Here is a 114,729-nt window from a genome sequence, read left to right as displayed (position 1 = left end):
CCAATGACCCAACTACCAGCGGGGTGCACATGGGCTGGTGTGCACACTTTTAGAAATTTCGTCTATGTCGCGCTGGGAACACAGCGACGCGTTTTAAGCTGACTGATTACTTGATGATATGGTTCCAATGACCCAACTACCAGCTGGGTGCACATTAAAGGGCTGGTGTGCACATTTTTAGCAATTTCGTCTAGGTCTCGCTGGGAATACAGCTAAGCGTCCTGAGCTGACTGATTACTTGATGATATGGTTCCAATGACCCAACTACCAGCTGGGTGCACATTAAAGGGCTTGTGTGCACATTTTTAGAAATTTCGTCTATGTCGCGCTGGGAACACAGCGAAGCGTTCTAAGCTGACTGATTACTTGATGATATGGTTCCAATGACCCAACTACCAGCGGGGTTCACATGGGCTGGTGTGCACATTTTTCGAAATTTCGTCTATGTCGCGCTGGGAACAGAGCGAAGCGTTCTAAGCTGACCGATTGCTTGATGATATGGTTCCAATGACCCAACTACCAGGGGGGTGCACATTAAAGGCTGGTGTGCACATTTTTAGCAATTTCGTCTATGTCGCGCTGGGAATACAGCTAAGCGTCCTGAGCTGACTGGTTACTTGATGGTATGGTTCCAATGACCCAACTACCAGCGGGGTGCACATTAAAGGGCTGGTGTGCACATTTTTAGCAATTTCGTCTATGTCTCGCTGGGAATACAGCTAAGCGTCCTGAGCTGACTGGTTACTTGATGGTATGGTTCCAATGACCCAACTACCAGCGGGGTGCACATTAAAGGGCTGGTGTGCACATTTTTAGCAATTTCGTCTATGTCTCGCTGGGAATACAGCTAAGCGTCCTGAGCTGACTGGTTACTTAATGGTATGGTTCCAATGACCCAACTACCAGCGGGGTGCACATTAAAGGGCTGGTGTGCACATTTTTAGCAATTTCGTCTATGTCCCGCTGGGAATACAGCTAAGCGTCCTGAGCTGACTGGTTACTTGATGGTATGGTTCCAATGACCCAACTACCAGCGGGGTGCACATTAAAGGGCTGGTGTGCACATTTTTAGCAATTTCGTCTATGTCTCGCTGGGAATACAGCTAAGCGTCCTGAGCTGACTGGTTACTTGATGGTATGGTTCCAATGACCCAACTACCAGCGGGGTGCACATTAAAGGGCTGGTGTGCACATTTTTAGCAATTTCGTCTATGTCTCGCTGGGAATACAGCTAAGCGTCCTGAGCTGACTGGTTACTTGATGGTATGGTTCCAATGACCCAACTACCAGCGGGGTGCACATTAAAGGGCTGGTGTGCACATTTTTAGCAATTTCGTCTGTGTCTCGCTGGGAATACAGCTAAGCGTCCTGAGCTGACTGGTTACTTGATGGTATGGTTCCAATGACCCAACTACCAGCGGGGTGCACATTAAAGGGCTGGTGTGCACATTTTTAGCAATTTCGTCTAGGTCTCGCTGGGAATACAGCTAAGCGTCCTGAGCTGACTGATTACTTGATGATATGGTTCCAATGACCCAACTACCAGCGGGGTGCACATGGGCTGGTGTGCACACTTTTAGAAATTTCGTCTATGTCGCGCTGGGAACACAGCGACGCGTTTTAAGCTGACTGATTACTTGATGATATGGTTCCAATGACCCAACTACCAGCTGGGTGCACATTAAAGGGCTTGTGTGCACATTTTTAGAAATTTCGTCTATGTCGCGCTGGGAACACAGCGAAGCGTTCTAAGCTGACTGATTACTTGATGATATGGTTCCAATGACCCAACTACCAGCGGGGTTCACATGGGCTGGTGTGCACATTTTTAGAAATTTCGTCTATGTCGCGCTGGGAACACAGCGAAGCGTTCTAAGCTGACTGATTACTTGATGATATGGTTCCAATGACCCAACTACCAGCGGGGTTCACATGGGCTGGTGTGCACATTTTTCGAAATTTCGTCTATGTCGCGCTGGGAATACAGCGAAGCGTTCTAAGCTGACTGATTACTTGATGATATGGTTCCAATGACCCAACTACCAGCGGGGTGCACATGGGCTGGTGTGCACACTTTTAGAAATTTCGTCTATGTCGCGCTGGGAATACAGCGAAGCGTTCTAAGCTGACTGATTACTTGATGATATGGTTCCAATGACCCAACTACCAGCTGGGTGCACATTAAAGGGCTTGTGTGCACATTTTTAGAAATTTCGTCTATGTCGCGCTGGGAACACAGCGAAGCGTTCTAAGCTGACTGATTACTTGATGATATGGTTCCAATGACCCAACTACCAGCTGGGTGCACATTAAAGGGCTTGTGTGCACATTTTTAGAAATTTCGTCTATGTCGCGCTGGGAACACAGCGAAGCGTTCTAAGCTGACTGATTACTTGATGATATGGTTCCAATGACCCAACTACCAGCGGGGTTCACATGGGCTGGTGTGCACATTTTTCGAAATTTCGTCTATGTCGCGCTGGGAATACAGCGAAGCGTTCTAAGCTGACTGATTACTTGATGATATGGTTCCAATGACCCAACTACCAGCGGGGTTCACATGGGCTGGTGTGCACATTTTTAGAAATTTCGTCTATGTCGCGCTGGGAACACAGCGAAGCGTTCTAAGCTGACTGATTACTTGATGATATGGTTCCAATGACCCAACTACCAGCGGGGTGCACATGGGCTGGTGTGCACACTTTTAGAAATTTCGTCTATGTCGCGCTGGGAATACAGCGAAGCGTTCTAAGCTGACTGATTACTTGATGATATGGTTCCAATGACCCAACTACCAGCTGGGTGCACATTAAAGGGCTTGTGTGCACATTTTTAGAAATTTCGTCTATGTCGCGCTGGGAACACAGCGAAGCGTTCTAAGCTGACTGATTACTTGATGATATGGTTCCAATGACCCAACTACCAGCTGGGTGCACATTAAAGGGCTTGTGTGCACATTTTTAGAAATTTCGTCTATGTCGCGCTGGGAACACAGCGAAGCGTTCTAAGCTGACTGATTACTTGATGATATGGTTCCAATGACCCAACTACCAGCGGGGTTCACATGGGCTGGTGTGCACATTTTTCGAAATTTCGTCTATGTCGCGCTGGGAATACAGCGAAGCGTTCTAAGCTGACTGATTACTTGATGATATGGTTCCAATGACCCAACTACCAGCGGGGTTCACATGGGCTGGTGTGCACATTTTTAGAAATTTCGTCTATGTCGCGCTGGGAACACAGCGAAGCGTTCTAAGCTGACTGATTACTTGATGATATGGTTCCAATGACCCAACTACCAGCGGGGTTCACATGGGCTGGTGTGCACATTTTTAGAAATTTCGTCTATGTCGCGCTGGGAACACAGCGAAGCGTTCTAAGCTGACTGATTACTTGATGATATGGTTCCAATGACCCAACTACCAGCTGGGTGCACATTAAAGGGCTTGTGTGCACATTTTTAGAAATTTCGTCTATGTCGCGCTGGGAACACAGCGAAGCGTTCTAAGCTGACTGATTACTTGATGATATGGTTCCAATGACCCAACTACCAGCGGGGTTCACATGGGCTGGTGTGCACATTTTTAGAAATTTCGTCTATGTCGCGCTGGGAACACAGCGAAGCGTTCTAAGCTGACTGATTACTTGATGATATGGTTCCAATGACCCAACTACCAGCTGGGTGCACATTAAAGGGCTTGTGTGCACATTTTTAGAAATTTCGTCTATGTCGCGCTGGGAACACAGCGAAGCGTTCTAAGCTGACTGATTACTTGATGATATGGTTCCAATGACCCAACTACCAGCTGGGTGCACATTAAAGGGCTTGTGTGCACATTTTTAGAAATTTCGTCTATGTCGCGCTGGGAACACAGCGAAGCGTTCTAAGCTGACTGATTACTTGATGATATGGTTCCAATGACCCAACTACCAGCGGGGTTCACATGGGCTGGTGTGCACATTTTTCGAAATTTCGTCTATGTCGCGCTGGGAATACAGCGAAGCGTTCTAAGCTGACTGATTACTTGATGATATGGTTCCAATGACCCAACTACCAGCGGGGTTCACATGGGCTGGTGTGCACATTTTTAGAAATTTCGTCTATGTCGCGCTGGGAACACAGCGAAGCGTTCTAAGCTGACTGATTACTTGATGATATGGTTCCAATGACCCAACTACCAGCGGGGTTCACATGGGCTGGTGTGCACATTTTTAGAAATTTCGTCTATGTCGCGCTGGGAACACAGCGAAGCGTTCTAAGCTGACTGATTACTTGATGATATGGTTCCAATGACCCAACTACCAGCGGGGTTCACATGGGCTGGTGTGCACATTTTTAGAAATTTCGTCTATGTCGCGCTGGGAACACAGCGAAGCGTTCTAAGCTGACTGATTACTTGATGATATGGTTCCAATGACCCAACTACCAGCGGGGTTCACATGGGCTGGTGTGCACATTTTTAGAAATTTCGTCTATGTCGCGCTGGGAACACAGCGAAGCGTTCTAAGCTGACTGATTACTTGATGATATGGTTCCAATGACCCAACTACCAGCGGGGTTCACATGGGCTGGTGTGCAAAATTTTAGAAATTTCGTCTATGTCGCGCTGGGAACACAGCGAAGCGTTCTAAGCTGACTGATTACTTGATGATATGGTTCCAATGACCCAACTACCAGCGGGGTTCACATGGGCTGGTGTGCACATTTTTAGAAATTTCGTCTATGTCGCGCTGGGAACACGCGAAGCGTTCTAAGCTGACTGATTACTTGATGATATGGTTCCAATGACCCAACTACCAGCGGGGTTCACATGGGCTGGTGTGCACATTTTTAGAAATTTCGTCTATGTCGCGCTGGGAACACAGCGAAGCGTTCTAAGCTGACTGATTACTTGATGATATGGTTCCAATGACCCAACTACCAGCGGGGTTCACATGGGCTGGTGTGCACATTTTTAGAAATTTCGTCTATGTCGCGCTGGGAACACAGCGAAGCGTTCTAAGCTGACTGATTACTTGATGATATGGTTCCAATGACCCAACTACCAGCGGGGTTCACATGGGCTGGTGTGCACATTTTTCGAAATTTCGTCTATGTCGCGCTGGGAACAGAGCGAAGCGTTCTAAGCTGACCGATTGCTTGATGATATGGTTCCAATGACCCAACTACCAGGGGGGTGCACATTAAAGGCTGGTGTGCACATTTTTAGCAATTTCGTCTATGTCGCGCTGGGAATACAGCTAAGCGTCCTGAGCTGACTGGTTACTTGATAACATGGTTTCATGGATATGGATTTATGGTTTGATGATATGGTTTTGATGGATAAGTGTTTCTTTAAACTCCCAGGTACAGCATGCGTAGGGTCCTTAACAAGTTCGCCCTCTGCGCAGCTCTTCTTCTGACGGCTCATCGTTCACGACGACGTTTGAAATAGCACTGAAGGTGCACGACACTGGCGCAATACGTTACTGGCCACAAGAAACACCCGAAATCACAAGGACGCCGTGTTACCACCCGTATACGCGGCAAAATTATATTGCACCCACCGCAATAATCATTTTTACTTTGTCATGCCCCGAGGTGCCTCAAACAAGCGATAATATCAGAAGGTTTCTCACAGCCTCGCTATGCGCAGACACACCTGCGTCGTCCTTGTGTCGCAGTTCAACGAACTACAACCTTTCATAGTTTCGCTACAACCTTCTTAGCATAGCTACAACCTTCAAGGCTTACACTAGGACATATGCAGCGCTCGTCCCTAGGTCCGAAAAACGTGGCCCAGGAACCCTTTAAAACGACCGGAAAGGCTCCTATCGCGGTGCAAGAGCGATATCTGTAGCCATATGAGACACTTTCCCACAAGGACTTCGGTAGTGTTGACCGCGAACACTCGAAGAACGCGGCACACCGGCCCTTTAAAACGACCGGAAAGGCTCCTATCGCGGTGCAAGAGCGATATCTGTAACCATATGGGACATTTTCCCAGAGGGACTTCGGTAGTGTTGGCCGCGAACACCCGAAGAACGCGGCACACGGGCCCTTTAAAACGACCGGAAAGGCTCCTATCGCGGTGCAAGAGCGATATCTGTAGCCATATGAGACACTTTCCCACAAGGACTTCGGTAGCGTTGACCGCGAACACTCGAAGAACGCGGCACACCGGCCCTTTAAAACGACCGGAAAGGCTCCTATCGCGGTGCAAGAGCGATATCTGTAACCATATGGGACACTTTCCCACAGGGACTTCAGTAGTGTTGACCGCGAACACCCGAAGAACGTGGCACACCAGCCCTTTAAAACGACCGGAACGGCTCCTATCGCGGTGCAAGAGCGATATCAGTAACCATATGGGACACTTTCCCACAGGGACTTCAGTAGTGTTGACCGCGAACACCCGAAGAACGTGGCACACCAGCCCTTTAAAACGACCGGAACGGCTCCTATCGCGGTGCAAGAACGGTATCTGTAACCATATGGGACACTTTCCCACAGGGACTTCGGTAGTGTTGACCGCGAACACCCGAAGAACGTGGCACGCCAGACCTTTAAAACGACCGGAAAGGCTCCTATCGCGGTGCAAGAGCGATATCTGTAACCATATGGGACACTTTCCCACAGGGACTTCGGTAGTGTTGACCGCGAACACCCGAAGAACGTGGCACACCAGCCCTTTAGAACGACCGGAAAGGCTCCTATCGCGGTGCAAGAGCGATATCTGTAACCGTATGGGACACTTTCCCACAGGGACTTTGATAGCGTTAGCCCCGAATACCCGAAGGACGCGACACAACAGCCCTTTAAAACAACCGGAAAGGCTCCTATCGCGGTGCCAGAACCATATCTGTAACCATGTGGGACACTTTTCCTTGTGGGACACATTGGCAGTGTTAGCCTCGAATAAGCCGCGGGTCAGTAAAGGCACACATTTGAGGGCCGTGAGGGTGTGGGCGAGTGAGGGATTGCGCTTTAGGGCCGTGAGGGTGAGGGCGAGTGAGGGCACGCGCCCGTGAGGGCCGTGAGGGTGAAGGCGAGTGAGGTCATGTGCCCGTGAGGGCCCTGAGGGTGAGGGTGAGTGGGGGCTTGCGCTTGTGAGGGCCGTGAGGGTGCGGGCGAGTGAGGGATTGCGCTTGTGAGGGCCGTGAGGGTGAAGGCGAGTGAGGTCATGTGCCCGTGAGGGCCCTGAGGGTGAGGATGAGTGGGGGCTTGCGCTTGTGAGGGCCGTGAGGGTGAGGGCGAGTGAGGTTTCACCAAAATGCCCCCCTATGCTCCAGAGCAGCCTGCTTGAGGACTGGAGCAGGGGTTTGGCTCTTCGGCCCCTTGATCCCCGGGATGTGAGACAAGATGGATGGTTTCGGCAGTGTCCATGGCGCTACTGAAGAAGCGGATGGGGCAACAGTGAAGGCAGGTATATGGTCCGTTAGTTCTTGCGCACACTGCGCGATTTTGCTGCGGTTTCGCTTACAAAGCTTCTGTACCAGTGGGTGACGGCGATGGTGAGCGCGCAATCGCAAGTAGTGGCGGAAAGTTTCTCTCTTGCGGAGGACGCCAATTGGGAGTTCCCTGGCCTCGGCTACCACCATCCTCGTCTCAGCGCAACGCGGAACGCCAAGACAGGTCCGCAAGCTGCGCGCCAAGACGCAACGGAGCTTGTGTTCGGACGTCCGTGATAGTCCGTGCAACACAGGAAGGCTGTAGACTACTGAGCCACGAACAAGCGCTTTGTGGAGTGCAAGAAGGTCCCGCTCAGTACATCCCCAGCGCAAGCCGGCAAAGTGACGTATCACATTTCCCCAACGTTGCGCCTTTGAAGAGAGATAGTCAATGTGTCTTGCCCACGACAGGTTGCGGTCCAACACAACACCGAGGAACCTGTGGTGCCTGACCTGCCTTAACGGGGACCCCAAGATGTGTACTTGGAACCGGCGCATCTCTTTCCGGGTAAACGGAAGGGTAGCACTTTTCTCAGTGGAGATGTCCATCCCTGCGTTCAGGAAGTAGGCATGTATGGCATCAAGTGAGCTCTGGAGCCGACGCTGAATTGCAGGGCGGGACTTGCCAACAGTCCAGACGCAAATATCATCAGCATAGATGGACAGATGCACCCTCCGAGGAAGGCACTCCTTGAGGCCCATCAAGACAATGTTGAATAACAGGGGGCTAAGGACACTTCCCTAAGGAACTCCCTGTGGCACAGTGATCTTTTCCGTGTCCCCCTCGCCTGTAGTGACGAAAATCTTCCGTTGACGGAGGAAGTCGGAGAGCCACATCAACGCCCTATGAGGCACCTGGGCCTGCAACAACCCATGAATAACACAGGGATGGCTTACGGAATCGTACGCCCGTTTGATGTCCAGGAAGACAGCCATCGCTATTTTCCTTCGCGCCTTCGCTTCTTCGACCGAAGAGACTAAATCGAGCACCGAATCCATAGAGTTACGGTGTCTGCGGAAACCCGCCATTTCCTGAGGAAAGACAGGTCTTCGCTCCAGCCACCACTCGAGCCTGTGCAGTATCATACGTTCAAGGACCTTGCCTAAGCAGCTGGTGAGGCTCACGGGTCGGAAAGACGCCAGATCGGAGGGTTGTTTCCCCGGTTTCAGGATGGGGACTACCCGTGCCTCCTTCCACGCGGCAGGGACCTGCCCATCCCTCCATGACGTGTTGTAAACCTCTAAGAGCGCCAAAAGAGATGCGTCGTCCAAATTGCGGAGCGCCACGTAGGTGACTTTGTCTGGACTGGGCGACGACTTCTTGTGGGAGAGTGCCAGCGCAGCCTTGACCTCGGCAAACGTGAGGTCTGCGTCCATGTCAGGGTCAGACACTGACGGGGCTTGACTAATAGCATGCTGCAGCCCCAATGCGTGGCTCCGAAAGGCTGCACATTTCGCTGCCTCGGACTGTGCTGCCAGAATTTTGCAGAAGTCGTGGGCAACTTCCTTCTCAGGCCTAGATACTGAGAGTGCCAGAGATCTGAGGGGATTCCTCGCGGGAGGAGCTTCGCGGAGACTCCGCGCAATCCGCCAGACCTTCGCAGGGCTTGAAAACGGAGTCAGAGACGCGCAAAACTGACGCCATCTTTTTTTGTCAACAGCCTGCAATGCTTTCTGTACCGACGCATTCGCACGACGCGCGGCTTGTGCATCTGCAAGTTGGCCGGATCACCGGGTCTTCCGCTCTGCCCGTCTTCGAATGGCACGCAAACGCTCCACCTCCGGATCCGTACCTGCGTGGCCAGCGCTGATCTTTGCAGTCGTGGTGGCAGATGTCAGAGAGTTCACAATATGGCCGGTAAATTCGCCTGCGGTCATTCCATCGCGCACGTCCTTTTTGCACAGTTCACGAAAGGACTGCCAATTTGTTAGCCGTACGGTTCTGCGGCCTGCCCCGGATGCGTACTTGGAGCAGGACAGCAATATAGGAATGTGGTCGCTACCTCTTCCGCCCAGGTCTGTGGACCACGTCAGGTACGGAAAAACGTCCCTCGAGCACAGCGAAATGTCTAATACGTCTGTTGAGTAGTCCCGACGGAGGAATGTTGGAGACCCGTCATTTAGGACACAAAGATCCAGGTCTTCAATGATGTCGCACCACAGGAACCCCTTGCTGTCTCGCCTGCGACTCCCCCACAAGGGGTGATGAGCGTTGATATCCCCAACAACAAGGAAGGGATCATCCGCCCCTGCCAGAGCTAGCCTTAGGTCATGGGCTGTCGTCTGGACTGACGGCGGCACGTACACGCTGAGAACAGTCACCGAAAATTTCCCAAGAAGAATCTTGCAGTGGACGCAGTCGAAAGGAAACTGTCTCGCCGTGTGTACTTGTGTCACAGCCAAGTCGCACACATAGCACCGTCCTCCAAGATGACATCCCCTGCTGACCAAAGACGGTATATCCACTAAGTCGGAAGTCTGGCTTCTCGTATGCTTCACAGATGGCCAAAATGGGAGTCCGGTACTTCAATAAAAACAACTTGAGGTCTGGCAACTTCGTACGCAGACCACGCGCATTCCACTGGAGAATAGTAGCTCGCTTATACAGATGGTCCATGACCCGCGGTCAGAAACTTTTCCGCAGCGAGCAAGGCCTGGACCTCCTGGAGTCCAGCGGCGTCCGGGTACGCCGCTAAGATGGCCTTGAGGACGGCCAGAATCAGAGGGACCAGCACAGCTGCCATGGCATCACCGCTCACTTGTCGCTCAGACTGCCTGGGGCGCGGAGGGAGTGGTGTGCTTGCATGTGCACCAAGTTGTGGAACCGCAGCGGCCCTCTTGACGACATCCGTATAGGTCTGGCGCAAGGGAGGCGAAGACGTCAGGGGGTGCTGGGCATCCAGGCTAATCGGTGGCTCTCTCATCGACACTCTTGTGTGCTTTGGAGCCCGCTGAGTCCGATGTGGAGGCGGTGCACGCTGGGGGGGGCGACACCACGTTGGTGGAGTGCCGATTACGAAGATCGCCGGTACTGCTGACCACCGGGCCCACAATGGTGGGGAGTACCTCCATATGGAACCGTTGTATCGCTGACCGCTTGCGCGGACACAGAGAGTGGGAAGCCGCATGCGGACCTCCACAGTTGGAGCATCTTGGTTGCCGCCGCGCAGTGCACTCCTTGATGGAGTGCGGTCCCGAGCAAATCTTGCACCGTGTGGGCCAAAGACAGTTGCGCGAGAGATGCCCGAAACGCTGGCGGTTATAACATTGGGTTGAACCCTCCACATACTCGTGAACATCGTGTGTGCAGAAACCCAAGTGCACCTTCTCAGGGAGCCTCAGGGTGGGCTGGAACGTGAGGATGACGCTACGAAGAGGGATGAAGCTGTCCGTACCGTCTTCATGATAGACGTGACGAACTTGGCGGCGTGCCGCTATGACGCCTTCTTGCGCCAGGTACGAAACAAGATCACCGTTGTCATAGTCAAGTGGTACGTCATTGATCTTTCCCATGTTATTCACGTATGATGACGGGATTGAAGCGGAAACAGCCATACCCGCCACGACTTCAAGCGCCAAAAGGTTGGAAACCGCTCCTTGAGATTTGACGAAGACGCACAAGCTGCCATCCTTGCTAATGCGATGGTGAGAAATTGACTCCTGCGCCGCAGCGCATATGTCCCGAGCCACAACATTGGGGTTGACCTTCCAGAAGGAACGGGTGACATCGATGGGTTTGAAGAGCACGGGAATTCCTTTCGGCCGATTCTTTCCATATGTCACCAGTGTGAAGCGGTCCGCTGCGCCATCATCTTCAACATCTTCAGGGCCCCTATTGGGGTCGTACGTCACCGTAGCTTGCGACCAGTCACAGTGCGGCGACGGAGGGGGAGCAGGTCCACTTGCTTCCGACATGTGAAAGTCCACAGGAGCTTCATCAATAGCTCGGCGGCCCACAGGTGACCTACTCCTGCCTCGCCAGGACGAGGGAGGCTCGGGTTGTGGGGCGAGAAGGCTCGCCGGCCTCGCTGTAGCACCCGGGGTCTCATCCCCGCCTTTCATAGGCAGACAGGAAGGCCCCCGGACGTACAACTTGGTCCAAATGGAGCAGTAGTCCAAAGGGAGCAGTAGCAGAGCTGGGTTATGAAAGAAATAGCTTCACGAACTAAGCCTAGTCTGGGCGGGAGCTGTAGGAATAAGCGTCCGTGCCGAGCGAGACTCGCGCGAATTTCGCGAAGTGGAACAAAGAATATGGGGAAAGAGGTGAATCAACTATAACTAAGGCTGTGGTTCTTGTGATTCATACAGCACAGGTGGTTTCTTTCATTTCACGGTGATGCTTCACTTCTTTCCACAGTAATGCCTCCGTGTTCGTGTCGTGTCCTGCTCTTTCACTCAGGTGGACGTCAAGTCGTGGACAAGCTGGCACTACCAAGTGAAAGAGGACGGCGTCATACCCAAGGCTCGTTTTCCGAACGTCTGGGAGGAGGCGCCCGGGTTTACGTCGTAGACGTGCTCAAATTCCTGGATCCTGAAGTGCTCCACTGCGGCTGCCTGAAATGAGACGAGGATCATGCCCCATCACCGCCTCGGGCTCGCCGTTCTCTGCTGGCACTTTGTCGTTAACCTCTCAAGCGTCAACATATAGGGTCGTGGACAAGCTGGCACTACTGGTGCGTACCAGTACTTTTTCTTGCGTCTGAAATTACATAAATAGGACATTCTGAGGGCATACCAGTCCAGGCGCATCTCTGGTTCGCGATCTCTGAAAAACTAGATGGCACCACATTAGCAATGCCTTGTCACACTGTTCACGTTCCAACTCCACAAATAACCCCTATTGTGCACGATGCACAAGCACAATGTACTGAATGTCGAGTGCAATGAGGGTGGAAGGTATGTGTCTTATCAATGTTCTTTAGTTTGACGGGTCTGTTCTAGGCTTTCTACCTACCCGGCCACCCCCTTGCACTTGACCGTCAGTACGTTGTGCTGTTTGGGCTTGCACTACGCTCCAGTATTTGCCGAGAGATAAAGTGTAGTCCAGACGGAACAAGCTGAGCTTGATTCGTGACTCGTTTCTTTTCACGTATGAGAATTTTTGTTATTTTTGCTTTGGTGTCATATAATTAGGTTACGCTTATTTTTCTCAAGTCAGCGATGCCTTTACTCGGTTGTGCAGTTTAATTATATCTTCATATTGCTCGAATACCTCAAAGCTGTACTAGTGCATACTATGTATTACGCTGGTGCACAAATGTTATCGCTTACTGCGGATGATAATAACGGGCAATACACCCAGAGATGGAGTTAAAAAATTGGGGTCACCAGCTATGAGTTCGAGCGCTAGTCGAATGCCAACTGAAAAAGCCATAAAATGGTCATGGAGAAGTTATTACATACGATCAGAGCTCGCTTGACAGGATGGTTTCTCGGAGGATGTCAACTTGCTGTACTTGCGGTTCTATAACATGCGACGGCATGTTTTCAGATGCGCGTTTCAAGTGCACACACTAATACATAAAAGGGAAGTTGATCTCGCTCATTTTTTAACCTATTCTTCAATTCGATCTTGATACAATTTGATATAAACTTTCGCATTTGCTGCCAAGGTCGAATTAAGTGAAGTTTATTGGGTTATCAAAGCCACTCGTCCTCGTCTGGTTCCTCTACCTTTATAAAGAATGGTATAGTTTTCCGAAGTCAGCTCAAAATTTAGCACATCTTACCACTTTTCCATTAAAGGTTCCATGCTGGGACCGCAACATCACAACAACAAACTGCAATTCACGGGAGAGCCATTTATGTCTGCATTAATAATCGAACTCTCCCGCCAGCAATTGCCTGCTGCTGTGTGGCAAATGGATTTATATGGCCAACAACATAGGGCACTGCTGCGCTCGCGTGTAACAGAGAGGGATCACTTAGTTGGGGTCATCCCGCGGTCGCATCGCGGGTACACCCGCATTTTACCCGCAGCGGTCGCGAATTCCTACCCGCAATTCGTGACGCCATGCGGGTAACTGCGGGTACCCTCTAGTATACTCGCACCCGCCGCCCTACTCTACATATTCTTTCCTGAACATAGTTTACACTGGTGGTGACACTAAAGCAAATTTGAGCCTTGTCCCAAACGATTTCCGGTATGTTTTAAGTACATGTAAATGCATATTTCACACGTTGCTGCATATTTCCCCTGCACGTCACATATGACGTATCAATCTGAACCACATTTCGCATTGCAATCCGCCGATTAGACACTTGGCATCGTGTCGTCTTCTTGAGATTCCGTCCCTGCTGCGTCCACACCACTCTGATTGCGCTGAATGCAGACTGTGCCCTCTCTGTCTGCAACAGAGAGTATGACGCGTTCTCTTGGCGCCTATCGTTAGGCTATCGCTTTTACGTCGTTTCCTTACGATGCCAAGACCTAAGCCTTAAATTTCAGGCCTCTACAAGAGATGGACGAAAGAGAATCCAGATTTGTGCACCGACGGAAGGGCATTATTCCGCAGGATTTGCGAGAAGAAGGTAAGAAAGCATGGAACATTCAACTATATAGACGAGCAACACTTAAGTTTCATGGCTTAACGTTTACAAGGCATGGGCTTTCATGCATTAGGGAGGATTACGAACGAGAATCTTTCGAGCAAATAAGCGTAAATGGGGCTCGCCTTGCTACACAATGTACGCGCAAAGACGTTTATTAACGACACATCATCAATGCCGTTCTTTAGTTTTTATTTGCTTCACAGAAATTCATTGTCACGGCTGGTAATGTTTCCTGACACGATTCTTCCGTTATTTTTCTTTTTTTTCTGTCTCTTATAGGTCAGTGCACACAGGAAGTTCCAGTTGGACCAGCATGTGAGGTCTCACATTTCTGAAAAAGCGAAGGGGAGCAGAACTTCAACAACCTCTACATTCCCACCCTGCGAGCTCGCGCCTTGAGAGTTTGACGAATTTTGTGCGGAAGACCTTTCTGAAGACTTTGTCGCAACTAACATATTCCGTGGTGCAAACTCGAAAATCCGACGTTAAGAAAATGCCTCGAGAAGTATACTCGCACGAAGATACCCGCAGAATCAACTCTCCGAAAGAAATACCTGCCTCGTTTGTACGAGAAAGCCGTGAATGAAACAAGGTCTTCCGTTGGGAACGGCCCAATGTGGCCTGCTGCGGATGAGACGACGGACGCCTGCGGGAGCTATGTAGCGCATCTGGTTGTTGGAAAACTTGACGATAATCAAAGGTCCAGAGGCCTTGTCTGCTTGCGAGTTGAACACTCGAGAAAACAAACCACGGCACCGTAGCCAGATTCGTAAACGATGCTCTCAAGGTACTCTCGCCAGATGGGGGGCGGAGAGAGAACTTCAGGATATTTTATGCAGGTGCAGCTGCGTACATGATAAAGGCTGCTGACACCACGAAAGTTTTCTATGCAAACCTTGTGCAGCAAAGTTAGGAGGCCAAAGAAGGTGTCAGTGGGGAAGAAAGTTTTTGTGAAGTCAAAGGGAAACATACCGAGCAATGATGCCAGACGTTCCCCTGCTCCCTGAACCTATTGCGTCACAAGAAGGGGAACCTGGCTGGAGGCAGTAGATCTCTACGCCGCTCACTTCGACACCCCGAAAGACGTGGTGAACACGTTTTGTTCCGAGGACAGCGGCGCTGTCGGAGAAGCACAAGCGCTCTTTGAAAAGCCGGTGCTAGCTGTGGAGATACAGTTAGTGAAAACGCACTTAGTCTTCCTTGCACGAGCCACCCGGAGGCTTGAAACGGGAGGCCTCCTGCCTGTCGAATCCTTGGATATGGTGAAAGGTGTACACGAGGGGCTCGCAAAGGTCGGTCGGCGATCTGTTTGCTTCGGTTCCTGACGCCACCCTACCGAGGGTTGTGCAGGCGCACCTTACTTTCAGTCTTCGTGTATGCTCCTCTCACAACGGGCGACGTAGGGAGGTCATTTTTGACAGTACTCAACGGTACCTGGCGGCAAACATTTCCTTCAACAGTTCATATCATCCAAACACGGCCTCCTATTATTATTATTTTTTGAAATATCCCGCTATAGTGGCCTTTCACTGCAACCCCAAGGTATCCAGTTAAAAAGCTTCATATACAGCTCGAGTTTTTACCGCATATATGACACATTTTTACTGCATGTTTTGACCAGGTTAAGTGCACAGATGCGTGCATGTTTCATTACTTTCACCGCATATGACGGAACGAGGCCATCGTTTTTCTTCTCACGTTATTACTAAGGTTGATGGGAGCTGTACTTCTAGTCGTTGCAATCTCCGGTCCCCCTTTCGGCACAAACAAAAAAAAAAGTTCTCGAGACTGACGTCACAGCCCTTACTCTCTCATACTATACACAATAATCTCTTGGTGATTTCTCCTGAGATTTCATTCAGAAAGTGTTAACAAATTGCAACGCGTTCCACAACAGATGCTCGTAACACATATGCTTCACAAAGGAATTAATCTTACAAGTCGTGACGTCCTGTAGAAATATTCTTTTATTTCTTTGGGTTGACTTATTCGTTTATGTCATCAGGTGAGGAGATGCAGGGCGTAAACGAAGCATTCATCATAAACAGAGGAAAGGAATAAAGAAAGGAACACAGAGGCAAAACGGAAGCAATGCAATGCATGTTTTTCATGGAAGTAAACACTGGTTAGCAGTTCAGAGCCATTGTATGGCTGTCACTTTGTTGTTTGTTTGTTTGTTTGTTTACGTTTCACATGTGTCACCACCTCTTTTTACCCTCTGCCTGTTCGTGAGTGAGAGTTTCATAAATGTGAAACACAAGTAAACTACGGCGGAATACAGATCGCATCGGAATAGCGTTCGCCTATCTGTGCATTAGCATGTGCTCCTCCAGATGTCTGCATCAAGGACATGCGACAGCCCAGGACTGGTGCACTTTAAAGTGTACGCGGCCTCTAAGCACTTGTATGGTCACCATCCCAAGTGTGTCGTGGCTGCATGTTAGGTCACAGGTTCATGCTCTGGCTGAACTAGCTCTAGCAGCGGCTTCTCTAACTTTGTGCGTTCGTGCTCTACAGCACAGAGGTTGCACTTGTATGGCTTCACATCCATGTAGGTCTTCTTGTTTCACTGCAGGTTTGTGCTGTGCCTCAGCTTTGCAGAACAGAGAACGCTCCTTTGTGGTTTCTCACTGCAGGCTGTCTGCTTGTGATATTCTACACGACAGGGACTGCACATGTTTCACACCGCAAGTTTGGGTTGTGGATGAACACTGCAGGACAGAGGTTGCAATTTTATGGCTGCTCAGCCGTGTGTGTCCGCTTGTGCTGCTGTAGATTCCCGTTGTAACTAAACTTTGCGTGGCAAACGTCACACTTGTATGGCTTCTCCCCCGTGTGTGCCCGCTTGTGCTGCTGTAGGGGCCCGCTGCGGCTGAACTCTGCGTGGCAGAGGTGGCACTTCTATGGCTTCTCTCCCGTGTGTGCTCTCTTATGCCGCCGTAGGTTTCCGCCCCAACTGAACTCCGCAGGGCAGACATCACACTTGTATGGCTTCTCTTCAGTGTGTGTTCGCTTCTGCTGCCGTAGGTGCACGCCCTGACTGAACTCCGCAGGGCAGACATCGCACTTGTATGGCTTATCTGCCGTGTGTGCTCGCTTGTGCCGCCGTAGGTTCCCGCTATGACTGAACTCCGCAGGGCAGACATCGCACTTGTATGGCTTCTCTCCCGTGTGTGCTCGCTTGTGCTGCCGTAGGTTTCCGCCCCAACTGAACTCCGCAGAGCAGACATCGCACTTGTATGGCTTCTCTCCCGTGTGTGCTCGCTTGTGCTGCCGTAGGTTCGCGCCCTGACTGAATTCCGCAGGGCAGACATCGCACTTGTGTGGCTTCTCTCCCGTGTGTGCTCGCTTGTGCTGCCGTAGGTGCCCGCCCTGACTGAACTCTGCAGGGCAGACATCGCACTTGTATGGCTTCTCTCCCGTGTGTGCTCGCTTGTGCCGCCGTAGGTGCCAGCCCTGACTGAACTCCGCAGGGCAGACATCGCACTTGTATGGCTTCTCTCCCGTGTGTGCTCGCTTGTGCCGCCGTAGGTGCCCGCCCTGACTGAACTCCGCAGGGCAGACATCGCACTTGTATGGCTTCTCGCCCGTGTGTGCTCGCTTGTGCTGCCGTTGGTGCCCGCCCTGACTGAACTCCGCAGGGCAGACATCGCACTTGTATGGCCTCTTCTCAGTATGCTTCGCCACATGGTTGTCGTCACTTCGTGACCACGAGAATGCAGAGGGATAGATGTTGCACCCAGAACCCTTCTCTCCCATCTGTATATCCGTCGGAGGAGGAATGGAACACTTTTCAGACTCATTGTGACACTCTGCAAACATGTGGCATTCGAGGCTGGCATTCGACATGCATGCGAGTGGACGTGGCTTGCTCTGGTCTCGATGTCGCTCTGCGGGTTGGTCATTCATAGTGAATAGTGCAGTGCCGTCGGGCTGCAGTTCAACTGTTGTTGTGCTGAACTGTGCACCTGAAGAAGCGCAACTAGAGTATTCTTGATCACAAGTGCCTTTAGGCTTGTCCTTAATATGGAGCGTATCAGTGTTCCCTCTTGCGTCTGAAATTTCACAAATCGGACATTACGACGGCATACCAGACAAGGAGCATCTCTGATTCTCGGTCTATGAAAAACTAGATGGCACCACATTCACAAAGCTTTGTCAGACCGTTCACGTTCCGACTCCACAAATAACCCCATTGTGTATGACTGAGACCACGAGCTCAAAGCAACTCACACCACTCCGGTATTTGCCAAGGAGTGAAGTGTAGGACTATCGCACCGAACAATCTAAGCTCAATTCGAAACAGTCACAGCATTTTGTTTCTTTTCCTGTATGAATATTTTTGTTAATTTTTGTTTCAGTGTCGTATAATTAGGTTATGCTTAAATATGCACAGTTATATCTCCGCCATCATGTGACCCCGAATGTGCAGGAAGGGCTTCCGGGCCATTATGCGCATTTGACACAGCTAAGCCATTCCAGTGAAAACTAGCCAACGATGTACTAGCCCAACCGTTTCGAGTAGACTGGAAAAAATCGTTCATATTTCGTTACTGGTGTGCACATGGAACATAAGTTTTCTTTTTCGCCACTCTCGCAGTAGTTTCGGCTGAATTGCATATTAAAATTAGAGGATGGATATTTTCACCCACGTGGGTGTTTCAGGATCTGTTAGACGTTAAGTACGGCTTGCAACTAGGATGGTCCACTCAACCTGCCCTGTGCCCGCTTGTGCCCGAAATCACGATTTAAAAGTTAACCCCTTGAACGTTTTGAAAAATACCTAATTTTGTTCACTAAATTGGTATTTTTTTCTTCGCAAGTTCTTCGCAAATTGGCATTCCATACAGGCTGGCACAAAAATTTCTGCTCTATGTAAAGAGATGGCGGAGATGTTACATTCTGCAGAAAGGTGACAGAGAGAATACACAAATGTAGGAAGTCCAAAGTATTCGGTAAATTCATCAACACCCGAAATATAGAAATGCTTCGCGAATGCCCCTGAGAATGAATGGGGACCAACGAAGAGCAGACGGCGGGACATTCTTTGTTGACTGAACACCAGTGATTGCTAATTGCTAAACCAGCCACACAGACATCGTCCTCTTTGCCCGAAGAACTCAGACGCGTAGAACTCAGACTCATTTCGTTCTTCGACAGTTCGAGGAAAGAACGAGTGTTGAAAGCAGTCAGTCCTGCACCGGAATGCTTTGAGTGTGCTCTGATGGCTTAGCCGCGTTGATCTGGGTACATGCAGAGTGATGTAGTACTTATGATGAATTTGAAATTGACCACTGAGTAATTGAAAAAAAAAAGGAACTGCAGCCGATGGATCTTTCTAGCTCTCCCAGCGGCATTAAGTCACACCGTGCGTAAAGAGGAGTAACTGAGGTGTGACAACAGTACGACTTGAAAATAAAACGTAACGCTCTCCTTTGAACGGATTCAAGAAGTCGGATATATTCGCATTGGTGTAAGGGTCCCAGAATTTTTCACTATATTCCAAAATAAGACGGACTATCTGATAGCTGTTAACGCAGTATGAGCTGTGCACCGAGAGAGACTGAGAAGTACTGGCGTGTACTCCTTGTATTATACCGTTGTCAATGACACATTTTGTATAATTCCAGGACTATCCGTTGATTTGTATCGAGCCCGAATTCGCGAGTATTTTAGTGCACGACACTATCCAGATGGCAGCACACGTTCGATTCGCACCAAACTTTAATTTATCAAAACTCAACCAAACCAAACTTATGATGGTAGTTTAGAGCGTTCACTTGGTCTTGTGCGAACAAAAAACACCCATAGATTTCTGAAGAAGTAATTTCCCCTTAATACAAATGCTATTTCATCTGTTTCAGCGTTCGTCGAGGTTGTTTTCTTAGTGTCATCGCCGCCATCTTGCAAACCCAGAAGCGGCAGTGAGAATAGCGAGAAGGAGAGGGTGAAAGGAAGCCTCTGCACCAACCCTCCTTCAAGTGTGTGTGTAATCATGTTCGCGAACGGTAGACAAGTGCGTGCGTTGTTGATCTCTGTCACCGAGACTCACTTTGTCCACACCTGAGGGCGATCACAATCTCTGCGTAATCTCGATTGCGCGCGCGATGTGGATCCTGCATCGGTGCGTTTTAGGTATCACACTTGATTCCTTCAGTCACATGCATGGTTACCTTTCGCAGTTAGAAACGCAACATATGCGGTGAAATTCTGCAAAAATTGCCGTAATGCGAAGTTGGATAAAGCATTGCGGTGTTTGCACAGCCAACTCTGCCAATTTTCCTCAGGAGAGAGCATCTTTGAGAGCTTAGAAGTTTACCCCATTTGATTACGATACGGACTGGTACACGAAATCTGATAGCTGTCGTCCATTAGAGCTGTCGTCCAAAACAAGCTTTGTGCAAAATCGCCAGTTCGGATGACATCAACGAAGAACGGCACTGTCAACGAAAAAGTAGAACATGCGCGCCTTTGTTAAGAGTGCAAAAGCATTTTGCCCAGCTCTAAAGCTGCATTTGAGCGGAAAGCTTTTTCCCAAGGACAACATACCCAGTGATTCAATGTGAGGCCCTCCATCCCACGCATCCTTTGAGATTGACGACTTCCTCCAGTACTCGTCATCCAATGCCATAGATATCATCATTCTCACAGTCCGAACTGCATCGTCCAGAACGACGCACCTCAACCGCGGACATTCCATTGACGCGCGTTTCGGCGGCGACACGTAACCGTCTGCCAACTCAAGTTTTGGAAGTCCTCAGAGTACGTGCAACTTCAGGTCGATCCGCGTTCTTTTCCTCGGTAAAACACACCCGGGAACCACAGACGCCATTGTAGCACAAGGCGAGCAAGAAAAAAAAAAAAACGTAAGGAGTGGAGAGGGACCATCCGCCTGTACTTCTATCGAGCTCTATCTAACACCAGGCGGTCATGTGCCGATGTGTTTTACTGACGACCTACTAGATTATAACGACCACGTCATATGCACCCCTTGCCAGCGCCGCGTCTTTGGAAGGTAGCGGTAGCGCTGCTCATCGTCAATGTAATTGCTTCCTCAACTTCTACAATACTTTGTACATCAGCTTAACTTAGTATTTCTGTACAAGCGGTGGATATTCCACAGATGTTTCATTCTGAAGTTGATTATCATCATCAATCTACGCGTTTTCATAGGAGCTATAGCTGTCGTCTGCTACGGTAGTCGTTCGTACGCTTCTGCACGTTAAGAATTCAAATTTTCATCTTCCAATCGTGATGCAGATCTCGCGTGATTAGTGCCCTAAGCGGGCGGGCTCCTCAACTATAAATTTAATAGGTCTTGGTTTTACTATCCATCGGGAGAACTCTGATCGATATATGCAGACAGACACTTTCACGACTATCATTATATTGAGGTCACGTTAACATGTGCTCCAACGGGTGAGATGACAAGAAACAGCAACTTGATCTTAATATTGGAGGTACCGTTATCTCAAAGATCGTAACTGTAATAATTAATGAACGTAATAAGTGATCAACGTAACAATAAATGGGCTCAGCTCGTGTGCAACGAGCAGAAAACTGAAGGTGTTTCTGTTGCATCCCTGTTTTTTGTCTGTATGACGCAATGCAGTTTAGTGTTGACTCATATTCCTGTCATATAGGCAGTCTTCAATCACCATTGTAGCCAATGGCCATTGGGATCATGTGCAGCGCCACCAACACATGGACTTTTCAAAGAGCATCGCATCTAACTGAATCTCAATGGCTGACTGGTTACACTTGGCGGCACTACACACAAGTTGAATGGCTGTTGGTTTCAATGGTTATTGAAGACTGCCCATCAGACTGTCACGGCCTGGGTTTATAAATGCCCTTGAGCACTTTGTATTTACCTTCAGGTATTGAATCACAGTTGCATCCCATCTGGTCCAGCTCTGTTATGATTGCAACATTGTAAGGCTCTGTCTTCACTTCTATGATTGGATGTTCATTGGAAGATTCCTCTCGACGTTCTTCTTTAATGTGACGCGTACCAGATGTCACTGCTGCAGTAAAACAAAAAACGGAAGAAGTAAGCCATATTGCAAATCTCATGCGACGGTTTATCTCCATAATGAACCGTTGTAACCTCCGTTGTAACCTGTCCGTGCACATTGCATTCAAAAACGTCGGTCGACAAAACCAGAAATACTCTGACTATATGGGGTGAGATAACCAGATGTATGACATCTTTTTAAGCCACGCTCACATATGCCAGCTTTCGCTCCTAGTCGAACTAGCCCCTGCATTTTAGTATCCCTTTAAGGTAATGCATACAGATATGTTTCTTTGGGTTTAGCAGAAAAAAAAATGAAATGATCTCTCAGCTATATGTGCAGGAGTTGAACCCATGCCCGATAGTTTGGCACAAACGAAATCACATCGCACCAATGGGAGTCACGTGGCAATGCTCCTCTTGCGGATTGGTCGATTGGCACAACCAACTTTTGAAGTTTTTGCTCACTGACCGATCTCCACTAACTCAAGTTGATGGTCCCCACTCACTGTCGCCAGCTCTGAGCTGGCCTGTGTGAGCGCTGCCTTACAAACATCTGTCATACTACTATTATAACAATAATATTAATAATAAAGTTGTACCTTTATATCGTAAGACTACAATAACAACAATCGACAACTACGATAATGAGTAGAGCCCGGATTTTTAGAAAAAAAATTGTGTTAGGTTCAAAATCCTCATTTAGGCACGAAAAATGCCATTACAGGCACGGCACTATAAATTGATTTTTTTCTCACCGTAGCACTGAAAGCTCAAAAGGAAGCGAATAAACCTGTTTTATCCGCAGGAACAATATCGTAAATGGTGGCAGTGACTGTTTTCCTTATTTTTTGCTGCACGAAATGCAAAACTTTTTGGTCCTACTATGGTCACAAGACTTCTGTTCATTGCCACCTGTTCCACAACACTTCACAGAAGGACTTGCAGAATGTACCGTAATCTCAGCGCATTAGCCACAGCTTACACACATTTTTTTTTTTTTTTGCTTGCAGGCGCTCTGCGGCTTATCCACTGCGACGACATCGAAATAGATCATGTAAGAATAAAACACTTAAAAATAACCCTACTTGCAAAATAAACTCTTCAATATAAATAATAAGAAAATCCACCCTGCTTAAATAAACTACGACAACTTTGAAGAATAAACACCTTCGAAATAAACCTTTTAAAATCCACCGTCCCTGATTGGTGGACAACTGACGGCTCTACATCCCCCGCGGAAGGTAGCGTGCTCATCGTGCTTGGGACTACCCCGGGTAAGAAGTGTGAACGAGGATCTCGCTCCACTGGAAGTAGCTTGTCTGTCTGTATGTGACCCGTGGCCAGTGTTGCCAACTTAGAGGGGCGATGCCGTCTGCTTTGGCAGCTGGCAAATTTTTTTCGTCGTGCATCTTGGCCAGCTTTATCTCTCTCTCTCTATCTTTTTTTTTTGTGTGTGTGTGCATGCTTTCTTAACATTTCTTTCCTTGACATGGTCCGCTGGATGGGGAAACGAGCATTTTGGAGCGATGTCCTGAGTGTGCTTCTCGGTGACAAATCGTCGCTCGTTACCGAGTAGGTGCTGGGGTTTTTGGATGAAATGATGTTTTTTTTACTTTGCAGCTGAAATTCTCTATAAAGGCCCTGAATCCTACTTATGCCAACCGTATCAAACGAGCATGTGTGCTGCAATCCCTACAAAACTGCTCAGGAAGCCGTAGAGATTCAGATTCGAAGCGTTGTCTCCTGGCTTCAATTCACATTGCCACCACTTTAAATTCTGCTGCGTGTAACAGATGGCATAATAGCATCCAGCGTGAATGACCGTCGCCGCGCAATCTGTCCACAACACCGCCATGGCTATGCTCTTTCCGCCATCCTCCCGAAGCTCGTTAGCCTAGTCCACAGGTCGGCTTGCTCAAGGGTCAAGAGTGAATGCCCGGTATTCATACGCGCATCGTCCTCATCATTTTAAGACTGAATATTTTGTGTAGCTGTTATGCAAAGAAATGTAATTGATAACAATACAAACACGAGTAAGAAACATCACAATAGCAAGTTCTGCAAAAGGGAACATTGTATGGCCCATAAACTATCATACGGAATATTACCTTCCTACACCTAACCATGATTTATTTTAACTGCCTTTATTTTTAGAGCGTGTATTTTTAAGCGGTTTATTCTCAAAAAAATTATTCTAAAGGGTGAAGTTTTAAGCGTCGATTCTTTGGTATTTTATTTCGAAATATTTATTTCGGTGTACAGCCAACCAACGGTATAGCGTACCTTATCTCCATTTTTGCTCCGGAATTTTCCGCATAGAATGCCGGTTTTAACGAAAGGGCCGACACTGTCTCTGGAACAGCACCGCCCTGCCAATGCACGAACAACGCCCGTAACGGGGTCAAGACCACATTCGAGTAGACTGACCGTCCCCACGAGGCCACTGACCCCTCAATCCATGAGGAACCCCTTGCCCTTATTACACGTTCCTCGTGGATCGATGGTTGTATGCGTGTCTGAGCAACTTGTACTCCGCCATCAATTTGCTGGTGTCCTCACCCGGGTTTGCACCCGCAACCTTGGGACCAGTAAGTGAACACGCTAGCAACTGAGGCATCGTGGCCAGAGGTCTGAGCGGCATGTCTACAAGATCTTACTACCTTCAACGTATAGTTTATACGAGGATTTTACCATCAGCATCACCTCCTGGTGAAAGCTCGTTGCACTGCTGTTGCTGTACCTGGCCCTCTTCTGGCAGGCAGGCAAAATCGGGTGGTTCCGATTTCACTTTCACGATCTGACCACTGAACTCTGATGAGAGCTGCATCTCTTCAGGTTGTGAATCCGAGGGGCTGGAGCTTGATCACTCGAGGACACAAGGATCTCTCGCCTCTTCCTTCGTGGGGAGTAAACTGTTGGCTGTCATCGTCCCACGTAAATTATGAGTAAAAGAACATTGGCTCCGGAAGTGAGCAGTCGCTGCAGGCTCAAACAAATGTGCGTATCAATTAAAGGTAATCGACTCACTGTTTGTCCCCAGAGGGCCTGTATTCAGGGGTCTTCAGAGAGGCCGTCTTCGAGGGTTCCGAGTCAGGACAGAGGACATGCCAGAGAGGGATACCCTGTAGAGATTGTTTCTTAATAAAGAAGCATGATGCTAGTCGAAGAGTAACCCCGAGACGGAGGGACCACCACAAATCCTTTCAGGTTACTCCCAGCATCAGCGGATCAAACTTTTTCTCTCAACTTTTTACTCCCCGCTCGGGTCAGGTTACTCCCAGGTCGCTGCGGTTTTGACTCGCTTGAATATCGAAACTCAGGGATGGATGCCGTAGGGCGTGTTTCAGGATTCTCAATTTTAGGTAATTAGTATCGTAATTGCACGCTCTCTTCGACAGCATGTCCACCTGGCCATAGAACTCGGCCGCAAAAACGACGTTTGTACTGACCTCGTAGTTTTGTTACGAAAATTCAGTAAAGTAAGTTTTGTGACGATCTCACAGCTCAGTACAAGAATAAGAAGGAAAAAGGACAACGGTTGTGATTAGGAATCCAGGGAATCGAACCCACAAAGCTTATGAATCTCGAATCCTCTCTTTAAAAACCGTATGAAAAGCCTCGGGGACAAAAGTACTTCTAACGAAGAAAATTTCAAGCACAATTTCATATCTTTGTCTAATGAAAAACAAATTCAATAATAGTTGACTTTCAGGGGAAAAATATATCGTATACTCGTTCTTAAATGTAATTTATGTAACATGTTGTTCTTCCACTATGGGAAATAACTACATAAACTCTGAGATTTCCACAAATCTGGGAAACAATCGAAAAGTAAAACCGCATAAATTTTCAACTTCGAACCAAAGAGTTCTTGCCTAAACTGTTTCAGTGTGAAGCAATATAAACAGACAAACAAGAAAACATCCACTGGCCAGTCAGGATTTCGGCACACTCCTGATGTGCAAATAAAAACAAAGAAAGAAAAAAAAACGCAAACGCGGTTGGCGGATTCAAAAGATTCAATACTCCGTCTCTTGCCATTGGGATTGGGATTCCCGAATCCCTGTCTAGGATTTGAGGATTTGGTTTGCCCATTCCTAGTTGGAAAGGAAAAGATTCCGCTATATTCCCCCGGATGCTATCCACCTCGTCCGCTGGTTCCATAATCACATGTCATGTCTGTTGTCTAGTGTTTAGCTCGTAATGCATTTTTTTACAAATATTTTCATGAGCTGGCGACCGTGTGTGCTTAGAGAGGTACCGTGGATTGTGTAGTACTAATTAGGAATACAAGAATACTGAGACTGGTGGCTATTGGGGAAGACAGCTTGGCAAACATCTACACGAGAGTCGTTAAAATCTTCCATGAAGGTGATGTTGCCGAGACAATACCACCTGCCTTGCCCTATGTGGACAGTTCTTCAAATTCTTTTCAGATAATCGAGGTTCTTTTATGTCGGTTATGCGGACGTTTTTACGCAGAGTTATGAAAAACTAGAACACCAGAGAACACGTTAGCATGCACACCTTAATGTTGATGCAGTCCTTTTCCCTTATATATTCTCACAAAGAAACCCAATCCTGATAGCTTTCCTTTCAAGGGTACATGTATTAAGGCTTCATTGTAGTTTTGAAAACTAGCTTTCAAAAATTAGAACACATGTTGCAACATTTAATTATATCCGCAGGAGACGTCACACGGCTACATAGAACTCACTGTTTTCTGAAAAAGAAGCCTCGTTTTTCACTCTTGCTTGTGCATGGGTGTCTGTGTCCTGTTCCTTGAGGTTGTTCTGTTCCAGGTGCTTCCCCAATTGTTGCTCGTCACAGAATATCCTGGATCAGTATGTTAGCACTGAACAAAATATTTCATCAATAATGACAACGAGGAGTATGTAGATTTATACGTTGAAAGCGATCAAAAAAAAAAACGTGCCGGGAAACAAACAAAGGACGACACAACACACAGCGCAGCACACATGTAGATTTAAGCGCGTCATGTCAGTCAGTGAACAGTGAAGATTCCCATGTTATCTCCATTCACAGATTCCCACGTTGCTTTTGCCTCCAAGTGAACAGTAAAGGCTCCTTCTAAGTGACACTCGAAGCTACTTTGTCATTAATAGAAGCGTACTAGAAGCTATGGTGGGCTAGAAGGACTGGTGTGCCGTTCGGTGGTTGTCATGTGTACCCGCCGATGTTCCTGCCGAGAGATGGCGCCAAGCCTATCTCGGCGCTATGCGATCTAATCGCCTCTCGCAGCTCATTTCAGTGCTACTCGTCACGTGATTACACAGCTGCCGTTAACCCATGAGCGTGCCTTTTCTTTGCTCTGGATGCAAAATGCCCCTTGAGTGTCACCCGCAGGAGCAAATGAATGGCACACCTAGATATCACTGCTGACATTCGTCGGCGCGTCCCTATCAGCCCCCGGGTCTGGGACACGTGTACTTTGATAACGATAAAGACGTGTTCGAGCAGCCGTTTCTGCCTTTGGGTAGTGATATTCGTGATATGTGCTCATCGTTCCCTTCTTTTGAGCGACCTTTACCTTCCAGGTTGCGAGGTCCCGTGACGGGGGATTGTGATAGAAATGTTTAAGTCGGTGGTGGGCTATAAGTGTGAGATACACGTTAACTGCAGCTAACCAACGGAAGCGATAGAACTGCTCACCGTCCCAGGTGTATATCGCTCGCTGAGTGACCCCTGGTTTGCCAATCCCGAACGATGCGCAGCTACCCAGGGCCGACGAGCCGCAAACACGGCGAAACACGTGTCCTCTGGTGCTGTCGCATCGTTCAATGAGTATCTGTTTCTCTACGTGCAGCCATAGAAGCCATTTTAATCTGTAAGTTTGAATTTCAAACACGTCTAGCATCATTTACTTATTATTTTTTTAATGGCTTCCCCCCCTTTTTATAATTCACTGGCTTCGACTGTGGCATTGAGGAGTGCTCAGTCACCCTCCCAGGTGTATATCGCTCGCTGAGTGACCCCTGGTTTGCCAATCCCGAACGATGCGCAGCTACCCAGGGCCGACGAGCCGCAAACACGGCGAAACACGTGTCCTCTGGTGCTGTCGCATCGTTCAATGAGTATCTGTTTCTCTACGTGCAGCCATAGAAGCCATTTTAATCTGTAAGTTTGAATTTCAAACACGTCTAGCATCATTTACCTATTATTTTTTTAATGGCTTTTCCCCCCTTTTTATAATTCACTGGCTTGCACTGTGGCATTGAGGAGTGCTCAGTCACCCTCCCAGGTGTATATCGCTCGCTGAGTGACCCCTGGTTTGCCAATCCCGAACGATGCGCAGCTACCCAGGGCCGACGAGCCGCAAACACGGCGAAACACGTGTCCTCTGGTGCTGTCGCATCGTTCAATGAGTATCTGTTTCTCTACGTGCAGCCATAGAAGCCATTTTAATCTGTAAGTTTGAATTTCAAACACGTCTAGCATCATTTACCTATTATTTTTTTAATGGCTTTTCCCCCCTTTTTATAATTCACTGGCTTGCACTGTGGCATTGAGGAGTGCTCAGTCACCCTCCCAGGTGTATATCGCTCGCTGAGTGACCCCTGGTTTGCCAATCCCGAACGATGCGCAGCTACCCAGGGCCGACGAGCCGCAAACACGGCGAAACACGTGTCCTCTGGTGCTGTCGCATCGTTCAATGAGTATCTGTTTCTCTACGTGCAGCCATAGAAGCCATTTTAATCTGTAAGTTTGAATTTCAAACACGTCTAGCATCATTTACTTATTATTTTTTAATGGCTTTTCCCCCCTTTTTATAATTCACTGGCTTGCACTGCGGCATTGAGGAGTGCTCAGTCACCCTCCCAGGTGTATATCGCTCGCTGAGTGACCCCTGGTTTGCCAATCCCGAACGATGCGCAGCTACCCAGGGCCGACGAGCCGCAAACACGGCGAAACACGTGTCCTCTGGTGCTGTCGCATCGTTCAATGAGTATCTGTTTCTCTACGTGCAGCCATAGAAGCCATTTTAATCTGTAAGTTTGAATTTCAAACACGTCTAGCATCATTTACTTATTATTTTTTTAATGGCTTTCCCCCCTTTATATATATATATATATATATATACTCGGTCGTTCTACTGGTCAACAGTAATACCGTGCGTGCAGAGAGAATACTACTGCGGTGCTACAATTTCGTGTTTTATGGCCGATACCATGTTCCTTTATATAGTTACACAAGGAGCAAAATAATTACGTAACAACTAGGATGTGCGGCGAGGTACACTGTATATAAAGCGCCATAGTTTAGCTAAATGACAACTTAGTTTAACAATCCACCATCAGCCTATGTTCCGTGACAAAATGTTCCCAGCTTCCTGTACACAGCAACTCGATAATCTAGGCTGAAAAGAAAGAGCGAAGAGAAAGAAACCATCAAGGAGGCGAGCTCCCGGACGCAGTAGCCGCTCTTCGTTTTGTTTTTCGACCCCGTCTGTCATCATCCAACGAGGATAAGGCATGCGGTCACGTGCTTCGCAACATTCCGATATCTTTCGCTTGCAGGGATCGTCGGCTAGGCAGACGTGACGATAGCAAATGTGACGTGGTTTAGCTACAAAGAACTGCGGATGCTAGTAAACAGTCAGTGCGGCAAACCAACGTAGTGCTAGTCCAAATATATTCGCTATAAAAATAGTCAAGCACACATACACCGTCACACACGAGATATGCTGGACTAGTTCAACGAGAACCCGCTTGGTTTGCAGCGAGCGCATAGCGCCAGAGCTCAGGAGCTTGGCTTCAAAACAGGGGCGTCGCGCATTCCATGTATTGTATATGGCGGTAAGCACACCAGTCTTTCTAGCCCACCATAGTACTCGTTCTCAACCTACAAGCTCGTGAGATATAGCCTTTCTTCTTACAATAGAAACAGACAGCCGATAAGAACGGGCACGCTTGCGATGCGTGTTTGATGGATTCGCATCTTGAACACCGTTAGATTAGATTCTTTCATCTGAAGCAGTCCTTCCGTACTATCTTCTTTGGCATGCGTAGCTGTGGCATTACGGGACGCGCTTTCTAATGCTTGCGCCTTATCAATTGCCTTCCGAAATGTTAGGTTCTTGTCTTTCGTAAATAAGACCCTTTGAATTTCCACACGCTGTAGCCCAACAAACAAACCTGTCCCTCAGGGACTCGTCCAAAAATGCGCCGAAATTACAAGTTTCAGCCAGCTTCACCAGCTCCGGTGGCGCAGCGGTAACGCGTGCGCTTGGAGACTGGGAGGTCCGCGGTTCGAATCCGCGGGCCGGCTGTGCCGTCTGGGGTTTTTCCTGGGTTTCCCTCAGATGTGTAATAGGCGTATGCCGGCACAGTTCCCCTGAAGTCGGCCCATGGACGCAGCTATCCTCCCCGCGAGCGGATTCCGCTCGGTCTTCCACTTCACCCTTTCCTCTCCTCCTCTCCACCACCTTTCCCTTCCCGAGAAACATGCCGCCTAATCAGGCAGGCAGACCTCTCGGGTTCCTCCCAACGACACTCCTCCTCCCCTCAACAAGCTTCCGTAACGCTGCAGCAAAATCCTGAATGCTTTCGCCGTCTAGCTGAGTACGTCTGTGGAATTTCGCTCGTTCACCAATGACAGAAGGCTTCGGGGTGTAGTGCTCCCGCAGTAACTGCAGTATCTCTTTAAACTTCTTTTTCCAAGGAGCGTCCGGGCTTGTGAGAGACTTCAAAAGTGCGTATGTATTTGGCCCGATAATTCTAACGACGGCGTCGACCTTGTTGTCATCCTCAATGCGGTTGACATTCAAATAGGACTGAAGTCTTTCTTCATACGCCTTCCAGTCAATAGTACACTCATCAAAAGACTTCTGGGAACCTACTTGAGCAATGCGTGTTGCCATATCCCTCGAAGTTGTTACTGTACTGCCGTTAGATTTCTTTCCGGAGATGGTTGATCGTACGTCCAGCTCGTCGCCAATATGTTGTGTCTAATCCACGAGACGGTGAGTAGCAGCAGAACATACTTTTATTCTGCTCATACCGAGCGCTCGACCCGGCAGCAGCATGAGTGAAGCACCGTCAACAAAAGACGCGCACACAGCAAAACAGGCAGCTTATCTATCTTCTGCGCGTGGGGGGGGGGGGCAACATAACATGCCGGTGCTAACTTTGACTGTTATCACACAACAATAGTAAACTATGTCATATACTTCTACACTATACTACCCTACCAGTTAAGCGACGATTTATGATTTACGTGCTTCTTGCACTTAGTGGTGTAACTCTATTCCTTCAGTCTTACTCTAAACCCACATTCCCACACCAGGAGGTGACACTTACTCACACGACAAACAAAGGCGCGGTGAAAGATAACGCCTTATCAGCCTTCCACATAAGCAGCTTTCCCATATGCGTCGCTTCAGACTCCGCCAGGTGATCGATGGATATCCATCTCTTCAACTGAACATCACTGGAAGTCCAGTGTAAGGTGAGATCCCCAATGCGAATATTTTTCACTATTATTTATGCTGCGTTGTAGCGTTTGAATGTGTGGTTGCCATTATTTTTACTGTTCTCACTGTGCTTGTAAATTGTTTTTTTTATGAACTGCATAGCGTATTTTTAGAAGCGGGATTTTCTTGTGTCTATCTTTGCTGACCCACTAACTCCTATGGGGATCATTATGTATTAAGCTGAGTCGTCATAGTACATAACCTACGCTGCGTCCGGAAAGTGTTACTTAAGTTCCCTAGAGATCACCGAAGCGTGCCCTTGCTTCTCCTTGGATTAATATAAAGCGTCACTCTCACCGATGATCGCTAAGAATTCCCACCTATTTGTGCCGTCTGCCTTTTCTTTTTCTTTTTTCTGGGTGTGCGTTACGGTTAATTCGAATGTTCGTCATTGATGCTAGTATCCCTAAATATCTGCGTAGTTCGCCCATCATTGCCCTCTTATCGTCTCACGCGATGTGTAGCATCCGCAGTGGGGAACAATCTCACTTGCCATCCCTTCTCGTGTCTGGTGGTGTCTTTCTGAACAATTGCTGTCGGCTTTTTCTCATAGTTCGTTAAATAAAGTGTAAGTTTAATGATGTCCTCGCTAGGAAAGGTCACCTTGGGTGGTCCGCAGGCAGAAAAACAACTGATAAGAACCCATGAAGGCATCACGTGAAGTACCCTCTCGAACGTTATCTCTTTCTTAGTCACCGTGGGGCGACTGTGTGTTTCTCACATAGGGGATAAGATATTGTAATATATAATCATTTTCTCCTCTAGCATATTATAATACACATTTTTATATTTGTGCAGTTTGTCAAGTGTATGATATTACAATTCTAACGGTCATTCGTGAAAAATATAAACGTAATGTCAACGTGAAGGATGCGTCTACCAACAAGATGGCTATTAGCGGTTGTTTTAGGAGGAATTAAAGCTCTAGAATATTACAGACATGGGAGGGGGGCATTTAAAAGATTATGGACAGTTTATGAGATCTTTTACAGTTGATGAGCATGACCTTATGAAAGTCTTTTGTTGCCAGAATACTTAGCGCAGTTGTTATCTTTTATATATTTTTTATTTGAATTCCGTGTGAGCGCCGCGAAGACACTGTGACTATGAGCGGCGTACAGACGTGAACAAATGGAGAGAGGACAGCAGGAAGGAGTTGGGGACAGGAGGGTTAATGTGCGTCCTGGGCCGACTTCAGGGGGAACTGTGGGGGACATTGATCTGAGTCTTCGGAAAACCCAGGGAAGACCTCAGACAGCACAGCCGGTGACAGGATTCGAACCCGTGTCACCTCCCAGTCTCGGCGTGGCGAAGCGATCATGCTAACCACTATGTTAGTTTCGGTATTATCCCTTATCTTAAAGTGAACCTCGACCGTCCACCAATCATCGTTTCGTAGCATGCTTTCTACCACATACACCTTGGCACGTCAAGTGAAGTATGTAATTACAAAGCATGGAGTGGGCCTTATATGGAATTTGAGACAAGACGCTTTCCGCCACGCTTGTGACGTCACGTGTCTTCTCTAACGATGGCAGATCATCAGGGCAGTTTGTAAGTCACGTGGCACGTTACAGGAGGGACATTGGTCTGACCTTGGAAAGCCCATGACAACGAACCAGGAAACCATCAGTGCAGGGTCCAAAGACTGACACGTGATCCGCGGGGTACTTGGACAAACATCACGTGATGTCCAACAAAGGTATGTGAGACTCTAATACTACTATAGGCTCCATGGTGCGATGTTGCGGTGAGCCACATAGCATAGTTGGTCCCTGTGACCTTGGTCACGCTCGCATTCCCATTCATTGATTTCTTTATTTTTTACTTTGGCATAGCAGGTATTCGTTGAGCCATTTGACGACACTCTCTCATCCAACCAAGGGCACCCAGGGGAACTGCGACGCATGTACACTTCTATAACATCGAATAAGGTAAGTTCTGTCCTTCTGTCATTCAGAATCCTATTTCGTCTTCTGATCTGTTCAAAATGGGAGTCTTGCGCCTCCCTGCCAAGATAGAGAACAAAAGAAATGTCTGCTGACGTCACAGGTTCCTTCGTAAAGCGATACGGAAGTCGACCTTGATACAGAACCCATAATAGGAACAATGGGACGACGCTGAAGTAACCAATGTAAAGATAGACTGAATTGAAAAATTGATCTCACAAATCTAACTTTAAAAGTAAATTTTCCAAAGTCGATGGTCTGTATCTACGACGTGCCAATAAACTCGCAGAAAATAAAGTTTAAAAGACAAATTTATTTTACTGATAAACGAGTCCCGAATAATGCGTGCTGGACTAGCAAATCTTGACTGCTTTGGGACTAGCATCTACATTTTTGCCTTCACCATTCGATCAATCAATCAATCAATCGTTCCTTATTCCTTCTTTATACGTCCGCATCTGCAAAGTATCGATTTCATTCCTCCTGAATTCCCCTTCGGACACTCCTGGGTTGCCAGACCAAACAACGGAATAAGTCACGTGTCTTCAGGACCTATACATAATATGACGCAGATGCAGACTAGCTGTTGGAGTAACCTCAGCTTGATCAAGCCTCCGCGATGGGCGACACAACCATGGCGTGTTTGTTTTTCTTTGTCGCCCATCGCTCAGGTTTCCTCAGCCTGTAGTATTGGGAACTCTAATGTACTTATGTCATTGAAATCCATGTATGTACACTGTGTTCTCTCAAAGTGTTGCTTCTACTTGTGAAGTATCATAAAGTTGATTTCTAAGTTTTGAGAAGTGCGCCGTCATGGTTTGCGCGATCTGCCACACGTCTGGCCACATTGCTCCACTAAGTTCGCGCAAGGTTGGCACATTTTTTTTTAAAACCACAAGCAAGAGTTCGCTCGTGTCCTGGCTCCACATCACACGAAAAGTCATCTTCAAGTCATGGGACCTTGTTTATGTTCCGTTTTTGACTCGGTGATAAAATATGATATACGATACCTCGATCACAAAATAAGGAACATAACGTGGAACTTTCATAAAAATACTGTGGCACTCTAATGCACAACCGTAGAACTCGTGCACACCAATACGTTACGCGCGTGACGGCAAAACGCGCTCCGGCAAATATCAGGCCGAGGAACTTGTACATATATTATTACTGTAGAAGTTTTTTTTTTTGTTTTTTTTTTTCGCGTGGAAAATATTTTCGCGTTTTCGAACGAAACTGCTTTGAGGAGTGATTCGCGAAAACTTAAATTCGCGACAAAGGTTCCCGGGGGTGTTTTGCCCTTGCATATCGTGCCGCGGTAAATACTCGGGCATATTTCGGCACGTACAGGTCACGAGAAAAGTTTACGGAACACGCGAGCTGTGTACTTTCATCTCTGCACGACACCCTAGCGGCCAGCGGGAACTGGCGAAATGAGGCCAGTTCACTGCCTCAGAGGGGTGGACGACTGCTCTCTTAGCGACACACTGAGGTAGTTTCGGTATTAATACTCTTGTATGTGCCAGTGGAGTGAGTTGAATTTGGATTGCAATCAATCAATCAATCATCATCAATGTCAGCGTGAATTGTTTATCAGCTGGTCACCACTGACCCGAAATGTACTGAAAATCAAGTGCAATAGGGGTGGACGGGTTGGTGGAAGGCCTTGAACAGATTCGTGAAACTAAAGAACACTGATGAAACACATACCTTCCACCCCTATTGCACTCGACTTTCAGTGCATTGTGCTATTTGGGAAGTTCCATAATAAATCGACTGTTTACAAGGTATCTTTCTTTCTCTTGTCTGTCAGGGCTTTCCAATAAAAGTTTTCTTTTCCAATAATTAATTTTCTTCTCATGTCCACTTCGTGTGGATTTGGCGGGAAACTCTAGAACCTTGTACCCCGTGGGGCGTTCTCGGGTCCCGAAAAAAATGATCCCTGGTTGCGTGGCGGAAACAATGGTCCAACGGGGTTCCTTGTACACAAAAATAGCTTATTTTGTGACACGTGTACGTTTGACGGCAGACATTAATTTTCTTCTCATGTCCACTTCGTGTGGATTTGGCGGGAAACTCTAGAACCTTGTACCCCGTGGGGCGTTCTCGGGTCCCGAAAAAAATGGTCCCTGGTTGCGTGGCGGAAACAATGGTCCAACGGGGTTCCTTGTACACAAAAATAGCTTATTTTGTGACACGTGTACGTTTGACGGCAGACATTAATTTTCTTCTCATGTCCACTTCGTGTGGATTTAGCGGGAAACTCTAGAACCTTGTACCCCGTGGGGCGTTCTCGGGTCCCGAAAAAAAATGGTCCCTGGTTGAGTGGCGGAAACAATGTTCGAACGGGGTTCCGTGTACACAAAAATAGCTTATTTTCTGACACGTGTACGTTTGACGGCTGACATTAATTTTCTTCTCATGTCCACTTCGTGTGGATTTGGCGGGAAACTCTAGAACCTTGTACCCCGTGGGGCGTTCTCGGGTCCCGAAAAAAATGGTCCCTGGTTGCGTGGCGGAAACAATGGTCCAACGGGGTTCCTTGTACACAAAAATAGCTTATTATGTGACACGTGTACGTTTGACGGCAGACATTAATTTTCTTCTCATGTCCACTTCGTGTGGATTTGGCGGGAAACTCTAGAACCGTGGGGCGTTCTCGGGTCCCGAAAAAAATAGTCCTTGGTTTCGTGGGCGGAAACAATGGTCCAACGGGGTTCCGTGTACACAAAAATAGCTTATTTTGTGACACGTGTACGTTTGACGGCTGACATTAATTTTGTTCTCATGTCCACTTCGTGTGGATTTGGCGGGAAACTCTAGAACCTTGTACCCCGTGGGGCGTTCTCGGGTCCCGAAAAAAATGGTCCCTGGTTGCGTGGCGGAAAAAATGGTCCAACGGGGTTCCTTGTACACAAAAATAGCTTATTATGTGACACGTGTACGTTTGACGGCAGACATTAATTTTCTTCTCATGTCCACTTCGTGTGGATTGGGCGGGAAACTCTAGAGCCTTGTACCCCGTGGGGCGTTCTCGTGTCCCGAAAAAAATTGTCCCTGGTTGCGTGGCGGAAACAATGGTCCAACGGGGTTCTGTGTACACAAAAATAGCTTATTTTGTGACACGTGTACGTTTGACGGCTGACATTAATTTTCTTCTCATGTCCACTTCGTGTGGATTTGGCGGGAAACTCTAGAACCGTGGGGCGTTCTCGGGTCCCGAAAAAAATAGTCCTTGGTTTCGTGGGCGGAAACAATGGTCCAACGGGGTTCCGTGTACACAAAAATAGCTGCTTATGTGACACGTGTACGTTTGACGGCAGACATTAATTTTCTTCTCATGTCCACTTCGTGTGGATTTGGCGGGAAACTCTAGAGCCTTGTACCCCGTTGGGCGTTCTCGTGTCCCGAAAAAAATTGTCCCTGGTTGCGTGGCGGAAACAATGGTCCAACGGGGTTCTGTGTACACAAAAATAGCTTATTATGTGACACGTGTACGTTTGACGGCAGACATTAATTTTCTTCTCATGTCCACTTCGTGTGGATTGGGCGGGAAACTCTAGAGCCTTGTACCCCGTGGGGCGTTCTCGTGTCCCGAAAAAAATTGTCCCTGGTTGCGTGGCGGAAACAATGGTCCAACGGGGTTCTGTGTACACAAAAATAGCTTATTTTGTGACACGTGTACGTTTGACGGCTGACATTAATTTTCTTCTGATGTCCACTTCGTGTGGATTTGGCGGGAAACTCTAGAACCGTGGGGCGTTCTCGGGTCCCGAAAAAAATAGTCCTTGGTTTCGTGGGCGGAAACAATGGTCCAACGGGGTTCTGTGTACACAAAAATAGCTTATTTTGTGACACGTGTACGTTTGACGGCCAACATTAATTTTCTTCTCATGTCCACTTCGTGTGGATTTGGCGGGAAACTCTAGAGCCTTGTACCCCGTGGGGCGTTCTCGGGTCCCGAAAAAAATGGTCCCTGGTTGCGTGGCGGAAACAATGTTCGAACGGGGTTCCGCGTACACAAAAATAGCTTATTTTGTGACACGTGTACGTTTGACGGCTGACATTAATTTTCTTCTCATGTCCACTTCGTGTGGATTTGGCGGGAAACTCTAGAACCTTGTACCCCGTGGGGCGTTCTCGGGTCCCGAAAAAAATAGTCCCTGGTTTCGTGGGCGGAAACAATGGTCCAACGGGGTTCCGTGTACACAAAAATAGCTTATTTTGTGACACGTGTACGTTTGACGGCTGACATTAATTTTCTTCTCATGTCCACTTCGTGTGGATTTGGCGGGAAACTCTAGAACCTTGTACCCCGTGTGGCGTTCTCGGGTCCCGAAAAAAATGGTCCCTGGTTGCGTGGCGGAAACAATGGTCCAACGGGGTTCTGTGTACACAAAAATAGCTTATTTTGTGACACGTGTACATTTGACGGCTGACATTAATTTTCTTCTCATGTCCACTTCGTGTGGATTTGGCGGGAAACTCTAGAACCGTGGGGCGTTCTCGGGTCCCGAAAAAAATAGTCCTTCGTTTCGGGGGCGGAAACAATGGTCCAACGGGGTTCCGTGTACACAAAAATAGCTTATTTTGTGACACATGTACGTTTGACGGCTGACATTAATTTTCTTCTCATGTCCACTTCGTGTGGATTTGGCGGGAAACTCTAGAACCTTGTACCCCGTGGGGCGTTCTCGGGTCCCGAAAAAAATGGTCCCTGGTTGCGTGGCGGAAACAATGGTCCAACGGGGTTCCTTGTACACAAAAATAGCTTATTTTGTGACACGTGTACGTTTGACGGCTGACATTAATTTTCTTCTCATGTCCACTTCGTGTTGATTTGGCGGGAAACTCTAGAGCCTTGTACCCCGTGGGGCGTTCTCGGGTCCCGAAAAAAATAGTCATTGGTTTCGTGGGCGGAAACAATGGTCCAACGGGGTTCCTTGTACACAAAAATAGCTTATTTTGTGACACGTGTACGTTTGACGGCTGACATCAATTTTCTTCTCATGTCCACTTCGTGTGGATTTGGCGGGAAACTCTAGAGCCTTGTACCCCGTGGGGCGTTCTCGGGTCCCCAAAAAAATGGTCCCTGGTTGCGTGGCGGAAACAATGTTCGAACGGGGTTCCGTGTACACAAAAATAGCTTATTTTGTGACACGTGTACGTTTGACGGCTGACATTAATTTTCTTCTCATGTCTACTTTGTGTGGATTTGGCGGGAAACTCTAGAACCTTGTACCCCGTGGGGCGTTCTCGGGTCCCGAAAAAAATAGTCCCTGGTTTCGTGGGCGGAAACAATGGTCCAACGGGGTTCCGTGTACACAAAAATAGCTTATTTTGTGACACGTGTACGTTTGACGGCTGACATTAATTTTCTTCTCATGTCCACTTCGTGTGGATTTGGCGGGAAACTCTAGAGCCTTGTACCCCGTGGGGCGTTCTCGGGTCCCGAAAAAAAATGGTCCCTGGTTGCGTGGCGGAAACAATGTTGGAACGGGGTTCAGTGTACACAAAAATAGCTTATTTTGTGACACGTGTACGTTTGACGGTGACATTAATTTTCTTCTCATGTCCACTTCGTGTGGATTTGGCGGGAAACTCTAGAGCCTTGTACCCCGTGGGGCGTTCTCGGGTCCCGAAAAAAATGGTCCCTGGTTGCGTGGCGGAAACAATGTTCGAACGGGGTTCCGTGTACACAAAAATAGCTTATTTTGTGACACGTGTACGTTTGACGGCTGACATTAATTTTCTTCTCATGTCCACTTCGTGTGGATTTGGCGGGAAACTCTAGAGCCTTGTACCCCGTGGGGCGTTCTCGGGTCCCGAAAAAAATGGTCCCTGGTTGCGTGGCGGAAACAATGTTCGAACGGGGTTCCGTGTACACAAAAATAGCTTATTTTGTGACACGTGTACGTTTGACGGCTGACATTAATTTTCTTCTCATGTCCACTTCGTGTGGATTTGGCGGGAAACTCTAGAACCTTGTACTCCGTGGGGCGTTCTCGGGTCCCGAAAAAATAGTCCCTGGTTTCGTGGGCGGAAACAATGGTCCAACGGGGTTCCGTGTACACAAAAATAGCTTATTTTGTGACACGTGTACGTTTGACGGCTGACATTAATTTTCTTTTCATGTCCACTTCGTGTGGATTTGGCAGGAAACTCTAGAACCTTGTACCCCGTGGGGCGTTCTCGGGTCCCGAAAAAAATGGTCCCTGGTTGCGTGGCGGAAACAATGGTCCAACGGGGTTCCTTGTACACAAAAATAGCTTATTTTGTGACACGTGTACGTTTGACGGCAGACATTAATTTTCTTCTCATGTCCACTTCGTGTGGATTTGGCGGGAAACTCTAGAGCCTTGTACCCCGTGGGGCGTTCTCGGGTCCCGAAAAAAATGGTCCCTGGTTGCGTGGCGGAAACAATGTTCGAACGAGGTTCTCTGTACACAAAAATAGCTTATTTTGTGACACGTGTACGTTTGACGGCTGACATTAATTTTCTTCTCATGTCCACTTCGTGTGGATTTGGCGGGAAACTCTAGAACCTTGTACCCCGTGGGGCGTTCTCGGGTCCCGAAAAAAATGGTCCCTGGTTGCGTGGCGGAAACAATGTTCGAACGAGGTTCTCTGTACACAAAAATAGCTTATTTTGTGACACGTGTACGTTTGACGGCTGACATTAATTTTCTTCTCATGTCCACTTCGTGTGGATTTGGCGGGAAACTCTAGAACCTTGTACCCCGTGGGGCGTTCTCGGGTCCCGAAAAAAATAGTCCCTGGTTTCGTGGGCGGAAACAATGGTCCAACGGGGTTCCGTGTACACAAAAATAGCTTATTTTGTGACACGTGTACGTTTGACAGCTGACATTAATTTTCTTCTCATGTCCACTTCGTGTGGATTTGGCGGGAAACTGTAGAACCTTGTACCCCATGTGGCGTTCTCGGGTCCCGAAAAAAATGGTCCCTGGTTGCGTGGCGGAAACAATGGTCCAACGGGGTTCTGTGTACACAAAAATAGCTTATTTTGTGACACGTGTACGTTTGACAGCTGACATTAATTTTCTTCTCATGTCCACTTCGTGTGGATTTGGCGGGAAACTGTAGAACCTTGTACCCCATGTGGCGTTCTCGGGTCCCGAAAAAAATAGTCCTTCGTTTCGTGGGCGGAAACAATGGTCCAACGGGGTTCCGTGTACACAAAAATAGCTTATTTTGTGACACATGTACGTTTGACGGCTGACATTAATTTTCTTCTCATGTCCACTTCGTGTGGATTTGGCGGGAAACTCTAGAACCTTGTACCCCGTGGGGCGTTCTCGGGTCCCGAAAAAAATGGTCCGTGGTTGCGTGGCGGAAACAATGGTCCAACGGGGTTCCTTGTACACAAAAATAGCTTATTTTGTGACACGTGTACGTTTGACGGCTGACATTAATTTTCTTCTCATGTCCACTTCGTGTGGATTTGGCGGGAAACTCTAGAGCCTTGTACCCCTTGGGGCGTTCTCGTGTCCCGAAAAAAATTGTCCCTGGTTGCGTGGCGGAAACAATGGTCCAACAGGGTTCTGTGTACACAAAAATAGCTTATTTTGTGACACGTGTACGTTTGACGGCTGACATTAATTTTCTTCTCATGTCCACTTCGTGTGGATTTGGCGGGAAACTCTAGAACCGTGGGGCGTTCTCGGGTCCCGAAAAAAATGGTCCCTGGTTGCGTGGCGGAAACAATGTTCGAACGGGGTTCCGTGTACACAAAAATAGCTTATTTTGTGACACGTGTACGTTTGACAGCTGACATTAATTTTTTTCTCATGTCCACTTCGTGTGGATTTGGCGGGAAACTCTAGAACCTTGTACCCCGTGGGGCGTTCTCGGGTCCCGAAAAAAATGGTCCCTGGTTGCGTGGCGGAAAAAATGGTCCAACGGGGTTCCTTGTACACAAAAATAGCTTATTATGTGACACGTGTACGTTTGACGGCAGACATTAATTTTCTTCTCATGTTCACTTCGTGTGGATTTGGCGGGAAACTCTAGAGCCTTGTACCCCGTGGGGCGTTCTCGTGTCCCGAAAAAAATTGTCCCTGGTTGCGTGGCGGAAACAATGGTCCAACGGGGTTCTGTGTACACAAAAATAGCTTATTTTGTGACACGTGTACGTTTGACGGCTGACATTAATTTTCTTCTCATGTCCACTTCGTGTGGATTTGGCGGGAAACTCTAGAACCGTGAGGCGTTCTCGGGTCCCGAAAAAAATAGTCCTTGGTTTCGTGGGCGGAAACAATGGTCCAACGGGGTTCCGTGTACACAAAAATAGCTTATTTTGTGACACGTGTACGTTTGACGGCTGACATTAATTTTCTTCTCATGTCCACTTCGTGTGGATTTGGCGGGAAACTCTAGAGCCTTGTACCCCGTGGGGCGTTCTCGGGTCCCGAAAAAAATGGTCCCTGGTTGCGTGGCAGAAACAATGGTCCAACGGGGTTCTGTGTACACAAAAATAGCTTATTTTGTGACACATGTACGTTTGACGGCTGACATTAATTTTCTTCTCATGTCCACTTCGTGTGGATTTGGCGGGAAACTCTAGAACCTTGTACCCCGTGGGGCGTTCTCGGGTCCCAAAAAAATGGTCCCTGGTTGCGTGGCGGAAACAATGCTCGAACGGGGTTCCGTGTACACAAAAATAGCTTATTTTGTGACACGTGTACGTTTGACGGCTGACATTAATTTTCTTCTCATGTCCACTTCGTGTGGATTTGGCGGGAAACTCTAGAACCTTGTACCCCGTGTGGCGTTCTCGGGTCCCGAAAAAAATGGTCCCTGGTTTCGTGGGCGGAAACAATGGTCCAACGGGGTTCCGTGTACACAAAAATAGCTTATTTTGTGACACGTGTACGTTTGACGGCTGACATTAATTTTCTTCTCATGTCCACTTCGTGTGGATTTGGCGGGAAACTCTAGAACCTTGTACCCCGTGGGGCGTTCTCGGGTCCCGAAAAAAATAGTCCCTGGTTTCGTGGGCGGAAACAATGGTCCAACGGGGTTCCGTGTACACAAAAATAGCTTATTTTGTGACACGTGTACGTTTGACGGCTGACATTAATTTTCTTCTCATGTCCACTTCGTGTGGATTTGGCGGGAAACTCTAGAACCTTGTACCCCGTGGGGCGTTCTCGGGTCCCGAAAAAAATGGTCCCTGGTTGCGTGGCGGAAACAATTGTCCAACGGGGTTCCGTGTACACAAAAATAGCTTATTTTGTGACACGTGTACGTTTGACGGCTGACATTAATTTTCTTCTCATGTCCACTTCGTGTGGATTTGGCGGGAAACTCTAGAACCTTGTACCCCGTGGGGCGTTCTCGGGTCCCGAAAAAAATAGTCCCTGGTTTCGTGGGCGGAAACAATGGTCCAACGGGGTTCTGTGTACACAAAAATAGCTTATTTTGTGACACGTGTACGTTTGACGGCTGACATTAATTTTCTTCTCATGTCCACTTCGTGTGGATTTGGCGGGAAACTCTAGAACCTTGTACCCCGTGGGGCGTTGTCGGGTCCCGAAAAAAAAAGGTCCCTGGTTGCGTGGGCGGAAATAATGGTCCAACGGGGTTCCGTGTACACAAAAATAGCTTATTTTGTGACACGTGTACGTTTGACGGCTGACATTAATTTTCTTCTCATGTCCACTTCGTGTGGATTTGGCGGGAAACTCTAGAACCTTGTACCCCGTGGGGCGTTGTCGGGTCCCGAAAAAAAATGGTCCCTGGTTGCGTGGGCGGAAATAATGGTCCAACGTGGTTCCGTGTGCACAAAAATAGAGCAGTCACTCTGGAAACTCGATGAAACTAATCACAGCCGACAAATGCTATCATTCGCCCTCCTGGGGGCTTAATCGCTTCATCGTCGTTACGGTCGTTACAAGCTAACGAGTGGCGGGAAATTTAAAAAGGTGGGCATGTGATACAACACGTGCACGGCACTCTTCGCGCGATACGTGAAGGCCGTGGTACACGTCACGCGCAATGTGTCACGTGCCCACCTTTTTGAATTTCCCGCCACTCGTTAGCTTGTAACGACCGTAACAACAATGAAGCGATTAAGCCCCCTGATTTGTTAAAATTGGGGGACACAGGTTTCTTAATTGACATCGATGTTTATGAAAAATAAAAGCAGCACGTCATTCAATGGCGAAAATAAAAGCAATTACATTCGCGTGCACATTTTATTATCAAAACATACGAGAAAAGGTCTATACCTCCTTTTTCAACAAATGGGGAGAGCGAATGGTAAAACTCGATCGGCTGTGACGTGTTTCATCAGTTATCGGCAACCACACCCTTGTATTTTTGGGCGCGCAGGAGCCTGGGGGACCATTTTTCTGCCCACACAACCAGGGACCTTTGTTTTCCCCATACCCGGCACTATCATACGTTTTTGTACACCCAAGGACGCACCAGATTGGGCGGTACGGCATTACTTTTCGCAGTTATCAGTTCAGGTGCGGCGTCAGCGATGCAAGGTGACGATTGAAAGCGTACGAATAGCAATCGAAAACCGAGCGGACTCGCACAACTAGTTCCTATGGCTGGCGCCACGATTTTCCGTGGCGCGGCGGACGCTTAGCTTAGAGCGTATGGTGGAATATACGTGTACAGTGCAATGTGTTTGTAGGGGTAACGAAAGCGTGATCAATTTACATTTCTTTACATCTTGCATGATGGGAGAAATCATTCTTCTGCGGCTTGCTTAAACTTTCTATGCTGCATGGAGTAGAAAGGGTCAAGGTAGTCACGGTACAGCGTGGAACGCCACACTATTTTTGCCCTGATATGGCCAGAGTTATCCGCGGGAACTTAAAATCGCGATTGCGGAGAAATGCGCGAAAAATAAAAGGAACACTTCTACAGTCTTCTCGTAGGCATTCTTTGCACATTTTCTTTGCCATATCTAAATGTGCGGGTCGAATTCGCTTCCCCTCATTTTCATGTGGGTCAGGAAGAATACGATGATGTCACAAACTCGTGGTGGCTAAATGTGTGTCATTTTGGAACGCAGCTCCTCAGCGCCCGTACCTGCGTTGAGAAGCACCGACGTTTTAGAAGCTGGTTTAGAGTCGGACGTAGTCTTCGGCCGTCGCAGCCATCACTCCGCGCTTACAGGAACCTATCGCTACGCCACTCTTCCTCATCTTAATCCTACCGGGGTCCTAGTCTAACGAAAAAGCTATCAAAGGTTTTCTCACTTCGTGTAGGGAAAGCTGTCATACCTGGCAACTGTACACGCATGCTGGAATCCGACGGAAAACAATCCGTTTTCTCATTGTGTTTGCTTGTACTGGTGTAATAGGGTTGGGACCCCCAATGTGCACATTCAGTTGAAGAAGAAAGTCGCGCGTCTATAGACCATCGGTCGTGTATTCTCTAGACCAGTTTCCGCGGGTGACGTCACAAGGCCGGTGTGGGCAAAACAAATTAACAGAGTCCAGGACAGTGAGAATGAGAATGGGCGACGGCATAATCGAAAATGACATGGAAGAAGGAAACACAAGGAGCGGCCCTTCCGACGGGACGAGTGCATCCCTCTTCGCTTTGTATTATGGGATACTCCTGTCTACCACGTGACCGCTCACGTGACCCTCCAGACAGCATGGCGCCAGCAGAGCAGACGACGCGAGCTGTAGTTGTGTCACAGCTTATATGGCAGTATTAAGTTGAACGAGTGCCTGCGCTTTATTTCTGTGTATTCGAATGTTTACTGTTCTATTAGAAGACCAGTCACAATGTGCAGAACGCAAAAGGAGTACGCGGGACTGGAAACATCACGTGTTGCAACGGTTATTTCCAACGTATGTACGTTCCTTGATTAAGTGGAAAAGAATGCCGTCCCATTAATCAGATTTGTACAACAACAGAAGATATGAAATGAATCTGCGGCAGAGTTTGAGGTCCCAAATGGACAATTCAAGATGACCCCAACACACAAGGCCGACTAAAAGTAAAACAACTGACCGTGCACTTACGAATAACATTTAGCCGTAAAAGATTACCATAGGTCGTTTCTACGATGGTGCTCACGTTTTCACAATAAATTACTTGAAAAAATTTACTTGAAAAAAGCAAAATCATACGGAGAGCAGCGCGAGAAACAAAGCATCGCAAAACCGAAACTTTAGAAACTTTAGAGGGGATCACGTGGTGGACAGGAAGCAATGGGCGATGTTGACTCGAGCGACCGCTAGAGGGTGGCTACGCTAGCCTGGCGCGGAGAGCCGCTCCTTGTGTTTCCTTCCTGCATAAGAAACGCGAGCCCACCAGAGCCCACGTCGTGCACAGCTCGGTGACCGGCGCCAGATGTAGAGCATTGCTGTGCTTCCTCGACGGCTGCTGACGCATCGGTGTTTCACCCGATGCCGTCGAACTATGAACTCACCGGCGGTGGCTGACGATTCGTGTCGTTATGCTCCGCTCCGTCGCATCCCTAAAGGCGATGTCACACTGGACCGACAATGACATGGCGCCGACGCTGATGGAAGACAGACTTTGTCACCGTACTTTGTATTGCAAAGCACAGCTGTGACACTGTGCCGACCGACAGCGACAGACGCAATTCGACAAAATGTCGCTTCTGTATGATACATTTGGATGACAAAATCAGAAGACAGACAGTGTCTGACGATGTGTCGTCAGCGGTTTGATCGTTGCTCAAAGTATATCGCATTGCAAGGCCGTCCAGGGCCAACTCAAGCAGAGGAGACATAGCGTCAGGAAATGAGATACACTTGTGTCTGTGCTGACTTCGATGTTCGTGATAATGATTATCAACTATAAACAACGCGAATTCGCCGTACTTTTCCCAACAGGCGTATTCAGGACGCCATGTTGAAAGAAGGGACAATGCAGCTTGTCGGTTGTCGCTGTCATTCAGTGTGCCAGGCTTGTTTGTCAGGAGGGTCCGTCGATAGCGGCATTCGGCGACGGCCGACATACGGACGTCTGTGTAGGCCATCTTTTGTATGTGCGGTGTGACTGGTTCGCGTACACGATGTCTCTGGATCTCGGGCGACAGGTTCTGTCGGTTGCGGCCCAGTGTGATAGCGCCTTAAGAGGGGATACGAGTGAGGCGGCATCTCCGATTCACGATTTTTTCGCTCGTAGATGGCGCCACACGAACATACGGGTCTCAGCCTGGAGGAAGCTGTAACCATTACCCTTAGTACAAATAACTCACTCCTCCGAAGGATTGTGTAGTCCCAAAAACACGTGTGACCTCCTTGACTATTGAGATGCAGGGATCTCACGTCATGTTTGGGTTGCCAAGGTCAACTCAGCTACAAAGAAAGAAGGAGGTCCCGACGAAAGCCAATTCTTCCCTTTTGTCCCTTTGTGGACTGCATCTGGTGACTTCTTGATGTTATGCTATCTTAGCTTGTCTGACTTTCTGGACGCAGCGCGGAGTCCAAATGTTATATTTCTTTGGCCCTCGCTTATTTATATTCACCTGCTGATTTTTCTTTGGCGCCTAGTTCTCACACTAGAACATTTTGCGGACGCATTTTGTATTTAACTGACTATTCTGATTTAGTGTATTTACCTTGCGTCTGTGTGCAAGTGAATCTAAATTTATTTGTCGCCACAAACATTAACCGAATAAGTCCTCCGAAACCTAGACAAGATAAGCCGTGCAGCAGACCTTTGCATTTTGTCTTCTTTATTTTTTTTTTCTCGGACAGCGTGGATGTGCAGAGATCCAAGACTGCAGATGCATACTCTAAATGAGGGGAACTAATGTTTTGATTGTAGATGGGTAGAAATCCAGCGAACCGGTAGAGATGTAGGAAGGGAGTTGCCTCAGGACAGAAGCCGCCGATATTTCGAACAGAGACTGTTGAAGAAGAACAGTCTCTGAAGAACAGTCTCAGAAGAATAGAAGAAGAACAGTCTCTGAAGAACAGTCTCAGAAGAATAGAAGAAGAACAGTCTCTGTTCGAAATATCGGCGGCTTCTGTCCTGAGGCAACTCCCTTCCTAATGTTTTGATTGATTGATTTGTAAAAGAAAGAAATGGAGATGTTAGTCCCGAGCCACTCGGAACTAATGCTTTATATGCTGTTAATTTAATATGTTTTGTTGTACCATGGCGAAATTTCCTTCTTACAGTTTCCACAGACGAGCGGCTGCGATAAAAAATGAGCTCTACAAAGTAGATATGATAGAATTGTTGAGAATTAATACAGGGAATAAATCGTTTCATCAAACTTCCCTTTAGATAACGTACTTTCGATCACTTAGGCAGAAAACAAAAAGTAAAAGTAGAGATGACTGTGTTATTGCAAGTGTTTATTGTACACGACGACAATCACGTTCGGGTTGCCAAATATATAGAGCGACACCATATCCTCTAAAATTCATTGAGTGGGTAGTACAAGTCATTCCCTGGCGGGATCCGGAAAAAATGTCCCCGGAAAAAACGTCCCCGGAAAGAATGTCCCCGGAAAAAATGTCCCCTGTGGAAAGGCTACCGGGAGCTCCCGAAAGAAACAAAATAAGGGTGTTGATGTTAGGATCGCATGGTATTAGAATGCAGTTTGTTGCAGCACGTTTACTGAACATCCTGTCATTGTTAATGCTTATTCTGTGCTGTGAAATGAGGGTCAACGTATTTCCAAGCAATAAGCTGAAGGTCCCCGGAAGAAGTGTCCCCTGTGAAGAGGTTACCCAGAGTTTCCCCAAAAAACAAAATCGGGGTGTTGAACAAGTGCAAAAAGTTGGGCTCGTTGATGGGTTAGCATACTGCAATATTTGTGGACATAAGGTACAGACAGAACAGGCGTCAGAACAGAACGTGCGACTGAACAGAACGGGTTGTTGAGGATACAATCGCATGGTATTTAGGCCGCATTTTGTTGCCGTACATTTATTGATCGTCCTGTCATTGCTGATGCTTATTCTGTTCTGACAAGTAAGGACCAACGTGTTTCAAGGAGTAAGTTGAAGGTAAGCATGTTCACAATTACCGTCTAAGGATTGATTTGCTGTCGCATTTATATGGTGATGCTCACACAAGTCTGCTATAATTTATCTATAGAAGCAATAGGAATAGCGCCAAAAAAGCGTGTAAAGGTATCGAAAATGGTTAATCAAAATCTGGCTCAATAAAAAAAATGTCTTCGGAATCTTTGTATGCAGTAGACACCGGGAGAGAAGAGCCCTTTAGCAATTACTGCGCGGCATTGGACGGACGATACGGTTTTAACGTCAGCCGAACACATGTGGATCAGGAAGTACATGAATAAATATAGAATTGCAGAAAAAAATAAAGAAATATAATATGCGGCATTTCCTTCTACTCGCCTCACCGTTGTTTCGTGCCTATTGAGAATAATGTCCTTCATTCACTCTCGTAACTTACTCTATTGCACCCGCAGTTGTAGGTATGTAGTTGAATTTTAAATACCTTATGATCAAAAAGTCGGTGCATTGTTTTGCGCTATATTCTTACCTGAGGGGCTGGGAACGTTGACATTTTTTTCGCGAACATTTTTTCCGGGGACGTTTTTTCCGGGGACATTTCTTCCGGGGACATTCTTTCCTACACCCTTCACTGGCAATCATCCACCAGGCACTTTCTTTTTGTAAACATGTCCCCAAGAGTCTAGGCAGCTAAGACGCTCAGACTTGCAAATGCAGGTTGCAGTACATCAGTGCAAATAGTGTTCCGTGAATTTTGGGAGCAAGCCTTTTTTTTTCAGAACTTGCCATTTTTTTAGTCAATATACCCAATAAGCACCCTTCTTTTGGGTGTAATATGTGACACCCCTGCTACAAATCAAAAAAAAAAAAAAGAAAGAGGAAAAAAACACCGTGTTCACAAAATATAATACATATATCACTGTCACACCATAGATGTGTGTTTAAGCGATTGCAAAGCTATATCGCATGCCTGCGGGACCATTTTTTCCACCTTGTGCCAGCGGGACCCTTCTTTCCGGGACCCTTTTTTCCGGGACCGTTTTTTCCGGGACCGCTGTTACACCCATCATTGGACCCCGAGCCCGAGAACTCGGAAGACTGAACTATCGAAAGCCAGAGGCCACCAAGAAAGGAAAAATATATATTCGAAAAGTTACATCTGCTACATCAGGTAGATCCACAACGCTGTGCTCAGGACAGGTATTCGGAATTAATGTGCTAAATGCTTTTTATGCATTTAAAATAACTTTGTATGACCTTGTCCAGCGCATGCCACTTTTTGGCAGCATCCCTCGTGTACTGGGGTTGATCTTACAGCTGTGGATAGAGAAAGAGGTTCTTTTGAAAAAGTTCAGTTGAAAAGTGAATTTCTACGTGGAGTCTTTTTCAACATTTTATTCATAAATTATTTATTTCGCAGACATCCTCTTGGAATTCCTTATTTTTCGGCCTTTCCATAATCCAGTCTTTGTCTGTTTGATATTACCTCATTAAAAAAAGAAAAAAAAACTGTCTTCCAATTTCAACACATCGGGAGAGCGAATGATAACACCACTCGGTCTCACTGTGCCTCACCTCCCCTAACCCTACCGTTCTTTTTACGTGCATGCGATGCGAGACGAATGTTGTGTGGCTGTGTAGTGTAGCAAAGCTTTCCTGGTCTATGCCGCCTATTCTCCCTATTCTCACTCAAGGCCTCCCCATTATTTTGCGACGACTTACTCAACGTGGATCTCTTCAGACAGGTTTCACGACCTCAATTTCGCGCTTCCGCTGCCGGGGAAACCCCTTCTGGGATAGGGTGCCAGAACAGTGACTGCATTCCGCGGAACGATATGAAGTTCTCTTCTGACCAGCAATGTGGCGCTACTGTACGATGGCAAGACGGGGCAGTTCACGGAGCCGTACATACCTTAAGCTTTTTCAATATTGTGAACAACTGGAGGCATGGACAGACATGACATGGACACGTAAATATTCAAGAAAGAATTCCGCGTAAATGCTACTGATTACATTTCACATATGTGCTACAGTAAACGAGCTACGAACTTCCAAAAGCGAGAGACCGAACTTATAATTTTTTTGCTGCTTTCGTAAGGTTTTTAAAAACTTCTGCAAAAAAAATTGCAAATGTCTCCAATGCGAATTTTTTGAAATTCTAAAATCTATCGAACAAGGCCATTTTGGTCCAAATCGGTTCAGTATTAGCTGCAAAAGATCGCATTGTTTCGCCCATAGAGAATACATGGGGCCGCAGGAGGTCGTATCCCCTCTTAAGCCACCCTTAACCGACAGAGTGAACGATGCGCCAAGCAAAGGATGAACGTATGGGAGGAGTGAGGAGGAAAGCAGGGGGGAGCGAACCTCGATAGTGCGGAGAGCGCGAGGAGGAAAGTGAAGGAGGAGGGTGCTACGAGAGGAGTCGAAGGAGTTGCGCTCGCTCTGCGGCTGCTGCGTATATAACTGTTTACCTTTGCGCCCTTTAAACGTTTTCTTCCCACAACATTCTAAGGAAGGTGTACAAAAGAGACACTACACTATTCTACAAAGTTCATATACGTCAACGCGAAAGTCCGGTAAAAAAGGATTACGACAGAATGTCAGGCTACCTGCTTGAAAGGTTTGCGTGACAATGGGGTGAGCCCCTGCAGACTCAGTGCAGAGTGGCCACCCGGGCGACCGCACCCCTTGTGATCTTCTTCCAACACTCGTACCACATGCCGAAACTGTAGTATTATGTCATTCTTCGTGGACCACAGACTGCAGTATCGAAAATACCCCACGCGAGAGCGTAGCGCAGCTTGACGAGCAGCGGAGGTTCCGGCGGCATGACGTCCTTAAAGGGCTTTAAAATCCCTTCATTGAATATAGAAGCTCTTTTCGTAGGAAAAAAGAAGAAAAAAAAATGTCGACCGATACCGAGCACAGTGGTTCCGCTTTCACAGATGAGTTTCTAGATACGAGCATCCGTTCAAATGAGAAGTGAATCCCCTTTTTTAATTCATGAGGTCATTTCCCTGCTTTGGAACGAAAATCACTTACGTCGCCGGACTTAAGTGCAGTCTATACGGTGTTTTGTAAGACATTCTTCTGTTTCTCTCGTTCCAGACACCTTGCTCGTACTCCGCTACCTGAGCTGCCCAGGACGTTAAGCCTGAGTAGGTAAAAGCACACAGAGGAACGACATCAACACAGCAGCACACAGTCTGTGTGCCAAGGCTCAGGCTTTTACATAATGGACTTCTACCACCAGCTTGCCTGCATATGCGCCATCTTGTAGGGTTTCCTTGCTCTGCTGTACGGTACGTAATCTTTTTATTTATCCCGGACTCCAGAATGCATTACCCGACACCTCACGCTCCCACGTGGTCTATACATGACCTCCTTACCCCAACCTAGCGTACCTGTGACGAAGACAATTCCTTTGCTGTTTGAGTCCTGTTCTGTCCGTCTGTCTTGTATGTCTCAGACCCTACCCAAGTCTGAGGCAACACAAGCAGACGAACAAACATTACTAGCTGGAACGGACATACTCGAAAACTTCTGTTGGTTCACTTGTGTTCCGTCCTAGCATTGTTCTGAATTTATTAATCATTTGTACTGATCTTTTATCACAATATTATTGTTGCTTCACAATGCGTTTCAATCTTTAATCGTCCGTGTTGGCTTCCTCGTGATGTTCCTATGCTCCTATTTTTTCATTAAGAAATTCACGTTACATACATGGCATTCCCTATCCACGAGACGTCAATGTGTATTTTTTCTCTTTATTCTGGTTCTGTGTTTTCCTTACAATAAGTAATGCTTCGTTGCTTGTTTGAATCTAGTCTTGTGCACTCGCATTTGTCTACTTCTTCTGTGTCTACTTTTTGTATACCTCAGTTTACTTGCAAGGATTAGATACGGTCGACGGCTGAAAGCTTCACGCTTCCATCCCTCTGTCTCCTGTTATGTGTCCGATGAAACAAAGCTGTTCCCGTGAAATGACCGTCGTGGTCTCCAGAGTCAAATAAGGAAACAAGCCAAGGTATAGATAAACACTGAAAACTCAAAGACACGAGACAAAAACCTAAAACGCAGCGGCGACGACACATCATTGCTGCTTTTATTATACAACATGATCCCAGAGCAAAAAACAAGAGTCCCTGTAGCCTCAGTTGCTTCGCGGCGCAAACGCGGGAAAACGAGGGCCGCGATCCAAACAAATTACCGCACTTGACCTGTTTCTTGCCGTTCAATTAGTGTTGCTTACGTTCCTAAATACCTTGTTAAAATTACAGGAATTTATCTCTTCATCTCCAAAGGCATGGCTTCGACATCTGAATTTGATCTCGAGATGGAAAGGTCGCAAGAGTGGGAAGACGTCAGGAAGGAAATGCACGAAGCCATTGCGGCGGAAGACGAGGCTCGTGTTCTAAAGTGCCTGGATGCTGCACCTGATTTGAAACTGTGGTTGGACCCTGTGAAAGAAAAATCAGCTCGTTACAGAGCTGTTAAAAAGAAAGCCATCCGTATACATGGCCTCTTAGTCTCGCGTGGATGTGGACTCAAGAACAAGAAAGAATCATCGTACTATCAACATCTGTTACACGTTCATCGAGCTGAAATTCGACGGCAACAAGACTACACCAAAGAATGCAAAGAATCCTACATCCATTACTTGAAAAGCAAATCAAGGAGCCACGTCGGATGTGATGACTTCGACGAGCGATTGGAGAAGATGTTCAGGGAACTTTCAACCGACCAATTAAACGAGAAAATATTGAAAGTTGTTGCCACAGCACCGCATCTGGATATACTATTCGACTACAACAGTGAAGACGTTCAGGGGATCACGGGGTGCAGCGGCAGCCGCGTCCTCGGACTTGCTGATTACGAAAAGCAAAGAATTTCTATCGGAGGCGGAGCAACGGAAGCCAAAGTCCGGGGCACGTTTATTCACGAATCTTGTCATTTGGCACTTCATCTGGTGTATAAAAATGATGGCAAGCCATATTTCCGCGATGATACAGAAATGGAACGGCGATACAGAGCCATTCTGGATGACATAAAAAAACGAAGAGAAAACGATGTGGATGTCTTGATCCGACAAGCTTTGATGAAAAATAAAGAACAAGAAGCGATTGTTCGCATCCCACACATACTAACTGAATATGGCAGCGATCGTGGAACTAGGGTTCTCGAAAAGGAGGTACCAGAACTACGAAAGTTTTTCGAGGATACTATCATCCCGGACATGGAGAAATACATTCAAAATGGAATCCCGTCGATAGATGCGACAATGATAGAAAAGGTAAACGAGAGACTCAACAAAGCTTTCAACATTGGCAAACTCAACGTCAATTTCGAGAACCAACCGAAGAACAGTGTCTGGGAAAACGGGTTACTTCACGTAGTTACGGGCCCAGAACTGAGGCTTCTCGAAATAATGGTTCACAACGCTGTGCAATCTACGGGACTTCCGTACATGTTTTTCGATGCAAAACAGCTAGACTCCACACTGAAGGATGTGTTACTAGACTACAAATATGCGTTTGTTCTTGTAACGGTCCAACAAAACAAGAACGTCCAAAAGATGATTCAGCTTTTCAGTGAAGTATCCTGTGTCACTGGATCAAAAGTCATCTTGCTCGTGGAAGACAGCGACAAAGACTACTTGATGGAACGAGTACAAGCAGATGCATTCTTTACGGAGAGGCACGAAGTTCACAGAATCGACGAAGCAACCTTTGCGCATGTCACGAATAGCTGCAAAGAAGGGATTTTCGAAAATTCCCGCGTAAAACTTCAGGGCCAAGACGTTTCTAAGTTCTCGGACGCCACAAATATTGATACCTTCTTACGTTGCGTTGACACTGCAGTTTTCCTAAAGCTATGTGAGTCGGGGAACATTGACCTGGGACCTCCTCTTCATGAACTAGAAGAACGTGTTGAGAACTATTACGTGAAAAGAGAGTGTAGAAGAGCCGTGGAAATTAACTTGAAAGAATGCAATCTAGGCGACGACAGTGAGGCTTTCGCACTTCTGGGCTGTCCACACAATCAGGTCACAACACTTCTACCTCCCGGTTGTGAGGCAAAGGCCAAGAAGGATTTAAAGAATTTCGAGAAATTCGTACTCGTCCACGAGCCATGTGACTACGAAGCTCTCCTGGAAGATGGTCATTTCCGAAACAAAGTAGTGCACCTGCTAAAGTTCGACGAACCTCATAAGAGACTCTTGTGGACCAAATCAAATGGTCGTCTCAGTCACCTTCCAATGACGGGAAGTGAGAGTTACAACGAGGACGCCTTGTTAAACGTAAACGAGAAGGTTGTCATGGTCTCTGGTGCACCAGGTATGGGAAAGAGTACTCTAGCAAAGCGCTTGTGCACAGAAGTAAAAAATCGAGATACGAAGCGGTGGGTGATGTACGTCGACCTTCCTCAGAGAATGGCATCTGTTAAGACAGCGTCGCCGAGTCAAGCGGATATGTGCAGGTATCTAGCGGATCTATGCCAAGTACAAAAAGATGGTCTGGAGTTCGCTTTGTTCGAGGAAAGTTTGAACGTCGGAAGCCCTTTCAAGGTTGCCGTCATCTTCGATGCCTTCGATGAAGTGAACGAGGAATGCCGCAAGTGCGTCTCGGAGCTTACATCGTTTCTATCTGAAAAGAAAGCTTGCAAGATATATATGTTTACTCGCACTGTATTCAAGTCCCATGCACAAGATGCTTTCCACACGGTGTCATATGAACTCCTTCCTTTTTCAGACGAAAATCAGGAGGAGTTCATTAGAAAATATGAGGGAACAGCTCATTCAACCAATGAAAATACTGGAGTCTCCAAGCTGTTCCAGCGACTGCACACGAACTTGAAGGAGACAAACAAGACAATCCTAGAAACCCCTCTCCTGCTTCGTATGATCTTTGAAATGAAGAATGGGGAAATTGCAGAGTCTGACGATTACTCTTCGTTACTTAAACGTGCAAACATATCAGCCGATAAGAATAAGAACTTATATATTGTACACGTGTACAAGTTGTTTGTGTGGTACAAGCACCTTGTATTCAGAATTGAAAAAAGAAAAGAAAATCTCCGCCTACACGCCGTACAAGAGGAGAATGACTCCGCAGCGCTTCAGTTTTACGAAAACCATAAAGTCCTCGCTATGAAGTGTATATTCCCTCAGGAAACCTTGAAATACTTATTGAACAAAGACGAATTAGAGAATATAGAGCCCGAAGGACGTTTAATGAAGGACGCAGCTAATAATTGTCTCAAAGAAGGATTTCTGAATGGTCTGAACAACGGAATTCCAGAGTTCGTTCATAAGACATTCGCTGAATTCTTTGCAGCCGATTACTTACTGAAGAAAGCGAAAGTAACAGAAAATTTAGACCTGAGGGATGTCATTGTCAATCTGTACCGTGAAGAAGAATACAGCGGTGTAATGATGTTGTTCGACGCACTGGCATCGGAGTCCTTTCCCCTTCACTCTGCTGTGATGAACAATGACGCTTCATATTTTAAGCAACGTGTTATCCAAGGAGAGGATATGTTGAAAGTCGATGAGCTCGAAAGGACGCCATTGCACGTAGCAGCCCTGCATTCTGATCAAGCAACATTGAAGAAGCTTCCGATGGATGATGAGCTAATCACGAAGGATTTGTTTCAACTGTCACCGTTTGGGTACGCAGAGCTGCGGTCTCCATGGGACGCAAAATACGCTGGAGAGTGGATGGAATGCTTGCGGACTGAGACTTCGGCTGCGGGAGACAGACTTAACGTGTTATGCGCTCGATGCAGTGAGGAAGCAGTGAAACGTTCTACCAAAAATCTACGCACGTGTGAAACCTTCGAGGAAAAGAGACATTTTCTTGAACGAGCAATATTCACGGCTGTGAGACACGACCTACGAGGCGTTTTAGACGTGTATCTGAGCTATGTGTCCCAGAAAGAGAGTACCGTAATCCTAGACAGAGGCATCATGGACCAATTAGGATCACGCAACGAACGAAGCTTGAGATGTTCTGCAGAGTCTTCGGTAATTGAAAACCTTGATAGTTTTACAGACAGTAGCAATAGAACTGTCCTTTTTTACGCAAAGTCTGAGACTGTTTGTAAAATGCTCCTTCCTTACTGCGATACGGGAATTCTTGATAAGGATGGAAACACAATGTTGCACATTAGTGCGAAAGAAGGAAATCTGGATACAACACAGTTTTACATTTACTTCGCACATTTATCCGCTAACAAGGGAAATAGAAACTTTCAAACTCCTTTGCACTTGAGTGAAGATGCAGAGATTGTGAGGCTACTTCTTCCTCTTTATCCCTCAGTGAATGTTCTCGATTATGACCAACACGCTCCGATGGATATATGTGCAAAGAGAGATGATTTGGAGGCCATGAAGTTGTTACTCCTTCGCACTCGGACATGTGACGAACATCACATCAGGCTGAACACAACGCTTCATGGGGCTTCTGCCTTTCTTTCCCTTAAAGCTGTGACGTTTCTTCTACCCCACACAAATGCGCACATGCTTAACTACAAAGGAGAAACGTGCTTAGACGTTGCTAGGACAGATTGGGAATATCGTTCGAGTTGGGAGTCCAACGTTGTGAGGTGTCTCATGCCACACTCGATCGTGAACTCACCTGAAACGTTCGACTCATCACCGTTGTACATTTGGGCGAGACGTGGTGGAAGGAAAAAGATGCAAACTCTATGGCCTTATTTGAGACACAGTGACCCTAGGCATGCACAGAGGATCAGCAGAAGATGGGTGGATGTGCATATGAACAAGGATTTCAAAGAAGAAATTTGGTGTCTGAAACTTCTCTTCCTCCATTTAGATGACATCGCTGGTGATCCTTGTAGCCGTAAACTGCTACATGATGTGGCCAAGGACAAGCTACGTGAGATAAAAGGAGAAAATTTCATTAATTACATGAAACTGTTACTGCCGCATTTAACTCTCAGTGAGCAGGATTATGTAGAGTGGAGCGTAGAAAGTGACGACATTGTTACCTTATATCGGGGATGGTCGCACATGAATAACACCGATGATCCCCACATTCACGATGTCAACACGGAAATGGTCGGCGACGATGGCAATACGAAGTTGCTAATAGAAGCAGAGGAAGGAAATGTGGAAGCTGTTAAGATCCACCTCTCCCCTTCATCCGTGTACTTTACAGATGAAAAAGAGAACACTGCATTGCACTTGAGCGCGAGGAGGGGACACGCGAATGTGGTGAAGCTTCTCATTCCTTTTTATACATCAGTGGACGTGATAAATGTGGATCGAGAGACACCCATGCATGTGTGCGCCTTTGAAGGACACCTGGACGTTGTAAAGTTGCTATTACTCCGCACTAGAATGAGTTCCCGTGCCAAGTATGGAATGACACCTCTTCACTTCGCCTGTTACAGTTGTGCCGTTGATATCGTGAACTTCCTTCTTCCGCACTCGTTCCCTAATATGCGGGACACGTTTGGTTCCACGTGCTGCGCCCTTTCCGCTGAAAGAAGCGAAATGAATGTTGTGAGATGCCTCATCCCACACTCTCTTATGAACTGTCCTAATTGGAGTGGCGATTCACCAATGCGAATCTGTGCAATATATTATATGAGAGAAGAGCTGGTGACATTATTGCCATATTCTTGTGATTATGACGCAGCGAGTTCATTGACTATTCTCCCGCTGTCATTTCGTAAGGACGATATGAGTATGGAAGCTACGCCTTGTCTGAAACTGATGGTACTCCACTCATATGTCAAGGCAGTAGATAAGTGTTTCTGTGCAACACTCAGCCGCATTCGAGAGTATTATGTAGAGAGTGATTCATTCTGGCATCCAACAGAGACTAAGAGATCACTATTCCTGAACTATATTTCTTTCTTGCTTCCACATACAAATGTTTCTGCTAAGGATGATGAAGGCAAGAAACTATTACAAGGAGCCCTCCAATGTAGCGACGATCCCGAATTGGTTAGCTTCCATCAGAAATGGACTAGCTTGAGTGACTTTCATTCATGATGCTGACGATTGTTGGCAACGGTTGTGGTTAAGCACTAGGTGGCATCGAGCTGTCAATGGACACGAGCTCTGCAGACGATATAGCAGTTTTAATAGAGGTATCAACAGCAGTATACTGAGTCCTTGCCTTCACCCGAGAAAGCACAAATATTCATCCAGTGTCAAAAATATAGGAAAAAAATCTGTTTTGTGATTTTTTGTGATTGTGATTATGACTAACGCGTTTTGTTTCTTCCTTATTCCTTATGTTACAAAGTACCGTTCCATAGTAGGTTCATAAGGTGATTTGAAAATGTGTAAAAAATGTGTCTATTCCTAATGTGCTAGTTATATGGTTAGCTATGATATGCCACAGAATTAGAATACGGCTGCGTGCGATTATGTTTATATAGTGCATCTCACGTAGACTGGAGATAACTATAATACAGCGATTGAATCTCACATTCTTAAAAAAAAGTAGGTCAGTGTTATACTTTTTAGAGTGGTAATGGCTTTTCACCAATGTTAGTCGAAAGATGTGTGAAGTTTAATCCATCTAGCAGGGTGATACGCTTCAACACTAGAAATATATGGGTCTTAAGTTTACCGCCCTTGGTGTCAAATGTAAATGAAATAAAGTGTTTTTCGCACATTGGAGAGGGCTTAATTCAAATTATTTTGGAACTCTCGCTCACTTCGCTGCAGAGTTGTGTAAAGTAAATATTGTCGAGCGAAACACATGTGTGATACGGTCGTACTTTTATTACGACCGATTAAGTGTATGGCTTCCAAATTGCTTTTCCAGTTATCGTTACAGATTACGGAACATATTACTTTGAAGTAACCAAGATTCGTGTAAAGGAACCTCGACTGACTCAAATATATGCCTGTTACAAATTGGATTTGTGTATGTGTGATTAAATGATTATATGCAGTTGTCCTTGGAAGTGATGTGTCCACTTAGATGTCATCAAGAGATGCAGATGGGGAAAAAATTCAGTGAACCGGTAAGCAAAGATGAAGGGAAGTGTCCCAGGAGGAGAGCCGCCCATATATTTCGAACGGAGACTGCTATTCCTCTTCATCATGAACGAGAATCAGAATTAGCGGCTCGCACACAGCCCAGAACATGTCCTAGGGCCTCATAGCATCTTTACTAGTTTGAACCGCACCGGCTTTCAACAAACATAACAAAATACAGTTAACGTTTCGGGTCTCATTCGAGTCCCATCATCAGAATGACGCTGTCCTGGTCGTCACCGGGTATTTACGTAGAAGAGGAGCTTAGCATCCTGGGAGGGGGCCTGGTTGTCGATTGATAGCTTCTTTTGTTTTCTTTATGTGCCATGACTCCAGCTGTCTCCTCACCCCCCATTTGTTCTTTTTCGCCAGAATGCATGGGTTGTCCAGGTCTAACACGTGCCCTGTTTTGCGCGCGTGTTCACACAGTTCTGTTGGGTTTGTTGCTGATTTCTCGATATCTTTCTTGTGTTCCTTCATTCTTGTTCGTGTCTTCCTTCCTGTTTCTCCGATGTACACGGCATTGATCTTGACAAGATACCTTGTATACAACGCCTCGTTCTTCTTCCGGTGGTGTTCTGTCCTTGGGGTGGCTTAGTACGTTCCTCAGTGTTGTCGTGGGCTTAAATGCAGTTTTAATGTTCACCTGGGAGAGCACCCGTCTAATTGGTTCTGACACACCCTTCAGGTAGGGGATGGTAACGTACATGGGTCTTTCTTGACTACTTTTCGCCTGTTCCGTGCGTGTATTCAACATTCGGCAGTATGTATCACAGATAAATTGCTCGGGGTATGCCCTTCTTCGTAGATCCGCTTTGGCCTTTGTTATTTCTTCATGTCTTGTCTGATGATCTGAAGGGATCTTTCTGAAGGGATCTGAGGAGACAGCTGGAGTCATGGCACATAAAGAAAACAAAAGAACCTATCAATCGACAACCAGGCCCCCTCCCAGAATGCTACGCTCCTCTTCTACGTAAATACCCCGTGACGACCAGGACAGCGTCATTCTGATGATGGGACTCGAATGGGACCCGAAACGTTAACTGTATTTTGTTATGTTTGTTGAAAGCCGGTGCGGTTGAAACTAGTAAAGAGGTAAGCACTTCATTGAGAGATAACCGCTCTTTATTACTTCCTGTACTGGACTAGCATGGTTCTCTGTTTGCAGTGCTTTGCGTTGACCATTATGTGGTGTAATGCAATTGAATACATCTAATCACTTCATAACCACCTCTCCTTTGGCACAGTTCTAACCATACCACGTTTGTGATATGATAAGACGTCGGTCTGTTCCTCCCTTAAAATATCTCGACCCAAAGATGACTCTGAAAAACGAGGGCGTTGGAAAAAAGACTCCTGTAATAGTATCCATTTATCATCAGAAAAGCACCACAGGCGAAAAGCGTATTTTCAACGTCAACGTCAAAGTTTTAGAACCCTAACCTTAGATGCGAAACTCGCAACTCATTTTTCACACGAAACAATTCATGTTCTGAGGCTGGAACACATATATAGAAGGACAAACACATACGTGTTTAATATTTCTTTCATCATTTTTCACTTTCGTTGAACCTACACATGGCTGTATCGGAGGAAGTGAGGTTTCTACCAAAACTATTTCTGAGGACTTCAAACAAACAAGTTCTTTTATTCTCTTTCTCCAGGAAAGTTTCAACGATCTCTTCGTGGACACAATGACGCCTCTACGTTTCGCTGTTGTCTTCGTCCTCCTCTTTGGTAACACTAATATGGGACCTAATATAGGATGTTGTGAAAGTTTGATCAAACCCAAAGCTTCATTATGAGAGCTGCAGTTGTTTTCAACTGACAATTATTCTACTATAGCCGGAGGAGATGTCCTAGGATAGCACAAGAACCAGTAATTTATCAAGACCTCCTGCACCCCCCCCCTAACACCCCCCAAATGTTCAGTGACACCCACTAACTTTTTTACCTGTGTATCCCCTACAGGGGGTGCCCTTACGATTTCTGGTTGAGATACATGCCAGTGATGATATGTTATGTTATGATAACGTAACTATGATAATGACGCACCCCTACCCACTTTTTCCAACACCCATCCACGCTTGGAATTCTGGGTAAACCACTGAAAAGAACACAAGGAATGGAAACATTGGCGGGTTCCGAACTACGGTTTTTGTCCCCGTCTTTTACCCCTAGCGGATTGCTCCAGGATAATTCAGCTTTAGTTATGTTGAAACTTGTGGCGAGCCGACTGAAAAACGCCCATATACACCCCCCCCCCCCCATCTTTTCCTTTTCTTTTTTCTTGAACATGTCCTTCGCCCTAAGACAGCAGAAAGTTTTCTACACGAAGGCTTTCCTCGTCATTCGGTAACACGTTTAGAGAGATGAGGTAGTCACGTGAGGTGCTCAGGACGCGTAACAAGCTGTCGAAAGCGCCTGACGCAACAGCTCACCTGGTGCGATCCAGGTGGCGGGGAACTTGAGAGTGCGAGAAACTCAAAATTTACCTTTCTTTTTAAGGTGTATTTGTCGCCAGTGAAGCTGCACCTGAAGCACACGAGCTTGAACGTAAGTTCCTTTGGAATTACTAACTATGTTACCGTATAGCCATCATTGTGAGGACTTTTCCCTTTGCAGGTCGTCAAGTTGTAGTCGACCTCTGCGCTTGTATTGAGGGTGTTCTCGGTTGCACTGGGAAAAGTTGCACAAGGGCAAGCGGGTGCAAAGAATGCTACCTTGGATGAACAACATGGCTGACCGGCAACCGTTAACTACGAAATGATCAAATGCACGTATATGAAATAAGAGAGCCTGGTATTCTCTTTCACTAACATGATCATGGGTGGCGGGGCCTTTTGGGGGCAATAAATTGTACTAAGCAGCAGACATTGCGTTCGTTTATTTCTCTTTCGATTTTCTGTACGACTGCATTGACATGGGATCCCGTGCGCCTGCACAACTGCACGCCGTGCAGCGATAACAACACATGCGGTCTGAAAACCCAACTTTACTGCGTAACACTCTCGCCATCAACCATTTTGCAGAACGATACATTTATCGGTTCACAGAAGAGTGGAGTCTTTTGTCAATCTCTACGTGTTCATATCCATACATGAACTGACCCACTCCCCAAAGTGTGAAAAAATATTTACACAGTCCTTACCTGACCCTGGTCAGTCTCGACGGGTGCATGTTCTACATGAACCAACCCACCCCCAGAGTGTGAGATACGTAAAACGGTGTACAGGCCTAAACTTGGTCAGTCTCAACGAGTGCATATCCCACGTGAAGTGACTCACTCTACAACGCATGAAAAATATAGAAGGCTCTCCTAACCTACCCTTGGTCAGTCTAGACGGGTGCATATTCTACGTGAACTAACCATCTCCACGACGTCTGTAATACACAAAAGGCTCGGAAAGGCTCTACACGAACTGACCCACTACCACACGTATAACTAACGACCCAGCACACCATTAATCAGATTTCTACAGCTTGGGACAAAAGTTTACGCAACACCGGTGGGAAGAATTTCTCCAACGGAGCGACAACCTCGCAGCAAGTAGGAGTAGGCACACATACTGGGAGATGGAAGGAATAGCCGGCCACCCGTTTCTTATTCGATCTCTTCGTGATAGCTCACATGGGGCCCCTCCTATGAAGAAATGGGCAGGCGCCGTGTTCCGTAAACTTTTGCCACAAAGCTGTACAACAACAGAGAATATGAAATGAATCTGCGGCACAGTGCCAGGTCCCGATTCAACATGACTCGATCACACAGGAGACTAAAATAACTGATCGTGTACTTACGAATAAAACGTGTTCCCGTGACAGAGCTGCTTTCTGTTCGGCGAGAGCCGCAGACGGGACAGAAACACATTACCATACGTCGTTTCTACGAAGGTGCTCACATTTCCACAATAAATGGCTTTCGAAAAGCGAAATCACACGGAGAGCAGCGCGAGAAACAAAGTCTCGCAAAACCGAAACTTTAGAGAGGATCACGTGGTGGACAGGACGTAATGGCGATTTTGACCCGAGCGACCGCTAGCTAGAGGGCGGCTATGCCAGTCTGGAAGGAAGAGCCGCTCCTTGCATTTCCTTCTTCGATGGATACTGCCCCAGCGTTAAAGAGATGTAGACGCCTGAAACTCAACTGGAACTCGAGTCCTGATCGGCGATGATGGAATAAAAGCGTAAGATGTGCTGGAGAGCTCGTGGGTCCAGGAGTAAAGATCCACCAGGACAATCACATGAACGACATCCTAAAGAAGCATTTGGTCCCTCGGATCAATTTCCATTTTCGGTAACGAACCATAAGTGTTTCAACGACACTCGGCGCTAGCTCACGAAGCAACGATGGTGCACGGCTGGAGCAGAGGAAGTCTCAGTGATTTGATCTCGGCACAGGAGTGATCCCCATACAGTCCTCATCTCAATCACACTTATCTGCGGAGTATAATAAGCACGGACATGTTGTACTCCTGACTGCAGACTCCTTCCAGTCTCATTCGACGAAGGCGTGGGACAAAATGGATGACTACTACCTGCGACACATACTGTCAACTCCTTCCTGCGTCGTCATCTGCGAGTGCATCCCTAACAGAGGCGATGCAGTTAACAGGTCCGATTTATTTCGAGTACATGCATTCCGTTGAGCTGAAAATATTAGAAAATACGAATTATACAACTGATGAGTGATTATTGAGGACAATCCGGATACAGCTTCACCACGCGACACACGCAAGGCCAATCACTGCACAGATCTGAGGATAATCCAATAACGTCAAGTAAGAGGGGAGTAATTGTGGTGTCCAGTTACTCCATCGCATAAAAAGCGTTCCCCCGAGACTGAGGACACCAGCGATAGAACGTCGGACAGCCCCATCGGCGGCTGTATCATTGCACCCTTTCTCAAGAAACCCCTTCTCCTCGCAAGGCGGGACTAGTTGTAACTGCCGTAACGAACGTTTCTCAACTGTACCTGAAGCGTCAGTCACGAGAACATTTATTCATTAATTAAGCCAGCGCTGTCTCATGTAACAAACGTCACAACCACATTTAGTCTCTCATACAACACACAACTGCCTCACAGTGATCGCTCCATAGTACCGAACGATTCATAGACGCTGTGTGTGTTGCATAGTCTCTTCCTCCGTTTCTGATATTTGCCTTTCGCCGTATTTCGAGTGATTTCGATGGCAGATATACCACGTCGTTGTTGTCCAAACCAAAACCATGCACCCACATGGTCCCGCGGTCATCCTCGTCGTTCACAGTTGGCTCAGAGAATTGGATAGCTGTGACGTAAGCCCATTTCAAAGCCAATTATCCAGCAGTCACGTCCTGCTATTTTTGCCCGATAACTCCGCCCCAGTTGAACTGAATACAGTTAGAGGTCGATGTATATATTCGATAGTAAAGCATCGTGAGAACGTTGTCCTGCAGAGTATTCGCTATTCACGGAAATCATCATGGTCCCTTTAAGTGCGTTGATTTTCCCATCACTTTCCCGCTTACCTGGTAGTGACCTGGTGCTACAGTGCCTTGTGGTTCCTAGGAGTGGTGGTCACGCCGACACCACTGATTCAAACTGCCACCGTAAGGCACGCGTTCCCAGATGGTGGTGGTGGTGGTAAAAAGGCTTGCCGATGTCGCCCTCACATGGTCGCGTTCCTTCCTAGGTATGATCCTAGGCAGAATATTTCACAGAATTGTGTCACCGGCACCAGTTAACTTCATGCGTCGTCGTCATCGCCTTCAGCTAGGGGAGCACCCGTGACGAACATTTTTAATATAAACGCATCCGCCACACCAGCAAAGTTGAACGACTGGCGCTGAGGTTATGTAACAGTCGCCAAACTCGGATCTCGCGTTTGCGGTGATCGCCGCGGTAACAGTTACAAGCTTGAAGCTTTTTTGCGCGTGCTATTCGATGCGTGCTATTCGAAGAAACGCATGGAAGGTACGTTGTTCATTACTAAGCGTTACTTTCTTTCGTGCCGTTATCCCGTACGCAACTCTCCGCAGTCTTGGTCTGTTGCATGGCGACGACAAGCACGAACAGCAATCTTTAACGTGACGTGATTTCACAAGCAGGAGTTGGCATTGCACTAGTTCTAGTTTTAGTCCTAGCTTGTTGAGATAGTTATATGGGAGCCAGTCCTTGTGTCTGGTCTTCCGCCTCGATGCCAATACACAAGCTTGAAGCGTGATGTGGGTAATGTCGTGTTCGGCTGATATCGGCAGATAAACGATCGCCCCTGGCAACTGTGGGATATTGCGCAACACAGTGTAACACGCGCTCAACGCGTCAGTCGCGCCCAGACTCCCGTAATGGAAACTATGCTCCTATGTACTCTGATGTAATATCAATTAAACAGTTGGAAAATACAACAAATGGCGACGAGGATGGGATCTCTCGCACCGATGGGATCTCCGACATCGATGGACGACTGATCGCATGTGTCTTACGACGTAGAATCATCGGTCTGCCAACTGTGAGTACAGGAATTTGGTACTAAAATGAGTGCACCCCTTGTCGGAAGACTTGATGCCTTTGATGAAAACGTCGCGATCGAGAGCTGGACCTCGTACGTTGAACGTGTAGAGGAGTATTTTGTCCTCAACAATCTTCAAGAAGACAAGAAAGTGGCAGCGCTTATAACCAGCATGGGAGCGAAAACATATAACACTCTCCGCAAATTGACATGCCCAAAGAAGCCTTCGGAGTTAAAGTTCAACGAGATCAAAAAGTACCTCACGGACTATTTCTCTCCGACGCCGTTGGAAATGTCAGAGCGGCATCGTTTCTACAATCGTGTTCAAGGACAGTCCGAATCAGCAAGTGAGTTTTTGGCTGAGTTACGTAAACTCTCCGAACATTGCAATTTTGGCACATTCCTTGACGAAGCCCTTAGAGACAAATTTGTCTGTGGCCTGCGAAGCACCTCTGTTCAACAGCGCATGCTCACCATGAAGGATTTGACCTTGACAAAGGCGCTTCAAGAAGCGGTGTCATGTGAGCTCGCAGCCAAACGTGTGGAGGAACTACATAACAAAAGAGAAAGCATAAACGGAGCCGCGTCTAGTGTTTCGAAAGTTCGAGACGAGGAAAAGAAGTGCTTCCGCTGCAACAAGAAGGGTCATGTTCCTTCGAAATGCCGATACCTCGACGCTGTATGCCTCCACTGCAACAAGAAGGGTCATTACGTCCCGCCTGCAGAAATCTTGCAGCAAACAAGTCGTCCACTGAAGCTAAAACGAAGCAAACAAAAAAGAAGGACACTACAATGCATCAAAGGCTGAAAATGTTGGAACCATTCGCCAGGATGTTGACTCAGAGCTACTTGCGCATGTCACTGCTGGTGGATGTGAGCCCATTTGGTTAAAACCAGAAATTGAGGGCCATGTAATTCCAATGGAAATGGACGCAGGGTCAAAGTATACTATTGTACCCCAAGTTGTCTACTCGAAGCATTTCAGCCACATTCCACTGGAACCTCCCTCCATGAAATTTCGAACTGTGACAAGTGAATGCTTCGTACCTGATGGCGTAGCCACAGTTCAAGTAAAATTTCGAGAGAAATGTTCAAGGCTCCAACTCTGTGTTGCAAGAACCCCAGGACCAGCACTGTTTGGCCGAGAGTGGATTCAAGAATTCAAGTTGCTTGAAGAAACAAATGGAATCTTCAAGACGTCGACTGCAACGAAAGCTTCTTAAGAAGAAGTCAAAAATAAGCTGAACCAGATTCTAGAAACTCACAAGGTCGTATTTGAAGACTCCATCGGGAAGTTGAATGGAATCAAGGCAACCTTAAACCTGAAGGAAAATGTTCAGCCCAAGTTCCTTCGTGCTCGTCAAGTTCCATACGCACTCAAGGAAAAAGTCTTTGCCGAATTGGACCGACTGGAATCGGAAGGTATTCTGACCAAAGTCAATGTCAGTGAATGGGCTACTCCCATAGTTCCTGTAGTAAAGCCCAATGGGACAGTCAGGATGTGTGGAGATTTCAAGAGCACCATCAATCAACACTTAGTCGTGGATCAGTATCCTCTACCACTGGCTGAGGACATTTTCGCGAAGTTATCTGGTGGTCAGAAATATACAAAAATTGACCTCCGGCAAGCATTCCTTCAAATGGAAGTGGATGAGAAGTCCAAGCATTTGCTAACTATCAATACAGAAAAGGGACTCTTCCGGTATAACAGGATGGTGTTTGGCATTGCTCCCGCACCTGCGATTTGGCAACGCACCATCGAAGAAGTTCTATAGGGTGTTCCTATGACACATGCAACGCAAGACGACATATTAGTGAGTGGTACTACTGAAGAGGATCATCTCGAAAATCTTTCGAAAGTCCTCAAGCGCCTGGAATCGTTTGGACTAAAAGCAAACCGGCAGAAGTGCTCCTTCTTGCAGGACAGCATTGTGTACTGCGGATACAAGATCAGCAGCGAAGGTTTACACAAGACCCAAGACAAGATCCGTGCTGTACTTGAAGCTCCAGCACCGCAAAACGTCAGCCAGCTGCGTTCCTTTCTTGGGCTAATCAACTACTACGGAAAATTTATTCCGGACATCGCAAACCTTTTGCGACCTTTGCACGCACTTTTGGAAAAATCTGCAAAGTGGAAATGGACAAAAGACTGCAAAGTAGCCTTCCAAAAAGCTAAAGAAATTATTGCGTCTGACACAGTCCTTGTCCACTTCAATCCGCAGCTACCACTCCGTCTCGCTTGTGATGCCGGACCACATGGTCTCGGCGTAGTTCTTTCTCACGAAATGCCCGATGGGACGGAAAGGCCAATCGCATTTTCCTCGAGAACCCTTAAAACGGCAGAAAAGAACTACTCACAAATTGACAAAGAGGCCCTAGCCATTGTCTGGGGAGTACAGAAGTTCTACGCTTATTTATATGGCCGACATTCCAGAGAACGTTACTTTGAACCGGGACAACATGTTTCTCTTCGTGACTACAGAGGAACTGATAAGTGGACCACTGGTCTTGTCCTCAGACGCTACGGACCATTGTCCTATGAAGTAAAGGTTGGTGACAAAATCTGGTGCCGGCACATCGACCAGCTGAAACCGGGTGCCTGCGAACGTCAAAACGCTCGAGAAGAACACCGCAGACTAACTTCAAATGACTCTGCTGTTCCAGAGCCCATGGTAGCGGATCGACCACACCAACCAGAAGCAGAAGATACACAGTGTAACACGCGCTCAACGCGTCAGTCGGGCCCAGACTCCCGTAATGGAAACTATGCTCCTATGTACTCTGATGTAATATCAATTAAACAGTTGGAAAATACAACAGGTAAGCTTACGCTTGTCCCATCCTACAGTTGGCAATACGAGTTCCTCGCCGCCGTACACTCTTAAAAATGAACTTCACTGCATAGCACGCCCCTAGCCAACCATCATCTCAAATGATATCGTTATCTGCCCTGATTTGTTGAAAACGGGGGGCGCACGCCTTTTCTGTGACACTTATGCTGTTCGTAATTGTCACAAAAAAGGCGTCCGCCCCCTGTTTTCAACAAATCAGGGCAGATAACGACATCATTTGAGATGATGGTTGGATAGGAGCGTGCTATGCGGTAAAGTTCATTTTTAAGAGTGTATGTCTGCCACCTACAGTCATTCGGGTCGCCATAACTCGCAACACGTCAGGGCTGGTTGAGTTGAATGGGTCAGGAGGTCACAGCTGTATCTCACGCGTGATCGGGGCGGTTTAGCCGTGCCGGCTATCACGGAGCGCTCTCTAGCACTGCAGATCCGGGCTCTCTTTGAGGCGCTTCACAATCCCGATCATCCAGTGTGACCACACACCCCTCCCTTGACTCCGCCCCCTCTCCCGGCCCCGCTTCCCCTTGGGTGCCGCGCGCCTTCACGCCCGAGCCCCGGACCGGTAATCCAGAAGATGTAAGTTCGGGTCCTACAGCTGGCTAACCTTTTCAGTGACTTTCTTCGTTTACTCCACTCTTAGAAATGAACTTCACCACATAGCACGCTCCTAGCCAACCATCACCGCGAATGACAACGTTCTCGTCATAGATTTGTTGAAAACGGGAGGAGGAGCATAGTTTGTGCCGGCCTCTCCTGTGGTTTTAAACAAATCAGGGTCGAGAACGTTGTCATTCGGGATTATGGTTGGCTAGGAGCGTGCTATGTGGTGAAGTTCATTTCTACGAGTGTAGGGTACTTGCTCCGAAGCAACCATACGCGATGACGTCATCTCTGCTCTTGCAACCAATGCACAAAGTATGAATGTGAGTTCACTACATGCCATACAACATTTACTTAAATGTTATCGTATATAGTAAACTATTCGTACTTCTATACTATACTACCCTACCAGTTAAGCGACGATTTATGATTTACGTGCTTCTTGCACTTAGTGGTGTAACTCTATTCCTTCAGTGTTACTCTAAACCCACATTCCCACACCAGGAGGTGACACTCGCACGACAAAGGCGCGGTGAAAGATAACGCCTTATCTGCCTTCCACATAAGCAGGTTTCCCATATGCGTCGCTTCAGACTTCGCCCGGTGACCGATGGATCTCCATCTCTTCAACTGAACATCACTGCAAGTCTAAAGTGAGGTGAGGTCCCCAATACGTATATTTTTCACTATTATTTATGCTGCGTTGTAGCGATTCACTGTGTGGTTGCGATTATTTTTACTGTTCTCACTGTGTTGGTAAATTGTTTTTTATTAACTGTATAGCGTATTTTTAGAAGCGGGATTTTCTTGCGTCTGTCTTTGCTTATCCTGCTACTCCTCTGCGACTCATTATCTATTAATCTGTATCGTCACAGTAAATAACGTACGCTGCATCCGGAAAGGTGGTTCGTTAAATTACCCAAGCATCACCGAAGCGCGCCCTTCCTTCTCCTTCGATTAATATAAAGCGTCACTCTCATGGATGGTCGCTCAGAATTCCCACCCATTTTTTTCCTTTTTTCGTTTTCTTTCCTCTTTTTCGTTTCTTTCTTTTTTTCTTTTCTTTCCTTTTTTTCGTTTTCTCTCTATTTTTTCGTTTTCTTTTCTCTATTTCGTTTTCTCCCTTTTTTTCGCTTTCTTTCTTTCGTTTTTTTTCGTTTTCTTTCTTGCCGCCTTCTTTCCTTTTTTCGTTTTCTTCGTATCTTTTCGTCCCCTTTCCTTTTCCGTTCCTCTTTACGAAAGGAATAGCAAGTCGGCCTTTGCCTGACTAACCTTTCCTTGTTTTTTTTTTCTCAATAAACATATCCCCCCCCACCTATTTGTGCCGTCTGCTTTTTTTTTTTTTCCTTTCTCGGTGGTTGTGCTGCGGTTAATTGGAACGCTCGTCATTAATGCTACCATCCCTAAATAACTGCGTACTTCGCCCATCATTGTCACCTTGTCGTCTCAACACGATTTGTTGCATCCGCAGTGGGAAACAATCTCACTTGCCATCCCTTCCCGTGTCTGGTGGTGTCTTTCTGAACAATTGCTGGCGACTTTTGCTCATAGTTTGTTATATAAAGTGTAAATTTAATGATGTCCTCGCTAGGAAAGGTCACCTTGGGTGGTCCGCAGGCAGAAAAACAACTGATAAGACGATAAGAACCCATGAAGGCATCACGTGAAGTACCCTCTCGAGCCCTAGGAAAGAGATAATTATCTCTTTCCTAGTCACCGTGATGTGACTAGCTCACATAGGGCACATAGACGTTGTAATATATAATCTTTTCCCCTTCTAGCTTAATTGATACATATTATAATACACATTTTTATATTTGTGCAGTTTGAAACCTATAGCTCCCATTGATGGTCCTCTATTCGACAGAAAATAAATTTTTTTGTTACGTAAAACCGGTGGGGCCCTGCTGTAGGTGAAACTAACCCTGAATGACATTACTGACATGCCATTTAAAAGTCAGACTACGGACACTTTATGAATACGTTGTGGAGGCGATCTTCAACACAACGCAGTGACGAGCATGAATTTATGAACGCCAATCGTTGTTAGAAAGCATGCAGCGAGCCCTGTATGGAATGTGAGACAACACAGTTTACACCACACTTGTGACCACACCATGCAAGATCACCATGAGAATGTCTCGTAAGTCACATCGCACATTGCAGGTGGGCCATGGGTCCGGCGTGGGAACATCGACGACGATCGTAACTGAAGTGTTCGGCGGAGCCAGGGCACGATGAGCGAAGGGTACAAAGACTGACACGTGATCTACCTGGTGCTTGAAAGAAGTACTGAAGAAAAAGGTTTGTAAGACTCGAATACTATTATACGCTCCATTGTGTGGTATTGCATTCAGCCAGATAACATAGTTGACGGGGACCATAGCCCGCATTGCCTTGACGTTTTCTTTTACCGTAGCAGGTATTCGATCAACCACCCGTCAACACGTGCCATCACAGCGAGGGCTCCCAGGGAGGTCACCTTCTTGCACACGGTTGTAACGCGCAATAAGGTAAGTCCCGTCAGAGTATCCCACTTACCAGAAACGATCGATTCGCAAACAAACGCATTTGCTGGAATGTGTTCCGTATAATTTCAGGCTAGATAAACATTTTGAACGTAGAACAGATTCCTTAAAGGGACTTTCTAGACTCCACATGTGAAGTAAATAGGCCTCATCAGATGATCGTCATTCATGTAGTAGTTTTCTTTATTTTTTAGGAACCCAAGCGGAAAATATTTTACTCGTTGCATATGTTACTCGCAAATCGTTTATTTCAAGTTTCTTCGGTTATGTGACTGGTTGTTCGACATTATATTCTGAATGTGAACAGATGTTCGAATATGTTTATTCGCGTCATCTTCTGCAAGCAACCGTTTCGATCCCTGCCATCTGGGAAGTGAGAGCTTCGGCCACGCTGATTGGTTTTCGCAAACTCGTGACCTTACCGGAAGTAGATGCGAACACTTCTTCGAAGGTGTCTTCAGTGATGTCATGGCTGGTTTAGTTGCGGTATTCTCAGTGCGAATTTTCCACGCGCAATTACTTTTAATTTCATTTTGTTATTATTTTTTTACGATATGATTGAAAGAGATACGTAACAAACGTAAATATACAGTGTAACACACTAGTGGGTATAGGCTGTATACAGACTCGTTTGCTTCTATAGATTAACTGCAGACGGCTTCATCATTTGCAATGCTCATCTTACCTCAGATATGCGATCTTTTGAATCGCTATGTTTCCCGTGTGTGAACCACACTCTGAAAAACCTTCCTACTTTGCAGAGACGATGACGACTGTTACGACAAATAAATCAGAGCTGGAGCTTCACAAACTCCTTGAACGAGCAGTCCTTCTCTCCTACTACGACAAATTCATCGAGATAGGTGAGCCAAAACGGAACTTCATATCACCGGGCATGTCAATCAGGGACGTGACACTTTCGTCGTCAACCACGCAGCACCAGCAGGTCGGGAGTGACCGCTGCCGAGGTCATGGGTTCGAAACCCTGTACCATGCGAGCAGGAGTCGGTCACGTCCTCCTCTGAGACTGTAGCCAAATACGCTGTCCCGTGCGATGAGGTTTAGCGAAGGTTGAGTAACTCTCAGTATAGGATGAATGATAAGGTACTTCTTGACCAGAGTTCCCTTTCGAGGCAAACCCCGAAGTTACTAGAACGCCTATTTCCTTTCTACGACCGCGAAGACGCAAAAGTTCGCAGTACAAAACATCGCGTGCCAAGGTTGTCAACACTGAGGGATGTGTTGATATTGACGTAATTCGTTTGCAGAAATATGTTGCAAAGACAAGTTTCACCTTGGAACCGAAGACCAGCTTAAATGGGTTGTCGGGTCCTGAAGCGCGTGCATAAGATCGATGGTGTAATTTTCTGCACCACTTTATAGCCTCATTGGTGAAGTTTCCCTCCCGAAAACAGCTTACATATTAAATAAACGGGATTTAAAAACTCGCACACCCTCAGAAGTCCCGAAAAAAATCTCCCCAGATATAAATAGCGTTGATCCCGTAACATTTGGGGAAATATATTTTTCGTACGATTTTTTTTTCATGTTAGATGAAACACCCTACAACAGAAGCCTCAAGTCCTGAGAACAAGTACTTTATATTACTAAGAGCAGCTACTTTGCAGGACGCTTTGCATATTCTCAATTTCAACCATGTTCGCCTCATGATGTAAAAAATAGGGATTAGAGGAAAATGTGTTGGAATATAGATAATTACCTCAATACTATGCGCGTTGGAGTACGGTTCCACATATCAGTGCATTGACAAAACGCAAGGCGACTGTTCCGTCTGCAAAAACAAAAAAAAAAGAAAAAAAATACGGGTCCAGATAAATAATCTTTCATATCGAAGACGAAGGCTGCAAAACAATGACACTGGTACCTCTACAACGCATGGAGTCACGTGTCTTGATAAGGCATCTGTCCACCCTAACCTCACTTACGGATTTGCCCTTAGGCGGGGACAATGTGCAGCAGCTTCGTGACTCCAGTGATCAAGATATCGAGGAGTTGATCAACATGGTAGATATGGCCAGAAAGCCACCTCATGTCAAGAGGTTCAAGAAAGTACTGGCAGAGTGGAAACCAGACACAGGTAAATGGAAAACCAAATTGGGAGAAGGGGCTGGATCTTATGTACCACGTGCTGGCGTGCGTGCGCGATACATATAATGGCCGTACAAAAAGCCGGCGTTTCGTTGAACTTGGCCTCAATGTCGGCCTCTCAAGCAGATCAGTTAAAGAGCTGTTTTCTGCAATTTCCGTAAGTCTTTCTAATGATTCTAATTGTGTGCACGAATCTCCTATATGGAAGCAACGATCGCGTAGGCCATTGTGGGAACGCCTGGCTCTCCGTATATGCATAACTTGGCAGAAGTGTAGGATAGTTAGATAGAATTGCAAGCGGCTGCATTCCTCTCTAAAGAGCTTACTCAACCGACAGTTACGTTACCGCCACATTGGCCCTTCAGTCGTTTCCGACAATGAAAAAGTGCGTCTGAATCTAAGAATAAAAACGACAGTTGCAGCAACGTCCACTCCAGCGGATGGAGCAGAAGGGGAGCTTCACAACCTACTTGGAGGAGCGGATCTTCTCTCCTACCACGACAAGTTCATGGAGATAGGTGAGTCAGGATAGGCCGTGTCGATGCGTACACGGATTACTAACGGAAGCTAGTCGTGCGTGTACGTGTGCGGACAAGGGACGGTGGCCGCATGATTCAGAGCGTACCCGCGACCAATTAAGAGTTAATTTGGAGAAGAGAAAGATACGGAATAAATTTATGAAAAAACAAATCCGCTTATCACGCAATACGTATTTTGACTCCCACCTGGTTCGTAGGAGACGCCGCGCGACATGTCGTCACTGTTAGCGTTCCGTCTGGTGTAATAATGGCGACACAGAACACGATTGTCACGTTCTCACTGTAAAGGCCGACTTGCATTCTGAATAGTGACTCCTGGTGGACAGCTTGACAGACGAAGCAGGATTTCGAGCGACGTCAAATGTCGCTCGATTGCTTTTCTAAAGGGACGCTAAAATTCAAAAAGGAGTTGCTCTCATATGAAAGTCAGCGTTTGAATTGGTGTAATGCAAACACAGTGCGCATAGCGCTACCGCTACAGGAGAGGGCCACCAAATTGGAGTACCGACGAAATAAGCAACGCAGTTAAGATGTTTAATTGAGAAAGGAAGATTTCCGTTTATGGAAGGAACCATAAAGGTCGTCCTACTTACAGAACACCACGATGGTCGCAACGGTTACTTCCCTCTAGTTTTGAAAGCCGTACGGTTCCACAGATTGGGATGACTGCTTTCGTATACTACTGTCTATACATGTCTATACATGAAGCACGTTATACAGGATGTTTGCTTTAACGTGTTCCTAAATTATCTTTAAAAAAAGTACGAGGATGTCACTAGCTGCATTCGTCTTTGCGGCACTTTTTTCGCCAGGGAAGACTGATTTTGTCGTATTTCAACTGCGACAAATTGAATTTTTAAAATTGATCTGGCTAATTTACCGAGTTAACCCCACGTTTTTCCAACGGAAATGGAATGCGCATGTTCGATTTACCACGAAACATCACTGAAGGCGTCCAGCACCACAGCGGGAACACATGAAAAAAAGAAAGAAAAAAGACATGCAAAAAGGCGCCGTTTTGGGACTCCCAAGTCGCTGGGCGCGAGTAGTTCAGCGCTATGTGGGCCGTCGTTGCTCCGCCCCCTTCACAGTCACTCGCCGCACAAAATTTGGTGCGTCACGCCTTCAGCTTCCCCTGACGCTTCCTGTCGTTCCACGCATATCTCTTCTTGCCGAGTCCCAAAACGGTGCTTTTTGCATTTTTTTTAATGTGTTCCCGCTGTGGTGCTGGATGCCTCAGCTATGTTTCGGGGTAAATCGAACATGCGCTTTCCATTTGCATTGGAAAAACGTGAGGTTGACTCGGCAGATTTGCGAGATCAACTTTAAAAACTCAGTTTAATGCTGTTGAAATTTGACTGGTGAAAAAAACTAAAAAAAAAGCTGGTGTCTTCCTCGTGAAAAAAGTGCCGCAAAGACCAATGCAATAAGCTGCATCCTTGTACAATGTCTAGATTTTTTTAAACATAATTCATAGACACTTTATAGGAAACATCCCGTATATTTGCAGTCTCCCTGCCTCAACCTGACCCCATTGATGCCAGATTAAGTATTCATAGCGGATTTTGGGCCCTGTTTGTCTTCCTGTTCTTGGAGAGTTGGGATGACTACAGGTGTTTTGTTGACACTCTCAAATGATGTTATTCTTTTTTTTTTCGGAGACTGCCACGTTTCAGTTGTTGATCTTCTATGTAAAGGCCCCGACAAATATTTACGGAACACGCAGCAGGTGCATTTTCTCCTGTGCGCGACAGCCAACCAGCGAGCGGAAACTGGCCCGTTTATTCTTTCAGAGATGTGAGGGAGTTCCCTGGTAGCAACACGCACTGTGTTTTTTGTTTTTTGTTATGGCTTTGTGAGAGTTTTGTTATGGCTTGAATGTGCTCGAACCAGGTGGAGATCTGGGGGGGGGGGAGGCGTTCAGACCTGCCCTCAATTCCAGACTTGAACATAGTGTTAATGGGCCCATATCCCCAAGCAGCACAATGTACTGAAAGTCGGGTGCAATAGGGGTGGACGGGTAGGTGGAAGGCCTTGAACAGGCTTGTGAAACTAAAGAACATTGATGAAACACATACCGGCCACCCCTATTGCACTCGACTTTCAGTACATTGTGCTGCTTGGGTCAGCCTGCACGTGGCACTTGTCCATAGGGACCCCCCTCCCTTTGGGAAATTCCTAGATCCGCCCCTGCTCGAAACATGGTTTGAATTGGTGTCGCTGCCGTCTCACTCCTCTCCCCCTCTGAACGAGTGAACAATCCCAATTCCGCTTGCCGCTAGGGTGTCGCACCGAGGTGGAAATATACCGATGGCGTTTTCCGTAAACTTTTGCGGGGCCTGTACTTCTACTCTCGCGACTAAGAACGCCGTAAGCGGCACCGAAGGCCAAGCATCGCTGACGCTGGCCAAGGAACCGTCGAGAAATCCCCGTGTGCAGGTGGGCTGAGCGGTTTTCTGACAGGCTGACGTCACCACCGCGGAACTCTGTGTCTTTCCGTCGAGAAAACGTTGTACGCGGGTCACATTTTGTAGCGCGGTCACCGCCATGTATCGCAGTCGGCGCTATTCTCCCGGATATTTCTAGGGTTCACTCATCATTCAACGTCTACTATCCACCCGTAGCCGCCCTTTCAGTTTGTTTTAGTGTACCTTCTATAATGCATGGAGTCACGTGTCTTGGAACCTTAACCTCCGTTTTGGAATTGTCTTTAGGCGGGGACAATGTTCAGCAGCTTCGTGACTCCGTGGGGAACGATTTCCAGGAAGTGATTGACCTCGTTGATATGGCCAGAAAGCCATATCACGTCAAGAGACTAAGGAAAGCACTGGGCCAGTGGACAGGACAGTCAGGTAAATGAAGAACCAAACGGGGAGAAAGGACTCCATCTTCCTGTATACCGTATTGGCGTCCAGTATACAGGTGTATAATGGCACACTGAATGCCACGAAGGTATTCTTTGTTGGTTCAGAAATCCAGCATTAGAAGCCAAGCAGTTGACGACCTTTTTTCTGCCATCTAGCAATATACCTAATCGATCTAAGATCTAATTGCATGGAAGAACATTTCAACTTGAAGCAGATGATCACATAGGTCATTTGGGGGTACCGGAATTCCGCATGCATGGTTGCATAGAACTGTAGAATTGAGAGATAGAGGTACCGACAACGTACCCACAACTGACTCGATTCTCACACGCGCTGTCGCCCCATCAATCACTCTGTAGTCTTATCTCTGAGCATCTTTAAATGAAGATAGTGACAGGAGTTTCACGTTATCTTACAATGAAGAAGATTTCAACTATGACTTTGTGTGGATGTCGGTCGATTATTGCGAACCAGTCGTGAACCTGTCGAACCATTGAATCAGTGTGCAACAGTCGACATTGCTTTACAGTCAAGGTAACATCCACTGCGGCCGAAGAATCAGAAGGGGAACTTCACGAATTACTCCGACGAGCGGATCTTCTCTCCTACCACGACAAGTTCATGGAACAAGGTGAGTTAAAAAGTGTGTCTTTGTGTATCGAATACTAGCGGGATCCAGGCAGGTTGTTGCATTTGCAAAGGCGTGTGTATCTGTGGGGCCGGTGGTGGTGAAAGCCGAAATATGAGATAGAGGAGAGTGTTAAGATAGAGAGAGTTAAGCCGTCATCTACCGCTGTCCCGAATGCTAGGTCTTCTTCCTGCGCTGAAGAAGCGCTAAATTTCAGCTCGTAGACCTGTGTGAGCGCGCCACAAAAATTCTTCGCTTCGCTAATTGGCAGAGGGCGCGGCATGGTGGGTGGACGCCCCCAGCCAAAACGGGCCCTCGGGGTGTTTTTCATATACGTACTTTTACCATATAGCCGTGTGGATGCAACTAAACATTAAAAAGGCTATCTCTCTATACAGTTACAATTATTATTACGAATAAATCTCCTTTGACAGATTGATAATTTCGGCATGCTCAGCTAAGACTGAAGATGTTAGAATGATGGGATGGTTGTGTTGAAGCTCTAAAATTGAAAGCTCTAAAGTTGAAGTTCCAGTGGAAGGGAACACGAAAAGAAATCTTTAGTCCTGTCGCATTTTGTGCTCTTTGCTTAGCCTTTCTTGCCATGAAGAAGTAATTTGAGAATGCTTATTTTAGAATGGGTCTAAATGTTTTCCACATCTCGTGAAGAGAAAGAATGAAAAAAGACTGCAAATAGGGTCTTTGTGATTGCAGAGGTTAACGAGCCCTATAGTATAGGTCATCATAAAACTATTTAATGCGAGACAAAGGCAAAAATTCGTATTCCAGGTCTGGTAGGGCCTTCTACAATAGGGATGTGTCTAATGTGTCCGAGGACACTTTACGGATGTTTAACCGCGGTATTGGATTTGTTCTCAGGCAAAGACAATGTGCAGCAGCTTTGTGACTCAACCGACGAAGACTTCCAGACACTCACCGAGCACGTAGGAATGGCCAGAAAGCCCCTTCACTTGAAAAGATTGAAGAACGCACTCAAACAGTGGTCAGGCCATTCAGGTAATTGGAGAAATCCCTGGTTCTAGTAAAACGACTCACTTTTCGTGTACATGCTCCTCGCACTCCACGGTAGTATTCATACACGACGGTCCCTATTGGCCAAGGGGAAATCGGTTGTATACGTGCGGTGTTTTTTGATTCCCAGGTCATAGGCTGAGTATATACATAGTAGCAAGGTGTTACGTGGCACTGTAAATCAGTTGTATTTTGCTTTACGTTTCCCTTACTTCAATCTCCGCCTGTTATGCTTCTAATTATTCCAGTCGTTCTCACGAACAATCTGCGATCCACAAAAGATGTTACGGCCCCTTCGGAGCACGTACAGGTTGAGGTTATTAAAGGCATGTGCCTTAACAGCGATCTCCCTCGTCAGGGACGCACCAAGGGTATGTCATGGCAGTTTCTAGATGCGCGTGTCTTATCGCTGCTAGCGGTAGGGTCGCTCGCGAGATGCAATACAGCCTCAAGAAACTCGAAAGAAGCAATAAGATACCTCTGAACTTATGCGCGTATTGCTTTGGGGTTAATATGAGTAGGGGGCCCAGGGGATAGCGCCTGGATGAACGGCAAAGGGTGTTGAGAGCCGATCACGTAGAGAGGTACCAAGGGTGTTGCAGTCCTGTGTCTCAAACCTATACGCACGACTCCCTTGTCAGGTGGGCTCCAGTTACATCAGTCATTGTGTCATTTTATGACCGAGTGTTTCTCTGGAGCTTGCAAAAGAAATTCAGTGAAGGTAATAAAGTAAGTGAAACGGTGGCCCCAGATGTTTCCTCATCCATTTCTCAAGTCAGAGGAACACAGAAATCCTCAGTCCCTCCTATGGTTTTATTATCTTGTCAATGAACAGCGTGATGGCCGTAGGTTGCTATAGGCCTGGTTCCTTTAAGGACGTGGACGTCAGCCGCGAGAGATATGCATGATGGCTCACAAACCCTATTGACTGACATGTCTCCCGCATTTCAGAGCCAGCTGCGTTTCGAGATTCGCACAAACGATGTAATACGCGTCTATTGCCCTTTGTTGTGAAACTCGGTACACAGGTCCTCATCGTATCGGAGAACCTTCGCTGAAATATGAACCGCGTAACAGGGGGTCAAGTGTTACATCCCCTTCTAATTATGTTCTTCCTCTTCCCGATCCAGTATAGCGTACGTATTCCTTTATGCTAGCAAGTCGATTTTATCTTATCTTAGCTGAAAATTTAAAATCTCACTACTCGGACATATGTGCCTGTACCGCCTACATTGAACTTCCTTTGCAGCCGTAATGACGTCCATTCCTTCAAACGAGTCGGAGCGTGAAGTTCACGAACTGCTTCAGCGAGCGGATCTCCTCGCCTACTACGACAAGTTCATCGAGAAAGGTGAGCCAGAATGCGTCTTCGCGTCACCAAATATAGCGAGCTCACTGGTACCTCGATTGTTTTTTTAACGATCAGGATCAATATTTTTCGACATGCTCGCTGAACGATTCGCTTTTTCCGAAGTCAGCCTCGGTAGATCAGTGGTATATTGCGTCCACATGCCTCGGATTTGAAATGGCGCGAACGTTTATACGAGGCCTGTATGCCTTGTTACATCTCAGAGTTATTTGAATAATGTTCGACTTTTTGGAAAGACGATTGGGCAAAACGAGCCAAAGGGAAGTCAACTGTGAGCGGCATATACGTTTACGGTGTCAATGGGTATACGTCTAAGGTGCATAGAGAGTAAAGAACACTACAGTGGTACGTTGATAAAAAGAGAGAGACACACACCCCTGACGACAACCCTGAGACCGTAGAAGCAAAAAGGGAGGCCTGTTTAAGCTGAGTGGAGACCCCTGTATCTGTTCATCTCTCGTCGTCTCCTATAGTCTCGCGACAGAGGGAGATATCTTCGTTAAAGTAGAGGTATCTAAATGTCAAATCTCTAACGATGTATAAGTGGTATTACAAGAACACGTCATTCATCTAGCTACCCAGTGTAAAGAACATGTTTGAAAAGGAACTCCAACCCTGTATACCTGTATAAGCTTAAGATAACCACATATTCTGTTCCTGTTCGTGAAATAGCTAGTAATTGAATCCATTAGGGTGCCGTACAACCGTGATATGATCCATGCAAAGAGAGATGGGCTGACCTCTGAAGACACGCGTTCAACTGGGATTCTTTACGACCTGAGTTGGACTATCAATTGATGGTTGTTCGTATTTAAAGTCCATAGGAGAGGAAGACGATCAAGTAACTTGGAATCAAATTCGTGGCGTACTTGGTGAGGCTCGAACCGTAAACTCGTGTTCATTAGGAGAAAACGCTTTGTAACCACGTGGACCCCTCGGGTGGTTGAAATTTTTGTCAGCAATTTTAACCGTATAAATTACAGCTGAACTGGCGAGCTGGAGCTTGCCCTTGCAGAGCTCTAGCACAAGTGTCATCAATTCGAAACTACCGCGAAATACAAAATATGAATCGGACAAATTCCTCTGCTCGATGATGGGACAGTCTCTCGAGATTGTCTCAATTCCCTCGGACGTGGTGCGTTGGTTAGGATCGTCGCAGTACACAAAGCAGGTTCCTAGCCAGCCTCCGTCCAATTACAATCCAATTTCAATCACGAGCTTGTCTCCCCAGTTGGTGGAGCGTGTGATTTTTAAAAATCACAAAGTCACAAATTTTGTCGAAAACAATGGCTTTTTCTATTGTTATGGGTACGGTTTTAAAAGATGATATACCTGCCAGACGCAACTGTCCCCAATCTTGTACGATAATCTCTCACTCGACGTTGCTCGCTAAGCGGCTGCAGTGTCCCTAGATTTTGCTAAGGCACTTGACACGGTATCACACACTGGTCTCTTCGATGAACGAGCCTCAATATCCAACACTGCAGTTCTAACCTGGACTGAAATTTTCTTCGACAGTCGGAGACAGTGTGTCACACAGTGAACACTTCGTCGCACTTTGCCCACGTGTTCTTCGGTATTCGCCAGGGATCAGTCACAGCGCAGCTCTTTTTCTCATAGATTGAGAAGTTACCTGTCAAAAAGAGCTCGTTACAAGTTAAGTTACCGTATGCAAAATGTAACTAAGTTAATTCTTCAGTTCTTCAGTCTGAAATGTAACTCGCAGTTAGTAAGTTACTTAAAAAAAAGAACGAGTTACTTGTCAAGTTACTTCGGAAACAAAACAGCATTACGCAGGTGCAGCGCGCGCGAGCAGTTGAGTTAGAACTTGAGTTGCCTGTGGAGGGGTGCAACACGCTTAGTTCGTTTTCGTTTATGTCCAACAATAGAGCTCTCCCTGTTTGTAAAGAAACGACGTCATTGTGTTGGACAGCGCTAAAAACTTGGTAGAACTGAACTGCTCGCGAAGCTAGACGTGAACAAGGTTGCCTTCGAAAGCCACGGTCTTGGGGGGGGATTACGATATGGTCCCTTAAAGGGATGCGACCCTCAGTCCTGCTTTTCTTTCAGTGGGACGTAGCGAGCAAGTGCACGTTCGTGGAACACGGGCCTCTCCTTCCGATTTGTTTCGGTTTCTAATCAGTCTGTCTACCAATGTCATGATGACGTTTCTCTGGTAGAGGTCCATTGAACGCGCATCTTCCTCCCTGTGGGCGCACAATGGTTCAGCTTCATTTCAATGGCCGTCGTTCCTACTTCCTGAATAAGACACTGCATTGATTGAATATCACATTTTATGGCAAAAAATGCCATGAAGGCTCCGGAGAGAAAGCAAGAAAATATGTGGACGTGAGTGAAAAGCGAGTTAAATGTAACTTGGAAGTTAACTTACTTTGGCAAAGTTACCTGAAAAAGGATCGAGTTCCTCTGAAAGTTACTATGGCGCAAAAGTACCGAGTTAAGTTAGAAGTTACCAAAAAAAGGAACTTCGTTACAGTAACGAGTTACCTCGAACTCTGCAGTTTTTCTCGATATTTCTCAAGGACCTGCCACCCGACCTAACCTCACAGGTCCGTTTGTTTCCCGACGACGGCGTCTTTTATTGCATGATTTGTTACGCGTTCGATTCACAGGATTTGCAGTCCGACTTGGGTAATATTTCAGCTTTGTGTCCGACTCGGCACCGAAGCGGCACATTGTCAGGTACAGCGGTCGCCGGGCAGACCAAGGTTGTTTGCCTTCATGAGCGGCTCTGTGAAATGAAGTCCCGCAAGGATAAGACATCTGCCGGTCACCCCTATCGGTTCTTCTTAAATCAGTACAGCAATAACAGTAGTGTCTTCGCTGTAGAAGCCCATCTGCCCCTTCCTATACCTGAGCTCTGCGAACAAAGAGGTCTCTTCCGTCGCATTTTTTATAACAGTCACTCGAGCACAGACATGCATTTCTTCGAGGCTGGACTATTCCCTCGAGGTTCATTGCAGGCAGGCAAGGTTCACAAGCAGGCTTTTCTGTGCCGTGACATTGTCTGTTTCACCTAGTGCTTTGTGTTCGTTTGGCGCGTCTCTACCTGACCACCTTAAAGTGTTTTGTACTGGCGTGGTGCTGCGGTATTGTTAAGTTTGTATATGCCCACTACGTGTTCTATTTAGCATAACAGTTGTTCTATTGTTTGAGTCAGTGATTTGCGTTAATTAACCTATAGTGCCTTAATTTGTATAGTTGACTGTATTGACTATTCATATTGCCTAGGTCGCACCGTTGATTTGTCTGGTTTCAAACTTCTAGAAGTCTGTGCGTAGCCAGTGCCACATCCGTTACGCAATGCCCCTAAGCCGGCCTCTAACTAATGACCAATAAGTAAATAAATCAAAACGACAATTTCTCTCGCTTGTAGAGCAGCGCTTTGCGTGGTCTACAGCGCATTTAGTAAATCGTCTTCATGAGACTTGGAACGTGTTTAACTTAAGTGTTGAACTTAAGTGTTGAACTTGACCCTAGGCTTAGACAATGTGCAGCAGCTTTCTGACTCGACGGAAGAAGAGTTCCAGGAGTTCATGGATCTTGTTGGCATGGCCGAATTCCCTTTTCACGTGATGAGGTTGAAGGACGAACTGGAACAGTGCACAGGGCATCCAGGTGAGCTACGCACCATTGAACTGAGGCACAGCACTCGGTCCTCGTGTACTCCACCTTGTCATTCCTGCGCGGAACATAATGACTCGGAGAACGTCGATACATTTTTCTTCCTTGATTCAGAATTTACACGCTTACCAACTATTTTTTTGAATCTCCGCAATGCACCTACTGTCCTACTGACTAACGACGCAGGCTGAACGAACGAATAACCCTATGGACTCTATGATGGACACACCTATATCCTAATACGCAGTTTAGTTTTTTTTTTTCCAATTTACACGCTTGGTAGTACGTTGTGTGCACAATGCAAACTAACAACGTCTATCGAGGTCTCGCGACCCGTTTAGATACGTAAATCAGCAATCCACTGCTGTCTTTGCACTTATGTACCACATAATACCTATCGTATATTTTTTCTTTCTGTTTTTTTTTTTCATTTAAATGGGCCCTGAAGAGGTTCGTGCTCTCTGTCTCATAGGATACTGGACGCAGTTGTATTCCGTATTGAATGGTTATTATTTTATTACACACACAATGCAATGTAGGGAGTGTAAGATGTGCGCGCTATGTCGCTCAATATGAAGAAAGGATATATCGTGATGACGAAGTGTCCGACCTGCCTGCTTGGAGACCGCCTGTCTCTGTTCTACTCGTTAGCTCCACTCACAGACAATACTATACTGCAATTAGAGAATGCTGCTTCGAATGCGACCTTTGATGTCTTTTCGTTAGCTGGTATTTACCAAATCTTACTCTGCTTATTACGCCGAAATATCTCTATCATCCTTAATAGATGGTTATCGATGTGTCTGTAAAAAATACAGGGTGTTCAAAATTAAGCTTTCATTATCACTCTATAAATAGGCGAACAAAAGAAAACTGGTGCTATTTTCTCTGTTCCTTGAGTAAGAAACAGGTGCTATATAATTAGCAGCACCTGGGGTCGGATTCACAAACGCGATCGTAAGTTACGCTAAGATGCGCTAAGACGTCGTATCCTGCGGCGCGCGTATGACGGCGTCGTAATCGCGATTCACAAAGCTATCGTAGTGGAGAGGGTACCCCCTTTGACGAGGAAGAGAAAGTTGCTCGCTTCCTGTCACGTGCGCCTTGGAGAGAAACAGCCAAAGGGTGCGAGACTATGTTTTCGCTATGGTAACGATGACGAAAATTTGTAATCGCACCAATAAGAGTCGTCCCATTAGAAGAAGACGAAGTTTTTCGCCCCAAATGTTTTGTTACTGCACGTGCTCTCGGTCTTTCGGTAGCCAAGCCATAATGGATGCCATGCAATCACAGGCGAAACGCGTTCGATGACACAGCAAATATATTTCCAGTATGTTCGTCTCAGGGAGGGGGTGGGTGAGGGTGTTTTGTAAGCGGTGTGTGGCACCCAGTTTTGCTGCTTTTATGGCTTCTTTTGCCTTTCTTGCAGACAATTTGGAGGGGTGTTGGGGGTGTCTTAGCGGTGTGTAGGGGATGCTTGAGAAATCCCTGCAACCCTATTTTACGGAGCACAAAGTCGAAGCATTTGTTGAAGGTTACCAAGCAAAAAAGTGCCTCAATGTCACTTCGGCGATGGTCTCGAAGGTACTGTGGCAAAGTACAATGCGTTGGAGCGTATTACGGAGTCTTTATTTGCCGTCTCCAAATCCACCGCTGCCAAATAACGCCGCCATCTTTCTTCGTAAGACTGTTCGGAAGCTCTCGCAGGATTCCGCAGTAAGCTGCGAAGATTTTGCGACGCGCGCCCTTCGTGAATCTACACTTCGTCGTAACTTTCCCGTACGACGGAGCACCGACGGAGATACGACAGATTCCGTCGCATGAGCTCTTTGTGAATCCGACCCCTGTTTCTTACACAAGTAGCGTAAAGTTATTCTTTAAAGTTATCCGGTTTCCTGTCAACGCTGTGTTTGCGTAGCGCTCGTGATAGCTTAATTTTGCAAAAATTTTGCAAAATTATTTAATTATTTAATAATTTGCAAATTTTGCGCAAAAATTTCCATAATTAAATTTACTTTACACGACATTCACACGAGCACGTGGCAAAAACCCAGTAAGAACAAATGCCATTGACCGCATGACTCTAGGGGGTGTAGTTTTTTTTTTATAATTCAATGACACGTTTTCTGGGACACCCTGTATATATAGACAGCGTGCCCCAGCTAAATGCGAACATATTTTTTTATATGTGTCTATTAAAGAAAAACGTAAAGAAAGAAACATTAAAGCTTGCAACTTCACAGCCGCCTGATATACCAACCACTTTCGCATGCGATGGCGCCTTTCCCGTTCTCCTATGTGTCTGCTTCATTCTCGTCGTAACAAAACCAATGCTTCGCGACGGCCGCTGTGACGACCACAAAAATGGTACCCATTGACGTGGCTTAGTTCAGTTCGGAACGCTGTTTTGTACGCAAGCACAGTAGTATAGTTTATTAAAAGCGCAATAGTCAACCCCAAAATAAGTGACACGTTAAGGACCAACTACAAATTCACGTTAAGTATGTATTGATTACCTTAGCATCGTGTCGTTCTATTTCTGGATATATCATCAGTGCACACTGAGATCCCAGTGTTTGTGTTATACTGGGAGCATGCTGAGGGCGACATTTTTCCCCTGGTGGCGTGCGGGAGTATCTGGGCGACAGAGTTTGTCGCGAGAGGCGTTTTAGCTTGCAAAAAACGCTCCATGGGCGTCAGCCTTCAGACAACGTGATGATACAATAAAAGCGAGTGCCGCGATCCGGACGAAATGCCACACGTGATCAGTCTCTTTTACTTCGATGAATATGTGTTTAGGTTACTAATTTCTTTATGAAAATTACAGGAACTGATCCGGTAGCTCAATTTCATCTCCACATGGAAAGGTCGCAACAGTGGAAAGACGTCAGGAAGGAAATGCACGAAGCTATTGCGGCCAAAGATGAGGCTCGTGTTCTAAAGTGCCTGGATGCTGCGCCTGCATTGAAACTGTGGTTGGATCCTGACACAAAAAAGTCAGCTCTTTACAAAGCAGTCGAAGAGAAAGCTTTCCGTATTCATGGTCTCTTAGTCTCGCGCGAATGCGCCCTCAAAGACGACGAAGAATCATCGTGTTACCAAGGTCTCACACGCCTTGAACGAGCTGAAATTCGTCGGCAACAATATTACACCACCAAATACGAGGACTCTTACATCGACTATCTGAAAAGCAAATCGCGGAGCGCCACCGGATGTGATGACTTCGGTGTACGATTGGAGAAGATGTTTAAGCAGCTCTCCAGTGATGAAGTAAACAGGATTATTCTCAAAGTTGTTTCAACAGCACCACACCTGGAAATAGTGTTCGACTCTGTGGCTGAAAACGTTCAGGGGATTACTGGATCCGGCGGGTGTTCCACACGCGGTCTGACCTATCCTGAAGAACAAATGGTTTGTGTTTGCGGCAGCATAGAGAAGCGAGAAGTTTGGGGAACTCTCATTCATGAGTTGTCCCACATGGCGCTGTCCTTAGTTTACAAGAATGAGGGAAAGCCATATAACCGCGGCGACAAGGAGAAGGAACATCATTACCAAGAAATTCTGAACGATGTTAAGGGAAGGAAAAATAATGTGCATTTCCTTATCCAGAAAGCCTTCGACAATAATGAAGAAGAAGAGCTAATTGTACGGATTCCTCACATACTGACCGAATGTGGTTGCGACGAAGGAAATAGGATTCTGGAGCTTCAAGCACCGAAACTACTAAAGTTTTTCAAGGACGCTGTCATGCCAGACATGCAGAGATACATTCTGAATGGAATCCGGTCCATAGATTCAACGGAAATCGAAAAAGAAAACACAAGACTTGGAAAAGCTTTCCACATTGGCCAATTCAAAGTCAATTTCGAGAAGCCGCTGGACCTGAGTGACCTGCAAGATATGCCTCTTCTCGTCCTTGCGGGTCCAGAACTGAGTCTCCTCGAAATAATGGCTCATAACACTGTGCAATCCACGGGGCAGCCATACTTGTTTTTCGAAGCAAACCAAATGGACTCTACGCTGCAGCATGTGTTATTGAACTACAAATGTCGATTGGTGCTTGTAACAGTTTATCCAAACAAAAACGTCCAAGATATTATTGCACTTCTGAGTGAAGTATCCCGTGTGACTGGAACAAACGTCATCTTGGTTGTGAAAAACAGTGACAAAGAGTACTTGTCGAATTTGTACAAATTCTTTGCCGGGAAACATGAAGTTCGCAGTATCGTTGAAGCAGACATCGAAAATGTCACGCGCGACTGCAAAGAAGAATTGTTTAAAAATTCTTCGTTAAGCCTTCAGGGCGGATATGTTTCAAAATTTCCGAATGTAATGCATACTGATGCTTTCTTACGCTGCTTAGACACTTCCGTTTTCCTAAACCTGTGCCAATATAATTCAATTGACCTGGGACTTCGTCTTCCTGAACTTGAAGGTTCTGTCAAGAACTGTTATGTGGAGCGAGTGTTTACAAGGACTGTGCAAATTGACCTGAAAGCGTGCAGACTGGACGATGACAAGAATGAGGCTTTCGCACTTTTGGGGCCTCCCGATGATTGTGCTGCAAAACTTGTACCTTGGGGCTACGAGGCGAAACATCAGGAAAATTTAACGAAGTTTGAAAAATTCGTGGTCCTTCAAGAGTCACGTGATTACGACGCTCTCCTCAACAACGATAAATACAGAGAGAAGGTAGTGCACCTGCTAAGGCTAAACGAATACCGTAATGGACTCTTGTGGACCAAATCAAATGGACGTCTCAGTCACCTTCCAATGACGGGAAGTGACTGTTACACCGAGGACGCTTTGCTGAAAGTGCCCGAGAAGGTCGTTGTCGTCTCTGGAGCACCTGGTATGGGAAAGAGTGTGTTGGCATCTCGGTTGTGTACACAGTTAAAAACTCAAGACGAGAAGCGGTGGGTGCTCTACGTCGACCTTCCTCAGAGAATGGCATCGGTTGAAACTGCATCGCCTAGTCTGAAATATCTGGCGGATCTGTGCCAAGTACAAAAATATGGCCTGGAGTTCGCTCTGTTCGAGGAAAGCTTGGACAATGGAAACCCTTTCAAGGTCGTTGTCATGTTGGATGGCTTCGATGAAGTCAATGAGGAATGTCGAAGGTGTGTGGTGGAACTTGTACAGTTTCTAGCTAAGAGAAAAATTTACAAGGTGTACCTTTTTACTCGCACTGTGTTTAAACGCCATGCACAAGATAGCTTGCACACGGTGTCATACGATCTCGTTCCTTTTTCTGAAGAAAACCAGAATGATTTCCGTACAAGATATAGGGTCCAAGGAGAAACTTCAGCGACCAGGAATTACGCACTTGCGGAAAAATTCCAGCAACTGTACGCGAAATTGAAAGAGAAAAACAAGACAATCCTGGAAACCCCTCTCCTACTTCATATGATGGCTCAGATGGAGAGCGGGGAAATTACGAAGTTGAACGATTACTCTTCGCTGCTTAATATTGCTGACATCTCCGCCGGCCGAAGTATATACACTGTACACATCTACAAGATGTTTGTCGAGTACAAGCACCTTGTGCACCGCAAAGAGAAGGTGAAGGAAGACATCGTCCTACGTGCCACGCGAGGGGAGCACGATGCAGCGCAGTCTTCATTCTACGCAAACTATCGTCTCCTCGCTATGATGTGTATATTTCCTCAGGATGCCTTGGAAATCCTATTGAACGAAGACGAATTAGTGCAGTTAGATCCAGAAGGAAGTTTCATCAAACGCGTTGCAGACAATTCTCTCAAAGAAGGCTTTGTGAATGGAATTAACGATGGAGGAACTCCCGAGTTCGTTCATAAGACTTTCGCCGAATTTTTCGCAGCACACTATCTCCTCGAGAAGGCAAAGATCAGACAAAAACTGAGCTTTAGGAACAAAGTCCTGGAATTGTATGGTATTGTGGACTACGAGGGTGTAATGCTGTTGTTCGATGGACTGGCGTCGGCGTCCTATCCACTTCACTCTGCTGTGATGAACAACGACGCTTCATATTTTGAGCAACCCGGTGTCAAAAGAGTGGATATGTTCGAAGTCGATGAGCTTGAAAGAACTGCATTGCACGTAGGAGCCCTGCATTCTGATGAAGCAACATTGAAGAGGCTTCCAATGGACGATGAACTAATCAAGGATGATTTGTTTCAAATGTCACCATTCGAGTACGTAGGACTCTTTTTCCCATGGGACGCAGAGTGGACGGATGATCCGTGGGAAGAGACTGTGTGGGAAGAATCTCCTATGATATATTTGCCGAATGCGACTATTTGGAACAATTATTTGTCGACTGTGGCTATAAAGAAATATCCGCAGACTGAGACTTCACCTGTGCAAGAGAGACTCGACGTATTATGCGCTCGATGCAGTGAGGAAGCAGTGAAACATTCTACCGAAAATCTGCGCAGGTGTGAAACCTTCGAGCAAAAAAGACTTTTCCTCGAGCGAGCAATATTCACGGCTGTGATACACGACCTACCAGGCATTTTAGACGTGTATCTGAGCTATGTGTCCCCGAAAGAGAGTACCGTAATCCTAGACAGAGACATCACGAACCAATTAGAATCACGCAGGGAACGAAGCTTGAGATGTTCTGCAGAGCCTTCGGTAACTGGAAACCTTGATGCCTTTGCAGACAGTGACTATAGAACTGCCCCTTTTTACGCAAAGTCCGAGGCTGTTTGTAAAATGCTCCTTCCTTACTGCGATATGGGAATTCTTGACAAGGATGGAAACACAATGTTGCACATTAGTGCGAATGAAGGAAATCGGGAGACAACACAGTTTCACCTCGCACATTTATCCGTTAACAAGAGAAATGGACACTTTCAAACTCCTTTGCACTTGGCTGAAGATGCAGAGATTGCGAAGCTACTTCTGCCTCTTTATCCCTCAGTGAATGTTCTCGATTATTATCAACGAACTCCTATGGATAGATGTGCAGAGAGAGATTATTTGGAGACCATGAAGTTGTTACTCCTTCGCACTCGAACATATGACGCACATCACATGAGACTGAACACAATACTTCATGTGGCTTCTGGCTCTCGTTCTCTTAAAGCTGTGACGTTTCTTCTACCTCACACAAATGCGCACATGCTTAACTACAAAGGAGAAACGTGCTTAGACGTTGCTTGGACAATTTGGAAATATCGTTTTAGATTGAAGTCCAACGTTTTGAGGTGTCTCATCCCACACTCGCTCGTGAACTCACCTGAAACGTTCGGCTCATCACCGTTGTACGTCTGGGCGAATGATGGTGTAAGGAAAGTGATTCAAACTCTATGGCCTTATTTGCGACACAGTGACCCTAGGCATGCACAGAGGATCAGCAGAGGATATGTGAATGTGGAACTGAATTGGGATTTCCAAAAAGAAATTTGGTGTCTGAAACTTCTCTTCCTCCACTTAGATGACATCGCTGGTGATCCTTATAGCCGTAAACTGCTACATGATATGGCCAAGAGAAAGCTTTTTTGGATACAAAAAGTAAATTATATTAATTACATGAAGCTGTTACTGCCGCATTTAAATCTCACTGAGCAGGATTATGTAAAATATAACGCACGAAATAATGACATTGTTACCTTATATCGGAGATGGTCGGACATGAATAACACCGATGATCCCCACGTTCACGATGTCAACGCGGAAATGGTCGGCGACGATGGCAATACAAAGTTGCTGATAGAAGCAGAGGAAGGTAATGTGGAAGCTGTGGAACTTCACCTCTCCCCTTCATCCGTGTGCTTTACAGATGAAGAAGAGAGCACTGCATTGCACTTGAGCGCGTGGAAGGGACACACAAATGTGGTGAAGCTTCTTATTCCTTTTCATACATCAGTGGACGTGATCAATGTGCATCGAACGACGCCCATGCATGTGTGCGCCTTTGGAGGACACCTGTATGTTGTAAAGTTATTATTACTCCGCTCTAGAATCAGTTCTCGTGACAATTATGGAATGACGCCTCTTCACTGGGCCTGCATAAGTGATGCCATTGATATCGTGAACTTCCTTCTTCCCCACTCATTCCCTAATATGCGCGACAAGTTTGGTTCCACGTGCTGCGCTCTTTCCGCTGAAAGAAGGAAAATGAATGTTCTGAGATGCCTCATCCCTCACTCTCTTATGAACTGTCCTAATAGAAGAGGCCAATCACCTACGCGAATCTGTGCAAGTTGTTATATTAGAGAAGAGCTGGTGACATTATTGCCATATTCTTGTGATTATGACGCAGCGAGTTTATTGGCTATTCTCCCGCTGTCATCTCGTAGGGGCTATACGAGTATGGAAGATACGCCTTGTCTGAAACTGATGGTACTCCACTCAGATGTCAAGGCAGTAGATGAGTGTTTCCGTGCACCACTCAGCCGCATTCGATGGTATTATGTAGAGAGTGATTCATTCTGGCGTCTAATAGAGCCTGAGATACCACTACTCCTGAACTATATTTCTTTCTTGCTTCCACATACAAATGTTTCTGCTAAGGACGATGAAGGCAAGGAACTATTACATGGAGCCCTCCAAAGTAGCCAAGATCCCGAATTGGTTAGCTTCCTTCAGAAATGGACTCGCTTGAGTGACTTCCATTCATGATGCTGACGATTGTTGGCAACGGTTGTGGTTAAGCACCAAGTGCCACTGAGCTGTCAATGGAAACGAGCTCCGAAGGCGATATGGAAGTTTTAATAGAGATATCAACAGCAGTATACTGAGTCCTTGCCTTCATCCGAGAAAGCACAAATATTCATCCAGTGTCAAAATGAAAGAAAAAAGATCACTTTTCTGATTTTTTGTGATTGTGATTATGACTAACGCGTTTTGTTTCTTCTTGTTCCTTATGTTACAAAGTACCGTTTCGTAGTAGGTTCATAAGGTGATTTGAAAATGTGTAAAAAATGTGTCTATTCCTAATGTGCTAGTTATATGGTTAGCTATGATATGCCACAGTATTAGAATACGGCTGCGTGCGATTATGTTTATATAGTGAATCTCACGTAGACTGGAGATAACTATAATACAGCTGTTATACTTTTTAGAGTGGTAATGGCTTGTCACCAATGTTAGTCGAAAGATGTGTGAAGTTTAATCCATCTAGCAGGGTGATACGTTTTAACACTGGAGATATATGGGTCCGAAGTTTACCGCCCTTTGTGTCAAATGTATATACCCAAATGTCAAATGTAAATGAAATAAATTGTTTTTTGCACATTGGAGAGGCCTTAATTCAAATTATTTTGGAACTCTCGCTCACTTCGCTGCAGAGTTGTGTAAAGTAAATATTGTCGAGCGAAACACATGTGCGATACAGTCGTACTTTTATTACGACCTAATAAATGTAAGGGTTCCAAATTGCTTTTCCAGTTATCGTTACAGATTACGGAACATATTACTTTGAAGTAATCAAGGTTCGTGTAAAGGAACTTCGACTGACTCAAATATGCCTGTTACAAATTGGATTTGTGTACGTGTGATTAAATGATTATATGCAGTTGTCCTTGGAAGTAATCTGTCCACTTAGATGTCATCAAGAGATGCAGATGGGGAGAAAATTCTGTGAACCGGTAAGCAAAGATGAAGGGAAGTGTCCCAGGATGAGAGCCGCCCATATATTTCGAACAGAGACTGCTATTCCTCTTCATCATGAGTGAGAATCAGAATTAGCGGCTCGCACACAGCGCAGGACATGTCCTAGAGCCTCATAGCAGCCACAAGGACACGTGTTTCGAGGGGACGCAAGTTATAGTTATGGCCAAGCTTGTGAAAGCTCAGGATGCGTGCTTTAGTTGTTATTACACTTACTTTTGCGGATTCTAACTACCCGAGCAGCACACAATATTGGTCCAATATTGGCACTGTCTCGGTTTTAATGAGCCTAATGAGGGCCAATCAAGCCAATGAAGAGCAATAAGGTGTTATCCTGGCTCATCCTACTCTCACCACCGTGCTACCCATGGCAGTGTTTCAATACCTACACAGGTAAATATAAGAAAAAAGATGAAAGAGAGAGAAAAAAAATAACACATTGTACTGTGATGCCTTCCCGTTGTCGTGCTGCCATTCAAACCAATTACCGGAGTGGCAGTTACTATAGCTACAGAGCATTCGTATTCTTCATTGGCTCACCATGGGCTTGCAACATTGGACCAATATTGGCAGTTTTTTGGCGTATTACCAGACCTTTGTTGCACGGCCTATATACTGGACCAACGTAACTTATATTGGCTGCCAATTTTGGACCGATATGGGACCATTGATGGCGTGCTGTTTTTAGAGTTATGTTTAGAGTTACCAAATTAAATTTTCGCAGCCATCTTGTGCTCCCACCACATCACTTTCATAGCTGCTTTCATATCGTGCATTCGTGCTGCCCAAACTCGAATACGCATCGGCCATATGGGATCCCCATCAAGAGTACTTAATTCAAGCATTAGTGTCAGTTCAAAATGCGCTTCATTACATCTAACTATTCCAGAGACGCGAGTGTTTCACGTATAAAGAAAAACCTCGACGTTGATCTTCAAGTCAAGACGGTTGATAGCCAGGCGGTGTCTCTTCCATAAAATGTATCACAACACAAACGCTGGCGATCGTCTCCTAGTCCCTGCTAACTAGATTTCTAAAAGCGATAAAACTCCAGTGCAGAGGACACACACAGACAGACAAAACAGACGACGCAAGTTCTATCGCTTTTGAACTACATTTCATCTCGTCTGGACCACATCCATATGATTAAGCTTCCTTATTGTAATATCACTTCCTTTCTGAAATAATTCTTTCCTAACGATATTAGTGATTGGAATCTTCAGCCTGAACATGTTGCTTGTACACCCGACACTCCGAGGTGGAAAATATCTGCAAGTGGAACAACTTGCAAGTTGTTTATGAAACAAATACCCCTTTGAGAAACCATGTGGAAGTTGTCCACTTTAAAATCCACTTCGAAGCCGTTCCACTTTGGAAACCACTTACATATGCTTTTCCACTTTGGGGCCTATTTGCAAATGGTTCCATTTGCAGAACCACTTGCTATGTGAGTCCACTTCAGTTTCCAGCTTACACTCTACGCCCAGTAACGGTTACGTACCACACGAACATCAGGTACATTATCTTTCTTCTTTCTATGATTCAAGAGGTACGGCTAACGTGATAAAATATGAAGTACCGCGCACATACCGTTTCGTGCATGAGGTACACATGCGATACGATGCGCCTTCGCCACGTACGAACGAGACCAGACAAACGTGAAACATTGTCAGTTCTCATTTCAAGCTTCCAACCTGACATGGACAAGGGAATCATGCCGCCAGCGAAGTCCAAACTGAAACAGTCGGAAATCACACATATTCAAGATAGGGCAAGCCGTCATTTTGATCCTGGGAACGAGGTCAACCGGAAGTCGCACGTACGCTAGTAATGAATTACGCTGTAATTTGCAAATTTTATAGTGAGGTTAGGTTAGGTCAGTACATTTTTCACGCGCGGAGGGGGGGAGGACAGTTTGGAGACAAGCTTGAAGAGTGTTTCTGACTAGTAGCGTGGGTCCCCTGTTGAATTCGTTCATGTACGACGGATGGTCGCCGCTCTGTTCGTTTTTGCACGCCGCTTTTTCTTCGCAGGGGCGTCAGAAGTCTGCTAAAGGGTCACCATTCCACAGAAACAGTGCACAACCGACAATAAAGTAAAATAAAAGCACTTCAAAGACGCGACAGCGTCGCTATCTCACCCTCTGATACATCACGCACGAAAGAACTCCGCCCGGGGACCAGCCAGAGCGCCCAGAAACTAGCATATACATCCGTGGAGCAGCGCGCCTGGTGGCCGTCTTCCGCAAGAGTCCCGCTTCGTCGGATAGGAGGCTGTGGGCGCTCCTCACACCAGACAATATTCATCTAGCCACCATAGCAGAAAACATCTAAACCAAATCGTATAAACGTCACTAGCGCCCCATGCGGAAGCTACAAACAACTATCGACAGACTGGCGTGTTTACGTCGGTATAGCGCGTAGGAAATGCATGAAGACGAAAGTTTGCGTGGCCGTATTTATTTTGTAAAGCGGTGCCTGATATCGACGATTTTTTTGTAGGGTTTCTCGGCGTAACTTCTTCACTCTGCGGCAGCGGAAGTCTGTCTGTTCAATAGGTATCGTGCCACGCGCGAAAATGTGACTGACCTTTTATAGCATACACCCTGTTTTTTTTTCGCGTGGAAAATATTTTCGCGTTTTCGAGCAGAGCAGCTTTGAGGACTCATTCGCGAGAACTTAAATTCGCGACACAGGTTTGCGGGAGTGCTTTGCTCTTGCATATCGTGCCGCCGTCAATACTCGGGCATATTTCGGCACGGAGATTGTTTACGTGGACTGCGGCATTCTAGGTCTATTCCTTTCTTCTCCTCACAGAGATGGGAGGTAAAATGGCCTTTAGAGACCTTGTAGGAGGCCATAGTACTGGCCGTGTGCAGGTCAGCCAGTTCATTTTAGCAGTTCTCATTAATTGTCACACGGGGCACTGAACAGTTCGGTTGAGATGACGTATAATCATACAAGCTGGTTTTGAGAATGCGGGGAAAGGCATGTTCTGGCTTCGTGGTATAGCGGTATATTGTATGTATAGTGCAAAGCGTTTATAGGAGCAACAAAATCATGATGAATTTTCATCTCTTTGCATCTTGCCTGATGGGATAAAACAATCTTCAGCGCTTGCTTAAACTGCCTACGATGCATGGTATACAAAGGGTCAGGTAGTCATGGTATAGTGTCGAACGCCGAACGATTTTCGCCCTCATATGGCCAGAGTTATTCGCGGGAACTTAAAGGGACTATCGCATCCGTCTCGGTTATATATATATTCGAGTTATACTCCGCCCCGCTTATTGTTACCGCATTTCTTCATAGTTTTAGTGCCTTCCGTGAAAGCGGCTTTGAGGCGAAAAATATTGCCATGTCATTCTTGTCAGTTACTCCTAGAGCAAAATTTGTTAACAGTGTGCGGGAAAACTTGGTAAGCAACGCTTCCAGAAGCTGCTGGTTATGTCAAGGAACAGAGCATTTTAATACTTCCGGCTCATTTAACATTTCAGTAGCAGGTTCCTCCTCTTTGCTAGCATCACTTGAATGTAGATTTTCAAGCAATATGTATTTGTTTTCCAATGTTCCTTCGTAACCTTCCTCGTAATGCTTTCTATGCCGGAAGTATTTTAAATAAAAATGAATAAGTAATCTCATGCTGGTGGAAAGCAAAGAGTACAAGAATGAAATAAAGCCGTTTGCAATGCTGCCAAAGCATGCTCACGTATGTGGGCTTCGTGTGTGCCTCGTGGCCAGGAACGCGTAGCCGAGAAAGCTTGGCCACGAACAGGTGCGCTATCGTTCGTATCGCACATCCTCTGGCAGAGAAACGCATTTGCATGTTGAAGCCGTTTTCATGAAGTTAAGTCTTGTGAAAAGAAGTAGTTGCTTTAGGAGGTTTAAAATGATTTAGCCAAATAGTCCCGGGAGATGAGCAACCGCGGTATATTTGGATCACCCGCTTCTTTTTTTCTTTTTTTGTCAGGGGCACAATAACTGCACCTTGACGTAGCGGAAGATGCTAGCACAAGAGGGCACTACAACAAGCAGCCTGCTTCTTTGAAACGATCAGCTTTATTATATTTCTCGAAATAAATAAATAAATAAATCAAAGCGCGGAGTTAACACCATTTCGTAATTCCTGGAGTAGTTCGTTACAATAATGTGTACACATGTACGCATGCAACAGCAGCTGTCAAACCTGTAGGCCACGTATTTGCGCATACAGTTCAAAGCAAGACGCAACTGCAATTTTACATAATGTGATGTAAAGTACATATATGACACCAAGAGCGCCAGCAGCGTTGGGTTCTCCACTTTTCAGTGAGCTTTTTGCGCACTTCAGAATCAATATCCCGACCAGTCGAATTTCTTAAAAAAAGTACCTGATTTAATATTAATAGATTTCCCAATCATCCGTCCCAGTAGTGGCAGTCGTCAACGCATATACGAGCGCTCTATAGCATTTGCATTGAGGAGAACCCTAGGATGCGAGCGTCCCAAACGGCGCGGTGCAGAGGAGGATAGGGGAGGAGGTTGAACGGACGCTTCGAGGCGAATGAGCAGGCATCGAAAACATGCCTGGGCACCTTCGTTCAACTACTGTCAACATGGAGGCTGTCAAGCAAGAAGACGTCGAACCTCGTCCGACGAATGTGCAGGTACCAAACACAAACTGCGCAAACCACAGTGCCGAAGACTGGCCAGGTGACGTTGGATTCCAAGTTAAGTTCAAAGATTATGCATCAACAAACAACGTTTGGACGTACTCGGAAGACAGGCGCAAGCTTTACACCGTGATGGGCAACGCGGTTCCAGCTCATTTCGTCACTGACCAAGCTCAGCCTCCAGGTACGACTGTTTGCATTGTCGCCGTGTATCGAGATCCAGATCTGAGGCTCAAAAATATTCGCCGGTGTTCCTTGCACGCTGTGGGATCGGACGGAAAGAATAATTCTCGTGATCACTGGATACTTTGCGATCACCCAGCCACCGTGTACTCCGAAGATGAAGCAAACGGGCAGCGTAACTTTCTCACAGTTCCTTTCGAGGCTCCGTATCATGACAGTAACGATCTGTTTACGTACAGGTTGCGTTTCATGTGTCGCAACAGCTGTGCAGGCAGCATTAACCGACGGGCTACTGCAGTGCTTTTCATTCTACGATCTCCGGAAGGTCGAGACATTGCACGTCGTGTCGTGGAAGTGAAGGCTTGTGCTCGTCCGCGTCGCGATCGGCAGCGCGATGAAATGCAGCGGAAGCGTGCACCGTCCGACAACGAAGATGGCAAAAACATTTACACAATTTATGTCTATGACAAGGAGAGGTACGAATTTCTGCGTGGAGTTAAGGACTCCTTGGAGAGTTTTGAAGCAGAGAAGGCGACGAAGAAAAAGAAGACGGCAACCCAAACCGTTCGCGAACATACCAAGAAGTAGAGCTTTCAGCCTCTGCCTCAAATGTAACCAATAAACCCCAACAATATTGCATACCTTCCATTTATGATGGTACACAGGTACACAGGTTGCACTCCCTTTTACTGCTTTTCGGGGTATGCTGCCTTTCATAGTTCGTAATCCGTCTTTTGTTGTCCAAGTTTGGTGGTGGGTGGGTGTGGTGGGTGGGTGGTGAAAGGGCTCGCCGTTGTCGGCCTCACAGAGGTGGGCAACGTCACGACTCACGCCCTGGGGGAATGTGCGTCCTGGGCCGACTTCTAAGGGAACTGTGCCGACATATGTCTGAAAACGTCTGAGGAAATCCCAGAGACAACAGCCGGCACCGGGATTCTAACCCGGGTACCTTCAAGTCTCGGCGTGACATGGCCAGCACGCTAACCACTGCCTTCTTATCTACCTGCGGCCGCTTTTGAGTCGCTCGGCCCGAGTAGCCTGACCACCTAACCGCCACCACCATCTCTATAACGACCGCCCGTCCCCCTGGTGGTGGTGGTGGTGGTGGTGGTGATAGGGCTTGCCGTTGTCGGCCTCACGTATGTGGGCAACGTCACGACTCACGCCCTGGGGGAATGTGCGTCCTGGGCCGACTTCTAAGGGAACTGTGCCGACATATGTCTGAAAGCGTCTGAGGAAAACCCAGGAAAGACCCCAGACAGCACAGCCGGCACCGGGATTAGAACCAGGGTACCTCCCAGTCTCGACGTGACAACTTTGGTGGGTGACTGGAACTCAGCAGAAGCCGAGCGAATGGACAGAAGCGGTTTTGGTGGGCCGGTTCTTCTTCTTCAACCACAAAGGAAATGGCCCTTAGCCACACAGGGCGATTGGCCAGGAGTATGAGAGGGGGTATGATAGTTCCAGGGGGACGGGCGGTCGTTATAGAGATGGGGATGGTGGTGGCGATTAGGTGGTCAGGCTACTCGGGCCGAGCTACTCAAAAGCGGCCGCAGGTAGATAAGAAGGCAGCGACGCTGGACGCCACTTCGGGGATCCATATCACCGTGTGTGAGGCTCCGAAGGAGAGTAAGGACGAGGAAAGATGGATGCCTTGTCTGGTAGAGGGCAGGGTGAAATGGTTGCGGCGGGACCTGTCGTACAGGCGACAGTGCAGCAGCAGATGCTCAGTGGTCTCGACCTGCCCGCAGTGTGGGCACGCTGGCGATGGATGGGTACCCGCGCGGTGAAGGTAAAAGTTTAGAGGCAAGGCGTGGCATCGAAGGCGCGTCAGCAGGACTTCAACACGGCGCGAATGGCAGCGGTCAGTGTGCCACGCGAAGGAAAGGTGATCGTAACGGTGGTCAGGCAAGCGGCGTCCAGACAGCTCCAGCAGCCTCCCATATCTGGCCCGAGTTACTGCGGGCAGTGGAGGTAACAGGTCGATGAGGGCCCAGCGAGGGATGCCTTGACCAGGTTATCAGCCAACTCGTTGACAGAGAGGCCACGATGTCCTGGAATCCACGTCGAGACGACGTCCGTGATATGACTCGGAGTAAGGGACAGGAAGGTCTTCCAGGCGTCGGCAGAGGGGTCGGACAGAGCTGCGATGACAGATAGAGAGTCTGACAGGAACAGAACCTTGCAGAACTGAGGAGGGACCATGCGGAGAGCCAGTATCATGACGAGGAGCTCGCTCTCAAATACTGGAGTGAAGTCCGGGAGGCGAATCGGGAAGTGCGCATCCCGCTGCGGGAAGACAATTCCAGCACCCGCCTGCGGCGGACACGGAGGCATCTGTGGCAACAACCAAGTGAGAGTGGAACCGGCTGACGTGGTCCGTGAGGAGGGCCTCGAGCCTGGCCGGAGGAGCTAGGACACGTCCAGGGAGGAAAGCTTCGGCGATCAGCAGAGACAGGTCCCTCAGCGGGCAGGTGGGTGGGGCCAGATCAGACAGCGATAGGGTGCCAAAAAGGAGTCGACGAATACAAGTTGGGGTGTGTTGGACCTGCGCCACCGCCGAGAGACCCACCGAGTCATGTTCCTGAGGGACTCATTGTGTCTGAACGCCAGAGGGCTCTGGCAGAGGGAAAGGAAGCAGTTCACTGACAGCAGGCGAAACCGGGTCTTGAGGGGAGGGATACGAGCTTCGGCATAAAGCGCCTGATTGGCTGCATATTTAGGGAGACCCAAGCATAGGCGCAAGGCTTTCCTCTCGATAACAAAGAGCCTGTTCAGGCAGTAGTCCGGGAGGTGGGAGAACAGAAAGCACCTAAACTCCAGAATGGGCCGCACATAACACTTGTAGAGGAAGGGTAAGGCGGTCCTCCGAATACCAATGCGGGGGCTGGAGCAGCATAGCTGGGCGGCCTCACTCTTGAGGACTCTCATGAGGACGCCTCACCCTCACCTCACGACGATGAGGTGAGGGTGAGTGAGGCCAGACCACGCTGAAAGTTCCTCATGAGGACAGTCGTGAGGCATTGTCCCTCATGAGGCCCACCGTCAGGGCCCTCATGAGGGCAGTCGTCGTGAGGCCATCAATACGTGAGGGCACAACGTATTCCGTGAGGAGCCTCACAGATGAGGCCGTGAGGCCCTTTGTGAGGAGCCCAACCGATGAGGCCGTGAGGCCCTTTGTGAGGAACCTCACGGTTGAGGCAGTGAGGCTCTGTGTGAGGAGCCTCACGGATGAGGCCGTGAGGCCTTTCGTGAGAAACCTCACGGATGAGGTGATGGGTCCATTCGTGAAGAGCCTTACGAATGAAGGGGAAGCCGCTGTATCCCCTCGCTTGGAGAAGGTGTGCGGCAGATGACATCACTCTGCGCGAAGGGCCAATGGAAATTTGAAGATCCTCGAGGATCGCCATGTTCCGTTCTTAGGTTTCATTCCTCCATATACACGGTGGTCACCAACCATGATAGAAATTCATAGTAAAAGACGTTGGCCCGTGAGGGACATGCGGTCAAGGGATTTTTTTTCTGCCAATAACTGTTGCCACATATTGGTAACATTTTTATTTCATTTTAATTGACGGAAAGTTAATTTCTTGAATTGAACTCCGAAATTTTCTAAGGCAACTTGACGTTTTCTTTGCGGAAATGCGTTCCCCGTGGTCATTTTTCTCGGTATAGCACAGAATCCCACTCGTAACGCAATGGCAATTGCCAAAATAAATTCTCAGGCCTGCCGCCATTACTCGGTATTCAAAATAACTAAAGCGATTTTGGGGTAAAATAAAGATTTATTTGATACAAAGCACTAATTCAAAGATCTGATACTTGGGTGCACTGTGCGTACGAACCCCACTGCGTTGCTGACACACTGGGACAAAGTTCGAACATGAAGCAGAACGAACACACCGTTCAACTCCTAATACCGAGCCAGTCTCATAAGTGCGTACTATTTCATGATGACCATCTTTCGCTGCCTGCGGTGCATCCATTATAGCGAAGCGAAAAGCGCTTGTGTGGCACGAAATCTTGTCTTTGTTGACAGTCCTCGAAATCCAACGGTGCCCGAACTTGTTCTTCACGCTCCAACTCATGAAGCATCCTGGTACCGCAGTTGACAAATTGTTCGTGGGATAATATGGTTGTGTCCAGAAACAGCACAATACGCGTAGACTCACAATAACGCACGAGTAAACCCGCCAACATATTTCTGCAAACTGTTCTGTCGATTGACACCACTGAACACAGGAGGACGACATGCCGGCCATGCTATTTCGAAACTATGCTGAAACGGCCGAGACGCTGTACGCGCATGCGCGCGTACAAAATGCGATTTCAAAACGTTCTCGACCAATAGGAGCGCGCGCACAGTCTAGGTCAATGGGCTTGCAACATGGTGTATGGGCACATACTCTACAGCCGCGTGCGCGGGTACCTGAGGAGGACTGGTTTAACCGTTTCGCTGCATGTTTTCACCACGACCGTGCTTTTCACAGTTTGCACGATTAGCGATTTTTGTTTTTTAGCGTATAGATAAACTTTTGTAACCGCTCCGAAACCATTTTTGATGGAAAAAAGAAAACGGAGCCAACGGCAGCCAGCGGCACACAATTGTCAACTGTATGTCGTACGCTTTCGGTAACATGGGGTTTACAGCAATAGACGATATGCAAAACGCAGCGCCCTCTCGTAGCGCGCACGGAAACCTTCGGAATTCCGCCATGTCTGAGGCTCTCTCCCCGACCCGAGCCATACACACGACTCACGTCCAGCTTTTCTATCGCGCGTCTTGCCTCACACATGTGCTGTTTCACTATGTTATTCACATGGTGAGACGAGGAGTTCAAAAGAGAACGCAAGCAAGGTAAGAGTGCTTCTGGATTCCTTGTTGCATTGGAGCGCTGTCATTTCGATTTTGGGAGAGAGACTTACGTTAACCTAATGCAAACCTGCTCTTTAATGCCATCCTATGACATATTTAGACAGTTCAGTACAGTTCATTTAAGAACTATTTACTGCACTGTATACGGCATAAACATTTGGCACAAAATAAAAGCTTAGTACGGTTGTGGAGTATCGATGGTCAATTATCCCAAACCTACGATGTTTCTGGATACTATCGGTGACTGATCGATAGTTTTGCATCACTACGCGTTCCCTTGGTAGTTTTCTCTCTAGCTTCTTCTTCTTCTTCTTCTTGATTGTGAAGACTGATGGCACAAGAAATTCATAGATGTCCCGTCTTCCATTTGGCACGTTTGCGTCAAAATCAGTCTCTTTGAAGTGCTTGAACACACATTTGCTGTGCCAGCATTGAACTTCATCTTTTCTCTTGATGGCTAGCAGTCACATCTGTCTCAGGGAAGCTGTTGAAGGTGACTGTAAGGCGAGCATGAAGTGTCCTCGCACTAAATGATCGAAACAGTCAGAGTGCACCGTCTGAGGGGCCCATCTAAGGAGGACTATCTGTCTGGTAAACAGTCACGTGAAATGCAGTGCAACCAAACGTGACAATTATGTGGAGATGCTCAAATAACGAAAACTCAGATTCACCGAGCTGAGAAAGACCCCATTTTATACCAGTGCGTAACGGTGAGCATCACAGCGGGTTTCATAGCAACAACTACAATCGTACTAAGCTTTTATTTTGTACCAAATGTTTCTGCTGTATAAAGTGCACTACCCACTTCTCAAATGAGCTCTACTAAACTGTATAAATTTCTCTTGGGATGAGATTACAAAGCATCGTTGCACTAGGTTAACGTTATTTTCTTGCCAAACCTATGTCACAGCGCTCAATGCTTTCAGTGCAATAAGGAATACAGACATTTGAGGCTCTCTTACCTGGTTTACATTCCCTTTGAAACCCGTGTCTCATCATACAAATAAGATAGTGAGCCAGCATATGTGAGAAGCAGGACATGTGAAAGAGCTGTTGTATGACAGCCGTTTGCATTGCTCGTGCCGGAGAGGACGCCTCAGACATGGCGGAATGCCGGTAGGTTCCCGGGAGTGCTACGAGATGGCGCTAGGTTTTGCATACGGTCTATTAACCCTATAAAAAAATATCACAAGATCCCATAGGATTCTTTAATGAGACCAAATTGGTTTTTATTGGACCATTCATGACCCCAATGGGTATTTACGTGTCGCCATTGAAGGGTTGAGGTGGGTCCGTATGTGAGCCCGTTAGGTCACATAGCTCCCCTATTCAATATCATAAGGGCTCTGCGTGCGAGGTTACGGGGACCCAATTGGTGGACGCGGAGTGGTTGCGTGTGATCTAATGGTACACATATTCTCACTGTATGTGACTTGTGGGATGGAATTTGTGGCCGAAGAGTGGTCGCGTGAGAACTGATCTTACGCATTCTCGATTATGCCCAAACTGCATGACAGCCGTAGATCCACTTGAAAAAAAGAAGCAAAAAGTGGTGGCTCTATGTCGCAACTACAACGTGGATATAACTATGGTCACGGGGGATGCCACAGACGTTTTTAAAGTTTGTGTGCACTTCAACGTGCGCGAAATCTCGCAAACCAAAGACTATATATAATGAACGACTAGCTTTCGGAGCAATTGCCATCTCGTGCCATGCCACCAAATTGCTCGCCTCTCTGTATGAGATCCAACCTGATGTGACACCTTGTTGTTTGGAAGATTAGCACAAAACCAAAGTAATAAGACCGCTGTTATCACAGAGGGTGAAAGAAAAATATTCCACGAATAACATAAACATGTTTATTACATCGTCACTACACAACTCTGAAATTAGATATGCTCTTTATGCACAACATAGGTACTTAACTTTTGTGAAAATCCTGTACTTATAAACATTCAAAATGAAAATGGGAGGACAGCTGTCTCGGCCTTCTTGGGCCTCATCAGCAGTACGCAGGCAGGCAACGTTTGAGAGAGGGGGGTGGGGTGATGTAGGGGGAAGGTGCGGTTAGCCTACTCTGAAGTGGCGGCTCGGTGCACCCAGGGGAGGGAGAAGAGAGGAGAGATGGTGGTGGCACAGGAGAGGAAGACCGGGCGTGCTAACCCTCTTGCTCGGGGATTTGGGTAGTCCAAGAAGACTACCCACCACAGAAAATATGCGAGCATCCCTCTGTAGTCTTCATTGGGAAGCTCCTTGTACCACGGTAACCGCCAGGATTATTGGCGAACCAACTTGCGAAGAACAAGGCTCGAAAGAAGGGTTTTGCGCAAAGGTTCACTGCAGGCCTATGTATGCATAATATAAACCCTATATAAATATCGTATTCCAGCTTCTGCACTGTAAGTGAATCCGGACATATGTTCGGAGGACACCACGCTCTTTGTTGCTACAGCCCTGGGAGCCGAGTGCCTTTCGAGCTAGAATCAAGTCTTTTGGTCTAGGCTGCCTCCGTGTCTATGAAAATAAAGCTCAAATTGAAATCCATAAACGAGAAGGTGCTATTCGTCCTGGCTACATACATGCAGGACCAAGCCGTTACATAAACTTGAAACTGACACATTAAGCGGACTTGGTAAGCGCCATTCATTCCACCTTTCTCACCCTATGACCTTGTTCCAAATGCGGGAGAGGAAGACCCGTCCTTTGTGGTCGCCCGCCTTTCGGTGCATATGAGCATTCGGATGTTCTGGACGTTTGATGCTTATGAGCGGGTTCTCCCCTCCTGCTCATTTCCACCAAACGCTCAAAACCACCAACTTTTTTTCGGTGCATATGAGCGTTTGGAGGTTTTGAGCGTTTGCAGGTTATGAGCATTTGGTGCATATGAGGCACACTGCACCGCAACGTTTGAGAGGATGGCGTCAGAGGGTCACGTAGCACTTGATGCCTTACGTCAGGGTGTCCTAAGACACCTCTGAAAGCCCAGTGCAAAGTCAGTCAAGTGTATAATCAGGGATGGGACTCTCCCATTGATCGCAATGGGGACGTTATTAGGGCAGCTGCAGCACCAAATCCGACCCCAGTGGTTGCAAGACCAATTCTGCGCATGCGCATCCGCTATGATTTTGGATAAGGCGGTGGGTACCGCATTCGAACGCGGACGCTGTTTTTCATGCTTATCCAACATGGCTGAACGATCTGCGTGCTTTCAGGTGGTACGGTGCTGTGCCTTTCATTCATTATTCTACTGGTTTACGAGGCGGACGTCAGAAAGTGACAAACACAGATATTGGAACGGGAATACTGTATTCGTCAAGCTTATTCACAGACATGCAAATATGATGTCACTACTTTTCTCGAAATCGCTGCACAAGCGTTGCGAAAAAGTGTATTTACATAGCTAACAAGCACATCACAGGGTATCGTCGCAACAAGCCTCTTTTGGAGAAGGCATGCTTTGTGACTTGCTTTACAGTATCATGAAGCTCGGCTTTGAGGCGGTCTTTAATGTATTTGCTAGGTTCTTTGGCATGCCAATGTGGATTTCCGTACGTATACACAACGCTTCCGGGAAAGCAGTTTCGGTGCTCTGCGCCTCGAAGGACCTGAAAATAACCGATCGAAAGTGAATCATGCAATTCCGGTTTCTGCACGTACTAACTATATACCTTCGCAGAGATACGAGTATTCTTATTCTTACCAGTGCGCTTTTGCGTGGCGTACATCCGTGTATCCGTGTCTATCACATCTGTGCAATACAAAATCGCAGAACAGTTCAGGCACCCACCCAGGCACATTCATCATATCTCACACGGTTGCTTACTTTGAAAAATACAGGTTGATACAAAGCGCACACTGTGGACAACTACCCCCCAACCGGGCAGTATCCCTATTGAAAAATACTTCAGAAAATCTCATAGAAACATAGCATCCTTCAGAATTTCTTACAGAAGCGTCTTCGTCTCTCAGAATTTCCCACAAAGGATGCAGATTCGAATACCTATCATCACAGGCACACCAATGTGAAAATATCCTGTGGGATAATTCAGGGTCTGGCCTTGTGATCTCTATGAGAAAACAGCGTGATTCAGAAACAGCGTTTATTCCAACTGCCAGGAAGTTCGGTAGTCTGCTTTGAAACGCTGAAGCGCATGGACGCAGCTACGCTTCTCATGCAAATATCGCCAGGAATTCAGGATTTTCGTCGCTTTTGAGGTATATAGCACGTGTGTGTGTGTGGTATATAATCGTCCGTACTACGCATTCTCATTCTTTATGCGTCTTTACCCCTGTTCGCACGTATTCTGAGGAATGGAAGGTAGAATGCAGTAGAATGCAGTAGAATGGTTATAGCAACTGTGCTTTGGGCAAACGGTATGTTACATATTTCTATGCCTATCTCTCACGCACACACATATTGTTTTAACCGTGCTTTTTAAAATGCTGTTTCTTCTAGGTTAAACTCTGAAGAAGCGGCAGCGAGCGGAAATTAATTGGATTCGTACGTGGTCGTAACCCATTCTCGTCTCGAGAAAGTTGGATGATGCTTTTACGGAAGAAAGCCTACGCGTTCCCAATGTGCGAAACAAAAAGTTGTCATAATCACATGAAGAAATTTCTTGGTCGTCGCATTGGACATTTCAAGTACGTGTACAATGCGTTGGGTCATGCCTTTCTGAACTTATTGGCTGGGCCACAAATGTTCTGCAACCTTCCTTACAGTGACGGCATGAGACTTACTCTCAATACTTCTCAGCAAGTAATGGGATCCTTCAATTATCATACGTGGCAGTGCAGCTTTCTTAGGATGTTTCTTGCAGGGTGGCCCATTACACTTTCTCACAGGCTTTCTTGCGGGTCTCGAGGCCTGTAAGAAATCCTGTGAGAAAGCCTCACGGCCACCCTGTAAGAAAGCTGCATTGCCCCTGCCTGTAAGAAATCCTCCCTGGATTCCTACAGGATCCCTGTAAGAAACTCTGAGAGAAATTTTGTAAGATTTAGTCTCATAACCTCATAGAAATTCCTTCAGCAGTCTGAGAGATTTCTTTTGTAAGATTTTCTGAAGTATTTTTCAATAGGGTAGTTCCCACTCTCAAGGCCGTAATCCGTCCGCTCGGCAGAACCAAGAAGCGAGGCAACCAACAGAGTTTAACAACACAACATACCGTTTATTCCACAGCAGCACGACACGCAACCGCCGAAACAACCGGCAACCACTCGAAGACCACCCAAGCAGCACAATGTACCGAAAGTCGAGTGCAATAGGGGTGGACGGTATGTGTCTTATCAAGGTTCTTCAGCTTCACGCGTCTGTTCAAGGCCTTCCACCTACCCGTCCACCCCTCTTGCACTCGACTTTCAGTACATTGTGCTGCTTGGGCACTCCGCGCGAAAAAAAAAACGCCCCAAGCAGCACAATGTACTCAAAGTCGAGTGCAATAGGGGTGGACGGTATGTATCTTATCAATGTTCTTTAGTTTCAGAAGTCTGTTCAAGGCCTTCCTCCTACCCGTCCACCCCTATTGCACTCGACTTTCGGTACATTGTGCTGCTTGGGGCTTGCTTAAATATGAACGACCACGCCCCCCCCCCCCTACAACAGTTCCGCAGCCACAACAGTGGATAACGCCAGCAAATAATGATAACAACCAACGACGATAACAAAGTTCAGCCCGGCGAAACGTGAAAACAGATAAAGTCCTACAATTCCCCCTCCCCACAAGACTGGGCGACCCGCTCACAAACAGAAGATGAAGAGACGAAAAGTTCAGAGGTCGACCCGACGTCTACAAATGGCAGCAGCCACCGGAAAGTCCGTTGGGCCACGCCCCGGAGGTCCCAACGCCCCACCAAGGGGCGATCAGGGTCATGTAGTCGAGCGGTCCTCACACGTCGTCCGGCATATCAATGACGCAGTCCTCGGGAAGACGGGGTGGAGGAGCGGCCGGAACGCTCAGGAGGTCTGGACGTTGGCGCTGGAGGAGTGTGACAGCCGCCGCGGTATCGTTCGCCGCCGCACGCTCCCTGCGTGCTGTGCGTGCTGCATCGAGCCGGGACTGATGTAGGCGTCCTCGGCGATGAGCGGATCGGTGGATCTCCGCCCTGGTGGGGTGTTGGTGATCCACCGATCCGCTCATCGCCGAGGACGCCTACATCAGTTGGGGGGTTGGTGGGCCTCTGAGTCCTCTGGCGGGAGCACCCTCGGCTACTGCTCCGGCCGGTCTGGTTGTGACGTGGAGCCATCCTAAAAAATGGTAAAAGAATGGAACGGTCAGGAGGGAGCTCCCAGCCGAGAGGGTCTGTCCAGCCCTCGCACAACACTAATTATCGTAAACAGTCGTGAAAACGAAAGACAGACAGATAATTAGCGAAAAGGCCAAACCAAATCGAGAGCACTAGAAACTAGCGGCCGATGAGGTGGCGTCACGTGCGCTGTCTACGGGGACGTAGGTTGTAGCGACGTCTTGCAGGTCCGGGAGGGGCTCCCTGGTTCGAGTCCTGCAGGGGAGGAGGCGGAAGGTCGGTCTCGTCTCCGTCCGGGTCCCGGACGTGATAAGTCTTCAGGTCCGAGATGTGAACTGGCCCAGACTCTTCGCCGGTGTCGCAGCGACGAAGCCTGTAAGTGAGGCAGGAGGGGCACGCACTTACCTCAAAAGGGCCATCCCACCTATCTGCGAGTGTAGCTGCAAATCCTCGTGACGCATCACTTAGCGGGTGAGTCCGTCGAATAACGAGGTCACCGACGCTGTAGGTGAGGTTCCGACGTCCACGGTTGTACTGGCGAGCCTGGTCCAACCTTGCGACGTCCAGGTTCTCCCGAGCAGTCCGGGCTGCATCGTCCAGCCGACTCCGGAGGTCCTCAGCAAACCTTGAATAAGGAGGCCGGGTAGCACCATCCCGGAGGCCCAGAGCATTCTCCACTGGAAAAGGTGCCTCTCGTCCCCAGTTCAGGAACGCCGGGGTGAAGCCTGTAGACCTGTTGACCGTCGTGCGTGTAGCGAACGTCAGCTCAGCCACGCGAAGATCCCAATCACGGTGGTGCTGACTAGTGAAAGCAACCAACATCATTTTCAAGTTCCGATTAACACGGTCGGTAATGTTAGCCTGAGGGTGATACGGAGAAGTCTTCTTATGCTTAATGCCTAAGACAGCGCAAGAATCGGAAAACATCTTACTTGTAAAGTAACTAGCATTATCGCTGATCAGTTGAGCCGGGAATCCGAACCTTGCAAAGGTCTCGAACAATTTCTCCCACACTTTTTGTGAAGTCAGCGTCCTGAGAGGGAAAAGCTCAACCCACTTCGTGAAGTGATCACTAACTACGAAAAGATACTGGTTACCTCTGCGGCTACGGGGAAAAGGTCCCATAACATCACAAGCTACAATTTGCAAAGGCCTATTGGAACGAACAGGCTGTAAGCGTCCCGGTGGCAAACCACCACGAGGTTTAGCTTTCTGGCATACGGGACAAGTGCGAACATACTTTGTTACGTCTTTCCTCATTCCTGGCCATGTCCCAACACGACACAACTTTTCATAAGTTTTCCTGCCGCTACTGTGACCTGCCAAGGCCGAGTCATGAAAGTAACGTATGAACGACTTACGCAACTTCCGTGGCACCACGACTCTAAACGGGGAGGAGCTGCCATCGTCCTCCGCCTGGGGTATGTACCTGAGCAGGATGCCATCCTCATCCAGCAGATAGGAATCGTACCCTTCTACAGCATTTCCGGTGTCCGCTGGGTCTTGTTCTGCAAGCCACTGGGACACCCGCTGGCAAAGGCCGTCCGCTCTCTGAGCGCTGATGAGGTGCTCTCTGAGGCTCCTCCTCCTGGATGCCTGCCAATGGGAGGACGTGGAGGTCAGGCACTTACCAAGCCTCTGCTTTCGCCTAAGAGATGGCGCAGCTTTACCGTTGGTTTGTGTGTGTCGCAAGGCTTCTGCAATGGCGCACCAATCTAACCAATGGCTTCGCTGTCCGTCAAGATGAGAATGACGACTGAAATGTTATGTAGACGTCGTTATCTACAGCCAAAAAATGTCAAGTTGGGAATATATAACTCTCACTTTGTTTCTAGATGTAGTTATTGTTTTATGGTGTGGGGTACTACCACCGCCAGGAACATAAATGTACTATCTGTCCTGCAAACAAGAGCCTCGAAAAAATTATGACTGGCCCGCGTTCTCTTGAGCATTCCCGAGAGCTGTTTAGGTGCTATAACATTATGCCAATTTCAGTTTTTTTTAAGTTACAAATTGACATTAACGTATTCTTAAGTGTTCGTAATAATCGTGCCGAATTCTCGGATTTGTGTAATCTTCGGAAACGTTCCTATTCCTATCAACATAGAGCTGTGCAATTTGATGTACCAATATGTAGAACTAATTACCAGAAACAGTCAATACAGTACATGTCGGCGTCTTTGTTTAATCAGTTTATAGATGCGTCAGTAGAAACTTCCTTGTTTTCGAAACCGGAATTTTTCGATTTGTTTATATCCGGGGATTAAATGAATTTCTATTTTTTATGCGCTTCTTCCGCGTAATTTCTCTATAATGCTGTCGTATGATGTATTCTTCGGAGCAGAGTCTTCGCCAGGCCTTCTCGTCAAGATGCTGCATTAATCCACCGAATGCGACTCGATGTGGCCTTCACAGCTCAGTGGCGTTACCGCTTCAGACAAGTTGACTCTCGTACCTGCTGCCACTGTGGTGCCCTAGAGGATCTGGAGCACATCCTTCTTCATTGCCCCCACTATCAACCTTCCCGAACCGCACTCTCCGTGTCTGTTAGTCAGCTGGACTCTCGCTCCTTCTCCCTATCGAAATTGCTTGGTCCCTGGCTCAATCCAGCCCAGCAACGATCTGCGCTCAAAGCTCTTTTGACATCTCTGGACACCATCGGACTTCGATGGTTATTGTGAAGGGGCTCAGTATTTCATTCCCCACATCCCCACCAGCAATGGGGTAGAATATGGCCTCTGGCGATGAACCTCCCCACTCTACTTCTGAAAATAAAGTTGTTGCAGTTAGGCCATCTGGCTACGCACTAACCACATTTAAATATGCACTAAAAGCCTGAATACACGTGTTCAGGATGTCTCAGCTAAATGCAAACATATCTTTTGAAACTATGACGGTGAAAGAGCACACTATCGCCTTTCTGCGTCCTGGGGAAACATTAAAAGAAAAGACAACGTCTTGTGCCTTTTTTTTCTAAACATTTAGGTCTGCTGATTCCAGGTGAGCTGCAGTCATTTGCGGGTTCTTGAATTCGAACGGTGAACTGAAAAATGGTGTTGATTCACCCATAAGAAATCAACGTTGTTTTGATGAGTGCATTCCCCAGGCGGAATCTGGATGTAAAACATTTTGGGAAAACGTTGTGCAGTGCACATTCCTTGTCGCGTAATTTTTGTACAGAGAATCGCGCTAACGTTCCCCTCTTTGCCGTTGGTCGGCCAGCGAGGAAAGTGCGGTATATCTACGCAGTGCGGGCCACGCGTTGAAATTTTATGTGTGACCTACGTTAATCTGAAGTGGAAGCTTTGCATTCCACGTTCCATAACCATATACTTAAGTTACTGGAGTTCCATTCCATGCGCCGTCTGTATTACCTGGGACGTGAAGTCTGCTACGTCGATCACGTTCCTCCAGAATACTCACAGATATTGTTCCAAACTGAAGAAAGTCAGATTATGTACGCTTGAGCTGAGCTTCACACATTTTCGCTTATCATGACACACTGGGGTATCCTCGTGTCAGCGTGTCACTTTCTTAAGGACATCGGATAACGTCTTAACTGTTGATTTTATCGTGTTATCATTACCCTTTCCTTGCATATAGACTTTTACGCCACTTTACTGGGAAGCGGAGTTAAACTGGTCGTTTACATAATTAACAGCTTTGCAGTATCAATAGTTCAGCAGTTGACTGATAATATGCCATTACAATGTGATATCCCCATCGTCGACATTTATTTCGGCATCAAACATGGGGGTCGTACTCGCTCAAAAAAAAAAAAAAAGGCTACAATGGAGCTGCCATCCGTTGGTCATGGAAGGTGTTGCCTTCCGTTGGCTTCTTCATTCCGCTAAACTTGACGCGTTCCTTTTCCTAAATTCATCACTCGCTCTCTAAACTCAGCGCACTATGTGGGTATCTCACATGTCTTCGTTAAACAAATAGGCAGTGAATATTTTCCCACTACATAACTCGCTTCTGTGTTGTCGTCACATTATTATCGCGAAACTGGACAGACCAGAGCATGGAATGGCGAGTGGTTTCGTTTTCGCCATTTCCGGTTCCCGTTGGCGCGCAGAGCAGCATGGAGATGTCGGTTTACCGCACTGATCTCTATAGTATAGGCTGGATCGCGCATAGGGTGCTCCACAGCGTGGTCACCGGCCGCCATATTGGTGGGCCCATCGCATCCTGTCGTCTGCATTTAGTGCAAGCGGTGCTGCCCGTATTTTTTTTAAAATTTCCTTTAAATTAAGGGGCATGTCATGCCAGTTTGTTGCAGCTTTGAGTACACTTCACGCGGACAGAGAAAGAGGGATAATTTTTCGCAGGTAAGCTCTTTATTTTAAAGAAAAATCTGTTTATTCGTATCATCTGACAACTCGGACTTGTTTGCATTGCTACTTCGCTGGTGCCATTGCGTACTAAGAAAGTATGTGTGGCTGCTCCTACAAATCTCAAGACCATGTATTTTCTATAAACAATGCGCTTGTGCTTGCAGGTTCCCCTCACAGTCGCTCAGCTGTGCCGAAGAACCGGATGCAGAACCTACGCCAATATGCCAATTTGTTCCACTGTTCTTTTAATCTGTGAGGTACGATGGAAGTAAATAAACTGCTGTGTTAACCTCGCATGTGCAGTCGCTCCTACAGCGTGTGTGATATGTCATGCATGTGCATGATCTTCGTGCACAGCGCTTCGAATTTCTCCAATGAAATACGCTGACAGCTGAACTTCTGCAAAACACTCGTGACAATAACGTTATTTTAAGATGAGGAATGGGGAGTTTCATTGCCAGGGTCCATACTCCACCTCATTGCTAGTGGTGATGTGGTGAATAAAATAACGAGCCACGCCACACGAAAACCGAACAACAAACGAAAACAAACAAAAAATATAAAATCGGAAGTACCTTACAATAACAAACAGCGTGAAACCTTTCTGAGTAAAAATAATTAATTTTATAGGTTGACATTCACCGAATTCACCATCATGCGTATGTGCCCTGTGCACGACAGTTACGACACCCCCTATTCGGAATACAGGCAACGGAGAAGAAAAAGAAGGCAATTATTACCATTAGAAACTAC

General features: G+C 46.8%; 3 protein-coding genes across 9 annotated transcripts; 2 read left to right on the top strand and 1 right to left on the bottom strand.

The window, feature by feature from the left end:
- Window positions 1-15,932: 15,932 nt before the first annotated feature.
- On the bottom strand, window positions 15,933-31,088 carry LOC135374327 (zinc finger protein 287-like). Of its 3 annotated transcripts, none has more exons than XM_064607309.1 (6): window positions 30,864-31,088; window positions 26,721-26,858; window positions 25,031-25,125; window positions 24,695-24,922; window positions 21,858-22,010; window positions 15,933-18,038 (listed from the first exon to the last, which is right to left on the bottom strand). In XM_064607309.1, the coding sequence occupies exons 4-6, from the start codon at window positions 24,828-24,830 to the stop codon at window positions 16,885-16,887; spliced, it is 1,443 nt and encodes a 480-aa protein (XP_064463379.1). In that variant the 5' UTR covers window positions 24,831-24,922; window positions 25,031-25,125; window positions 26,721-26,858; window positions 30,864-31,088; the 3' UTR covers window positions 15,933-16,884. The 3 variants fall into 3 exon arrangements, with proteins under 3 accessions (XP_064463379.1, XP_064463378.1, XP_064463380.1); XM_064607308.1 differs by having other exon boundaries at window positions 26,721-26,839; XM_064607310.1 differs by having other exon boundaries at window positions 24,695-24,899; window positions 26,721-26,839.
- A 277-nt stretch (window positions 31,089-31,365) lies between these two features.
- Window positions 31,366-114,244, top strand: LOC135374326 (uncharacterized). 3 transcript variants are annotated; one of them, XR_010416844.1, is made up of 5 exons: window positions 31,366-31,471; window positions 33,074-33,198; window positions 33,335-33,430; window positions 51,517-51,710; window positions 114,141-114,244. XR_010416844.1 is itself a non-coding variant. In XM_064607307.1 (5 exons), exon 5 carries the CDS (start codon window positions 52,715-52,717, stop codon window positions 58,430-58,432), a length of 5,718 nt encoding a protein of 1,905 aa, XP_064463377.1. In that variant the 5' UTR covers window positions 31,366-31,471; window positions 33,074-33,198; window positions 33,338-33,430; window positions 51,517-51,710; window positions 52,689-52,714; the 3' UTR covers window positions 58,433-59,351. The 3 variants fall into 3 exon arrangements, 2 of the variants coding, with proteins under 2 accessions (XP_064463377.1, XP_064463375.1); XM_064607307.1 differs by lacking the exon at window positions 114,141-114,244 and adding an exon at window positions 52,689-59,351 and having other exon boundaries at window positions 33,338-33,430; XM_064607305.1 differs by lacking the exon at window positions 114,141-114,244 and adding an exon at window positions 52,689-59,351.
- On the top strand, window positions 69,947-93,596 carry LOC135374325 (uncharacterized). Of its 3 annotated transcripts, none has more exons than XM_064607304.1 (12): window positions 69,947-70,029; window positions 71,538-71,675; window positions 71,794-71,884; window positions 72,661-72,762; window positions 73,860-73,997; window positions 74,425-74,526; window positions 77,262-77,399; window positions 77,944-78,045; window positions 78,922-79,059; window positions 80,324-80,425; window positions 83,945-84,082; window positions 86,916-93,596. In XM_064607304.1, exons 4-12 carry the CDS (start codon window positions 72,666-72,668, stop codon window positions 92,693-92,695), a joined length of 6,735 nt encoding a protein of 2,244 aa, XP_064463374.1. In that variant the 5' UTR covers window positions 69,947-70,029; window positions 71,538-71,675; window positions 71,794-71,884; window positions 72,661-72,665; the 3' UTR covers window positions 92,696-93,596. The 3 variants fall into 3 exon arrangements, with proteins under 3 accessions (XP_064463374.1, XP_064463373.1, XP_064463372.1); XM_064607303.1 differs by having other exon boundaries at window positions 71,791-71,884; XM_064607302.1 differs by having other exon boundaries at window positions 69,980-70,034; window positions 71,538-71,884.
- Window positions 114,245-114,729: the final 485 nt, after the last annotated feature.

The sequence above is a fragment of the Ornithodoros turicata genome, unplaced genomic scaffold (assembly GCF_037126465.1).
Source record: "Ornithodoros turicata isolate Travis unplaced genomic scaffold, ASM3712646v1 Chromosome53, whole genome shotgun sequence".
Lineage (NCBI taxonomy): Eukaryota > Metazoa > Arthropoda > Arachnida > Ixodida > Argasidae > Ornithodoros > Ornithodoros turicata.
This window is presented reverse-complemented; position numbering and strand designations above follow the sequence as displayed.

What these genes read in the sequence shown, in the direction of transcription:
- LOC135374327 (XM_064607309.1), bottom strand. Translation starts at nt 24,830, where the DNA reads ATGCAGCTCTCATCAGAGTTCAGTGGTCAGATCGTGAAAGTGAAATCG. An exon ending in ACCAGGAGGTGATGCTGATG is followed by an intron (nt 22,011 to 24,694) that starts GTAAAATCCTCG and finishes GTTTTACTGCAG; the next exon opens with CAGTGACATCTGGTACGCGT. An exon ending in CTGTGATTCAATACCTGAAG is followed by an intron (nt 18,039 to 21,857) that starts GTAAATACAAAG and finishes GTGAAATTTCAG; the next exon opens with ACGCAAGAGGGAACACTGAT.
- LOC135374325 (XM_064607304.1), top strand. Translation starts at nt 72,666, where the DNA reads ATGACGACTGTTACGACAAATAAATCAGAGCTGGAGCTTCACAAACTC. An exon ending in CCAGTGGACAGGACAGTCAG is followed by an intron (nt 77,400 to 77,943) that starts GTAAATGAAGAA and finishes ATTGCTTTACAG; the next exon opens with TCAAGGTAACATCCACTGCG. An exon ending in ACAGTGGTCAGGCCATTCAG is followed by an intron (nt 79,060 to 80,323) that starts GTAATTGGAGAA and finishes CTTCCTTTGCAG; the next exon opens with CCGTAATGACGTCCATTCCT.
- LOC135374326 (XM_064607307.1), top strand. Translation starts at nt 52,715, where the DNA reads ATGGCTTCGACATCTGAATTTGATCTCGAGATGGAAAGGTCGCAAGAG.